Source organism: Geotrypetes seraphini, chromosome 1 (genome assembly GCF_902459505.1).
Source record: "Geotrypetes seraphini chromosome 1, aGeoSer1.1, whole genome shotgun sequence".
NCBI lineage: Eukaryota > Metazoa > Chordata > Amphibia > Gymnophiona > Dermophiidae > Geotrypetes > Geotrypetes seraphini.
In genome coordinates, this window is record NC_047084.1 from 174,189,105 (window position 1) to 174,333,283 (window position 144,179).

Genomic DNA, 144,179 nt, shown 5'->3' on the forward strand with positions numbered 1-144,179 from the left:
ACCAAGAAGAGGAGTGCAGAAAGGACTACAGGGTGCAACTCAAAGAAGTCAAGAGAGAGATACGTCTAACGAAAGCACAGGCGGAAGAACAAATGGCTAAAAATGTAAAAAAGGGAGACAAAAATTTTTCCTGATATATTAGTGAAAGGAGGAAGATAAAAAATGGAATTGCTAAACTAAAAGATGCTAGGAGCCGATATGTGGAGAGTGATGAGGAACAAGCAAATGTGCTAAACAAATACTTCTGTTCTGTGTTCACAGAAGAAAATCCTGGCGAAGGACTGAGATTGTCTGGCAAAGTTACACAAGAAAATGGAGTAGATTCTGCGCCGTTCATGGAGGAGAGTGTTTATGAGCAACTTGTAAAACTGAAGGTGGACAAAGCGATGGGACCAGACAGGATCCATCCCAGGATACTAAGGGAGCTCAGAGAGGTGCTGGCGAGTCCTATTAAAGACTTGTTCAACAAATCTCTGGAGACAGGAATGATTCCTGGGGATTGGAGGAGAGCGGATGTGGTCCCTATTCATAAAACTGGTCACAGGGATGAAGCAGGAAACTACAAACCAGTGAGCCTCACTTCAGTTGTTGGAAAAATAATGGAAGTGTTGCTGAAAGAAAGGATAGTGTACTTCCTTGAATCTAATGGGTTACATGATCCGAGGCAACATGGCTTTACAAAAGGTAAATCGTGCCAAACGAACCTGATTGAATTTTTTGATTGGGTGACCAGAGAGCTGGATCGAGGCCATATGCTAGATGTAATTTACTTAGATTTCAGCAAAGCCTTTGTTACAGTTCCTCATAGGAGGCTGTTGAACAAACTTGAAGGGCTGAAGTTAGGATCCAAAGTGGTGAACTGGGTCAGAAACGGGCTGTCGGACAGACGCCAAAGGGTGGTGGTTAATGGAAGTCGCTCGGACGAAGGAAAGGTGAGTAGTGGAGTCCCTTAGGGTTCGGTGCTGGGGCCGATCCTGTTCAATATGTTTGTGAGTGACATTGCTGAAGGGTTAGAAGGAAAAGTATGCCTTTTTGCAGATGATACCACGATTTGTAATAGAGTAGACACCGAAGAGGGAGTGGAAAATATGAAAAAGGATCTGCAAAAGTTAGAGGAATGGTCTAATGCCTGGCAACTAAAATTCAATGCAAAGAAATGCATAGTAATGCATTTGGGGATTAATAATCAGAAGGAACCGTATATGCTGGGAGGTGAGAAGCTGATATGCACGGAGAGGGAGAGGGACCTTGGGGTGATAGTGTCCGAAGATCTAAAGGCGAAAAAACAGTGTGACAAGGCAGTGGCTGCTGCCAGAAGGATGCTGGGCTGTATAAAGAGAGGCGTAGCCAGTAGAAGGAAGAAGGTGTTGATGCCCCTGTAAAATAAAAAGAAAGCTCCCAGGCTGAAAAGAAGATGCACTCAGTTTATGAGAAATATAACAACATTTTATATAGGATGGTTAAAAATGTGATGAAAGAGAAACAGTGGCCACTGACCCGTTTCCGCCTCTTACCAGGGTGCTTGGCAGAAGCAGGGATCCTTGATAGACTTCCTGCTCAATCAAGATGTTAGGGAGTACTACCACTCATGCCTGGAATGCCAACGAGTACCCTAGAAAGTGACTGAGAAATTTCCTCTCATTCCTCTTCCTATTAGATAGGGTAGCAGTAAATATTGTGGAGCCCTTCGACCGAAGCTCATGGCTTTTAGTCATGTGGAGTACGCCACCAGATATCTTTGCGTGATATCCATGAGAAAAACCTTGGCCTCAAGGGATAGATAACTTCTGAGTTGTGGTGATTTTTTTGTCCAGTGGGATTCCCCTGGAAAATTCAAACTGATAGGGAGCCAAATTTCTTGTCTCGGACACAGGGAGGAATGTTTAAAATGTTTGGGATAAAGCATGTAAAGACAGCAGCCTACCACCCCCAGACAGACGGACTAGTAGAACAATTCAATGATGATTGAATTACTAAAAGGTGTCTAGGAGAAGCTATTAATAACTGGGATAGGGCCATTCCCTATATTTTATTTGCTTATCCGAAGGTGTTTCAAATATCCTTGAGATTCTTTCCCCTTGAGCTTATGTTCGGGTGACAGCCATAGAATTTGTTGGAAGTGGTAAGGGAGGCCTGGGTGGAAAAAGAAAAAGAGGTAACCTCAATGCCTGAAAATGTTGAAGATATGGGAAAGAAATTAATAAAGATAAGGGAACTAGCTAGAAATAATCTTGACAAAGCTCAAGAATGTCAAAAGGTGTGCAATTATCAGAAGGCTAAGGAGAGGGGGTTTCAACCCAAGGCAAGGTACTAATATTGATACCAAAAATTCCCTCTAAAAATAGAAACCGATAAAATCTTAACATAAATCAATCCAATTAAATACCACCCAGGACAAACTGTTGTCAAATATATTGCACTAGAAAAGAAGGATTTTTATCCCTATGAGGAGGCTCTTTTTGAAGTTGTGAAAACAAGAGTTCCAAGCTGTACCCTGAGGCTTTTTGTTCCCTGCTGTGAAGAATCTGACTTACACCTTTAGGGCCAAATTCTATAAACAGCGTCCCGATAGTAGACAGTCAACTGCCGCCTAACCAGCCAATCGGGACGCATGTTTTCTTAAAAAAACCTCCCGAGGCAGGCTGCCTACATTGGAGGTGCCTCCGGGAGCCAAGGGAGGCATACAAGCCCGCCTAAGTTCAACTAAGGCTAGGTGTAGGCATGGCTTGACCCATAAGTAGCTTTAGGCGGACCTAGGTCACCATATGCGTCTCCCTAGGCTCGTGGTAGATGCGTACAATGTAAGCTTATCACAGCAAGGGATCTCCTCAAATCCCTCCTGCCGGAACCCCCTTTCCCATCCCTGAATGATCACGGCAGGAGGGATGCCCAGTCCCTCCTGCTGACACCCGTCATGACCCCCTCCCCCCTCTGAATGATTGCAGCAGAAAGGATATCCAGTCCCTTCATCTGTCATTTATCTGCCCAATTCTCCAATCAGCTCAAGTCACTCTGGAGTTCCTCACTGTCCTTCGGCGATTTGATGGCCCGGCATAGCTTTGTGTCAATTGCAAACTTGATGATTTCACTGGATGTTCCATCCTCTAGGTCATTGATGAAAATATTAAATAAGATGGGCCCAAGTACCGAGCCCTGGGGCACACCGCTAGTCACATTTTCCCAGTCCGAGAACTTCCCATTTATGCCCACTCTCTGCCTTCTTTCTCCAGCCATTTGCCTATCCATCTTAGTATATCTCCTTCTATTCCATGGCCCTGCAGTTTCCTGAGGAGTCTTACATGTGGAACTTTGTCAAACGCTTTCTGAAAATCTAAGTATATAATATCTACCGGTTCACCATTATCAATTTGTCTGTTCACTGTCTCAAAAAATTGAAGTAGGTTCGTCAAACATGACTTCCCTTTCCTGAATCCATGTTGGCTGGCTTTCATCAGGTCATGTGTGTCTAGGTGCCGGGTAATTGCTATCCTTAATCAGCGCCTCAACCATCTTCCCATGGACCGACGTGAGACTCACAGGTCTATAGTTGCCCGGTACTCCTCTTGATCCTTTTTTGAATATTGGCATGACGTTCGCAATCTTCCAGTCGTCTGGTATCTGCCCTGTTTTGATTGACAGGTTGGCAAGTTTTTGCAATAGTTCTCCGATTTCCACTTTTAGCTCTTTCAAGACTCTCGGATGAATTCCGTCCGGTCTAGGAGATTTGTCGCTTTTGAGTTTGTTGATCTGGCGGTAGATCTGGTCCAAGTCCACTTCTACTGTGGTAAGGCTGTCCTCTGTTACTCCTTTGAACACTTTCACTGTATCTTGAGACTAACGCCACCAATTCAAGATACATTTCCATAATGGAATCTAAATATAGTCTTGGAAGGACTCAGTATGAGCCCTTACAGGAAGCCTCTCTCATGGACCTTTCAATCCAAGCATCTGCCAGAAGAGTCTCAGAATTGCAGGCAATGTCATGCAGAGAGCTGTTCCTTAAGATCACGGAAGTAGAAGTGACCTTGTGTATGGTTCCCTCCCTCTTGCTGGAAGTCGTCTTGGCATTTCATTTCAAACAAGATGTTAGAATATCAGCATTTCATCCCACTGGGTCCAAGAAGAAAGACAAGGCCTTAAAGTTCTCAGATGGCTGGAGAGTTCTGGTGCATTACCTGGAGATGACTAATGAGTTTCATCTCTTGGATCATCTTTTCATGCTAACCAATCAGGTAAGATGAAACAGCCCACTTCCAAGGCCACCATCTCTAGATGGATTCATAGAGCGATATCCTCTGCATACATCGGTTTCAGCAAACAACCACCCGTCTCATTGAAGGTGCATTTGACAAGAGGAGTGGCCTCTTCTTGGGCAGAAGCTCAGGAAATTCCATCTGAGGAGATTTATAGATCAGCAACCTGGTCCTCTCTTCAGATCTTCACCAAATTCTACAGGGAAGACATAGCAGCATAGGAGGATGCAACATTTGGGTCCTCAGTATTATGCACAGGCTCATCTATCCTACCCTAGAGTTTGGGTGACTGCTTAGATACATCCTTATGGCTCAGCATACCATCCTTATTACACTGGAAAAAGAGATTAAGTTCTTACCTTGATAATACTGTATCTTTTCCAGTCGAAAAGGATGGTATGCTGACCCCCCCCTCCCCCACACACACGCACACACACCCTCCCCACCTTCTTTCTGACTCAAGCTTCATGATCAGCTCCATAGCTAAGATTTCACTGTCAGTCAGACTATTGTATTATGCAGACTATATATGATTACAAGGGAGGACTGATTGAGACCCATAAATGTTCAAGCTGTTTATGTTTCTTGTTTGATTTGTATTTTACTGAATTCATTGTTCCTTTCAGAGGTTTGTCAATGTGTTAACTACATTACTGTTTCCTCGTTGATTGTTTTAACTTCATCTGAGCAGATCAGAGACCTGTTTTCAAGGAATTCCCCATATGCCTCCTTCTCCTGTCTTCTGTAGGGCTGTCGCTAGCTTTGATATGAACTAAAGGGGGCAGCAGAGACCATGAAGAAGGAGGAGAAGTTGAAAAGCTGCAACCGATATCTTCTGCAAAATGCTTGCGAGCACAGATAAATAACCCTATGGTTCAGCATACCATCCCTCTATACTGGAAAAGTTATTATCAAGATGACCTTACGAAAAGCGGTAAAGATTCCTCCTCTTCAACTAAAGTTACAATTGCAATTTACCCTTAACTCCCACTTCCTTCTACCCTCCCTTCTCTATTCTGAACCTCTACTTAAATTGCTGTATAGTCCATTCTGAACCTGTGCTTAAATTGCTGTATAATCCTTGCACTTAAACTACTGTATAATCTTTGTATTGTCTAATACCCTCCACTGTGAAAGTTTGCTTGTAGGCCGTTCTGAGCTACTGGGAGGATGGGATAAAAATTGAAATAAATAAATAAAATAAGAACCTAATCTCTTTTTACTGCCTACAAAATAGGTGGCAGTAAATACTCATGCACTAATGGCAAAATTAGCACACAACAAAAAAGATTCAACAGATGAAAAATCAAAATATAATAGAAATACTGTTGAAAAAAGCTTCCAGTGTGAGAAACCACGGTAGCTGGAGGATTTTTATGCCTAAGATTGTGTTTTTAGCAGTATTTGTAGCATTGTTTTTTACTCCAACTTTTTAAAGAAGTCTTTTGCAGTGAGGCTGTAGCTTCTTACTCTGGAAGCTTATTTCAACAGTATTTTATATTTTAAAATTAGCACATGGCCATGAATTAATCTATTTAAATTCTTTATTCATTTGTAAAGTGCCAACAAGTATACATACATATAATATCATAAAAACACAGCACTTATGTTTGTACATAAATGTATTAGAAAATCACTTAATCCCACCCCACCCCTCCCATTTCCCACCCCACCCCTCCCATTTCCCACCCCCTCCCTGGATGTGTATAGGAATCAGCAACCTTAAATAAAGAACAATCTATTGTCTAACATAAACCTCTAATGGACTCTAAATGGTTTTAAATCTTTGACTAACATCCTTTCATACCTGTAACTTTGACAAAGGGTGTCCCACCAAAACACAAGGTTTAGTCTGTCCCAATTTTTCCAGTTTTTCAATATTAGCTGCATGGCCACTCCCATCAAGACAAGAAAAAGTCTATTTTTATTTATATCTATTGGACTTTTAGGTTTTAACAATGTCCCAAAAAGAACCACATCATATGATAATGGTATGGAAACACCTAGTGCCATAGTAATTTTCCCCCATATAGATTTCCAAAAATTGAGTATTAAGGGACAATAGAACAACAGATGATCCAGTGTCCCTATTTCAAGATGACAGTGTCGGCATCTATTAGACTTTGAACTATCTAACTTTTGTAACCAAAGAGGGGTCCAAAAAATTCTATACAACAGAAAAAAACAGGTTTGTCTCATAGATGCTATCGCTGTACATCTCATCCTCCAAGTCCAAATCCATGGCCATTGAGTAGCAGAAATCTGTTGCTTTGTCTCAGTGCTCCAAATGTCCCTTAGGCTTGTTTTTGGTTTCTTATTCAAATATTCCAATATTAATTTATACCACTTGGCGGCCTGATGCCCTAAGAAATCTATCTGGAAACATAGGCCTGGTAAGCTATACTGATTGTTTAAGTTACGCCAATCAGGGAACCCTTTCTGAATGGCCTGTTTCAACTGCAACCATTTAAAAGCTTGAGACTTTGAGATACCAAATGATTGTTGCAGTTGTGATAAATTTAGCAAGATAGAAAATTGGCCTTTTCCCAGCTACAGTAAAAGTGCACATGAAAGACCCATTTAAGGCTACGCTAAGGTAGGATTACCATAAGGCTCCAGAAAAAGAAGGACAGATTGAGACATCCAAGTTTTACTTCTATTGAAAGCAGTAGAAGTAAGGAGGACATATGGAGACATCTGGGTTTTACTTCAACTGAAAGTAATGGAAGTAAAACCTGGATGTCTCCATCCGTCCTCCTTTTTCTGGAGCCATATGGTAACCCTGCACTAAGGCCACTTTTATCGCAGCTTAGTAAAAGGACCCCTTAGATTGTAATCCATCTAAAGATAGGACAACTAGTTCACCTTGAGGTACAACTAAAAAAGATATGAGCTACATCTAAAATTCATTTTCTCTCCTTTTAGCCTGTTCAGATATATTGGGAAATCCCAGTCTGACACCTAGTGGATCAGGTGATGAACTTCCCTACAAAGCATCAGTCAGTTCTCTCAAGCATTACGTCATCCCTAAACAAAACACAATTAATAAGGCAATTTTTTTTAAATTATGTAGTTTTGCATAGAGATAATGATAAATGTACAATCTTGTTGAATAACTAAGCTCCCTTTCCTACCCAGTGAAAAAAACCTTAATAGTCTTTTAACAGCCTCCTACATCAGGTCTCTTTTCCCAAGAACCCCCCTTTAAAGCCTCCTTCCCTCACATGTCTTCTTTTTTCAGCCCCAGCTCCAAACCCCTTTTTAGCCCCCCCCCCCCCCAAGCCCCCTTCTCCTATCTTTTCCCTTTCAGCCTCCAGCTCCAGACCCCTTTTCTCACATTCAGTAGTCCGGTAAGTACATAAACATTAGTGACCAGGTTACCCATTCCAGAAGGGAGACTTTTTGGCCAGTCCTGGATTTCTGTCAACCTCATCCTGGTGCATTAGGGGACCTGCAGCACTGATTCCAATGGATAGAATCATGGACTACATATACTACACTGCTTTTAAAACCAGGACTGGCCAAAAAGTCTCCCTTCTGGAATGGGTAATTTGGTCACCCTAATAAACGTATACAATTAACTTATCCCTATATTTTTATGCAGATTTTTAGTATACTCATCCACTGAAATCAAATCAGTGAAAAGTCTGTATAACAAACATACCCCCACTTTAACTAATGCATAGCAAGGGTTTTAGCGCTGGCAGTGGCGGTAACTGCTCCGACGATCATAGAATTCCTATGAGCGTTGAAGCAGTTACCACCGCTGCCAGTGATAAAACCCGCGCTATGCATTAGTAAAAGAGGGGGTTAGTTATTCCTGTATTTAGATAACCATATAAGCTATACATATAGGGGTCAAGATATAAAGTGTGACAAAATTCAGTACACTGAGTATGAATTCCATAATATTTATTAAAACCATTTGATTATTCACTATTTCTGAACATAGGCCATAGCAGTTTACAATAAAAACAAATAAGGATAAAAATATGGGATAGGAATGCCAATTAAAATATTGGAAAGGAAAGAGACCAATCATACCATATAGTAAAAGCAACCAACAAATTAATTGTTCTTACATTAGTTGCCGAGGTAGCACAGATCCATCCGGTATGGAAGGAATTGAGTCAAACCTAATCACAGTTCAAAGAAATAGGCTTTTAAAAGGGCCTCCACCTAAAACACATCATCTTGGTTTTCTGAACGCTTAATTTCAATCTATTACAATTCATCCAATTTTTAATCTTCACCATCACTCCCGGCAGACGCTGCACTGCTTTTTCCAAGTCTCCGTCAATAGGAAGGAAGAATTGTATATCGTCCGCGTATAGTCGATAAGAGACCTACAAGGACTGTGTCAGCCTGCAGAGAGGAATAAGGTAAAGATTCAATAAAGCAGCTGAAAGGGTGGATCCTTGAGGGATATCCGTTGTAACAGGCTGATGACAGGACAACTGCCCACCCACTAACACCTCCTGCTGTTGGTCACAAAGAAACAATGAAAACCATTTCAAAACTGTGCCCCCAATGCCACAATTTTTCAATCTATCCAGTAGGATAGCATGAACCAACGTAGCAAAGGCTGCTGACACATCAAGGAACACAGCCAAATACTCCTTTCCCTCATCCATATATATGGTACAGATGGACAGTTTCTGATTAGAAAGCACTAAAAAAGAGCCAACAATTTAAAACCAAGTTCGTTTCTAAAAAAACCATAATAACCTCTCCTCCTCTCCTATCTACTCTACAACTCCATTCCAAATCATAAGACAGCGAACAGTATTGTCGCACCAAAATAACATCAGAATCTTGCAACCAGGATTCAATAATATATAAAACATTGTTTATCCATTAGTAGGTCATATATTAATACAACCTTGTTTCTAATGGAACATCCATTCATTAACCCAATATGTAAAAGCAGCTCTGAAGTGTACTTATCAATGTTCACCGTTATCTCTTTCAGGGCCACCATTTTCCCTGGACTTGAACATTTACAAGTTACAACACAAGCCAAGTCACCATATTGTCCTCTCTCTTTTATCACTGGAATAAAACCCCATAATGAACACAGCCTACAGCAAATTATAAGCCAAATAAAAACCTTTTTATCAAACCTTCTGTGCGGTGAAACACCTGAGTTATATTTCTTCCAAATGGGTTTCCCAAGTGTGCTTCGCTAAGGCGTGAGCCTTCATCATGCGCCTGAGACAGCGTGCCAAACAGTGGTGTACCGTTAAGTGCCTTGGGTAAATTCCCAAAGTGTCTAATGTCAGGAATAGGGTGCACCTTGCTCCCACACCCACTCAAGGCAGCACTCGGCTTGCTGACAACAGGGCTTGAAAGGAGGGTCAAAGCAGATGTGCAAATGACTACTAAGGTAAGGAAATTGAACACTCAACTTCTAGAATAGCAACTAGAAGCATTATATGTTAAAGAACATATTAAAGACACACAATTGCAGGATCTGCAGGGCAAGGAAGAGGCACTGTGGATCAATTTGGAAAGAGGGAATGGTGAATATATTTACATTGGTGTGATATACATGCCTCCTTCACAGATGGAAGAAGTAGATAGAGATTTAATAGTAGACATTCAGAATATATCTAAAAAAGGGGAAGTCTTGCTAAGGGGTGATTTTAACATGTTGGATGTTGATTGGGGTATCCCTATTGCAGGGTCTTCTAGAAGTAGGGAGATTCTGGATTCTCTACAAGGAGAACTGTTCCAGCAGTTGGTAATGAAACCCACGTGGGATGGGGTCATACTGGACTTAGTGCTTACAAACGGGGAAAGTGTTTCTGATGTTACAGTGGGTGATCATCTGGCATCCAGTGATCACTGCATGGAATGGTTTAATATTAAGACGGGCATAGAGAGTACTCATTCAAAATCAAAGGTTCTAGACTTTTTAAAAAACTAACTTTGTTCAGATGGGGGTTTGCATCAAGGAATTATTGTCTGGATGGGAACGTCTGGAAGGAGTGGAAATGCGGTGGGCAAAACTGAAAAGAGCGATTGTAAGAGCGACAAACCTTTTTGTGAGGCAAGTAAGTAAAAATAAGAGGAAAAGAAGGCCACTTTGGTTCTCAAAAGTAGTAGCTGAGAAGCTAAGGAATAAGAGGTTAGCTTTCATAAACTACAAAAGATCGCAGAAAGAGGAAGACAGGCAAAAATATCTTGTAGTCAGGAAAGCATAGATGCAAATGGAAGAAAAAAATAGTTGACACTGTAAAACGGGGAGACAAGATATTTATTAGATATATTAGTGATAGGAAGAAGTGCAAAAGTGGCATTGTGAGACTTAAAGGTGAAGGGGAGGAATATGTAGAAGTTGATAAAGAAAAGGCTGAATTGCTTAACAGATATTTCTGTTCTGTGTTCACGGCTGAAGCGCTGGAAGCGGGACCGCAGAAGACAAACATGAATAGGGATGGATGAGTAATAGACCTTGATTGATTTTCAGAGGGCTATGTTCATGAGGCACTTGTCTATTGTCTTTTAATGTTCACTCCTTCCCATATATATAATTATTATTTTACTTTTTATCTTTTTCTTTTTTAGCATTGTAAACCGGCCAGGTACATGTTGATGGTCGGTATATTAAACACAATAAAACTTGAAACTTGAGATAGCTAAAATAAAGGTAGACAAAACAATAGGGCCAGATGGTGTACATCCTAGGGTGCTGAAGGAACTTAGGGAAGTTCTGATAGCTCCGCTGACTGACCTTTTCAATGAGTCTCTAGAGTCAGGAGTGGTACCGGAGGAATGGCGAAGAGCGGATGTGGTCCCTCTCCACAAAAGTGGAAGTAAGGAAGAAATAGGGAATTACAGGCCGGTAAGTCTGACTTCTGTGGTAAGCAAATTAATGGAAATACTTTTAAAACAGAGAATGGTCAAATTTCTGGAATCCTGTGGATTACAGGAGGCAACATGGATTCACTAGAGGTAGGTCTTGTCAGACAAATCTGATCAATTTCTTTGACTGGGTGACCAGAGAATAGGATAGAAGATGTGCGCTAGATGTGGTGTATTTAGATGTTAGCAAAGCCTTTGACAGTGTTCCACACAGACGTCTAATAAATAAACATAAACTGATTCCTCTCGGGATTGGTCCCAAAGTGACAGGTTGGGTCAAGAACTGGTTGAGTGGAAGGCGACAGAGGGTAGTAATCAATGGAGATCACTCTGAGGAAAGGGATATTACCAGTGGTGTGCCTCAAGGTTCTGTTCTTGGGCCTGTTCTTTTTAACATTTTTATAAACGATATTGCTGAAAGGTTGTCGGGTAAGATTTGCCTCTTTGCTGATGATACCAAAATCTGCAATAGAGTAGACATGAAGAAAGACCTGGCGAAGCTTGAAGAATGGTCTGAAATTTGGCAGCTAAAATTTAATGCTAAAAAATTCAAGGTCATGTATTTGGGCTGCAAAAACATGAGGGAACAGTACAAATTAGGGAGTGAAGAGCTTATGTGCACGACAGAAGAGCAGGACTTGGGTGTGATTGTATGTGATGATCTTAAGGTAGCCAAACAGGTTGAAAAGGTGGCGGCGAAAGTTAGAAGGATGCTAGGTTGCATAGGGAGAGGTATGACTAGTAGGAAAAAGGAGGTATTGATGCCCATGTATAAGACTTTGGTGAGACCTCATTTAGAATATTGTGTACAATTCTGGAGGCCGCACCTTCAAAAAGATATAAAAAGGATGGAGTCGGTCCAGAGGAAGGCTACTTAAATGGTATGTGGTCTTCATCATAAGGCGTATGAGGACAGACTTAAAGATCTCAATCTGTATACTTTGGAGAAAAGGTGGGAGAGGGGAGATATGATAGAGATATTTAAATACCTATGTAATGTAAATGCGCATGAGTCGAGTCTCTTTAATTTGAAAGGAAATGCTGCAATGAGAGGGCATAGGATGAAGTTAAAAGGTGATAGGCTCCAGAGTAATCTAAGGAAATATTTTTTTACAGAAAGGGTGGTAGATGCATGGAACAGTCTCCCAGAAGAGATGGTGGAGACAGAGATAGGCACATGGGATCTCTCGAAAAGAGAAAGAGATAATTGTTGCTGCGGATGGGCAGACTAGATGGGCCATTTGGCCTTTATCCGCCATCATGTTTCTATGTTTCTAACTAAGGTAGTCACATGCATAACTTCTAATTGGTGCCAATTACCACCATTGCTAAGCTGAACAAATAGCTCCATACCATCAGAAACAGGCAGTTTTGCTATATTACAGCTAAGGACTTCTATTTCATTTTTTCTTAGGGGAATTTAAACTGTGAATTGATAGATGGAAACAGGGTACCAATTGACTTTTCTTCACTTTATGCCAAATGGCCTGAAACTGCTAGACAATAAGCAGCTCTAGTTGAAGCCTGAGGTAGCATCGGGAAGGTGGAGAATACACTTATGATTATATTGTATTGTAAGGTAGCATAATGTACTTATAACTGCAAGGGAACAGAGCAAGTCTATACAATTTTCCTTCAGAGTGCATTATTATTAGCTTCCAAGCACATAGCTAAAAACATGGTATTAATAACAGTAATCATATGCTTTAGATATAAAGGGCTCTAGCTGCAAAAAAACAGGCTTTATTATAGACACACTCAAAATGAGGTCTTTTTGAGAATAGACTATATAGGAGATTTTAGCTGAGTTTTCAGTGATTGCACAATCAACGGTAATTGCATAAAAACTTTAATTTAGGAATATTTATAATGCAAAAATAAATGTCAAACAAGAAAGAGAGCAATGGCTGGAATGGCCTACCATGAGACTTCTATAATCCCTTACTCTGTCTCCTAACAGCTGATAGATAAGTGACTTTTGCCAATATCTTTAGCGTGGTTTTTGGAGATCCTTTCCCCTACCACAGGATTGTTTTAATGTGGATTACTGCAAAAAGTTTGATCTGATCTGATTTACAGGTTTGTGTTTGTTCAACAGCCATTTTATTGAGAAAATAAAATACTCCTACAGCCAAAGGGAATTAAGTCCACAGCCCCTCAGTATAAAACACAATTATCATGCATGGCACGTGGGATCTCTTAGAAAGAGGAGGAGATAGTGGATGCTGTGGATGGGCGGACTGGATGGACCATTTGGCCTTTATCTGCCATCATGTTTCTATACAAAAAGTTGTTCTTCTAAAACAAAAATAACATTTGCAGAGAATAAAATGCAATTTTGCACTCCAACAGTGGGGGCCTTCGTTCATTTTCAGTTGCTACAAATAGTCTAGTAAGCATCTGCCAAGGAGGCAACAACTCTACAAAGCATCAAGAATGGCATGTAGATCCCAGGGCATCAAAGATTATGAACAGTGGCATGAAGACTTCAAGTTACTTTGAGAAGGATGACGCTTGGCTTGTTTATTTATATCCCGCCCTTACCAAGAATAAGGCGAAGATGGAACTTGAATATTACACCCAAGCATTATAGTTGGTCACTAAATAAGACTTATTCTGAACAACATCCAGTCAATATCAAATGCTGTGGTCAGCATGCCCATATACATGTTCAACAACATATACCAGCACAAACAAGATTTGAAATATTCCACTAGATAATTCTTTAGTCACCAATCCTTAATTCATTTTTTTTTAAGTTCTTTATTCATTTTTATAACTTACATCAAGTGTATCAAAAAGTAACACCATTTTGACTTAAATACATCACTTGAAATTCTACAGTTCTTTAAATTACATAAAATTATCCCTTTCCCTCCCATCCCTCCAATACCTCATAACGCATATACCATATAATAAAGTCCCCCTCCCCCACCCCATTCTTTCATTTGTACAAATCATTTGTATAAATCTTTTTAACTTTTTAGCTTTTTAATATCGAGCGCATCTTGACTCTTAAAGAGTTCCGCAGGATGTTTGAGTTGAATACTATGATACCTCAGGGCTTAAATGAAACCAGCGAGTGGATGACGCTAGCTGCATAATAATTCTGTCTGTGGGCGGGTATTTAGAATTATGAACGATCTATTCAGGCCTTGATTGGTGGAAGGGCTCCCTGCAGGTCACGGAGTGTTTTCTTCTTTAGCACTGCTCAGAACGCCGCGGCCATGTTAGCAGTCCCGGCATAATCACTTTATGGAATAGGCTAAATGCTAAAAGCTTGAACATTTCTGGTAAGCCAGTATATAAATATTTTGTTAAAAGAGGCTTAGATAGTTGTGTGGAATTAATGGTAATTATTTCTTTACATCATGTTTATCATCCCCGACCCTGAGGAAGAATGAAATGCGTCGGAGGGGAATGAGGCAGTAATGTTTTTAAGCTAAGTCTCACTTTAAGTTCAAAGCACTGGTACATTAAATAATGAAAAACTAAAAAGCTACAAAGTTGAAAAGATTTATATGAAATGAATCAGCGCCGATTTTAAAGTTCCGATGAGGACGGCTACCACACTAGCTTTTCTACTCTTTAGCTCCAGTGTGGCATTCTGAGGAACTTCGGTGTGGGAATTGAATATTAAGAATTTAATGTTATGAATTAAGGATTGGTGACTAAAGAATTATCTAGTGGCATATACATGTTCAACACTGCTATCCACAGACAAAGTGGCAAAGACCAGTGCTAACAGTATGGATAGCAGTGATATTTAGAATCGAAGAACAAAAGAAAAAACTGCAGAAATGGTATACAAGACGCCAAGTCTTTAATGAACAAACATAAAAATAATCATGAACATGATCATAAAACAGTTTGTATCCACAAAGGTTGATGAACCTGGACCCAACACGGTCTGTATTTCAAAGAAACGCTCCTTCCTCAGGGGTCCTATCATAAGCAATTGAATATTTGTAAACAAATATATATGTGTATGTTGAGTGTGAATGGTGTCAACAAAACTGTGACAAGATGATCTTGTGTGTGATAATGGTGAGGACCAAACAAACCAAAACTGCAGATGTGTACAACGATGTAGGCAAAATTTATTGTGACAACCAAAATTATATATTAAAACCTTTTTACCAAACAAGGGTCCCATATATAATATATATGGATCAAGAAACTATAAGGCTGTGAAAATATGAGAAATCAGTGCAAGGGATGACATAAAAAGAAAGAAATAAAAGGACATAAATAGATGCCAAACGTGTATCATATACAGGAAAACCTTATGGATAACAACTGGAAATAACTAAAAGGAAATATACTCCCATTAAAAGCTAAAAGACAAAATAAATCAGCATAAAAAAGGGTGGGGACCTTAAAAATAAAGGAGAGAGAGCCTAGGAGTTGTGAGACAGAGTGTGAGTAAGGCCATGGATTATGGAAATATGAGAAATATCATCAGCAGGGTACAAGATGGGGGGGAGGGGAAGGCAGCGTTTGCATCGTGAAATATGGTGACACACAGAAAAAAAAGAGCCAAATGCAGCTAAGATGTTAACAAGACAACCATGATCCAATGAGGTAACAAAAAGTGCGACCATGTTATGGGTTACAAAATTACATACAAAATCAACAATAAAAAAATAAACAATACAAAACACAAAGCAAAAATGCAAACAATAAAATAAATAGGCAACCAGCACCTTACTGTCATCATCTCTTGCTTATTAACATCACAGTCTCATACCCTGTTTTGTTTTGTGTATTTATAACCCGCTTTTTACAGAGCGGCTCACAATTTAAACATAAACAATACAAATCATACACATTTAAAACATAAACAGACAAGCGACCAGCGCTTATACCTACACAAAACACCAAATCCCATATTTCATATTGCAAAAACAAGTGTCTCTTCAACAACTTCTTAAAAACACCAAGACTACTCTGCTGTCGTATATGCATGCACATGATTCCATTCCTGCGGGCCAATGCATGAAAATGTGCGTGTTCGTGTAATGTTCAATCTCAAAGACCTAACTGGGGGAGCCAGCAAGTCTGCGTGATGGATAGAGCGCAGCTTTGGTAACGGAACATAGGACTGAATAGTGCTCATCACTCACAGGTGCTTGGCCATGTATACACAAATAAACCAACACAAGCAATCTGTAACGTATACGATCCTCCAATTTTAACCAGTATAACTTTACGTAATATTCTGTCACATGCTCGGTTTGCCCCTGCCGAAAAAGTGTTCTTTTTTTTTTTTTTTTTCAAATTCTTTATTCATTTTTCATCTTACAACAAGTGCACAGTATTACATCATTTAAAACTTTTACACATCACTTGAATTTCTTTCTATTATCATCGTAAGTACATAAATTTATTCCTTCCCCACCTACCCTTCCTACAAAAATTTCAATCAAAAATATCATATAAATATTGTATTCTTATCTATTGATTAAACCTTCAATAGAACTTTATACCATCCCCCTCCCCCCTATGTATAAATATATTGTCAGTGGAAAATGATGTCTAATCATTACAATAATTTGTCAATGGCCCCCAAATCTTTTTAAAATTATTATAATTCCCTTTCTGTATAGCAATTGCTCTTTCCATTTTGTAAATGTGGCACAACGAATTCCACCAGAATGTATATGCTAAAAGTGTTCTTATTACTTTGGCACAAGCAGCCAAACGAATGCCCCAAAGCACTAGGTGAACACCCCAGAGTTCTGGGAGAGGAGAAAAGCAGCAGGAGAATTAACAAAAATGTTGTCCTAACTTACCCCCTCTTTTACGAACGCACAGCGCGGGTTTTAGTGCCAGTAGCGGCGGTACCTGCTCTGACGCTCAGCGCTAAAACCCACGCTATGCGTTTGTAAAAGAAGGGGTTAAATAGCTATCTAGACAGTGGCTAAATGTCACTGCTATCCATACTGTTAGCACTGGTCTTTGCTGAATACGTATACTCTGTGCCACTTTGTCTGTGGATAGCAGTGTTGAACATTTATGGGCATGCTGACCACAACATTTGGATATTGACTGGATGTTGTTCAGACTAAGGCTTATTTTATGACCAACTATAATGGTTAGGTGAAATATTCACGTTCCATCTTCGCTTTATTCTGAGCTTGTCTACATGGTGCCACTGAAAAATCAAGGATTGAACCTGTAAGCCTCAAAGATATCATTAGCATCATTTCATTCTCTCTCAATTGGCAACCTTTGCATGTACAGCACTCCCTTTTTTCCTGACAGTCTCATGCTCTCAGCTCTGCATCTTTCCCCAGGGGTGGAAAAGGTGGCTATTTTGTGCGTCTCCAATACTATTTTGCAGGTTTTATTCATTCATTTGTCTATACCGTTTTCTCAAGAGAGCTCAGAACAGTTTACATGAATTTATTCAGGTACGCAAGCATTTTTCCCTGTCTGTCCCAGTGGGCTCACAATCTATCTAATGTGCCTGGGAGGGATTAAGTGATTTGCCCAGGGTCACAAGGAACAGTGTGAGTTTGAACCCACAACCTCAAGGTGCTAAGGATGTAGCTTTAACCACTGTGCCACTCTTGAAATCAGAATGTAGTAGAAGTGAGCCAAGTATAGGACAATGAAGCCATTGTGACATCACTGATGAGGTTGGCTCATAGGCATTGGTGGAATGAGGCATTATGATGTCACAATACCAGCTCTGGTTATCAGAGGCTGAAACTTTTCACACTATTTATTTATTCAATTTTCTATACTATTCTCCTCAGGGAGCTCAGAACAGTTTACATGAATTTATTCAGGTACGCAAGCATTTTTCCCTGTCTGGCTCACAATCTATCTAATGTAGCTGGGGCAATGGGGGGATTAAGTGACTGGCCCAGGGTCACAAGGAGCAGCGTGGGTTTGAACCCACAACCCACTGCGTCACACTCTCCCCAACTGCAACTCCACAACTCAAAAAAATTACTTTTTACCCCGTTGTAGGCTTTTATGTCTCAAGGCCCCCAAACTTCTGGATGCCCTTTGTAAAGGGGTCTACCTCTTTTTTTTGGTATTTTATATATTGTAGTTCAAAATAGACAGAAAATATACAGAATAACAGATAGCAGTGGTGTAGTAAAGGGCCTGGGGGGGTACACTGCCCTGAATGTCACCTTGGCAGGGGCGCTGATGCCTCTATTCCTCTATGTCCCCCCCACAAACCTCTTGAAATGCTCACCAGAGCAAGAGGCATCTTCCACCTCCTGCTTGCGCCAGCCTCGGCTCCCTTCTGACATCACTTCCTGGTCACGGAACCAGGACGTGACATCAGAAGGGAGTCGAGGCTGGCACGAGCAGGAGTTGGTAGATGCTGCTCCCGCTGGCAAACATTGCAAGAGGTACGCAGGGACGGCACTCAAGTGGCAGGGAAGAGTAGGGGGATGCAAGGTGCAGCGGTGACGCCGCCCCGGCTGCCTCTCTCCCTCGCTGCGCCACTGAAAGATAGCACTGGAAACTTCAGAAGCACGTGAGTTAAAGGAGGAGCAAGACCATAATCGGGCATTGTGGGCCAGATTCTATAAATAGCGCCTAGCGGCTAGGGATCGCTCGGCGCGGTTGTCAATCACTTGTAGAATCACACCTAGCTGTGCCTAACTCGATTTAAGCACCGGTAGGCATTGTATTGTTAGACACCAGTACATATGGCCAGGGTTTTTTAGGCCTAATTTACTGGCGAATAGCGCATACGTCTACCAGCACCTAAGACAATCCATGCCCAAACTCTGCCTCTAACCATGCCTACTTTTCAGGAAGACACTGGTAGGTACCTCAGTGTAGACACCCACATGAGGCTCTTCCTTGTTGTAAACCGCCTCGAACTACCACAGCTTTGGCGGTATATAAGAATAAAATTATTATTATTATTAAATAGCGCCTAAATCAGTCGGCACCTATAAAAAGCACTGAGTATCGGGTGGATAGAGTATATTGCCTGGGGATGTATTATATACCGATGAGGTAGGACATTTTCAGCCTTGTAATTTACCATTGTAAATTATATGTCTTTTGAAATGTCTGTCTTCTTGTTTGCTGACCTCAATAAGATATTCTTTTCAGATCGGTATTCAGCCGTCTCTGTTGTGTTCAAATGCTGGCTGCTGCTAGCAAAATTAATCCCAGATATTCGGTGTCGGCCTCTATCCAGGCCTGATTTCCAGGTCAGATCTGGCTGCTGAAACTTACCGAGATACTAGCAATGCTTAGACCAGTATCCAGAGAAGTGATTGGTTAAAGTTAGAACAACCTTTTTATGTCCTATCTTTATCCAGGCACTTACCCGATTAGCAGGCTGAAAATCGCCGCTAACTAGGACCCCCTTTTTATCAAGCTGTGTTAGGGTTTTTTTTTTATTGCCGGTTGCTACAGTAAAAGCTCCAAGCATCAGAGCTTTTACCGCAGCGGCCCATGATTTAAAAAAAAAAAAAAAAAAACCTAACGCAGCTTGATAAAAGGGGGTCTAAATAAATCCCAGCTTTATCCAGACTCATCCTCCAGACTAGCACTAGCCGGATAGTCCCGTGGACACCACAGCTGGTATTTAGCAGCTCTATTTGGTGCCATAGGAAATCAGTGATGAGGTGCTCAGCAGGATTTAACCAGGTAGGAAACTTTCTACCTGGTTAAATCTCATTGAATATTGACCCCCCCCCCCCCCACCAAAGAAGCAACTTGGAGTTCTACCCCAACTTTTTCTTATCCCCATTCTTTTCCCTTATAACTGTAATTAAAGCCTGAAAGGAATGCCTCACTGCCTCGATTGTAGCTGGAAGCAGAAGGTATTGCTTAACCAGCTTGTTGCTATCATCTTACTCAGCCCACAGGCAGAATGTTATCAGATTTAAAGAGAGTAATTGGGTCCCATTTTTAGCCCTGACACGTCACCATGTCCAGGAGCTATACGCTGAACCTTCAACTTTGTTCCTGCCACATCAGTCTGCAGCATGCCTTCTCAGGGCCTGTACTATTGCCATTCACTCTTGGGTATGTACTTTTCGTTTACGAGGCGTGTTGTGGGGCCATGTTTTGAATTCTAGGAGCATATCTCTCTGATCGAGGGTGCTGCCCTTTCTCAGCAGCTACAGAGTGAGTTCCACAATGTTATGGCCATGCAAAAAAAATGTGACATTTTGCCGTTTGACGCAGAGAGTGGGCACAGTAACCTGACTTAAGGAAGTGCCTGTGTGCAGGTGTTCAGCCTATGTTGACATTAATGCTCGGACTTTGTTCCTTGAAAAAGGATGTGCTCTCTTCTTCAATAAGAGCCTTCTCTCTGTTGAAAGGATTGTGTCTTGTAAGTACGGCATAAAACTATTACATTCATTTCATCGCATTACCTTTCGTACTGTACATTAACTAATGCCACTTGCTTCAGAAAGATGATTGTTTGGTTATGGAATGGTATTATGATCAGTCTACAACCAGCAGGGTAAAAAAGAATTCATATTGATTTGACTCAAGCTGGGTTTTTTTTCCTTTTAATTTTCGCCTGTTGGTAGCCTGATGTTCACTGATTAATATGAGTGATTACAAGTCACACAGTTGAGCTTGTTTTACAGTTAGAAAATAAAATTAAAATGTTTTATGGGTTTCATTTGTTTCTCACTGTTAATGACTTTATATAAGAACATAAGAAGTTGCCTCCGCTGAGGCAGACCAGAGGTCCATCTCGCCCAGCGGTCCACTCCCACGGCGGCCCATCAAGCTCATTTCCTGAGCAGTAGTCTCAGACTATCCCTATGATCCACCTCTACTCCTATTTGTACCCCTCAATTCCTTTATCCTCCAGGAACCTATCCAAACTTTCTTTGAAGCCTTGTAACGTTCTCCGGCCTATCACAGCCTCCGGAAGCGCGTTCCATGTATCCACCAACCTCTGGGTGAAAAAGAACTTTCTGGCATTTGTTCTAAACTTGTCCCCTTTTAATTTCTCCAAGTGCCCCCTTGTACTTGTGGTTCCCCATAATCTGAAAAATCTATCCCTGTCTACCTTTTCTATACCCTTCAGTATCTTGAAGGTTTCTATCATGTCTCCTCTAAGTCTCCGCTTTTCCAGGGAGAACAGCCCCAGCTTTTTCAGTCTGTCAGTATATGAGAGGTTTTCCATACCCTTTATCAGTTTAGTTGCTCTTCTCTGGACTCCCTCAAGTACCGCCATGTCCTTCTTGAGGTACGGCGACCAGTACTGGACACAGTATTCCAGATGCGGGCGCACCATTGCACGATACAGTGGCAGGATGACTTCCTTCGTCCTGGTCGTGATACCCTTCTTAATGATACCCAACATTTTGTTTGCTTTTCTTGAGGCTGTGGCGCACTGTGCCGACGCCTTCAAGGTTGTGTCTACCATCACTCCCAGGTCTCTTTCAAGGTTACTTACCCCATATATATAAACATTTAAAATAGCCTGGGTCAAACCAATGGTCTATTTATCCCAGTGTCCCGTCTTCACAGAGGCCAATCCAAGTCATAAGTACCTGGCAAAAAACCAAATATTTATTTATTTAAAAAATTTCTCAACCGCCAATCCTAGGCGGCTTTACAAATAATACCATACAAAAAATAAAGCGAATAAGACTTGTATAAACATCAAAAATTACAGATCATTCAGTGTAGACAGTAGTAGCAGCATTCCATGCCACCAATCCAGGGCAAGCAGTGGCTTCTCCCATGTCTTTCTCAACAGCAGACTATGGACTTTTCCTCTAGGAACTTGGCCAAACCTTTTTTAAAAAAAAAAAACCTAACAAGCAGAATTTGAGTGTATATTCAAATTTCCAATTACAATTTTAAATGCCAGGTACAGAATCCAGATGAATATGGATTTAGTTTTAAATTCATGGATTTTGTGAAGTCATAATTTAGTTAGAGATATTCCACCACATTTATGCGCCAGAAGCAATGCTATGATTTTGTGGTAAATAAAATTGCCCATTATTACAGTGTTGCCAAAGTGTGCCTAATTTCTGTTAACATTTCATAATGTCAGTTCATTCCAGTCAGGTGGACAGTAGTGTAACCTTACTTTTGTTCTCTTTCCCTTCACACATGGAATTTCTAGGCCTCAGAGCTCCATGATGCATTCTGTTTTCTGTACAATTTTGTTTCCTCTTTGACATATATAGGGGTCCTTTTACTAAGGTGCGCTAGCCATTTTAGTGCGTGCTACACGCTAATGCATCCATTATAGTCTATAGACACATTAGCGTTTAACGTGCGCTAAAACAGCTAATGCGCCTTAGTAAAAGGATATGATAGTGTCATCTAACTCCCTCCAATTGATCAACCCTATCAATGCAATGTAGTTTGTACCCTTGTATCACAATATCCCTCCTTCCACCAGGTATCAAGTTTCAAATTTCAAGTTTATTCATGGCTTGATATGCCAACCATCACATGTATCTGGGCGGTTTACAATATTAAAAATTAAAAAGGTCTAATAAAATTTTTAATTTAGGTGAGATAAAATTAAAATAGGGTAAGCCTAAAACTAAGACGAATTAAGACTGATTAGGAACGAGAGGTTTTAAGGGATAGGGAAGTTTTAATTACAATGATAAAAATAAAAGGAAGGGTAGAGGGATGGGGAGTAACGAGAGGAAAACAAGGATGTTGCTTCTTAAAAGCTTTTTTTTTTCTTTAAAGAGAACTATAATTTTTGGTGGAATTCCCTATGTCATATATATAAAATGGAAAGATATATTACAATACAGCGAGGGTGTTTTAGAAAATTTCAAAATGTGTGGGAGCCATTAACAAAATTTTGCAAGGATTAAATGATTCTTTTCCCTTGATTTACAGGTTCAATTACGAGGGGGGAGGGGGATAATTTTATTATTTTATTAATGTATATTTTACATTGTGTTTGATTATATAATAGGAAGGGTTGGGGAGGGTGGGGGTTAATAGCATTTTATGTGTACTCTTGATGACTATTAAGTGATATATTTATGATCTATTTGTTATATTATATTGATGCACTTATTGTACGTTTAAAAATGAATAAATAATTTTTTTTTTTTTTTTTAAAAGAGAAATGTTTTGAGATTTGTTTTAAATTTATTTAGGAAATTTTCATTGCGGAGATAAAATGGCATTGCATTCCAAAGCGAGGGTGCAACTAATGAGAAAATGGAATTTCTAGTATAGTATAGATCCTTGATTGAAGATACTGTCAATAGGTTTTGATTCGTAGATCTAAGGACCCTAGGAGGGGAGTGTGGAATGAGATATTTATCTAGAAAGACAGGAAGGTGAGAGGTCTTGACTTTAAAAGTTAGAAGGAAAATTTTATATGTAGTTCGGTGAGAGACCGGTAACCAGTGTAACTCTCAAAGAAGTGGGGTAACATGATCATATTTTTTGACCTATTATATATCCCTCTTCATGGGCAGGTCAGGGGCGTCCTTAAAAGTTAGGTACATTCACCAGATGGCACTGCAATAGCTGATAGCCTTTTTTGGCTTTTTGACCTTCAGCATCCTATTCCCAGCGGCCTTAAAGGCTTTCTTCAGTGAGTGATTTTATCAGGTTTGAAAGTCATACTTTTTCTTTGGATAGGGCCCCTGAGCCCTACATACAGCCATTGGCGTTCCCGTATGTTACATCTCTTGACAATGGAAAGTATGCAATTGCCTGACTGGGACACTAAACAGGGTCGCCAGAAACATAGAAACATAGAAAAAGACGGCAGATAAGGGCCGCGGCCCATCTAGTCTGCCCACCCCAATGACCCTCCCCTATTTAACTCTGTGCAGAGATCCCACGTGACGATCCCATTTCTTCTTAAAATCAGGCACGCTGCTTGCCTCAATCACCTGAAGTGGAAGTCTATTCCAGCGAACAATCACTCTTTCGGTGAAAAAGTATTTCCTGGTGTCGCCGTGCAATTTCCCCCCTGATTTTCCATTGATGTCCTCTTGTCGCCGTCGGACCTTTGAAAAAGAAGATATCCTCTTCTACCTCGATACGGCCCTTGAGGTACTTGAACGTCTCGATCATGTCTCCCCTCTCTCTGCGTTCCTCGAGTGAGTATAGCCGTAATTTATCCAGCCGTTCCTCGTACAGGAGATCCTTGAGTCCCGAGACCATCCGGGTGGCCATTTGCTGGACTGACTCAAGCCTCAGTACATCCATGCGGTAATGAGGCCTCCAGAATTGTATGCAATATTCCAGATGGGGCTTCACCATGGATCTATACAATGGCATAATGACTTCAGGCTTACGGCTGACGAAACTCCTACATATACATCCTATGATCTGCCTAGCCTTAGATGAAGCCCGCTCCACTTGATTGGCAGTCTTCATGTCTTCACTGATGATCACCCCTAAGTCCCGTTCTGCAACAGTCCTTGCTAGGATCTCGCCATTTATTTGCAAGCCCTTTTTGGATACCTTAACCCCACATACCTGAAGTCGAATCTTACTTAGCATGCCATGACTTGACTCATTGGCAATCTTCTGACCACAGTCCTGGGTTGGGAACGAAGGGCGGTTGGGGGTTGGGATGACATGTTACTAATGATGATGGGGGTTTTTTCTGTCATTGTTCTGGTTGCAAGCTTTGTTCATTTTACTGCTTTTCCTGACGTCTTCTCTTGTATTACTTCCTTGTATTCTTTTTTGCAAACTTAATAAATATGATTTAAAAAAAATAAAATAAAATTTAGGTACATTGTTATAGAATATGCCCAATCCACGCACAATTTAGGGGCAGGTGTTTAGGCCTGGTTTTCAGTGGCATAAATGCCTACCCCTAAATGTTAGTCATGCAAATATGTGCTACACATGATTCTATAAACTGCCCCTAATCCCTGAGGTGGTGTTTAGAATCACTCTAAGCACCGACCTTTTCAGCATTGATTTTTTTTAAGTGACATACAGAATTTGAACTAGGGTTAAAAGTATGCACACAGGCCCATATTCTCTAAATAGCACCTTAAATAGGCACCAGTAGGCACCGTACCAGTGTCTGTTAAGTCCAAAACACTGTTTCATAGAAGACGTAAAAGAGATTTCAAGGCGCCTACTAGCACCTAAAAAAAATAGCACTGGAATCGTACCTTATGCCACTGTAGGCGTGGCTAATGCTGGACGTGGTATTAGACGCCATAAAGCGCCTACGTATGTGCGATTCAAATCAAAGATAAGCACCGGAAATGTAGGCCTTGGAAACCCTGGCCTACATTTATGGCGCCTGCCTTTGCCAGAGAATTTGGGCCCCACTTCCATGTGTATAGCTGCAACATGATATGCAGGTGTACAATTTTATAATTTATAATTTTATTTATTATTTATCAGTTATTCATACACCACCTATCAATGGAGATTATCTAAGCGGTTTACATTCAGGACAGATAGAGAAAATGCTTGAAGTGCCTGTATGTAAACCGCTTTAAATGTGGTTGTAAAACTACAAAAAGGCGGCATACAAGTCCCAAATCCTTACAAATGTACTTCCTAAATGAGAACTTTCTCTCAGAAACTCGCCGCTGATAATTAGTAACCAGGGACTGGTATACACACTTTTTATATGAATAGACTTTTCATGGAAAATAATGTTCATGGATTAGAAAATGCAATCAATGTCTTATTTTCCAGGCCTGACCAAAACACACCCTTGGGATCACGTCTTCTAAATGCAGCTAAAAGTGCACAGTGGATCTGGAATGCATTTAATTTTTTTCTGACTTGAAAGAGAACAAACTTTAGAATGCTAAATTACAGTATGCAGATAAAAATTATTAAATAGATCTGAAAATTGCTTCACCCTACTTATGAGGCCTTTTATTAATGCATGCTCATTTTCTTTTAATGGCTGGCTATCTTGAATAGTTTCAACACAATTAGGAACAATAAGGATTAGTGAGAAATTCTCAGAGGTAATGCACGTAATCTACAGATCTGCTTGGAGAGTTTTACTAGATCCAAAGATCCATGTGTTCCTCCTCACAGAAGCCATCTCTGTGGGAGGCTGAGGGTGCATGACCACCCCCTATATTTAGCAAACTCTTTGACTGTGTCAAAGGAAGGGTCATTTCCACTGGTTTTAGCATCCCCAATCATTTTTAACCCTTTATTTGGCATTGTTGCTCAGAAGCAACATGTGTCTTCTATGGCCCTTATGGGAGATCTGCATCTCCAAATGCCTGTTTACTTGACACTGTTGCTCTCGTTCAACATCAAGTTACGTAAAGCAGCCATTTCACCATCTGCCAATTAAAGGGTTAAAAAGCTGGCTCCTATGTTCCTCCTTAATTCTGATTCGCAACTCTCGGGTCTCAGATTGCATCTAAATTTGCGTCACCCAAGTTACCAATAACTGGATTGTTGTCTGCCTGTTTCTCTGGTACTTCTGAGTATCTCAGTACGCTTCATGCCAGAGTCGACTGTAAATCAGCTGTTGACATGACAGTATACTAAAGAATAACAAAAGGTATTTTTCAAAGATCTTTCAAAATAATTCTGAGCCGTTAAGCACCTAATCTGAAACAAAAATTGGTAAAAAGCAAGCTCCTCATAGTACAGAAAGGACTACCAGGTGAAACTGAAAGAAGCCATAAGAGAGAGATAGGTCTGGCGAAAGCGCAAGCAGAAGAGCAAATGGCTAGAAATGTAAAAAAGGGAGACAAGATTTTTTTCTGATATATTAGTGAAAGAAAGAAGATGAAACATGGAATTGCGAGACTAAAAGATGATGTATATCGATATGTGGAGAGTGATAAAGAAAAAGGAAACATGCTAAACAAATACTTCTGTGTTCACGGAAGAAGATCCTGGAGAAGGACCAAGATTGTCTGGCAAAGTTACACACATGAATGGAGTAGATGCTGTGCCGTTCACGGAAGAAAGTGTTTATGAACAACTTGAAAAATTGAAGGTGGGACAAAGCAATGGGACCGGATGGGATCCATTCCAGGATATTGAGGGAGCTCAGAGAGGTTCTGGCAGGTCCTATAAAAGATTTGTTCAACTAATCTTTAGAGATGGGAATGGCTCCTGGGGATTGAATAAGAGTGGATGTGGTCCCTATTCACAAAATTGGTTGCAGAGATGAAGCAGGAAACTACAGGCAGGTAAGCCTCACTTTGGTAACTGGAAAAATAATGGAAGCGTTGCTGAAAGAAAAAATAGTGAAATTCCTAGAATCTAATGGGTTACAGGATCCGAGGCAACATGGTTTTACTAAAGATAATTCGTGCCAAAGAAATCTAATTGAATGTTTTATTGGGTGACCAGAAAATTGGATCAAGGGCGTATGCTAGAGGTAATTACTTAGATTTCAGCAAAGCCTTTGACATGGTTCCTCATAGAAGGCTCTTGAACAAATTCGGTGGACTGAAGTTAGGACCCAAAGTGGTGAACTGGATTAGAAATTGTTTGACGGATAGATACCAGAGGGTGATGGTTAATTGAATTCACTCGGAGGAAGGAAAGATGAGTAATGGGAAAGGATTGGTGCTGGAGCTGATCCTGTTCAATATATTTGTGAGCGACATTGCCAAAGGGTTAGAAGGAAAGGTTTGTAACAAAGCAGACATCAAGAAGGGAGTGGAAAGCATGAAAAAGGATCTGCAAAAGTTACAGGAATGGTCTAATATCTGACAACTAAAATTCAATGCAAAGAAGTGCAGAGTAATGCATTTGGGGATTAGAAATCGGAAGGAGCCGTATGTGCTAGGAGGTGAGAGGCTAATATGCACGGTTGGGGAGAGAGACCTTGGGGTGATAGTGTCTGAAAATCTAAAGGCAAAGAAACAGTGTGACAAGGCGAAGGTTGTTGCCAGAAGGATGCTAGAATGTATAGAGAGAGGCGTGACCGATAGAAGAAAGAAGGTGTTGATGCCCCAGTACAGGTTGATGGTGAGGTCCCACTTGGAGTATTGTGTTCAGTTTTAGAGATCCATATCTGGCAAAGGACATAAGAAGACTTGAAGCAGTCCAGAGAAAGGCGACAAAAATGGTAGGAGGTTTGCACCAAAAGACATATGAGGAGAGACTGGAAGCCCTGAATATGTATACCTTAGAGAAAGGAGGGCCGGAAATATATGATTCAGGCATTCAAACACTTGAAAGGTATTAACGTAAAACAAAATCTTTTCCAGAGAAAGGAAAATGGTAAAACCAGAGGGCCTCATTTAAGGGTGAGAGGTGGTAGACTCAAGAGTAATGTTAGGAAATTCTTCTTTATGGAGAGGGTGGTTGATGCATGGAATGCGCTCCCGAGGAAGGTGGTGGAGAGGAAAATGGTGACAGAGTTCAAAAAGCATGGGATGAACACAGAGGATATCTAATCAGAAAATATTGGGCACATATTAAAGGAACGAAGACCAGTACTGGGCAGACTTGCACGGTCTGTGTCCTGTATATGGCTAAGATAATTTAGATGGGCTGGAGTGAGCTTTGACGGAGACTCCAGTAGATGGAACCAGTCTGTGTGTGACTGTGGTTGTGAGAGGAGCTGAAGAGAGAGCTGCAACTGAGACCCAGAGGCCTGTGGAAGGTGGGAGCTGGGCCTAGCTCTGTGCCCCAGGCAGAGCTATGAAGCCTGGGGTCCCTTCCCAGGGAAGATCCTGGTTTGGAGGGCCTACTATGGAAGGAAGGAGGGAACCAGATGGTGAAAAGCCTGGGCCATCAGGCTGGAGGAGGCCAGAAGAGCCAGACCCCAGAGCTCCTAGAGGAAGGGTTCCTGTTCCAGAATTGATACCAAGGAGCATGAAGGTACATCAGGGGTCTGGCAGGGCCTGGGAGTTGGAGGTGGAGATGGGCAGGAAGAAAGCCCAGGCTGTTACAGTGGTGGAGGATATGGAGGACTCACAAGGGTCAGAGGAGGATATTTTCAGTGGGGAGGAGGAGGTGGAGAAGGACATGGATTTGGCCACAAGAGCCATATTAACAGTTAAGGGGATGGCTGGACTGGAGAAAAAGCTGCAGGACTTACAAAAGAAACATCGTATGGTGTCCACTCTGTATAAGCTGGCTCCAGAGAAGTAAAAGAAAAAGTATAAGAAAGAACAGCAATACCTTCAGCGGCAGGTGGCGAACTGCATAACAGAGATGGCTGGTATTACAAAAGATGTGTCTAACCCCATGGCTGAAGTGTATCAGAACAGAGAGAGAATGGCAGGGCTGCAGGGACACCAGGAGAAATTACAGGCAGCAGTTTCTGCAGAAGAACCCTGTGCAGAAGCAGGACAGTTGGAAGAAGTGCAGGAAACTCCCACAGCAGTGGAAGAAAAAGCTACCACAGAGGCTACTGGAGAAAAGTTGGGAGGCTACTGGAGAAAAGTTGGGATACAGCTGGGAAAAGAGTGCAGACACAGCAGAAACCAGAGTGGAGGAGGGGCAGACAAAGGAGCGCAGGAAGAAGAAAGCCACACAAAGAGTGAACTACCTGGAACAAGCAGGGACTGAAAAACTTCATATAGAATTTGAGCAAGTATTAGCAGGGACTGAGAAACCACAAATAGAAATTGAGCTACCACAAACTTTAATAAAAGCACCTGAGGGAGTGCTGGAACAGCAGGCAGCTGAGACTAGTTTGCCCAGTAACTTGCTAAAATTCTTGGAGGAGGAGGAGGAATGTGATTTGAAAGTGATTGATCAGCAGCCTGGATTGGAAACACCTGAGTTCCATGGGCAAGGAAAATCCCAGAATGCAGCTCAGGGGAGGAGTTCCCAAGAACTGGTGGGTGGAATCTTTTGTGTGACTGAGGATGTGACTGAGAATGTGACTGAGAAAGGGGTGGAGTCTTCTCTGAGCTGTGCTGAGGGAACTCAGCCTAATTCAAAGTGCAGAGTACAGCAAAGAGGTGTTTCCAGTGTGTTGGAAGGAGTGGAGTGGAGTCAGGAGCTGGAACCTGAGAATCTACAGAGAGAAATACAGCAGGAGGTGGCTGTAGGTGATGAAGCTGTGCTGCCACAACGGCAGCAATGGACAAAGCAAGTTTTGCCTTGTTCTAAAGAACTGCAGTTGAAAGAACTGAATGCAGGACAGATCCCTATGGATGTGAATGGGGGTGTTGGGGAGGGGGAGGGGGTGGGAGAGGGTGGGGGATCTGGTGGTGGTGGGCATGGTGCCCGGAAAGAGGTTAAACGGGGAATATCTTTTGCAGATGTGGTGGCAGGGGGATCGGGACAGGGGGTAGGAATCGGGGGAGGGGGAATGCGCAAGGGGAGAGTGGGGGGAGGAGGGAGGATGGTGGAGGGAATGGGAATGGTGGTGGGGGGTGGGGTAGCGGGGGAGGAGGAGAGGGGGGTATTTTCAAGAGAAGAAATGTGGTTCAGTTGAAGTGGGTGGGGGTGGGCAATATGCCAACAAGGGACAGGGTGTTGAGAATGGTTCTGGAGTTGGGCTTCATCCCTGAGGACCTGTATGCCTGTATTCATCCGGTAATGGTCCCGGAGTATGACATCAGTTTCCAGAGACAGAAGGGTTTAGAGTTATTTTGGGAAAAATATGAGGGGGTGAGGGGGAGGCAGCAGTGGGCAGAATTTAAAGCCATACCTGTGAGTAAGCCTGACCTTGTGCAAGGGACAGTGTTGGTGATAAATGAGTCCATCCCCAGTTCAGACCTGACATACTGGTTGAATCGGTATGGGGTGCTTCGGACTCCATTAGTGAAGATCATGGACCCGAGTAGGGTCTGGGCTGGTGGATGGACAGCCAGCATGAAGCTAAGTCAAGTGGGTAATGTGATACAGCATGTTCCACCAGTGGCATACATTGGGAGAGAGCGCATCCAATGTTTTTACAAGGGGCAGCCCAGGGTATGTTTTCGATGTGGATCATTTAGGCATCTAAGTATGGTGTGTCCTACCCTGATGTGTGTAAAATGTGGAGGGAAGGGGCATATTGGGGGGGAGTGTGACCTCATTCGGTGCAACTTGTGTGGATGTCTGGGACACCCGTTCAGCATTTGTCCGAGGGCTGCACATAACAGGTGGCGAGAGGAAAATGATGGGGGAGGGGAGGAACCGCAGGAGCGGGCCCAGGAGGAGGAACGGGATCAGGAGGGTGGTCAGGAAGATAGCCAGGAAAAGGTGAGGCAGGGTGAAGGGCTGGTGCAGGAAGCAGAGGGGGAGAGAGAGGGTGGGGGTGGGGATGAGGGTACATGGGAAAAGGTACGTAGTAAGAAGGTGGGGAAACACCAGAGGAAAAGAAGGGGAGATAGGGTTGAGGATACTAATAGGTTTAGTGTATTGGCACAGGAGGAAGAGGATGGAGGTGGGGTGTCCCAGAAGAGGAAAGGGAAGAAAGGTCAGGAGGGAGGGCAGCAGGAATATGCGGCGGTAATTCTGGAGAGGTTGCGGGTTGAGACAGTGGGAGAGGAAGGGGATGGGGAGGGGCTTTTCTAAATACAGAGGTGGGTGGGAAGGAGGGTATGGAAGTAGATGGAGGGGATGTTTTGCTGGTTGGGAGGGATGTGATTAAGGAAGGGGAAGATAAGGAAAGGGAAGGAATTGGGGAAGAGTTGATTCTGGCGGAGGGCGAGGCGGTCCCGCCAGGGGTGGTGGTGAACAGGGGAATGGAAGAAGGGAGCGGAGAGAAGGGGGGGAAGAAATCTAAATTAGTGTCATGATGGGGGGTCCCGGTTTGAATATTGCAACTTTCAATGTTGCTAGTCTCCGAACGGAGAGAAAGCGGTTTCTGGTTTATGAGTTCCTGGCTTCCAAACAATTGGATGTTATCATGTTGCAAGAAACAAGGGTTGACCACCCAAGTTTATTGTGGAAAGCTAAAAGGGACTGGAAATGGGGGCCGCCATACTGGGTATTAGCCCAGGAGGCTTATGGGGGAGTGGCAATTCTGTTTAACTCCAGGGCGGTGGAAGTGCATAGGGTGGTGGAATTGGGTGGGGGGAGGGGGCAGATATTGGATGTAAGGGTGGAGGGAGAGGAGGTAAGGTTGGTGAACATCTACGGTCCTCAGAGGAAGTGGGAGCGTAAAGCTCTAATCTCCCGGATCAGACCATATTTATACACGGCCAGGAGGGTGGTGTGGGGAGGGGATTTTAATGCAGTGGTGAGGCAGGAGGATAGGGAAGGGAAGAAATTTTCTTTAGGATATGATGAATTATTTTTGAAACAGGTGGGGGAGGGGGCAGGGCTGGTTGATATTTATACAGTTTTTGGGAAGCAAGGGGGGTTTACGTTTGGCAGGGGGAAATGCCGCAGTCGTAGCGACAGGTTTTTTGTAAGGAGGGAAGACTGTCAGGACCCTCCCCAAGTGCAGCATGTTGAATTTACAGATCACGCTTTGGTGAGCATACAGGTAGGGGGGAAGAACCCAGTTATGGGTAGGAGTCTGTGGAGGCTCAACAATGCATGGCTCCAGGAAGAGAGTGTACAGGAGGCCTTTAGGGAGTTCTGGACAGTCCAGCTGTCTACTGTAAGTGCGTATGGGTCATTGGGGGGATGGTGGGAGGTTGTGAAGGGTAGGATCAAGGGTTTTTTCAAGAAAATAAGTAGGAGGGCATCACAAAATAGGGAGGGGAGGCTGGTAGCCCTGAGGAAGGAATTAAATTGGAGGATGGAAGGGGGTGAAAAGGGGGAGGGAATTCAGGTACTCAAGGGAAAAATTGAAGCACTACAGTATGATAGATATAGGTCCTTAGTGTGGGAGAGGGACTATGGGCATTTCATCTCACCAGACCCTTTCAGGGCATGCAAAGAGAGGGTCAGGCGGCGGAAGGTGGGGAGTTTGTGGGACAATGAGGGGATAGAGCAGGAGTCACGAGAAGGGATATTGAGGGTGGTGGGAGAGCATTTTGGGGGGCTCTTTGAAGTTGGGCAAGAGGAAAGAGAGGGGTAGGAGGAATATATAGAGGGGACCCCGGGGTGGGGGGAGGGTTAACAGAGGAGCAGGCAGAAGCGCTGAATGGCCCATGGACGGTGGAGGAGGTAAGACGGGCGATAGCCAGCCTGACCAGAGGGAAATCACCCGGTCCAGATGGGTTGACAGACGAGTTTTTTAAGACATTTTGTGAGCAGATGATACCTTTCTTGGTGCGGCTGTTTACGGAGCTTAGCTGTCAGCCTGTTCTGCCGAGGTCCATGAGGGAGGCGGTATTGGTTTTGATTGCGAAGCCAGGGAAGGAAGGGTCAAGGGTGGGAAATTGGAGGCCGATATCTTTGCTTAATACAGATAGGAAAATTTTAGCAAAGATGATGTGTGCAAGACTGGGAGAGGTGACGGCATCAGTACTGGCACCAGCACAGATGTGTGGCGTGCAGGGGAGGGGGGCGATAGAAGCAGCAGTAACAGTAAGAGAGGCAGTTGAGAGGGGTCGGAGGGCCCAGGGGGGGCGAGTGCTTGTTAGTTTGGACCAAGCCACAGCCTTTGATAGGGTGCCATACAAATATTTGTGGGGGGTTCTTACAAAGTATGGGATTCCTGTGCAGTTTGTGGAGGGGTTGAAGACTCTGTATAGGGAGGCAGCAACCTTTCCCTTGGTGAATGGGTGGAGGGGGAGCGTTTCTCCATTGGGAAAGGGGTGAGACAGGGCTGTCCCTTAAGTCCATTGCTATATGTATTTGCCATCGATCCATTGCTGCAGCGGCTGGAGAAGGATGGGGGTTTAACAGGGATAGATATGGGGGAAGGCACAAAGGTCAGGGTGGTGGCATATGCCGATGACATCTCTGTGTTTGTGTCTTCAAATAGAGAGTTTAGGTGGATGGAGGAAAAACTGGGAGAGTATTCAGGTGCCACAGGGGCGTGCATTAACCAGGAAAAGAGTCATTTGTTGAAACTCGGGGATCCGGCATGGGAGGTGGAGAGTACAAGTGGGTTCTTGCCTCCAGAGGGGAGGGTAAGGGTGCTGGGGGTTGTCTTCAGTGGGGATGAGGCGTATCAAATGGAGAATTGGAAGGGAAAAATCCAGGAAGGGCGGCAGAAGGTGGAAGCCTGGAAGCAGTGGAAGCTGACATTTCTGGAACGGGTGCATCTAATGAAAGTATATTTGGTTCCTTTGTTCTTATTCCTTAGTTATGTGTGTTTGCTCCCGCAGGGGTTGCACGCTACGATGTATAGTCTTTTTTTTTCAGTGCCTCTGGGGTAACCGCTTAAATCCAATAAAGAGGGGAGTAACGTATTTGGCAAAAGAACAAGGGGGCTTGGGGATGGTGAACCCCATTCTTTTTTTCTCCTCCCTCTTCCTCCAGTTTCATTTGGGGGGGTTGGTGAGGGGACAGCAGGAAAGGGTGGCATGGGTAGAAAGTGTTCAAACATGGGGTACATGTTAGGGTGTTTTGGAAAGACTGGTTGGGGGGGAGTGGAAATAGGGAAGAAGCGGGTGGTGGGGGTTTTGGCAGGGGTGCCGGGTCAGGCGGACATGGCCCGTTTAGTTAGGAGTTGGAGGGTAACGGTGGATGAAGGGAGGAAGACATGGACGGAAAGAGTGCTGCACCAGTGTTATGCAGTGGAACCTCTGCTGAAGGATTGCCCGGAGATACGTCAACAGCAGGCACTACGTTATGTGGCGATGCCACGCCTGCCCCCTAAGTACTTCGATGTGGCATGGCTGGCACTGCATGGCAAGATGTATGTCCGGGCAAATCTAAAGTGTAGACCTGTGACTGATAGGGAGTGTCCAAGGGGGGAGTGCCAGGGAGTGTTAGAGACAATGGAACATTTTTTGTGTTTTTGCCCCTTTTCAGTTGAGGTGGGGAGGAGGGTGGCCAGGGATTTGGGGTTTCAGGTGGGTTTGTTTGAAAGTCTGAGTTATGCGGATTGGGTTTATTGGGGTGGTGGGGGGAAGAGGGTGTATGGTGAAACTTTTTTTTATTATTTTATCCATACTGAAGTATTTCATTTGGATGGCACGTTGCCAGATGTCGCTGAGGCAGCGACAGCTGGCACCGGACACAGTGGCGATGGATGTGGTGCGGGCAGTGTGCCAAGTTGCAGAAGCAGATAGAAAAAGGAGGAGTGAACAGCAGTGGCGTTTATTGTGGAAGGGGGTGTGGCTTCGGCCTCCCTGACGCGTGTTACAGTTTTTGTTTTAACTGAGTTTTTGTATTTATGTTAATTTATTGCTGGGAGGGAGGGGGGGTTTCTAGTCATTTTGTGTACAGGGTTTGGGGATGTTTAGTTTCATATGTACAGGTTTGGTGTGGGGATAGTGAAATGTCAGTTTATGGTTGTATTATTTGTATGATATTTGCTGCTGTCACTTTGTAATGTATTGAATTGTAATGCTTTTTTGGTGTAAGTCTATATAATAAAAAGAACTTTCCAGTAGAACTTTCCTAAGCACACTGCCAGCCAGAGCTCTGGGTTTCTGGCCCAGAAATATCTAAGAAAAAGGGCCATTTAAATTAAATGATTAATTTACAGAGCATGTATGGTTGGGCAGACTGGATGGACCATTCAGGTTTTTATCTGCTGTCATTTACTACGTTACTATGTTACTGTCTATGTGGTGTGGCAAACTGCAAACTGCGAGCACGTCTCAAAGGATCCCACGGTCACTCATATGGGAAAAACATGCAGCATAAAGGGATCCTTCACATGTTCATCTTCTAATGTGGTATACATCATTCAGTGCAAAAGGTGCAAAGACAGATGTTACATTGGGAAACAAGTCAAATGCAAAAGACCAGAATCAACTTAAATAGATATCATATTAAAAATTGTAATATCCGACAGGATGTCACCTCTGTCAGACAACACTTTGGAAAAACTGACCACTGCGCCAGTGATTTTATGGTATGAATGCTAAAAGGGAACTTTAGACAATCTAAGAAGGTAAAACCTTTGAAATCAAAATGATAAAATACTTTGACACCTACCAGACAGGACTTAACAGAGATCTAAGCTTCCTTTCCCACTACAAAAACATTTAAAACTGCTCTGCCACCTTTCTCTCTTTCCTGCCCACCTATCCACCCCTCCCTCGTCCTATCAGCCCCCCCTATCAAAAGCTCCATTGGCTCCATTTGAATCCAGAGTTCTGTTCAAGTTTTCTTGTTTCTGTTATAAAATAACATTCGGTATGCTTCCGAGTTACCTAAACTCTCATTTTAATCTGAGTTATACAAACAAGAGTTCTCGAAGATTACATCTGTTCGCCTATCCCTCAGTAAAATTTTGCCAGTATAAAAGGTTTTGTGAAAGAATCTTTGCCTTTCAGGCAGCTAAATTAAATATTTGGCTTGCCCAGTGTGTGTTAGAAGCCTCTTCTTACCTGGATTTTAGAAAACAGATAAAAACTCAATTATTTAATAGGCCAGGGTCTTAATCCTTTTTTATATTTTTATCTTGCTTTGTCAAATTCTCCGCATTCTTTTATACTGCATGCACTTTATATTTTATGTATTTCTTCCACTAGATGTCTTCAATTGCTGTCTTTTTAAATCATTTGTAATGTTTGTATCTTATCCAATTGTTTTGAACCGCTTAGAACTCTCGGGTATGGCGGTATATAAAAATAAATTTTTTTATTATTATTATTATCCCTAAAATACTTTCATGTTTTCCTTATATGCGCTGATATTTGTCAACCTTTGCTTATTTCTGATCTGAAGAAGAAGGGTTACCTTCGAAAGCTCATCATAAAATGCATTGAATTAGTCCAATAAAAAAGGTATTACCTTATTTCCTTTGGTTTTTGTTTTATTTCTTTATATTACTTATAATATATAATATTGCCTATAATATTTCTTTATATTACCTATGTATCTGAAGAAACAAAGAAAGCCATGTCAGAGCCCTGCCATTTTTTAAGTGGCCATAAGATGTCTCCAGAGCTTCACAGAAATCCATCTGTGACACTGAGCCATTCTACTGCTACTAATCATTTCTATAACACTATCAGATACACGCAGCATTAGAACATAAGAATAGCCTTACTGGATCAGACCGATGGTCCATCAAGCCCAGTAGCCCGTTCTCACGGTGGCCAATCCAGGTCACTAGTACCTGACCAAAACCCAAAGAGTAGCAACATTCCATGCTACCGATCCAGGGCAAGCAGAGGCTTCCCCATGTCTCAATAACAGACTATGGACTTTTCCTCCAGGAACTTGTCCAAACCTTTCTTAAAACCAGCTAAGCTATCCGCTCTTACCACATCCTCTGGCAACGCGTTCCAGAGCGTTGTACATTAACTAGAGGCAGTCCCTGCTCAAGAGAGCATACAACCTAATTGTGACAGACAGTGGCGGAGTGAGGGTGACCGGCGCCTGGGGTGGTGGTGCCTCTCTCCCACCCCTTTCCCCGTTCCCTCTGCCATGCACCCACGCCCCTTTCCCCATCCCTTTTTAACTTCAACGCGAGTAGCGACAAGCTTTCTGCCCGTATCTGCTTCGGAGCTCTCTCTGACGTCACTTTCTCCTGAAAGTGACATCAGAGAAAGCGCCGAAGCTGATGTAAAGCATAAAGTTTGTCGTTGCGTGCACTGATGTTAAAAAGGGATGGAGAAGTGGTGCGGGCATGGGCATGGCAGGGGGAGGAGTGGGAAGGGGCAGAGAAGAGGAGGGGTGCCGGCACCCCGAGAAAGCTGCGCCTGGGGCGGTCCGCCCCCTCGTACCCCCCTTACTAGGTCACTGGTGAAAGACAAACAGGACAAAAAGGGTGAATCTATACACGCTGCTCAGATAGGGAATTATAGAAGGAATGATTAGGCAGATAGGGTAAGGAACTATAGCTAAAACCTCTGAACATAGGTTAATAAGGGCTCCTTTTACGAAACCATGATACTGGCTGCTGTTGTGGTAATCACTCCAATGCTCATAGGGATTTAATGGGCATCGGAGCATTTGTTGCACCTACTGCCGCACCCTGGCCAGAGGGTTTCAGTGTACGAATGACAACACATAAATCCTTTTCCTGAGCACTAGGGTCACTGGGGTTTACATGGACTTAGGGATGAGCGTCTTACACCAGCCATAGAACACAGAGAATAGTTAAGCTCTGGAAAGCGTTGCCAGAGGATATGGTAAGAGCGGATAACGTAGCTGGTTTTAAGAAAGGTTTGGACAAGTTCCTGGAGGAAAAGTCCATAGTCAGTTATTGAGAAAGACATGGGGGAAGCCACTGCTTGCCCTGGATTGGTAGCATGGAATATTGCTACTCCTTGCGTTTTGGCCAGGTACTAGTGATCTGGATTGGCCACCATGAGAACGGGCTACTGGGCTTGATGGACCATTGCTCTGACCCAGTAAGGCTATTCTTAATCTTATGTTCTTATGAGTTGAAGAGATATGCATATAACTGATAGTCTTCTATACGTCACTTGAATAACTTCACTCCCCACCCTCTCTCCACTCAAACACCACCCACATGTCAAATACATACCACGCAAGTTATGTGTATATTTATAGAATAGATCTTCGTGGGACGCAGAGGATTGGCACATTGAACTGTTGTGGTGCTATTTGCATGAGGATGGCCCTGAAAAAGTAGCGTTTTAGGCTACGAAACGATCGTAGGCTGGCTCGTGGCAGATAGTTTTATGTGCTACTTTTCTTTTGCCCAGATTAGAAACGTGTTTTTCCTCTGGTTTTTGAATTAGACCTTTTTGTCTCACAGAGGGTGCATGTTCATAGCAACAGAAGTTTTTTCTGCCTATGATGGATGGATGGTGGAATGGGTTTCCCCGCCTATATAACAGGCCTTTTCTTTCAGTTTGCTACGTTTGCAGCACCTCTTTGTTATGATTTATGCTTGGGAGTTCTAAGTTTTTCTAAGGGGAGGTATTGATTTGCTCTGACTATTTATAGAATACCACTTACTACTACAACTTATCATTTCTATAGCGCTACCAGGCATACGCAGTGCTGTACCCCAAAAAGCAGATATTTGGTATTTAGATGCATACATGCACACATACATGTACACTTCTCCCTCTGAAACAGCAGGTTTAGAACCCGCGAATTCGGTTATTCGCAATTTTTTGCCCCAGACCTCTCCCTAATATTTAAAAGCTGAATATCCACGTCCAGAACCTTACCTGGTGGTCTAGCAGTGACGCGGGGCACGAGCGATCTTCCTACGTGCAGAGCCATCATAAAAAAAATAGCTGCTGTTAGTTCCCGTTGTAGTCTCGTGAGACCAAAGGAACTCAAGGCAGCCATTTTCAATGATGACTCTGCACGGGGCAGGAGCATAGGAAGATCGCTCCTGCCCCACGTCACCGCTAGATCACCAGGTGAGGTCTGGGGAGGTCCGAACGCAGGAGGGAGGCAGGGTGGGTCAGAGTCGGCCCAAAAAGTTATTCACAAATTTTCCACATTCGCAGGCCAGCTCTGCCCCTAACCCTCGCAGATTCGGAGGGAGAATTTAAGTCATTATTTCAAGCATTTACATGCATAATTGTTATGTTGATATTAGTGTCCATTATACAGAGTTACCACCTAGCCATACTATTGGCTAATGGCATTCTTTCGAGAAAGATCAAAAACACGCAGAGCTTTGTATTCAGATTTCACGACGAAAAGTAAAAATCAACTGGGATTAAAAAATAAATAATCTGACTGTAGGCATACACTCGGCAGATATGTCCTAAGGTCACAGAGCAGTCACACTAAGAAATTCAAAGGCCTGCTGTTTGCTGAAGGACCTTTTATCACCAGATAGGCCCCTTCAAAGCAGCAGTGCTAGCAAACATTTAGGGAACTCAGCGGCAGTTAAAATAATCTTGAAGGTTTAACCTTTGCATTCCTATTGAAATATTTAACTTCTAGGGAAATGCTAGCATTAGTAGTCCTTTCCACTTAGTGACACTCATTTTTTTAAATGATCCGGAAACAGAAATAACATAAGAATTGTGAAAAATTGCAAGAGGACTTAATGAGACTAAGAGACTGGGTGTCTAAATAGCATTTAACGCGAACAAGTGCAAAGTGATGCATGTAAAGAAAAGGAACCTAAACTACAATTACTTGATGCAAGGTTCCTCACTGGGAGTCACTGCTGATACATTGAAACCCTCTGTGTGCAGCACCTTTCCTTTCCCTCTTTTTCTGCCAGGTCCAGAAGTACCTCTTCTCCCTTCCTTTTACCTCCCCCCTGTCCAGCAGTACCACTTCCCTCTTCCCCCTGCCCAGCAGTACCCCTTCTCCCTTCCCTTCCCTGCTCTCCCCTGTCCAGCAGTACCCCTTCTCCCTTCCCTCTCTCTGTGTACTTCTACACCCTTCTTCTGAAGGCCTGGCCCTCCCTGAAGACCTGCATAGTCCCCCCTTTTTTTGCAGCATCCTCCAGCTTCCCCCCCTGGCCCCCCGGTCTTAGTTTCAGCTAATGGGACTATTCAGCATGGCCCTTTAAGAGCTTCCCTCTCATCACAGGACTGTTCAGTGCCGCTGGATTAAGGTGAAGTAAGTGCTGGATCAGGGGGGTTTTCTGGTTCAAGTTGAGGTGGTGTGCTAGATCAGAAAGGGGTTGCTGGATCGGGATCGAGATGCAGTGCTGATGGGGGGAGGTGCTGGATTGCAAGACATGATGGATTGGGGAGGGTGAGGGGGCAGGTTGTGTATGTGGGGAGGACATCATCCCCCATGAGACATGCTGGAGAATCACGAGACATGCTGTATTGGTGAGGGGGTGGGGGGCATCACTCCTCGCAAGACATACTGGATCAGTCCCTTGATTAAAGCTTGGTGCTGAACAGTCCAGCTTTGAAAGGGCCACGTTGAAATGCCAGCTCTTAAAAGGCGGCGATAATAGGGCCATGCTCTTAAACAGCCACGATGTATTATCCTAGACCCTGGTCCGTGTGCGGCAGTAGGTAAGAAAGCAAATAGAATGTTAGGAATTATCAGGAATGGAAAACAAAACTGAATACTGTATAAGACCTTTCTATTGCTCCACGGTGGGACTGCACCTTATTATGCACAATTTTGATCTGCATATCTGGAAAAAGATCTAGCGGAATTAGAAAAGTTTCAGAGAAGGGTGGCAAACTTCCTTTTAAGGTAAGACTAAAGGGTAATGGACTTGAAATACTGACTTTTTGTGGGTACAATCAAAATGGTTTACATATACTATGTGCAGGTACATTTTTCTGTCCCTAGTGGGTTTATAATCTAAGTTCTGTACCTGTGGCAATGGAGGGTTGGGTGACTTGCAGGAGCTACAGTAGAAATTGACCCCAGATCCCTCAGTTCTTAGCCCACTGTATTAACCAATATGCTACTCTTACAGATCTCTACCCTAAAGAGGAAAGGGTTCTTCTTGGGGAAAAAAAAAGGCTGACGGGCGATAAAATACTGAATGGAGTAGAACAGGTAACCATGAATCAATTATTTATTCTTTCCAAAGGACTAGGGAGCACTCAGGGGTAAATTCTCTATAGTACGTCTAAACTTAGGCGTGCTTTAGACGTCTGCAGTAATTGAATAATTATGGAGTTAAGGGTCTTAATGAGCGTTAATTGAGAGTTAGACGTAGCTAGACGTGAGGTAGACATCCAGAAAAGATAGACGTAGGATAGACGTCTGAACAAAGCATAGTCGCGTCCACATTTGCAGACGTGGGCGTAACCTGGGTGTGACATGGGCGTGGTGATGGGCAGGCACTAGTTAGATGCTACTTAGGCGGCAGACCGCGTCTAAATATCGTGTATAATGTAGGCGTAAGAAACGCTGGTCTAACGTGGATTTTGCTTCATTTCAATGCAGTTTCAACTTTCGTAATTCCGGCTCAAGTTAGACGCGAGTTAGACGTCCTTTGAGCTTTTGCAACAATAATTCCAATAGCGAGTTTGAATAGGTAAGTTTCATCTTTTCTCTGTCCTAATAAATTTAATGACACCATATCAATAGAACACATTATATTGCATGGATAACAAAGTACATTTCTGCCCAAACAATAATATAATTTACACATGGCTTTCCTGTTTAAAAACAACCCCCTTTTTTTCTCAACAAACAGCATTGCAATCGGCTCTCTTTTGAAAGCAAAGAAAGAACAGGAAACACATATCATTATTGTACACATTACTTCATTTCTCAGCACTTAAAAAGAGACTAAACAGATACACACCTTAACATTCATCTTCCCTCATTGCAAAATGGATCTCTTCAGCTGCACAAAGCTGACCTCATTGTGACATCATCAAGTTGCACCTTCAAGGTAGTATGCCACAATTAAAAGACGTGCTGGGTGTAGAACTCACAACCTTTGGACAACTAGCACAGCATATTTACCCATAGAGATACAGCAGCTTCTACTTAGGTCCATCTCACCACCCTTTCATATCATACTTGACTGATCTGCCTATGTATCATCTCATTAGCTATCATGTCACACTCAACTCAAAGAAAGCATTTCTGGCTCACCAGGTTAATGCGTCTGGTCCAACCTCTCAAGGTCACCGGTTCAACTCCCACTCTCCCCATCCCTCTTTTTCACTGCTACCTATTAGTTCTCAAAGGAGTATGTATGTATGTGGACGTTGTTGTTTTTAATCAGCATTGTGCATCAGATACATTCATTTGCTCTCAGCTACAAGCCATTGTGGTAGGAATGGATTTCCTGCTATGCAATATCCACACAGGGCAACAGATAGAAGAGTTGACTAAAACGTCAGAGGGCATGGACAGGTATCTTCAGCTTGACTGGTTGTGGTGTTATGCTGCAGGAGTGTGTGTTGGAGTGGGGGAGGGGGTTTAGGATGACAGAGAACAGGCTGCTGAGAAGTGCTGGGTTTTCTGGTAGAAAATGAATATCAAATATGCACTAACCACACTCAAGACCTGAACCCCTGACGTACTGAAGACAAATGCAGTGCGTTAAGGCATAGAGCTAGAGAGGGAACTTCATTTAGAAGTTGGTAACGGAGCTTCTACAGACTAAGCAAATGACAACTGGTTTCTTTGAGAAGGGAAGGAATTGATTAAAAGTCAGGTGTTTGGCCAATCAGATTTTTATGTTTGTGTAGCTATTTAGGTGTCTTTGTTAGCGAACAGCTCAGGCAAAACTGATTTCTTCTTTTGGTGATTATCCATTAACTATTTCTCCATTCCCCAGGGTCATTAGCAGGTCTGAGTTTTAGCCGAAAAAACAAAACCTAGGCGTGCTTATAGATCCGCTGTAACGCCATTATTGCAGCATAGAGGACGCCGAACGTTAAGTGCAAAGAACGCCTCTTTTCCGCATACAACACCTAAACGGAATAGATTCATTCAGTAGCACAGTAAATAGTGTGTGAGCATGGTCCGGTTTTGACTCCCTCAACTCTTTCAGCTGACACAATACTCATTTGAATACAAATTACAAGATACAGACATCTCATTTTCATCTCAAACAGCACATTAGCAATACCAGATACAAAACATTAGAGAAGTTGAACTTGCGTGATCAAAACAGCACTTTTGGACTCCATGTCACATGTATTCAACCATACTTAAGAATATGGATTTGGGGTCAGTGAAAACAGTGCTTTAAACCATTGAGCTACCAGTGTTTTCTCTCAACTGACTGTGAGATGATAGCTAAGAAGATCATACCTTACCACATCACTAAGGTATGCTATGAAAGGGGAGCCAGAGACACTGGAGTAAAAGGTGCTGTAGCTCAGTAAGTAAAAGCGCTGTATTGATCATCTGGAGGTTGTGAGTTCAACTCCCGGCTTGTCTTTTTCTTGTGGCATATCTACCTTCCAGGTGCACCTTGATGATGTCACAATGAGGTCAGCATTGTGCTGCTGGCTACTTCCTCTTCCTATGAACTAGAAGCCACATTCAGGTCTGATCTGTGTTTTGATTCTGTTTCTAAGTTGGGCCAGTGTAAGTTATGGGATTTAACTTTGGTCTGAAGAATGAGCTGATTGTAGCAATGTTTTAAGACCAGGAGAGTGTTATTTAGAGCAAGATATCACTTCTAAACTATCCTCTCTCAAATAATGTCTCTGGGAAATCCAGAGAAAGCTCATTGGATGACTTAGGGTGCCTTTCCTGCCAGTCTTTGTGGAACTTAAACTAGGTTTATCAGAAGTCTATATGGTGTTCAAAGTCCGATCCTTTCCACTTCTAATAGGAGGTGAGTATAACATTACTGTGCAACTTTCTGTGTAGCATACATCTACAGTTTCCCACCTTCCATACTGATAATGTAAGTTCAACACCCACTCGGTACATTTCATCTTCTAGTTCTCCTTTTAAACATAACATATTTTTTTACGTATTAATGGTAAACTCTACAATTCTGATATCATAGAGGAAAAAGATACAACACAGCAGTGTTCTCTGTCTGCCATTCCCTACCTCACTGATATTCCCAGATCAACTCCCACTAAAACTAATATATTACAGAAAATATATAGTTTACAAAATGGTATACTGTGTTTTGATTATCCTTTTCATCATCCTATAGTTTGGGCTAATTATGTGAAAGCTTACAATGCTGAATGACTGATAATAAATCAGTAAAGATTACTTCTTTATATATACTTATATTAAAAAAACATCGTACAGTCATCTATCTGGCGTCTAAGCACGGCCATTTAGAGACATCTAGATGATGTTTCAGAAAGCCGTGTCTATCCCGCACTCAGCGTCTGTACAGACGTCTATCGGACATCTAAGTATCGCTGATTGACACTTGCGCCTGCTAGACGTCTAAAGCATGCCTAAGTTTAGACGTACTATAGAGAATCTAGGCCTTAATGTGTAATTAAGCTCCGAATTTGTTACCACACAATGTGGTAAAACCAGTTCGTTTAGCAAGGTTTAAAAAAAAAGTTTGTAAAAAAAAAAATTTTTTTTTTAAAAAAGGAGATAGGGGAGCTGTGTACTAAAGCTAATATCTAGAATCAGGAGATCAAATTGGATCGGATGTTAAATGAAAGAAGATCTCCAAGGAGAATTTAAATCAGACATTAAATGCACTGGAAAATCTAGTGAAATTCACATGAACAAAGAATTAAAGCAAAATTTGAACCTAGATCCCCTGGTTTACAGTGCATTGTACTAACCACTCAGCTGACACTCTGCTGTGCAGAGAAGTCTGTGTGGCTATTTTCTAACAATGCTGATCTGCAGGTGTCCATGTTCCTTGTTTTCCCATTAAAAACCTAGACTTTTCAGTTTGTACAATGGCGGTTCATGCTGGATGTTTCCAGCGAGTGGACATCCATCTCACTTATTTTCCAACAGGCTGCGTCCTGTTCGAAAATACGTGTGAGACTAGGGTTACCATATAGCTCCAGGAAAAGGAAGTAAAACCCAGATATCTCAATCCGTCCTCCTTTTTCTGGAGTCATATGGTAACCCTATGTGAGATAGACATTCATTTGGGACATTCTGATTTGGACATTCCTATTCTGATTTGGGTCTCCTTTCAAAAATGCCCTTCAATGTCTTAATACAGACCATGTGCGGAATGCGTTAGAGTCAATACACCTTGCTTTGTGACCTGGATTTGCTTTAGCCGTCAAAAGGAGAAAGTCTCTCTGCTGTCAAAGCCAGGTGACTGCCGTGCTCTTTTTAGTTAATAAGAATATCTTTCATCGTAGGCGGTTCTCGCCTAAACACAGCAGGCTAAAAGAGCAGACATGGTGTGGAAAAACTGCACACTGCATTTGTTATATTCCTGTCAGGTGGTAATCAGAGATGCTGTGTGCTTTAATACCACTGAGGTATGGAACTATATTGCATTACTTAGCTTTAGTAAGCATATGTTTTCAATAGCGTTTAACATGTGTTTGCACCGCTCATGCCCGCGAGGTTCTACGTGTCCATTCCTGAGTATGCATTTTAGTCCTGTCTTTCTCCATGAGTAGATCAGCAGGTATAGAGACATAGGTGATTTAGGTGAGCTGGATAATGAAGGGAATAGACTTAATAGATAAAGACAGATTGTTCACCCTCTTCAAGGTGGAGAGAACGAGAGGGCACTCTCTAAAGTTACAAGGGGATAGATTCCGAACGTAAGGAAGTTCTTCTTCACCCAGAGAGTGGTAGAAAACTGGAACGCTCTTCCGGAGGCTGTTATAGGGGAAAACACCCTCCAGGGATTCAAGACGAAGTTAGACAAGTTGCTGCTGAACCAGAACGTACACAGGTAAGGCTAGTCTCAGTTAGGGCACTGGTCTTTGACCTAAGGGCTGTTGCGGGAGTGGACTGCTGGGCACGATGGACCACTGGTCTGACCCAGCAGCGGCAATTATTATGTTCTTATGTTCTTACTTGATTTAGGCTGCTAAGTAAGCTTACATTCGCAGACTGTAGCTAATTTATACTAACACTCTTCCCCTCCCCCCCCCTGATATTTGGCTCATGGAGGTAAGAGTTTGTTTTGAACATCAGCTGCCACTGGGCAAAAATTCTGGATATTCCGCAGCAGTATCACGGTATCCGGATAAGGGCTGCCACTGAATATCCAGATAGATTGTCAGCAAGAGCCAGATAGTGAAGTTATTCAGGCACTATCTGGATAACATGAATGACAGCTTTTTTGCTCTCCTAGGCTACCCAGAAAGCCACTATCAGATTCACTTGTGTCTCCATCCCCAGGTCACCTTGCACTATCCAAACAGTGCTGATGCAATCTGTAAATATATTCAGCGATACTATCCAGATAGGAAGAAATATTTTTTATTCAAATAGTTAAGCTCTGGAACTTGTTGCCAGAGGAGGTGGTTACAGCAGTTAACGGAGCTCGGTTTAAGAAAGGTTTGGACAAGTTCCTGGAGGAAAAGTCCATAGTCTGCTATTGAGACAGACATGGGTTGAAGCCACTGCTTGCCACAGATCAGTAGCATGGAATGTTACTGCTCGTAATATTTTGGTTTCTGCTACATACTGTGACCCGGATTGGCCACTGTTGGAAACAGGAAACTGGACTAAATGGATCATTGGTCTGACCCAGTATGGCTGCTCTTGTGTTCTTAAGTGCCTCTAAATATCTGTCTCAGCAGCATTTATCCAGGAAGTAGGTATGACTTTTAAATATTGTCCCCTTCTGCTGTTAGCAGGATTACCATCACATCTAGATGGCGGTACTTGAGAGAGTCCAAAGGAGAGCAACGAAATTGGTAAGAGGGCTGGAACACTGCTCATATGCCGAGAGGCTGGATAGGCTGGGGCTCTTCTCTCTGGAGAAAAGGAGGCTCAGGGGAGATATGATAGAGACCTTCAAGATCATGAGGGGCATAGAGAAGGTGGATAGGGACAGATTCTTTAGACTGAAGGGGACAGCAAATACGAGGGGACATTCTGAGAAACTGAAGGGAGACAGGTTCAAAACAAATGCAAGGAAGTTTTTTTTCACCCAAAGGGTCGTGGACACTTGGAATGCGCTACCGGAGGAAGTGATCAGGCAGAATACGGTACAAGGATTCAAACAGGGATTGGATAGATTCCTGAGGGATAAAGGGATCGTGGGATACTGAGGGAGGAGCTGGGATGTAACACAAGTATAGGAAGTAAATCAGGTAATGAGTATAAACTAACCTGGTCGTGCATGTGCAAGACCGGAGGGCTAGGACTTCGATAGGAAGGCAGGACTTAAATGGGAAACCAAGGTGGCAAGGGAGCCCCTTCTGATGATTCAGACAGGTCTTGACCTGTTTTGGGCCGCCGCGGGAGCGGACTGCTGGGCGGGATGGACCTGTGGTCTGACCCGGCGGAGGCACTGCTTATGTTCTTATGTTCTTAGATCATATTTAAAGGTCCTGGTGAAATAATATGCTGGTTTAACTTAGAAAAATAGAATCACACTATTCATGCACTGGAGCAAAAGATGGATCACATCAGAGTCTTTAGGTTGACCTGGGACCTGAGATCAATGGTTCTAAACTAGGCTAGTCCAAATTCAGTCCTCACGGCCATAAACAGGCTAGATTTTCATGATATTAAATATTCAAGAAAACAAACACGGGCAGACGATCCACAAGATCCAGAACACAAAAAAAACAATAGATCAGAGTAGAGGTCCAAAACTCCAAAGCAAATTTATTCACCACATAAAATCATAAATACATAAATAATTAAAAGCCCAACATGGCCATGTTTCGCCCTCATAAGGGCTGCATCAGGACTGTAAAAACCAAAAGGTGTTATTCAACAGGTATCACCTATTGGCAATAGCTGAAAAAAAATTAAAGAAGCAGTCATTAGACATCTGTGGAATCTCTCCCAAATCAGTGATGCAAGTTTAATTATTTATGCATTTTTTTAAATTTTATGTGGCAAGTAAATTTGCCCCTCAAATAGAATTACAAACCCGTCCACAACAACTCTGCATTCTTCCTCACTGGGTAAACATCCAACCATGGACTCAGGCTTCCACAGCTGGCGTCATGATTGTAGCAGGTTTCCGGGTTTCACCGCACTGTGTCTGCTACAGTCATCCAACCATGGATTCCAGGATTATCACAGTGAATATGTATGACACAGATCTCCATGCAATGGGTAACACAATCCCCCTAATTCTATAAAAAGCACCACAAATTGCACATAAAAGTTTGGTCACATACCCAAATTGAGTGCGCAATTTAATTGTATAGCAAGCTAATTAGCAGCTATAATTGCCATTTTAACAAATTATTACTGTTAATTAGAATCAATTAAGGGTTATGTGTGCAAATTAGGCACTGAACCCGCACCTAAATTACATTACATTGGTGTCTTCTATCTCGCCAATACCTTTCAGTTCTAGGCGGTTTACAAAATAATTGGCCTGGGCATTCCCAGGGAGATTACAAGGCTGATAGTTGGAAAATGCATTAGGATCTGGGGAGTCGGGAAGATTTAGTTAGATCAGTTGACAAATTTCTTGAATAGCATGGTTTTCAATTCTTTCCTGAAGGTTTTGTAGTTGCATTTGAGTCAGAAAAGAGGGTGTGGAAATGGGTGGATCATGGGCAGATCAGTAGTGTTTGACTTCTTTAATGGACTGTATTTAGACTTACGTAAGTACGTTGTTAAGGCTCTTCAACTTGCTCAGAACGCTGCTGTGCGTGCGATTGCTCATGTTTCGCGTGATGAACATATCAACCCAGTCCTACAGGATTTACATCGGCTTCCTATCCATGCTTGTATTGAGTTTAAAATCTTGTGTTTAATCTTCAAACTTCAGAATGATGATTTCCGAGGTCGCTGTGATCACTGTTGCGTTTATATCAGCCATGGCGGAATCTTCGCTCCATGGACATGTGGTGTCTGGATTTACCCTCTTTGAGTGTAGTACGGTTGGCTGGGTTTTGGAAAACCATGTTCTCAGTACGGGGGCCTGTTTGTTGGAATATGCAGCTGTTGGATTTCAGATGGGCCAGCGGTGAGTTGCAGTTTAAGAGGGAATTGAAGAAGTGTTGTTTGTGCGCTCGTTTGTGGTCTGAATAGACATTTTTAACTGGGTTTTTTTTTTTCTTTTCTCCCAGTAATATATGTAAATTAGTTTGGGCACAAGATATGTCAAAAAAAATGCTTAAAAGGAACCAAAACAAGCAGCAGTGCCAAAAAGACAGTACCTGAGACTCCTCACCGGGCAGACAGATGTTCTATAAAAATAATAAATAATACACCAATAGATAAAAAATTAGTGATATGAGCCCTCAGTGTGGGAAAGTAAGCTAGCGAGTCAGCAGAAACTGCAGCTCAAATGCTTGTTCTTTTTTTCTTTTTTAAAAAAACTTTATTGATTTTCAAATATTGACAGTGCAATACACATGTAACTGAACATATAACAATCAAGAAAAGCACTTTGAACTTACAAATATTCAAAAGCAATCATTCTCCCCTATAATTAAACAAAAATACCAATGCATATAATCTTCCAATAACCTAGTGCATTCCCACCCTGGATGTGTAAGGAAATCAAACAAAAATTAAAGAGAAATGACAATTATATAGAAGCAATAAAAGATGCTTGATCTTAGACAGAACAAGAGAGCAGAAAGCTCACTTGACTGACACACACACTATCATTAGGCACACATGTGTGCTACCATAAAATGAATGAGTGTAAGACACTAAACTAGTGCAATAATAAATCAAAAAAATATATATATTATGGAACAACGAATGCCAGGGAATTAACCCAAAATTTAAATGGCAAGAGAATCAGGAGAGTCTTTGCCCCCCCACAAAATGGAAAGCATTCAAGAATACGTTAGCTTCTAAAGCATGGTGGTAAATCAGGTTAGCGTTAAAAGTAACAGAAGATACTTGTTTTGTAGTAATTTTCGTGGTGGTTCAACCAAGCCTTGGTTTCAGGAACAAAGAAAGTCCCTTCCTCAGGAACCAGCACTAACAGAAGCAAGCAGGATTTACTGCTTGTTTTGGGTCCCTTTAAGTAAATTAGTTTGGGGACAGAGTGAGTTGTATTGATGTACTAATTGCATTTGTCATGTTTTGTGTGTGTGTGTGTGTGATTTTATTATGTATGTTATCTTATAATCCGCATAGAATTGTAGGATATGCAGAATAAGAACATAAGAATTGCCACTGCTGGGTCAGACCAGTGGTCCATCATGCCCAGTAGTCCGCTCGTGTGGCAGCCATCTGGTCAAAGACCAGCACCCTATCTGAGACTAGTCCTACCAGCGTACATCCTTGTTCATTATGAACTTGTCTAACTTTATCTTGAATCCCTGGAGGGTGTTTTCCCCTAGACAGACTCCGGAAGAGCATTCCAGTTTTCTACCACTCTCTGGGTGAAGAACTTCCTTACGTTCGTACGGAATCTATCCCCTTTCAATTTTACAGAGTGCCCTCTCGTTCTCCCTACCTTGTACAGGGTGAACAACCTGTCCTTATCTACTAAGTCTATTCCCTTCAGTACCTTGAATGTTTCGATCATGTCCCCTCTCAATCTCCTCTGGCGCATTCCTTTAAATTATGCTTGCAATTTTAGAATAAAGGCCTAGGCCAGGGGTGGGCAACTCCAGTCCTCGAGGCCTGGAATCCAGTCAGGTTTTCAGTATTTCCCCAATGAATATGCATTGAAAGCAATGCATACAAATGGATCTCAAGCATATTCATTGGGGAAATTCTGAAAACCCGACTGGATTCTGGCCCTTGAGGACTGGAGTTGCCCACCCCTGGCCTAGGTACTGGCATTTGAACCACATTTTCATTGGTTGAAATCACCATGCTTAAATTTAGTCACAGTTCATGGGTGTAAATGCTATTCTATAAACTGCACATAATTTTAAGCACCAATTTGGTGCCAATTTTTTAGATGCAAAGTACAGAATTCAGTCCCATATGCAAATTTATATCCTGCAAACTCAACTTGTAGTCCTGACAACCAGACCAACTAAGCGTGCCTCCAGAAGAAGATTAAGAAACACTCCTCTAGTGAAACTCTTCCTTTTCCTGGACCTGAGCATTTCTTTGGCTCTCTCTTCACTTTATTACACTAGCTACTCATCATTTCATGTCCTGTGCGGTGATCCTGGATCCTCTTTCTTTGTGGTGCCACTTTGTGTTTTCCCAGTTGATAAGTGGCCAATGGATTTTTCTACACTCAAACGCATCTGATCCCAGATTCTACGAGGGTCATTTCATAAATAATGCACACTATTTTTTTTTAATTTACATGTTTTATTTTTTTCAAGTATTCTTTATAGAAACATAGAAACATAGAAATAGACGGCAGATAAGGGCCACGGCCCATCCAGTCTGCCTACCCCAATGACCCTCCCTATCTATCTCTGCGAATAGATCCCACATGTCTATCCCATTTGGCCTTAAAATCTGGCACGCTGCTGGCCTCAATGACCTGAAGTGGAAGACTGTTCCAGCGATCAACCACCCTTTCAGTGAAGAAGAACTTCCTAGTGTCACCGTGCAGTTTCCCGCCCCTGATTTTCCACGGATGCCCCCTTGTTGCCGCGGGACCCTTGAAAAAGAAGATATCATCTTCTACCTCAATGCAGCCCATGAGATACTTATAATCCTTCAATATAGTCTCCCTGCTTTGCAATGACTGATTCCCAATGTCTGGAAAGCTTCATTATTCCATCCAAGACACTGTTTTTGTTCAGTTGCTGAATGGCTCGGGTACCGGCGGAACAAAGCTCTTCCAGAGATGCAAAACAATGTCCACACATAGGTTGTTTCAACTTTGGAAAAAGGTCAAAGACTGGTGGACTCATGTCTGGACTGTAGGGAGCATGAGGTATCCCCTCCCAGCTGTATTCGCGTAGTTTTTCAATGACGACATTCCCTATGTGCGGGCGAGCGTTGTTGTGTTTGTGCATTTTTCTGCACATTTTTTGCAAAAAATCACGATAATACACTGCTGTGAGACTTCTTCCACATGGAACTTTTTCTGTGATGATGATGCCTTCATGATCATAAGCAAAAATCATCATTTGTTTGTCTTTTGATTGAGCTCATCAAAATTTTTTTGGTCGTGGGGAAGATGGAGCTCTCCACTCATCACTGAAAACTACGCGAACATGGCTGGGAGCTGTTACCTCATGCTCCCTACAGTCCAGACAAGAGTTTACCAGACTTCGACCTTTTTCCAAAGTTGAAACAACCTATGCGTGGACATCGTTTTGCATCTCTGGAAGAGCTTCCTTCTGCCGGTGCTCGAGCCATTCAGCAACTGAACAAAAACGGTGTCTAGGATGGGAACATAAAGGTCTCAACAACAAAGTAGATAGAGAGATAGATATAAATTCAAACAGTTTAATAAATATGCTTATTAGTATCGATGTACTCTAAAACCAGAGGAAGGCAAAAACTCCATTCACTACTTCTAACAACCTAAATACATAGGTAAAGAATTTCATGAACATGAGACAGAGAACATATTCCAAGGAGTAGAAAAACTGTCTCAAAGTAGTAACAAATGTCCATGTAATCCAATTGAAATTTGATGATACGAAAAATCAGCAAAGAAGTGCCATAAGGGTCCTTAACCAGCTGGAAAGGGTATTCAGATATCTGAGTGTTACCAAAGTCCCAGTTTCTTCACACAAAAGTAGAAATGTGCGAGTGCATCAGTGAAAATCCAAGTTCATTGTTCAAGCATATTCAATACGCAAGATAACATGGAAAACTTCCAAAACGAGATCAACATCCTCAGCTTCCTCAACACGATACGTGTTTCAATAGGGCTCTTTCTCAAGAGGAAGAAAAGCACTGAGAAATGAAAAACATACAGACATCCAACATAATGAACTAAACTAACCATCACTAAAACATAAGATATAAAGAAACAATTTAAACACGTGAATTAAACAATTTTTTTGACTCTCTTACCGACTGAGGAGAAGAAACTGATTCAACCATGAGCTTGCTAACCCTGGGAATAGAGATGCGGAAAGGAGGAGAGGCACTGGCATGGAAGAGAGACACCGGCACTGGCTGACTGCCTACGGGATGTGCCTCTCGCTGCAAGAGACACATCCCGTAGGTAGTCAGCCAGTGCCTGCGAATCTCATCCTCGCCATCATTTCACGGCACACCCTGAATCTCCTGTGGCACACAGTTTGCAATACACTTGAATAGACCCAAGCGCAGATTTTTCCCAAAATCTAATTTTTTGCATCATTTACAGAATCCTTAGGCCCTCTTTTACTAAGGTGCGCTAATCAATTTAGTGCACACTAAATGCTAACACACGCATTTAGGGCTCCTTTTACAAAGGTGCGCTAGCGGTTTAACGTGCGTAATAGCGCACGCTAAACCACCGGACGCACTAGCCACTACTGCCTCCTCTTGATCAGGTGGTAGTTTTTGGCCAGCGCGGGGGTTAGCGCATGATGAAAAGTCACGCGCGTTAACCCCGCTAGTGCGGCTTTGTAAAAAGAGCCCTTAGTCTACGGACACGTTAGTGTTTACCATGCACTAATTTGATTAGCGCGCGCTAATCGGTAAGTGCACCTTAGTAAAAGAGGGGGTTAGTGTATCTTCCTTCTTTAGGATCTGTCAAATTCTTACTCCTGCAGATATCAAAATAGACTGTACAGATTAATTTTCTCTTTGGTTCCCTCTCTTGTAAAACCCAAAGTCTAACTGTCAGTCCTTTAGTTCCCTCAGTCTGTTGCCTTAGCAACAGTACACACAAATTATTTCTGGCTGACTGAACTCAAATAAAGCAGGGGTGTGGCCAGAAAACCCAAAAGATTCTGTTGCCCAAACAACTGCAGCTCTGAACTACAGAAGTACTTCCCGAGCGTTTGTACATTGCATTTCCCAAGCATTCTCACAAACATTGTAACTCTTCAGATACTGAAGATTATACTTGAATAATGAAATTATGAAGTTGACAGAGAGAGGAAACTAGAACTTTCAAGGAGGCGTGCAAATATTTGGTTGAAATGGCCAACCTCCTGAGGAGGTGTGTAAATATACTATTTTTAGCTGCAATAGTAAACCTAGTATTAATTGTGTATATATGTAAGACAATTGATTTGGTATAAACGTGTGCATATAAGTAGGATGATCGATGTGCCAGTAGCATAAGTAGAATGATTGATTATGGCATAATCATGCCGATATTAATAACTCTGTATTGTAAAACCACCACAGAGCTCCATGTATTTCAGTATAGAGCATGCACAAAAGGGAGAAAGAAAATCCAACGTAGTCTGCAGTAAACAGCAACCAGAAAACAACAAACAGACTGCAGACAATGTACAAGATGCAGGCGTTGTTTATTAGTAAATGCAGTAACATATACAACCTTATAGCCAACCAAGGGGTTGTATATGTTACTGCATTTACTAGTAAACAACGCCTGCATCTTGTACATTGTCTGCAGTCTGTTTGTTGTTTTCTGGTTTCAGTATAGAGCACCATGTATTGTAACACCTCGCAGAAACTCTTTGTAACACTATATGGTAATACTTTTACAGAAGCTCATGTAAACCACTCTGAATTGACTCCCCAGTCATTAGTAGTTATTTAGAAGCTCTCAATAAACATAATCCCTGTATAGTGGTATGTGTAGGGACCCTTATTTTTATAGCTACTTACTTACTTGCAGTTAGATAACTGCATGGGAATTGGGATCACAGGATTCACATGGGGATGGAAGAAGTTGCCACAGGCAGTGGCATATCAAGGATAGGAGGTAACTCCACCCTCTCCTCCGTCCTGCTCCTTCCCTGCCCCCCTGCCATGCCCCAGCTCTTCCTCTGATGTCACTTCCTGATCCCACATCCAGGAAGTGACTTCAGAGGGAGAGCTGAGCCCGCGCAAGCAGTAGGGTGGAGATGCTGCTCGCGCCAGCAAAGAGTTAAAGAGAGAGATGGGGGCAGAGAGAAGGAGAGGGTCAGCACCCCCACCAAGAGTGGTCTGTCCCCCCTGCCCCCCTCCTCCATACTTCACTGCTGGTCACAGGATTCCCAGGGGAGTGTAGTCAAAATCTCTGGCAATGTCATTATGAGGCCTGGAATGAACTGAGCAAGAAAGGAAATTGGAGCTCCAGAAAGAGGCTTGGAATGCCAAGAGAGGCAGCCAAATAGCAGACCGAGGTTTGGAACACTCATTGGCTGAATAATGAATACCAGCCAAAAAACACTTGAGGTTATTGGGGTCAAGAGGAAATGAAGAGCAGCAGGCGAGCAAGTAATAACATTGACTCCTGCAGGTACAGATTAATAGCAGAGATGGATGAGATTGGAATAGATCTTAGTGGGCATTGGCTACATTTCAGTGGGATTGGGTAAAATTTCTGCCCCCATACAATCACTGCTTGCAATATACTTTGATTTACCACTTTTAATTCATTCACTGCAAGGTGTGAGGGTGCCCAAGAAAGTCAAGATCTGCAAAAAAAAAAAAAAAAAATGGATTTAGTTACTTCAAAGATTTGGGCACTGAAATTAAAACATGAGAAGGACACCAAGGATATACACATACCGGTAGTCACACATCATAACTGGGCAGTCCAGGATAGAAGCAGAAAAAGTAGGGCAGGTCACTGTTTCATAATCCAAATGGATTCAGACTTCACTGTGGTCCGCCAGCCAGGAAGTCACTGCATCCCAGCAGAAACTGAATGGGGTCATATCAAAGGATTCTTGATCAAAACATGCAACAATCTGTGGATTATTGGCATAACAATCACCATATAAGGCATGTTAAGGGTACAAGAGATATATTAAACAGTTTGAGGTGCATAGAGAGAGGAATGGCCAGTAGGAAAAAGGAGGTATTGGTGCCCCTGTATTGAGACTCTGGTGAGACATCACTTAGAATATTGTGTTCAGTTCTGGGGACCACACCTTCAAAAAGAAATAAACAGGATGGAGTCAGTCCAGAGGAAGGCTACTAAAATGGTGTGTGGTCTTTGTCATAAGGCTTATTGGGACAGACTTAAAGATCTCAATCTGTATATTTTGCAGGAAGAGGGGAGATATGATAGAGACGTTTAAATACCTACATGGCGTAAATGCGCATGAGGCAAGACTCTTTCATTTGAAAGGAAGCTCTGGAATGAGAGGGCATAGGATGAAGTTAAGAGGTGATAGACTCAGGAGTAATCTACTTTTTTAAAGAAAGGGTGGATGCGTGGAACAGTCTCCCAGTAAAGGTGGTGGAGACAGACTGTCTGATTTCAAGAAAGGCTGGGATAGTCAGTGGGTCTCTTAGAGAAAGGAAGAGATAATGGTTATTGTGAATGGGTAGACTGGATGGGCCATTTGGCCTTTATCTGCTATCATGTTTCTATGTAATTGGTTGTTAAAATAACAATTATCATTGCTAATTGGTTCATTAATCAATTAAGTTGCAAGCACATATGCCCACATTTGTACATGCAGCTCAAAGCACTATATATAAAATCCAAGTGATTATCTTTCTGGACATAGTGGAAGAGTTTGCTCAATACTGGGAAATAGGCAGCACACACATAGCTGGCACCTACCCCTCATTATGGACTCAAGTTTAATTATGTAACCCCTCCCCCCCCCTTTTACTCTGCTTTTTCTAGGACATATGCATCCAGGCAGGGCCGGATTAAAGGATAGGCCTACGAGGCACGTGCCTAGGGCCCGACATTGTCAGGGGGGCCCCAGGGCCGGCGTTATAGGGAACAAACAGGGCAGTTGCCCTGGGCCCCACAGATCCAGGGGGCCCTGCGGTCCGAAGTGCTTCATTAAAAAGCTAAATTTTCCTTTTCAGATGGGCCCGACACGGCAGCCGTTCTCACAAACTGCCGGCGGCTGCCCCGAAGCTTTCCCCCTCTGCAGCGATCTGCCCTGTTGGAAACAGGAATTTGCAGCAGAGAGAAAACTTTGGAGCAGCCACCGGCAGTTTGTGAGAAATGCTGCCATGTCGGAGCCTTTGAAAATGAACCTCCTGGACCTCGCTGCCCTCAAGTCTCGCGGCCACTATGACTACACTGTCTACTGCCGCTGCATCAGCTGATTCACGTGCCCCAAATCTTGCGGCCACCATGCCTTGTGAGGCTGTGCTCCCACCTTTCTGTGCCTTCGCCACTCGTGAATGCCTGCACCCTCCCGACTACTGTCGCCGCTTGGGTCCGCCTCGTACCCTGGTCCTAACAGCTGCCATCGCTGTTCAAGTCTGCCTGGTCCTCCCAGCTGCTTTGTCCTCCCGGCTGCCTGCACCGTGGTCCTCCCGGCTGCCTGCATCTGAGGTAACTTGATTGTTTCTACCAATTATTTCCTTTGTGAACAGTTTTGGTTCATTTATAGTTTGATTATCCTTATATAAAAATTAGAAAAGCTAGCTTGAATAACAACAAAACAATTTTAACAGCATTTCCCTGGTTGTATGTGGCTCTGGTTTGTTTTTACCCCCCTGCCTTTATTAGTTTTATTGATATATATGTTTTCTATTTAATGTGTTTTACCTACTATGTTGCCCCGAAAATAAGACAGTGTCTTATATTTACTTGGGGCCCAAAAAAGGCACAAGGTCTTATTTTCGGGGTATGCACATGACTATCTCTCTCTTCCTCTCCTTCACCCCAATTCTTCTTCTTTCCTTTCTCTCTCCCACATGTGCAGCTTCTATCCTTCCCTCCCTCCCATTCGTTGTGCAGCAGAACCCTTGACCACGCTCTGACCCCCCACTGTGCAGCCGAACCCCCACTGACCCTCCATCCTGCTGACCACGAACGAGCCCTGCATAGAAGAAAAGCTGTGCACTGGTATGCTAATCTTTGTTTTGAATTTTTTTTTTTTTTTTTAAAGAAATACGGTGGAAATAAAGAAGTAAATAAGAAAACAGATAAATGGGGCGGGGTACAGGTGGGGCAGGGGCGGGGCTGAGCCAGGGAGGCCCAGTGTACTTGTGTGCCTAGAGGCCCTCGAAGAATTAATCCTGCCCTGCATATATTAATGAATAAGTATTTTCCCCCTCCATCCCACCTAGTAATCAATAAAATAAATACCTACAAGAACTATCTAAAAAAGTCCTTAAATCAATTCCAAAGCAGACCACCCCCCCACACACACACCCTCCCACCCTGGATGTGTATGATTAAAAGGTCATTAAAATAAAGTCAGTTATCATTCCTTACAGTACTTACAGCTCCTTTTACAAAGGCGCGCTAGCAGGGTTAACGCGTACAACTTTTCATCACGTGCTAACCCCCGCGCTGGCCAAAAACTACCACTTGCTCAAGAGGAGGCGGTAGCTGCTAGCTGGTCCGGCAGTGTAGCACGTGCTATTTCGCATGTTAAACCACTAGCACGCCTTTGTAAAAGGAGCCCTTAGTCAATGGTTCCCAAACATCCATAATTTTCTTGTAACTTCCCTGCTGTATAGCCATCATGCGTTCCATTTTAAAAGTATAACAAAGAGATTCCCATCAGAAAGTGTAATTTAACCTATCCCAGTTCTTCCAATTCCTCAAAATGAGTTGTATGGCAACCCCTGTCATTATAAATAGAAGTTTGTTATTCCAAGCAGATATTTGGCTTTTAGCCCTCATTAACGTACCAAATAGGATGGTATCGTATGTCAATGCCACTGGATTTTCCAATGTATTGTTCACTTGATCCCATGTGGACCTCCAAAATTTAAGTATCAAGGGACAATAATACAATAAATGATCCGATGTCCCAGCTTCAAGATGACAATGCCATTTTTAATAGAATTGTAAACACAATCGGGATGGGGGGAAAGGTATTTATATTACTATTTTTTAGTTATAAGTGCTGTCTATGGTACCAATTGTATTTTTTTAATGCACTTTGTGTATATTTTAAAATGCATTAAAAAAAAAGTGGCCGTTTTACAGCTATCTTTATTGAAAGCTTCCATACCGCTACTAATGACTGGAGAGTCAATTCAGAGCGGTTTACAAAGGCATCTGTAATGGACTTTAAAATACAGATTCGGATGGATTCCGTTGCGATTGTTGTCGATCTCCTAGCTGCTTGGCTAGGATGCCATGGGATATTTAGCTACGCTTTTAGGTTTACTTTTAGGGTACTTTTAGCTATGTTAAAAGTGGCCTCAGCCCGTGGGAAACCCACACTCTAGCCTTTTAATGCAATTTTAGTAAAAGGCCCCAAAGCGAGTGCAATGGGTGATAATAAAGAAGGCTTGGTGTCTTGACAAATGAAGAGTGACTGTATTGATAAGTGACTGAGGTCACCAAGATGGCACCTATTCTTCAGGATTTATCTCTCTGTTTAGATAATTGTGGTTGCTATGTTAGCCTACATCAGTGGTCTCAAACTCAAACCCTTTGCAATGCCACATTTTGGATTTGAAGGTACTTGGAGAGCCTCAGATAAAATAGTTAATGTCTTATTAAAGAAATGACAAGTTTGCACAAGGTAAAACACTTTATAGTTTATAAACCTTTCCTTTTGGCTAAGTCTTAATAATAATATTGTAATTTATAGCTAAAGAGACATATGATCAAGAAACTGTTTTATTGTACTTTTGTGATTATGATAAACATACTGAGGGCCTCAAAATAGTATCTTGTAGGCCTCATGTAGCCCCTGGGCCACAAGTTTGAGACCATACGAGACAGTCAAGGAGTTGTAGGCGACATCATTTTATTGAACTAACTGAATATACCTTTGCATAGGAGCAAATTATTCCTTCCTGAACACAGTGAAGAGTTAATGTCTTTTCATCAGGTCAGCCCAAAACTTAGATAAATCAGTAATATTTAAACTCAAGTTAACTGTATTGTTTCTTTACTGACCTGATGAGAAGAACTTAACACTCGAGAACTTTGTCACAGATGTTTAATTCAATAAAAAGGTATCACCTACATCTTATGTCCACATCTCCTTGCTTAGCAAATTAGTTTTAATCATGTACTTGGCAATTTGATGCTGGGTGCTGTGATATGCCATTTGATTACTCATCACATCATGTGACAATTCAAATCATGTCAAATGAGGCAGAATGCCATGACCTAGGATTTAACAATATTAACAACATTAAAACAATGCATCTTTTTTTCCAGTGCATGAGTTCATAAATAATTTGAGCTGGACAGCTAGTAGCAATATATTCTAGTGCCCTGAAGTGAGGGTCTAGATGACCGAACCATAATTTGCATTCCCAAGGATTCATCATAGAGGCTGATGTTTATGTGGGTTCACCTTGCTGCCCTTACAAGAATAGACCTTTCTTGGAAGTAAAATCCTACTACCGGACTGCTTCTTTCTGCAAGGGACTCATCAACATTTCAAGATGTAAAGGACCTGTATCTGGGCCTGTAGATTATTATGTTAAAATGTGCTGATCATTCACACATCACAGACACCTGCTAAATGGCTTGATTGCTGGGGCCCTGGGCTGTATAGTGTGCATCCATGCCCTTGAACAAATAGTTCTTTATGGTCATTATAGGTCAAGGATCCACATCAAAGACCTCAAAATTCCTTTTTTGTTCTTCTCAGAGTAGGATGAAAAAGTTGAATCCAGTAGCTAAATTATGCAGAGTCTTACCCTGACTACAAACATTTCTTTCAACACGATTGGGGAAAAAAACTTCTTTTCATTAAGTGAATCACAAATGGACTGAGGATATTAAGCAAACTGGGATGCAGGTTTAGCTGGAAACAGTTCAAAAGAAAATGTACATGTTTCTGAAAAAGAAAAGCTCTGTTCTAGCCGCTTTTGTGGAACTGAGCATTCTTCGACTCTATTAATACAGTTTCATTAATTATTCATTGAAGTCCACTTCAGACATTTCTGAGAAGAGCTAACAAAATGATGCCGAGTTTGTTGCAAAAACCCTATAAAATGCCCTGGATGCAGGGCAGGATTAATTCTTCGAGGACCCCTAGGCACACAAGTACACTGGGCCCCCTGGCCCTGCCACGCCCCTTTAACCACTGCACCCCTGGGGAGTGTGTGGCGCAGTGGTTAAAGCTACAGCCTCAGCACCCTGGGGTTGTGGGTTCAAATCCACGCTGTTCCTTGTGACCCTTAATCACTTAATCCCCCCATTGCCCCAGGTACACTAGATAAGATTGTGAGCCCACCGGGACAGACAGGGTAAATGCTTGAGTACCTGAATAAATTAATGTAAACCGTTCTGAGCTCCCCGGGGAGAATGGTATAGAAAATTGAATAAATAAAAAATTAAAAAAATTCCCCGCCTGTACCCTGCTCCATTTATCTGTTTTCTTATGTGCTTCTTTATTTCCACCTGTATATTTTTTTTTTTTAAATTCAAAACAAAGATTAGCATACCATTGCACAGTTTTTCTTGTATGCAACACCAAACATCTCTGAACAAATCCCCCTTCCTTCCCTTCTCACCTACTTACCCAGGACATTAACTCTGAACCCTTTCAATACGTATATAAAAGTGTTCTAATATATTGTAAAGCAGTAATACTATCCGAAATATGTCTATATTAATAACCAGGTTTACAACGCCTCTCAACTGCCTCACTTTATGTCGACCAACTATAACCTAGAGAAGGACTTAGGGGTACTAGTGGACAAAACAATGAAGCCGTCGGCACAGTGCGCAGCGGCCTCTATGAAGGCGAATAAAATGCTAGGTATTATCAAGAAAGGTATTACAACCAGAATGAAGGACATTATCCTGCTGCTGTATTGAGCGATGGTGCGCCCGCATCTGGAGTACTGCGTCCAATATTGGTCGCCGTACCTTAAGTAGGATATGGCGATACTCGAGAGGGTTCAGAGGAGAGCGATGAGACTAACAAAGGGTATGGAAAACCTTTCATATGCTGAAAGATTAGAGAAACTGGGGCTCTTTTCCCTGGAGAAGCGGAGGCTTAGAGGGGACATGATAGAGACTTACAAGATCATGAAGGGCTTAGAGAAAGTAGAGAGGGACAGGTTCTTCAAACTTTCGAAAACTACAAGAACGAGAGGGCATTCGGAAAAGCTGAAAGGGGACAGATTCAAAACCAATGCTAGGAAGTTCTTCTTCACCCAAAGGGTGGTGTACATCAGGAATGCGCTTTCAGAGGGTGTGATAGGACAGAGTACGGTATTGGGTTTCAAGAGGGGCTTGGATGATTTCCTAAAGGAAAAGGGGATTGAAGGTATAGCTTTAGCACTGAATCCCTCCTAGTTTCCCTAATTTCAAAGGTACAACAACTACACTCACGTAACAAATTCGCTGTCCTACTACAATTCGATCTTTCCGCTGCTTTTGATGTCGTCCATCACGACATACTACTTTACCAACTTTCCGAGATTGGAATCGACTCCACCGTCCTAATGTGGTTCTCAAACTTCTTACGCTCCCGTTCCTACACCGTCAACACAAATGGCACCATGTCTACTCCTTGGACTCCATCTTGCGGTGTCTCTCAAGGATCACCCCTTTCCCCTATTCTCTTTAACATCTACATGTCCTCCCTGAAACTCTTTCAACTATCCCCCCTGGAAACAATCTACACTTATGCAGATGACATCCTTGTCCTCCTTGAGACTGACCAGAACCTCACCAACCTCCACGAAAACATTACAGCTTGCATAATGAGACTCCATGCCTGGTCCCTCTCGGTACAGATGAAACTAAACGAATCTAAAATAAAACTACTCTGGCTCGGCCCAAAATTCGAACACCTGCCCACACTTTTCACACTACCCACAGGCGATACACTACAGCTCAAGTTCTCATGCAAGGTCCTTGGTATCACTATCGATTCCTCTCTCTCCCTCAATGACCACCTCAACTCCTTGGCAAAATCATGCTTTTTCAGCCTTCACATGCTGAGGAAAGCTAGATCCTACTTCAGCCAACAACACTTTGCCATCCTTGTCCAATCCATCATCCTCTCCAAACTAGATTACTGCAACGCCATCTACTTAAATCTATCAAAAAAAAGTATTCTAAGACTCCAGCTAATCCAGAATACTGCAGCCAAACTGATCTTCTCAAAACGCAAGTCTGACCATGCCTCCCCACTCCTTGCCAAACTTCATTGGCTCCCAATAATCTCCAGAATCCATTTCAAATGTTCCTGCCTGGCTTTCAAGATCATTCACGAAATCCTGCCTCCTCTTATCCCACTGTCTTTCAACTCCTCCAGTCCCGACTCCTCCAGTCCCGACTCCTCCAGAACTGCCCAAAGGCTTAAACTAGCCTTCCCCTCTCCACGCGGCATCCACTATTCAGGCAAACTGGGAAAATCCCTTCTCTTCAAAATCACAGGTCTTTGGAACGACCTCACCACCCCGCTGCGGAACCTGAGCTCCCTTCAGTTATTCCGCAAACAACTGAAAACCTGGCTTTTCAGCAAATTGTAGCTCTATCCTTCCCCCCTTTCTCTCCCCCCTTCTACACATAAGTTCATGTAATCCTTTTTCTTCTTCTCTACCCACTATTTTAAGTTCTTGTAAACCATGTCGAGCTCCATTCTCATGGAGATGATGCGGTATATAAACTTAAGGTTTAGATTAGATTAGATAGAGGATTCTATGCAGGTCCTGGACCTGATGGGCCGCCGCGTGAGCAGACTGCTGGGCATGATGGACCTCTGGTCTGACCCAGCAGAGGCACTGCTTATGTTCTTATGTTCTTATGTATATATAAACAACCAAATCTGTAACTCCTCTAGTATGTTCCACTCCATGTATGTTAACGTGTAACAAAACAACAAGGCAAGCAGTCCAAATAATTCAACATGAAACATAAGAAGATCGACAGACAATAAGGAAATTCAAATCAGGTTTATTCAAGGTGCTCCCAAAAACCATGCTCGATGCATTTCACCAAACAAGGCTAGTCAACGCTAACAGAAAACCATGTCTTTCATACACACAGAACACAGATACACCCTCGCCCAGTATGAAGGGAGCCCTACCCTCATGCGAAGCAGTGTCGGGCCAGCAGCATTCTATACAGGCGAATAAAATGCGAAATAAAATCCCCGCCTTGTCCGCCAGGGATTTAAGTCTGCCGCATTACTGAGTGAAATCCCCGACGGACAAAGCCAAGCAGCCTATTCAGAGTGCTGCCGGCTCGACGCTGCTTCGCATGAAGGTAGGGCTCGTTCGTGGTCAGCAGGGAGGGAAGGATGGAGGGTCAGTGGGGGTTCGGCTACGCAGTGGGAGTCAGAGGGCGCTCAAGGGTTCTGCTGCACAAGGGATGGGAGGGAGGGGAGGAAAGATGCTGCACATGTGGGGGAGAGAAAGGAAAGAAGAAGAATTGGGGTGAAGGAGAGGAAGGGAGAAATACTCATGTGCATACCCCGAAAATAAGACCTTGTGCCTTTTTTGGGCCCCAAGTAAATATAAGACACTGTCTTATTTTCGGGGCAACATAGTAGGTAAAACACATTAAATAGAAAACATACATATCAATAAAACTAATAAAGGCAGGGGGGCAAAAACAAACCAGAGCCACATACAACCAGGGAAATGCTGTTAAAATTGTTTTGTTGTTATTCAAGCTAGTTTTTTCAAATTTTTTACATAAGGATAATCAGACTATAAATGAACCAAAACTGTTCACAAAGGAAATACTTGGTAGAAACAATCAAGTTACCTCAGGTGCAGGCAGCCGGGAGGACGAGGCAGCTAGGAGGACCAGGCAGACTTGAACAGCGATGGCAGCTGTTAGGACCAGGATACAGCCGGAAGGACGAGGCGGACCCAAGCGGCGACAGCAGTCGGGAGGGTGCAGGCGACTACGAGCGGCGAAGGCAGAGAAAGGCGGGAGCACAGCGTCACAAAGCATGGTGGCCGCAAGACTTGAGGCACATGAATCAGCTGATGCAGCAGCAGTAGACAGTGTAGTCATGGCGGCCGCGAGACTTGAGGGCAGCGTCATCCAGGAGGTTCGTTTTCAGAAGGGTCCGACATGGCAGCATTTCTCACAAGCTGCCTGCGGCTGCTCCAAAGTTTTCTCTCTGCTGCAATTTCCTGTTTCCGTCAGGGCAGATCACTGCAGAGAGGGAAAGCTTCGGGGCAGCCGCCGGCAGTTTGTGAGAACGGCTGCCATGTCAGGTCCCTTTGAAAAGGAAAATTTAGCTTTTTAATAAAGCACTTCGGATCGCGGGGCCCCAGGGCAGATGCCCTGTTTGCTTCCTATAACCCCGGCCCTGAGGCCCCCTGAAAATGTCGGGCCCTAGGCACGTGCCTCGTAGGCCTATCCTTTAATCTGGCCCTGAATATATGTAAGTTTAATGTGCTTTACTTTTAATATCATATGTACATGTATTAATTTGTTTGCACAATTGAAGTTTGGAAATTGAATAAAGACTTATTTAAAAAAATAATAATAATAATGGAAAGCTTGTACTAGTGAATGGTTGCTACAAAATCTGTTACTGGGCTCCAAATCTCCTTAAATTTTTTACAATGACCAGTTATTTCAGAATTCATACGTCCATATCAATAGAATAAGCACAGGGATTCCCATCAAAAGATATGATTCAGTCTGTTCCAATTTTTTTGTGATCATCTAGCAATCCCAGTCATAACAAGAAGTAGTCTATTCCGTTTGTGGAATTAATGGCCACACATTAATTTACAAATTAGTGCATGGCTATTAGCGTGTGAGCCTTTATCATCACCTATTTGCTAGATAGTAAGGGCTACTGTGTTAATCACATACTAATCAGGTGCAGCGATGTAACTGTACTACAGCTAATACTATTTATTTTTTCTATAGCGCTACCAAATGTACACAGCACTGTACATTAAACACACAAGAGAGGGTCCCTGCTCAAAAGAGCTTATAATCTAATTATAACAGACACACTGAACAAAAAAAGGGTGAATACATTTATGCAGTTTATGTGGGGAAATACAAAGGGATGAAAAGATAAAGAGGGTCCAGGAGATAATAGACAAATATGGTGCTTTACAAGTCAATGTGGTTAGGATTTAGACACAGCTTCGAAAAAGTGGGCTTTCAGCCTGGATTTGAATAATGCCAGAGACGGAGCCCGATATAACACGTCAGGCAGGCTGTCCCAGGCATATGGTGCAGCAAGGCGGAAGGGGCGGAGTCGGGAGTTGGCAGTGGAGAAGAAAGGAACAGACAAGAGAGACTTTCTCAATGAATGGAGTTGCTGGAGTAAAGTATAGGGAGAGATAAGAGAGAAGAGATATGGGGGAGTCACAGAGTGAATACACTTGTAGGGCAAGTAAGAGGAGTTTGAACTGAATGAGGAAGCAGACACGGAGCCAATGAAGCGACTTGAGGAGAGGGGCAACATGAGCATAACAACTCTGGCGGAAAATGAGGTACACAGCAGAATTCTGAACAAGGAGAAAGATGGCTTTGCAGAACACCTGCAAGAAGCAAGTTGCAGTATCCAGGCAAGAAGTGAGGAGAGTATGGATGAGGGTCTTGGCAGTGTGTACAGAAAGGAAAGTCCAGATTATATCAATGCTGTATAGAAAGAAGCGACAAGTTTTGGTGGCCTGTTGGATATACGAAGAGAAGGAAAAAAATGAATCGAAGATGATCCCGAGGTTGTGTGCCGATGAGACAGGGAGGATGAGAGCATTATCCAGCAAAATAGAGAAGAGGAAGGGAGAGTAAGGTTTAGGAGAAAAGATAAGGAGTTCAGTCTTGGTCATGTTTAATTTTAGGAGGCGGCGAGACATCCAGGTAGAAATGTCAGCCAGGCAGGCTGAGACTCAGGTTTGGATCCCTGAGTCATCAACACAGAGATGGTTTTGGAAGAAATGGGAGGAGATTAGAGCGCCAAGGGAGGAAGAGTAGATGGAGAAAAGAAGAGGTTCCAGGACGGAGCTCTGAGGTACACCGACCGATAGTAGAATGGCAGCGGAGGAGGATCCTCCAGAGCATAAGCTAAAACTGTGACGGGAGAGAGAGGAAGAAAACCATGAAATAATAGAGCCCTAAAATCCAAATGAGGACAGCGTATAAATGAATAGACAGTGATCTACAGTGTCAAAGGTCACAGATAGATCAAGGAGGATGAGGATGGAGTAGAGGCCTTAGGATTTGGTCAGGAGCAGGTCATTGGAGACTTTAGCAAGGGCAGTTTCCATAGAATGGCGTGGATGAAAGCCTGATTGAAGTGGGTCAAGGATGACTCGAGATGATAGAAAGTCAAGACAATGGTACTGAACAGCGCATTCAAGTTGATAGGATAAGAAGGAGAGGAGGGGGACGGGGCAACAATTGGAGAAGCATGTAGGGTCCAGTGATGGTTTTTTGAGGAGCAGCATAATTACAGCATGTTTGATAGCATCGAGTACAGTCGCAGTAGACAACAGTAGGTTAAGGATATGGCAGACAGTGTGATTCACAGTAGGAGAGATGGTGATCAGTAAATGGGTAGGGATGGGATCAGAGGAACAAGTACTGATTTTGGAGGAGGAGAGAAGATGTGTAGTTTCCTCCTCTGTGATTACAGAGAAAGAAGAAAAGGTGGCGGGGTCAGTGGAGGGTCAGCAAGGTGAACAGGAGGAGGGAGAGGCGGAGGTGATTCGGTGGAGAATTCAAAACATTTTGAAGAGAGATTAAAACCCTGCTATTCAAGAAATATGTTCAGATACCTTAACTCCCACCCCCTCCCTCTCCTCCCCGGTAAATTCCCCTCTCAAAGCCTCCACTTCTCTGGTAATTTTTTCCTTTTCTAAATATCAACCAAGAATACAGTTCCCTAAAATGTAAAGCTCCTGGAAATGTCCAGCTTTCTTAGTTGTTATCCTACTTGTAATATTGCCTAGAAATGTCCAATTCTTATTTGTTATCTAATTCCTGGAAATATCCATCTCTCTTATCTCACGTGTAACCAAAAAATTGTAACTATCCTGGAAATGTCCAGTTAGCTCTTTTGTAATCTGCCTAGAACTGCAAGGTACAGGCGGAATAGAAGTCACTAATGTAATATAACTCAAGGTTAATCTTGTAAACTTTGTTGTGAAAGTGCCCAGCCATGGTCTGGGGAGAAGATGAAGGAGGACTCGTAGGTGAGGGCACTGTGAGATGAGAGTTGAGCATGGTAAAAAGATGGCAGGCATTGGATCCGGGTCCAATTTGGCCACTAAACATTTTCAACTAGCACTTTAAATTTTGTGGATAGCTGTCTAAATTGCACAACATAGCCAGCCAGGAACTTAGCCAGCTAAGTTCCTGGCTAGATAAATAGCACTGAATATTAGGTTGATTGTGTCTTTCCAATGGAAGATAATCGGTGAAGTGTGAATAAAATCTCAAGGATTTCTAATTGGCTCATGTGAACCCTATGTCTCAATGCTCAGCACAATTTTCTGAAACCTGTTTGCATACTGAACTATTTTTTTATAGGGAAATAAAAGAGACCAGGAGTTGGAGTCACAATTTTTGCTATTTTGCAGTCATATCAATTCCTCACATATACCATATCATACCATATAGTTTCTTATATCCCACAATATTCTACATTGCAGGAATCATTGCAGCTGAGCTTACAATAAGATTGGGATCAGTTATTACATTAGCAAGCAGATTCTAGATAATGGGTTGGACAGAGATCAGTTATGCGGAGAAAAAAAAAAGTCTTTAACATTCTTCTGCAGCTGAAATAGGAGGGAAATTTATGTAAGTATATGGGTTGACTATTCTAGACTCTTGGCCTAGGGATTTGAAGGTGGACACAAATAATTTTTTTCATTTAACATGTTGAGGTGAAGGGAGGGACAGCTTCAGGCATTGTGTCTTTCTTGCGTTATGGAATGAATGAGGAACATTGATGTCTGATACTAGTCTACCACAATTGTCAACATAAATAGCTTTACAGATCATGCAGGCGATCTTGAAAAGAATCCTATTTTTCATTGGTAGCCAGTGCAGTTTTCCCAGCAGTGGGCTAGCCCTTTTGAATTTGCCTACTCTGAAAATTAATCTGGCTGCAGTATTCTGGAGTAGTTGCAATCGCTTGTGCTCCTTCTCAGTGATGCCATGGTACAAGCAATTACAAAAATCCAGGTATGGTAGTAAGACAGCCTGTGCAACGGTTCTAAAATTAGCTTGGCTCATAAGGGATTGTATTGTTCTTAGTTGTCTTAGCCCGATGAAGAACTTTTTGACCAGGGAATTGGTTTGATCTTCAAAAATTAGTTGGAAGTCAAGGATAATGCCTACCATTTTTTAGGTTTTTCTATTTTGAGTATATCACCGGTGGACAGTACTAAATCTGTGCATGGTAGCAAACTGTAGTTCCAGGAGCACCCACAAATTAAAAAAAAACATGAATGCAGTTTAGAAGCAGATCAGAGGCAGGAGAGGGCTGCAGGGCGGCAGCGGGTGCTGAAAATCAGGTGCAGGATCGTTCTTAGTATTTTCTGACCACCTCTTCTGGGAACTAAAGTCAGGCTTACAAGAAGCAGTGTGGGTTTGAACCCACAGCCTCAGGGTGCTGAGGGTGTAGTTTTAACCACTGTCCCCCCACTCTCCCCCATAGCTAAAACACTGTTATTGTGATGGCTATAATCCTTTATGTGTTTGTGATTAAAATTTCACGGTAGTATAGTTCCAGGAAGGGGTCAATTGGGTTTGAGTGGGAAGATAAAAAGGAATTAGAAGAAAGCACCATTAAAAAAAGATTTGTTTCATTGGAAGAAAAGAGGCACAAAAAGATTTTAATTCTAGGTATAATGAAAATATCACAAATATAACTTTTCTGACATAAAAAGGTACATGAAGCATTCAGCGTAGGATTATGGCACCATTCCAAAATGTAATTTTTGATGAAGTACAAAAGTCTTTGCAAAACCATAAAGACTGCCAATTTCATTGTTTCATGGGCTTTTTAAATCTTTTGGAGTGAGTTCCTTGAAGACTAGAAAGCAATGCTGAAGTGAAAGGGATCCTTTTACTAAGTTCCGGTAAATACTAATGTGTACTTGCTGCAGGTTAAAAAGGCACTACTGCGAGATGTACTCATGTATCCTGTTCGGGGATCAGCACACACTTGCCATGTGCTAAAATATAGATCTTATTTCTTAGTGCTAGGGTGTGTTTGAGAGCGAAGAGTAGGCATGTCCTGCGCTAATCGGTAGATCGTGGAGGAAGGTATGAGTTTCTACTCTCACCCTCCTGTAGATTTCAACCTCTTCATCCACCTCAGCCTCACTGCTTCTCCTCCTTCGAAGTCCACCTCATCCATCTATTTGCTCCCTTTCCTCTCCAAATAACAGACATTTATCGACCTCCCCACAAATCCCTATCTTTCTTTCTCACTGACCTTGATTCCTGACTTGCCATCTTTCTCAATACTTTGTCTCTTTCCCTTATCCTTGGTGATTTCAACATTCACGCTGAGGACCAGTGGCGTACCTAAGGTATGTGGCACCCGGGGCCCATCATATTTTGACCCCCCCCCCCCCATCTATATGAAAAATATGATTTTTAGTAACAATCCACATATCACACAACAAGAGTGTACCTAGGAAAAGGCAGCATCTTAAACACTGCAGTGAGCACTAGAACACCAACACATACATTGTAAAACTAAACAAGCCAGATCCCGCACAGTCAATTGATCCTGTAGTCAATGCCAACTGAAAACTATGTTCTTTTCATACACACAGAACAGAGATACACCCTCGCCCAATATGGAATAATCACAAACTAAAAATAGAAATATGTAGACAAAAGTTAAACTGAACCGCCAAGAAACCAGACCCTGGATACAATGCAACACTACAAAAACAGTAACACATGTCTTCTAATACAGTGCAAAATATAAAGACAGTAGATGTAAATTTGCAAAAACTGATACATAACAATCACCACTTTACAAATTAACAAATAAAAGTAAAACAAATAATGAGAAATAAAAAAATACCATTTTATTGGACTAATCCCCGTAAGCTCGGTCTCCATCCCCGCAAACCACCTGATTCCATCCACACAAGCCTTGAATTGTTTATATTAAAGTATAAAAAGAAACAATATTCTGTACAATTGTCAATTTATAAATCAGCGTCTTCTCCCCACTCTCTCTTCCCCATTTCCCTTCAGCGTCCTCAGCCCACTCTCTCTCCACTTTCCTTCAGCGCACACACATAAAAATAAGCAAGTAATTTTATATCATTTTCATTCTATTCATTCATAGAAATTAAAGTCTAAATAATGCCAGTCACATAACAAAACATGATTTTACAAAAAAAATTCCCTGCACAGTCAAGCCTGCAAGGATTACTAGATGTCTTTCAGCAGCTCTCCTCCCTCCCTCTCCCTTACCTTTGTGGCCAAGTCAAAATGATCTACCAACATTAAAATTTAAAAAACACAAAGCACGCTGTACGCAGAGAAAATGTTAATTATCATTTATATTCCGCGGGTTTTCAAAGAGGTCAAGGCAGATGACTTTATGCAATGTCACCTCAGTAACAACTATACAAAAATAGACAAATATTCCCCCTCCCTTTTTACTAAACCGCGATAGCGGTTTTTAGCACAGGGAGCTGCGCTGAATGCCCCACGCTGCTCTCAACGCTCATAGGCTCCCTGCGCTAAAAAATGCTATTGCGGTTTAGTAAAAGGGGGCCATAGTGCAAAATATAGACAGCATATATAAATTCTCAAAACGGACACATTTTGATCACTAAATTGAAAATAAAATCATTTTTCCTATCTTTGGTAATTTCAACAGTCTCTGGTTGCACTTTATTCTTCTGACTGTGCATCCAATATTTCTTCCCTTCTTTCAGCCTCCTGTATGCTTCCTCTCCTCCAGACTTCATTCCCTCCCCAAACTTTTTCTTTGTTTCACCCTGCCCCTTTCTTTCTTTTTCTCTCTCCATACCCCCTTTCTTTCTGTATGTCTGTTTTTCTCTCTCTCTCCGTGCCCCATTTCTTTCTTTGTTTCACCCTGCCCCCTTTCTTTCTGGCTTCCTGTCCCCCCCCCCCTTTCTTTCTTTCTCCCTGCCCTCCCCTATGCCACCATCATTGGGAAAATGCTGCCACCGCCACTGGGAATAGGCTGCCACTGCTGCCATCGGAAACAGGCCGGTACCGAGTTCACCCTGCTTCTCTTCCCGTGGGGCCGACCAACTCTCGCCACCCAACGTCAATTCTAACGTCGGAGAGGATGTTCTGGGCAAGCCAGGCAGCGATTGGCTGGCCCAGAACGTCCTCTCCGACGTCAGAATTGACGCGGATGGCAAGAGTTGGTCGGCCCCACAGGGAAAAGCAGGGAGAACTCGGCACCGGCCTGTTCCCGATGGCGGCGGTGGCACTCAAGTGGCTAAAGAGACGCAGTTTGCCGGCCTAGGGAGAACACTTGAGGGTGGCCAGCTGTGCACCCCCTTGGGGCGTAAACCCGGGGCGGACCGCTCCCACCCCCACCCCACCCCACTCCCACCTTGGTATGCCACTGTCTGTACCTCACTCCCTCCCTATGACCAAAAATTCTCCTTTCTTCTATTCCCCGTATACACAACCATCTCTTTCCCTCCCTTCCTCACTCCCAAGTCCATGCCTTCTGTGTCCAAAAATGCATTCCCTCCCCCACCTCAGCATCTCTTTCCTTCCCTTCCTCTCTCCCAAGTTCATGCCTTCTGTGTCCCAAAACCCATTCCATCCCCACCTCAGCATCTCTTTCCCTCCCTTCCTCTCTCCCAAGTTCATGCCTTGTGTCCAAAATGCACTCCCTCCCCCCTTTTGTGTTCCGGGTTTGCCTCCCAGCGAGGCTTGTCTTCTATTCCTGCCTGTCCTGCCGTGCATACATAGCCGACTGGAAGTCTTCCCCGACGTCAGCACTGACTTCGGAGGGCAGGCTTTGCTTAAGCCCTCCCTCCGACGTCAGCACTGACATCGGGGAAGACTTCCGATCAGCTATATGTGAGCGGCAGGGCAGGTAGGAGCAGAAGACGAGCCTCGTGGCTCGAGTTATATTTAACCCTGCGGGTCCCCCGTCATCCCCGATCAGCTTTCTCTCCTGTGCACCCCCTTGGGGCGTGCACCCAGGGCGGACCGCCCCGCCCCGCCCCCCCCAGGTACGCTACTGCTGAGGACATCTCTGACTCCTACAATTCAAAGTTTAGTGTTCTAATATCTTCATTCAATCTTCAGCTGCACTCCGCTACCCCTATGCACGAGAATAGCCACTGCCTTGATTTTGTCCTTTTCTCTAACTCCTCAATTATCAACTTCTCCACCTCAATTCTTCTACTCTCTGACCATCATCTGATAATCTTCACAACTCAACATTCTGCTCCCCAGACACAACCGATCCTCACCAATACATTCAGGAATCTTCAGGCTATTGACCTTTGCACCCTCTCCATCATAATCTCCCCCTCCTCTCATGCACTATGCTATGAAACTATCAATGAAATAGTCTTGCCCTCCTTTCAGATATATTAGTGAAAGGAGGAAGATGAAAAATGGAATTGCTAAACTAAAAGATGCTGGGAACCAATAAGTGGAGAGTGATGAGGAAGAAGCAAACGTGCTAAACAAATACTTCTGTGTTCACGGAAGAAAATCCTGGAGAAAGACCAAGATTGTCTGGCAAAGTAACACAAGAAAATGGTGTAGATTCTGCGCCGTTCACAGAGGAAAGTGTTTATGAACAACTTGAAAAACTGAAGGTGGACAAAGCGATGGGACCGGACGGGATCCATCCCAGGATACTGAGGGAGCTCAGAGAGGTTCTATTAATTACTTGTTCAACAAATCTCTGGAGATGGGAGTGGTTCCTGGGGATTGAAGGAGAGCAGATGTGGTCCCTATTCACAAAAGTGGTCATAGAGATGAAGGGGGAAACTAAAGGCCGGTAAGCCTCACTTCGGTTGTTGGTAAAATAATGGAAGTGTTGCTGAAAGAAAGGATAGTGAACTTTCTAGAATCTAATGGGTTACAGGATCCGAGGCACAATGGATTTACAAAAGGCAAATTGTGCCAAACGAACCTAACTGAAATTTTTGACTGGGTGACCAGACACCTTGGTCGAGGACATATACTAGATGTAATTTACTTAGATTTCAGCAAAGCCTTTGATATGGTTCCTCATAGGAGGCTCTTGAACAAACTTGAAGGGCTGAAGTTGGGACCCAGAGTGGTGAACTGGATTAGAAACTAGCTGTCAGACAGACGCCAGAGGGTGGTGTTTAATGGAAGTTGCTCGGAGGAAGGAAAGGTGAGTACTGGAGTCCCTCAGGGTTCGGTGCTGGGGCCAATCCTGTTCAATATGTTTGTGAGTGACATTGCTGAAGGATTAGAAGTAAAAGTTTGCCTTTTTGCAGATGATACCAAGATTTGTAATAGAGTAGACACCAAGAAGGGAAAACATGAAAAAGGATCTGCAAAAGTTAGAGGAATGGTCTAATGCCTGGCAACTAAAATTCAATGCAAAGAAATGCAGAGTAATGCATTTGGGGATTAATAATCAGAAGGAACTGTATATGTTGGGAGGTGAGAGGCTGATATGCACGGACAGGGAGATGCAACATGGGGTGATAATGTCCAAAGATCTAAAGGTGAAAAAACAGTGTGACAAGGTGGTGGCTGTTGCCGGAAGGATGCTGGGCTGTATAAAGAGAAGAAATAAGGTGTTGATGCCCCTGTATAGGTCATTGGTGAGGCCCCACTTGGAGTATTGTGTTCAGTTTTGGAGACTGTATCTGGTGAAGGACATAAGTAGACTTGAAGTGATCCAGAGGAGAGTGATGAAAATGATAGGAGGTATGCGCCAAAAGATGTTTGAGGAGAAACTGGAAGCCCTGAATATGTATACCCTAGAGGAAAGGAGGGACAGGGCAGATATGATTCAGACATTCAAATACTTGAAAGCTGGTCCATCTTTGGCCACTATAAACTTAGCCAGCTAGAGCTGAATATCAACTTATCCGGCTAAATATATAACAGCCAAATATTAACTGGATATTCAACGACGGTCACTGGAAACAGCCTGGCATTGAATATCTTGGCTCAACACTGACCGCAGAGTCAGCCCTGCTAACCCTTGTGGTCTGAATATCAGTCCCAATGCGTTGAAGGTGTGCTGCCTCTTCATGGTTTTCAAAGAAAATGAGCTCCTTCCCAATAGGGTTCTTCATTGTTGAGGACACATTTTTAGTGGGGTTCCATTTCATTAAAGTGTGTCATAGGATAATCCACTGGTTTCTCACTTTTTCATTGTTCTCCTGTACTGAAAATGATATCACAAGCTGAGTGTGTGGTGCCGTGGTTCGAGCTACAGCCTCGGCTCCCTGAGGTTTTGGGTTTGAATCCTGCACTGCTCCTTGTAACCCTGGGCAAGTCACTAATCCCCATTGCCCCAGGTACATTAGATAAGAGTGGGAGTTTGCTGGGACAGTTAGGGGAAAATGCTAGGATTGTAGGGTATGCAGAATATAAATTACTAGTCTTGAAGCCCGTTACCTTAACGGGTGCTAGAATATATGTCTATCTGTCTTTCTTTCTTTCTGTCTCTCTCCCCCCCCCCCCCCCACTGTCTCTCTCTCTCCCTGGCCCCCTTACTCTGTCTTTCTGTCCCTCTTCCTGTGTCTTTCTTCCTTTCTTTCTGTCTCCCTCCCTCCTGCTGTCTGTCTGTCATTTTTTCCCTGCATTTCTCTGTGCAGCAGCAACAGCATTTCTCTTCCCCCCCCCCTTCCCTGTGCAGCAGCAGCGGTATTTCCCTTCCCCACCAGGTCCTTGTACAACAGTAGCAGCATTTTCCCCCATCCCCTTCCCTACTCTTAACACGATGTGGCCTGCTCCTTTTGGCCCCTCCCCCTTCCCTTCCCGCGGTCTAGCCTGCTCCAAGGGCCCCCATTCCCTTATTATGTTCCTCGCAGGCAGGCCCAGATTCTCCCTGCACGTTACTTTTTTTTTTCATTTTGTTGCCCTCCCTCGCATGGCTGCCTGCCTGGTCCCATTGAGTGGCTCGCGGCTGGAGTCTTTTTTGTCGGTGCTTCCCTGCCCGCCCCGCGGTCTGGCCTGCTCCGGGCAAATTTTTTTTTTAAGTTTAAAGGTGTCGCGGCAGCTCCTCTTGATCCCCGCCAGCGTCGGAAGCCTTCTCCAACGCTGGTGCGGCTCGTGAGAGGAGCTGACACCATGATCTTGTGGAGAGCAGGGAGTCCAGCGCTGGCGGCCAGTCCTGCCGGCGAGTGTAGGTAGGTGCTGTAAGGCTGGGGACACGCGCATGCGCACTCCTGCCACCACAGACCTACTGATCAGAGATCACGGAACACGCTGGTAAGAGTGCGCATGCGTGTCTAGGGTTTTATTATATTAGATTTTTTAAAAAAGCATAAAACTGAGTCAGATTCTCAAAGCTTGCTGGTAAAATACAGTGAATCAATGTAGTGCCCTTACCAGGAGCGACTTTTATTATATGGATGATTCTCAGCATAATAGCATGCAAATTTATATGCACGCTATTTGTGCGCACCTAGTCTAGAAAGTAACATAGTAAATGGCAGCAGATAAAGACCTGCACAGTCCATCCAGTCTGCCCATTAGTCACATGCATTATAAATTCATAAACAAATTACCAGTACCTTAAATTAAAATGCCCTTTTTTTCTTTGATATTTCTGGGCCAGAGACCATAAAGTCTGCCTGGTACCATCCTTAGGCCCCAACTTCTGGAGTTGCCATCAAATCTAACTCCAGCCCATCCAACCAACTCATCGCTTGCGGATATATACCTTCAACTCTACCCAGCAACTTCCTCATGTTCCAAGTTACTGGAGTTCCTATCAATATCCTCCTCCATGGCCCACCCTATTGCCATATTTGGGACACAAACCATGCAAGTCTGCCCAGAATCGGCCTTAGCTCTTCAATATATACCATTCATTTTCTAATTAGAGATCTTCTATATTTATCCCGTGCTTTTTTGATTTCCGTCACAGTTTTCTTTCCACCACCTCCCTCCCCCCTCTCCGTTTCATAAGAACATAAGAAGTTGTTAGACTAGACCAGACCAGAGGTCCTTCGCGCCCAGCGGTCCGCTCCCGCGGGGGCCCATCAGGTCTATGACCTGTGAAGTGATTCCTGACCATTTCTATAACCTACCTCTGCTTCTATCTGTACCCCTCAATCCCCTTTTCCTTTAGGAACCTATCTAAACCTTCCTTGAACCCCTGTACTGTGCTCTGGCCTATCACAACCTCCGGAAGCGCGTTCCATGTGTCCACCACTCTGGGTAAAAAAGAACTTCCTAGCATTTGTTCTAAACCTGTTCCCTTTCAATTTCTCCGAGTGACCCCTAGTACTTGTGGTTCCCCACAGTCTGAAGAATCTGTCCCTGTCTACCTTCTCTAAGCCCTTCAGGATTTTGAAGGTTTCTATCATGTCTCCTCTTCTCTAGGGAGAACAGCCCCAGCATTTTCAACCTGTCAGCATATGAAAAGTTTTCCATACCTTTTATCAGTTTAGTCGCTCTTCTCTGGACCCCCTCAAGTACTGTCATGTCCTTCTTGAGGTACGGCAACCAGTACTGGACACAGTACTCCAGGTGCGGGCGCACCATTGCATGATACAGCGGCATGATGACTTCCTTCGTCCTGGTTGTGATACCCTTTTTAATGATACCCAACATTCTGTTCGCTTTCTTTGAGGCTATCGCACACTGTGCCGATGCTTTCAATGTTGTGTCCACTATCACCCCCAGGTCTCTTTCAAGGTTGCTCCCCCTAGCAATGATCCCCCCATTTTGTAGCTGAACATTGGGTTCTTTTTCCCTACATGCATGACCTTGCATTTCTCTATGTTAAAACTCATTTGCCACTTTTTTGCCCACTCTTCCAGTCTCGTTACTCCTAAATCTACCTCCCCGCAAACTCAACTTATGCCCTCTAGTTTTACCATTTTCCCTTCTCTGGTAAATACCCTTTACCAGGTAATTTCTTAACTCACAATTAAAAGGTAATTTCTTAACTCACAATTCTGCCCAAAACGTTTCCTACTTGTTGTTCACATTAAGTTCTTTGCTCATCTCATCTTCAGACATGAGCACGACCACGCAATATCCTGCATGTAAAACCTACTTTGCACCCAGATAATGCCCCGTATCTGAGATGACTTTGCTCTTGGATGGAAGAAAGTTATTTCTTTAGCTCTGGCACCTGTTTTCCTAGTTAGAAAGGTCTATCCACTTGTTGCGCGCCCAGGGCCATTTCATTTATGAAACACAGTCTCATATGAGTCCATAGATTTAGGGGTCCTTTTACAAAGCCGCGCTAGCGGTTTTATCGCACGCACCGGATTAGCGCACGCTAGCCGGAAATCTATTGCCTGCTCAAAAGGAGGCGGTAGCAGCTAGCACGATGGGTAATTTAGCGCGGGCTAATCCACGCATTAAGGCCTTAGCGTGGCTTTGTAAAAGGAGCCCTTAGTTTATGATTTAATGTGTGGCCACCTATGTTTTCCACAAAGAATAGACTGGGCTCCTGAGCAAGTACTTTATTTGCTACCTAGAGCTGCCCCCTAATCTCTTTAAGTCAAACCTCTCCAAGACTTATATCATTGGCTCTTGCACAATGAGGAAGTGGGTTGGACTTTGTGAGACAGTGAGACAGGCTCCACAAGTGGTTCCATTCTCTGTTTGTGTTCCCTAGGGCTTTCTTGGCAACCTCTGCACACTCCTGCCATTTCACTGCATTGCTTCTGCTCAATCTAAAGTCACAAAACCTGTTTAGCCAGGAAATAGCATCCTTAGCAGGATGCAAGATTGGACTTAAAAATATTCTTTCCTTGTCAAAAGTGGCTTTTGCATTTTCTTCCAGGTGAAGGTGTGTTGTCAGTACATGGAGCTGCCATTCACAAACCTCGAAGTGGCTTTCATCTTATTAGCCTTTGTGATTTTCTCCTTGTTTTCACTGGCTTCAATCTACAGTGATCATGACTCCGAGGAAGAGAATACAGGTAACAAAGAGACAGTTTTGGTTTGCACTTTGCACTCCAAAAGGTTCACTAGAGGTGCAGGCCACAGGCGTAACCTGTTCTGAATAGGGCCCTACTGTAAATACTGCTGCTTATTAGCTGACATTTCATTCAGGTGCATACAGGAGTAGTAGTGCCAGTTACTGTATATAAGAAAGGAAGTTGCCTAGGGCACTTGAACAGGAAAAGGGAATGCAGGTGATTGATCTGACATTTTAAAAAAGGCTTTGAGTTATGCAGTCATAATGTTGTCTCCTTTGTTAAATGGAATCCGTTAGCAATTTCAAATGAGTGCCTAAGGAAACTGTAACTTAAAGAAAACATGAATTGATTAATGCCCTGTTTCAGATTATATGCACAAGTGGATTGATTTTTCACTCCGTCAAAAATTACAAAGACTAGGGGGACACTCGAAATTACAGGGAAATACTTTTAAAGCCAATGGGGGGAAATTTTTTTTTTCTCAGAGAATAGTTAAGCTCTGGAACACGTTGCCAGAGGTTGTGGCAAGAGCAGATAGCGTAGCTGGTTTTGAGAGAGGTTTGGACAATTTCCTGGAGGAAAAGTCCACAGTCTGTTATTAACATATGAGAGAAGCCACTGCTTGCCCTGGATCGGTAGCATGGAATATTGCTACTTCTTGGGTTTTGGCCAGGTATTAGTGACCTGGATTGGCCACCATGAGAACGGGCTACTAGGCTTGACCCAGTGAGGCTATTCTTATGTTATGTCCTTATTTATTCCAGTCTTAGCTTCTGGATATTTGCCTTTCTTCTCTCTCCTCTGTTCCCGCAACCCCAACACTTACAATATTTCAAGCTTAGTTTATAACAAGGGGTTTCTCCTAGGCACAAAATAAGAGAAATCCCTTTAGAAATCAGGTCCTTAAAGTTGTATAGGCTAACATCTGTACTTCAGCACAAAGAGTAGAAGCTATCAATGTGGGCTACCATTAAGACAGGTTATTTTAGCTTAAGTCATGTCAACTTGTAGCATCATAACCCATTTTAACAGTGGTCCACATTGACCCCCTTTCAGATCAAATATTATCAATTCTCCTTTACACAGAGTTAGTATCAAGAAAGCAACATGACAAACAGTTTGCAAAATCCAATATGGTTATCAACAGAAAAAGCAGGTTGTGTGGAAGATGCAGTATTTATTCACTACTTTAGCTCCCTAGTTTATAAAAACATGCTCGGCATGGCCTAATTTGTCTGACTTACTACATAAAAGCCCACGTCAGAGACTATGGTGTTTATTTGCCCGAGGCAATAATCTGGGCGAAACATATTTGCATAAGCCTGGGCGGGCATGTTTGCATAAACCTGGCAGCTAAAATAGTGAATATAAACTGTATCTTCTACAGCAGTGTCTCTCAAACTGTTCCCCGAAAAGATCCCGGTGAATAGAATAGGTGACATATACATCATGTACGCAAGAGTCTGTCAATGTTATTGAGCATCTGTGTGCGTAGGGATACAACTGCCCAGACAAGCATCATTCTTTGACGTGATTGGTCCTTGAAAACTAACGGCAAGTACAATTTTAGTTTGTATGCAGTAGTTATCCAAACTTGAGCAACAAAGCAATCAAGGCTTTGTTACCGTTTGGATCTTCTTATCTTTGTGAACTTGGATTTTCAGCTCTGGCATAAATTAAATCGATAAAAACAGAATGACTGCAGATGGTGGAGGATGAGATGTGTATTTTGCTTATTGACTATCAAGCCGCATTTTGAGTTAATTTGCACTCAAAAACAAGCACATCCATTGCATTTATTAGCATTAGATTCTATCTACTTTAGTTTCACCATTGTTACAATTACCCATACATAGCTTAATGAGCTTTAAATAAAAACTCTCAAATTTAATTTTTTTGTGCCGTGAAAAACATTTGCTCCATTTAGTGTGCCAGAACTAAAGTTTGAGAGAAACTGTTCAACAGGATCTGATATGTTTGTTGATTACCACAAGCACAGAATAGTCATAAACACTGTTCCTTCTAAGTATATTTTTGGCTGAAAATGAAACTATGGTGCAGCCCCTGCTCCTTTCCCCCCTTCCCCCCCCTCGAGTAGCTCCTTTTCCAAGGTCTGAGGCCTCCTCCCAACCTCCTCCCCCAGACTAGCCTCAAAAAATATTGGTGGGGCAGTGGGGGTAGGAGTGATCCGCTATTGGTCCTGCCTCTGCCACTTCCATTGTCAACATGGCTTCTGGGACTTCAAGCAGCAGTTTCGTAAGACTGCTGCCTGATGTTGCAGCAGCCATGTTGATACAAGAGACGGCATGGGCAGGACTAATTGCCTATCCATGCCGGCTCCAATCTCAACATGGCTGCCATGACTTCTGGCACTTGAATCCCAGCAGTTTTGTTGACAGAGAAGCCAGCAGGGGCAGAAGTGAGTGCAGTTTGCTACCACCTTCCACTGTACCAATGCTCTTCAGATAAACCCAGGGGTGGGAGTCCAGGCCTACAGGTAATGGGGGCCCAGGGGATGTAGCAGCCTTGTATACCTCTATTCCCCAGGATGAGGCCCTGGAAGTGTTAAATCAGATTGTGTGCCAGTTGCCACGTCCCTGGTTGGTTCCACCTGAATTTCTCCTTGAAGTGATTTCCTTAGCTATGAAGAAAAATTATTTTTTGTTTGAGGGACAGTTCTATATGCAACGCTCTGGTGTAGCAATGGATACTACATTTGCCCCAACTATAGCAAACTTATTTATGGGACATTTTGAAGAACAGTGTGTGTATCCCTCCAGGTTCTCCCAGGATATTTTGGGGTGGACCCTGTTTATTGATGACATTTTTTGTTTTTGGAGGGGTTCCCTTGAAGATCTTATGCAATTTAGGGAATATCTCAATTCATGTCATCCCTCTCTATGTTTTGAGATGGTATATCATCAAACGAGTATTTCTTTTTTGGATGTTTGTGTGGTGATATCAGAGGGCCATGTACATATTACCATACATGTCAAGGACACTGACCGGAACTCCTTACTTCAGCTTAAAAGCATGCGTCCATATGCCATGAAGACTAGTATCCCCTTCGCCCAGTTTTTGCGGTATAGATGTATCTGTAGCACCAATTCTGAATTTTGTAACCAATCAGCCATATTAATGGAGAAGTTTGATCAGAGAGGTTACCCTGCACCTGTTGTTTCAAGAGCTGCTAAAAGGGCCTTGTATAACCACAGGGAGGCTTTACTTGAATATCGGGGTGATCAGCCTCAACAGGATATGGTCCCGTTTGTGTCCACCTTTAACCAAATGTCTAGGACAATAGAATGAGTTATATGGAGGCACATTAATATCTTACGGGTACATCCAAGTCTTCAAGACTTGCAAATTTTGTTTTCCTATGGCTGCAATAGGAATCTCTGTGACATCTTGAGCCCGAATGTTCTCAAACCCGTGGGGACTGAACAGAGTTTATTAGGGCTACCAGGACATCACAGTTGTGGCCAATGTTCATTATGTCCCCAGATGATGGAATCTGGGGAGTTTATTCACCCTAGGACAGGCTGGGTGTTCAAGTAACACAGTATGACTACTTGTCTAACTGAAGGGGTGATTTATATCATTATGTGCCCCTGCTCCAAGCTGTATGTTGGACACACTTACCGGCACTTTAAGACTCGATTGATTGAGCACAGATCGTGTTTAAACACCCGACGCTTGGAGGAGCCTCTGGTTGTTTACTGTCTAAAGCAGGGGTGTCGAAGTCGGTCCTCGAGGGCCGCAATCCAGTCGGGTTTTCAAGATTTCCCCAATGAATATGCATGAGATCTATGTGCATGCACTGCTTTCAATGCATATTCATTGGGGAAATTCTGAAAACCCGACTGGATTGCGGCCCTCGAGGACCGACTTCGACACCTGTGGTCTAAAGGCTCACCATGATTTTGGTGCTCTGCGTTGTATTAAAATGGAACATGTTCCTTATCCAGTCAGACATGGAGACTGGAAGCGTCAGTTAAGACAGAAAGAACAGCGATGGATTTATACACTGCAATCTGTACAACCCGAGGGTTTGAATGGCCAGATTGAGTGGGCGGCGTTCTTTGGCCAATAGACTCTGCTGATTGGTGAACTGGTTCAGTGGGCGGAGTTGTGCTGGGATTTAACAGACTTGAGCTAAGGCGTTTCTTTGCACAAGAAGTGATTCATGTGTGGAATTGGAGAGTGTCCTGCACGAAGGGTCTTGACTTGTCTGTGATGCAGTCGGATTTAAACCCCTGACGCAGCGAGGTGAAACGGAGATTTCCCCTTCAGGTCAACTGGCTGCAGCTGGGTGTTGAAGCATGGTTTATGAGTGCTTTGGAAAGAGCCTGGATTCCAGCTAAGTTTTTTTTGTCTTATTCTGCTCATGAAGCAATGTTGGGGACTATAGTGCCATTTTATCCACATGGTCACTTTTTGAATCAGTTTTTGGTGTGCTAAAGCATCTGGTGGTTCTTTAAAGGCTACTATAGTGCCTTTTTTCATCAGCATTCATATTTCACACGTGCAAGTGGTTATCTATATGAAGTGGAGGTTTTTTTTGCCATATGAAGCATAACTGAGGCTTATTCTCCACTTCTTTTTCTTTTTGTCCATTTCTGATTGTGTGTATGAGGTGTATATGTGCTGATGTGACCTTGCAGTATCTTAGAGTCCCTGGTTTGTTCCATATAGGGTATTGATTGAGTTGATTATTAGGGAGTACTGTAACCCATTATAACAGTAGCTCACATTGATAACTTCCCCCCTATGGGGATAACATACCAGCTGTATGGTTGGTGTACAGTACAGTGGTACCTTGGTTTACGAGCATAATTCGTTCCAGAAGCATGCTCGTAATCCAGAGCACTCATATATCAAAGCAACTTTTCCCATAAGAGTTAATGTAAACTAGAACAATTCGTTCCACATCCCCCAAAACTTAATTACCATTAGCGACGCCTACCTCTGCCACAGACCTATCCATGCGGCTCCTCCAGTTCTCCTCCTCTACCTGTTCGCTGCCTCATTGATGTTCGCTGCCTCTCACTGCGGGTTGTGCGGGTTGTGATGGTGCACCCCGGCTCCAGGGTGCTGGCTGTAAGCAAACCGCTGCCACCACCGAGCCCGGATAGGCACCGTTGACCCTGCTGCTCCCAGACGCTGCTCCCCCCTTCCCCCCGGATGCCACTACCCTCTCTTCCGGGACTTTCTGATTCTGGCTCACTCCTGCCGGATGCACCCTGACTCTTATGCATCCCCCGAGGCCACAGGCACTGCTATCGCCTCCTCCCCCTCCCCCCGACCGGCCTTGTCCTTACCCGTGCGCCGCTGGTGATAGAAAGTGCCTGCCGCCGGTTTGCTGCTGAACCTTGAGCATCTGTGCATGCTCAAGGCCTTCTTGATCTCACCATCTCCGAGATTCTCATGAGATCTCGAGTCTCATGAGAACCTCTGTGAGGGTGAGATCCAGAAGGCCTTGAGCATGCGCAGATGCTCAAGGCCCATCAGCAGACTGGCGGCAGGCACTTTCTAACACCGGCGGCACACGGGTAAAGACAGGGCCGGTCAGTGGGTGGGGAGGAGGCGATCGCGAAGGGAGGGAACAGCACCGGTGGCCTCGGGGGGTGCAATACTGCCGGTTCTCACAGTCGGGTCGGGTCAGGTGGGGGCTCGCAAATCGAGTCAACACTCGGTTTGCGAGACAAGATTTGCGAGAATGTTTTGCTCGTCTTGCAAAACACTCGCAAACCGCGTCACTCGCAAACCAAGGTTTGACTGTATATTATAACAAGGTTAGGATAGTGTTCTATAATTGTTTATTGTTTATTGTTTATTTTAATTATTTGATTAAACGCCTTATCGATTCTACAAAGCGTTGTACAGAGTAAAAAAAAAATTTTTTCCTTTAGACAAACAATATTACAATTAATACATACTTTTTAAAAAACTACAGGCGAACTATAATACATACAAAGTTGTTGTGGACGAACGAACAAAAGACACACATGGTAAAGAGGGAGGAAATACAATAGTTATAGTAAATGGAAGAAACATTAATGGAAAGTACAAAAGGGCAGGGAGATTAAAAAACAAAACAAAAAAAAAAAGAGATTAAAAATAAGACGTCAGTTAAAATTAAATTTAAGATAAAGTAAAACTTCAGTTAAAAGCATCATTAAAAAGGAAGCATTTTAATTTGCTTTTGAATGATTTTAAATTATTTTCCATTTTTAAATACAACGGAAGAGAATTCCAAATCGTTGGGGCTGTTACCGAAAAAATGGTAGTACGGCGTGTGCCAATCATCTTTAATGAAGGGATATTAAGGTTAGATTGGGTTATGGATCTCAAAGATCTTGGAGGGTCATAAGGGATCAATAATCTATCAATAAAAGCTGGAGAATTAGTTTGCATGGTTTTAAATGTTAAAAGAGCTATTTTATAAGTTAACCTATGTGAAATTGGCAACCAGTGGGCGTCTTTTAGCAGAGGGGTAACATGATCGTACTTTGATGCTCTTGAAATTAACTTAATGGCCGTATTTTGAATTAACTGTAAACGTTTCAAATCCTTATGATATATTCCTTTTAAAAGTGAATTACAATAGTCTATTTTTGAGATTACGAGTGAATGAATCAGAACGTTAAGGGAACTGGTGTCGAGAAGAGGAGCCAGTGTTCGAATCATTCTTAGTTTGTAAAAGCAGTTTTTGACTAAGGCGCTTATTTGCGGACGGAAAGTATGCACCCACTGTATGTTCCTTTGTAAGGTAGGACCCCTACAAGGTATCCTGGAAAAAATCTGACCCAAGCACCTAAATGTAGGCTCATTGCTATAGAATTGCCCTCATCATACTTGAATCAAAGCTGATTGAGGAATGTGACCTCAGGCTCTGCATTTCAGTAAGTGCTCTTTCAAGCCAAATGCTGGTTTCTGCACCAGAGTAGAAGCAAGGAAGTTCTAGGACCTTGATACAGGGCCTTTGGACAAAAGTCTCAAAAGATAAAAATATGAAATTGAGGTAAAAAAAATATTTTGAATTTTAAAATGCAAGTTTGCAGTGTATTGTGCAGCTTAATACATGACACAAACACAGCGGGTACTTGCTCGAATTTGTTGCCAGAGAATGTGGTAAAAGCAGTTAACTTAGCAGGGTTTGAAATAACAGTAGAATGGAACAAATTGAATCACTTCTCAACCTTATTGCTAAGATCAAATGTTTAAGATAAGTCTGCTTAAGATAAGTCTCCGGATCATATAGGTTAGTAGCTTTTATGGGTTAGCCTCAGCCCCACCACTCCACCGCTGTACTATCTCGTGACCGCGGGGAGATTTATGTGGCACTTCATCACTGGCTGTCCATGTTTATATTTTCATACTCAATATTTTATATTATTTTTTGTTTTTTTAGTTTTAAAAAATATACTCTATGTTTATAATTTTCCATCAATAGTAGTATATATACAGCTTATATCAGCCACCGCCTGGGAGTCTGACCCGACATGACATGTTTCGCACCCTCCGGTGCTGTATCAAGGGTCTCCTGAGGTTGCGCGTGTCATCCGACTCAGTTTAATATCCAGAGAAAGAACATTTGGGACTGGTAGAAGTCTACTATTAAGGTGTTTGTCATATAATTAGAATAAGATAAGTCTCCAGCATCTTGTATATATTACAACTCTTGGATTTATATCAAAGAGTGTTAAGGGATTTATCTAAAGAACAGTAAATGGACTGATGATTATACTGGAGTCATGAGTCACTAATTTGTCTAATGTGGCTTAAAATCTCCCTATAGTTAGACGGTCCAATTTAGAATAATAATAAAAATAATAATTTATACTCATTGAAGGTGATTCTTTAATGGCGGTTTGAATGATAGATTTATGTTGTAAACTCTCCAGGATCCAACTGGATTATTTTCCGTTTGATTTCACTTAAAGACATAAAGTCTCATGCTTTCAATGTTTAAGTAAAATGATTTGCCTAAGAGTCTGCATGAAGGCATCGTGTAGTAACAGGTACATTTGTTATAGGATCGTAATTCATTGCAGACAATGTGGTGTTAACCTGGATAGATGGCAAAAAGTGCATGGAGGTTTTCAAGCTGCAAAAAGTGCTTTTTTGCCCTCAGTATGAGTCGTGGAGGGGCATAATCAAAAAATACGTCTAAGTCTGTTTTGGGCCTAAGTCACTGGTCGCCTAAAGTTGGAAATGGCCAAAGTCCATTGTTGAAAAATACGTCCACAATATTTTTTTTTAGAATCATCTACTTATACATCCAGCCGTTTGATTGTGCAGACTGCTAAGTCGTCTATCGTTATACTCCATTCTCATCCAAAAATTTGTCCAAGTCAAAACCGCCTAGAACAAGACCTTTTGGATGTGGAAGGGGCCAGCAAAGTGATGGACTGGCCACCCAGACATGGCAACAGATTAGAACTTCACAAAAAGGGTGCCACATAAACATCTCACCCCAACTCCCTTACAGGTCATGCTGAGCCCTCCAAAACCTACCATACCCATCTGTCTATCACCCCAATAGCCCTTATGACTACAGGTGGCACCTATATGGCAGTACAATAGGGTTTGTTTGTTTTTTTAGTGGGTGCACAAGTTTCACCATGAATGTAGTGGTTAGAGTGGCTTATGGGCCTGGGTCCTCCTCTCTATGGTTCACTAGCCCACCCCCCAGACTACTTAAGCCATCTTTGTGCAGCTTTACTACACTTTCCTATGCCAGGTTCTGATGTTCTGCAGGCAGGTATGTACGTTTTTATTCTGATTTTTATGGCGGGGGGATCATTGATCACTGGAGGACTGGGGGGGGTCTGTACTTTGTGTCTGCTGTGGTTATCTAGTCACTTTGGATACTTTCTAGGCATTTAGACCTGTTTTTAGATCGCCTAAGTCACTACATATAAGTTCCGTCTAGGCAGTCTCGTTAAACTTTCAGTTGTACTTAGCAGTACGACTAAGTCTAGGTCAGCCCACATCTCACCTACCTCCCGCCCTAACCACTCTTTCAAAAACACCCCTTTTCATTCTGGGTGTACAGCAGCACTGAAAAGGCCTAAGCTGTTTTTAGACACGTCTAAAACCAGTTTCGATTATCGGCACTTGGACGACCTGTCTTTTTGATCGTCCAAGTACCAATTTAGGCGAGTTTTTAGACATATTTATTTTTTTATTATGAGCCCCCTAATGTTCAGTTGAACAAGCCATCCCTGCATATAAGCTGTGACATGATGCAGTTCTCCTATGGCAAGCACATCAGTCAGAGCTTACCTGTGTATTATCCCTTGCCAGTGGCAAGTGCAGTGTAATTAAACTCTGGAATTCGTTGCCGGCGTAGTGAAATCAGTATTCTTAGCAGGGTTTAAAAAAAGGTTTGGATAATTTCCTAAAAGAGAACTCCATAGGCCATTTGCAGGATGTATCAGTCTCGCGGTTGTTGGTGTTCTAATGGAAGGGTCAGTGGGAGTTCGGCTGCGCGAGGGGGGGATAGAAATACCCTGCACGGGGAGGATGGGAGGGATTGAAGCTGTGCAAGGGTTCTGCTGCACAAGGGATGGGAGGGAGAGAAGGATAGAAAGATGCTGCAGAGGGAAGGCATAAGGGGATGAGTAAGAGGGGAGGAAAGATGCTGCACATGTGGGGAAGAGAAAGGAAAGAGGAAGAATTGGGGTGGAGGAAAGGAAGGGAGAGATGATAATTGTATATAAAAAAAAATAAGACCTACCCCGAAAATATGACCTAGTGTGTTTTTGGATCCAAAATTAATATAAAATAGTTTCTTATTTTGGGGGAAACGTGGTAGAAATAAAAATTTTGAGCATGTAGCTGGTGGGGAGGGACAAAAAATGCTGCACAGGTGCAGGGGAATATGAGAGGGAGAAATGTTGAATGTGGCATTAGAGGGGGTGGGATAGATGCGCCCTGGATCCAATCTCTCTCTCTCTCTTCCCACTTGCTTTGCAGCAAAGGAGGGAGTGAGAGAGAGGGAGACATAAAGGACACGGGGGTTGAGGAGAGAGGAAGAAATACTATGCAGAAGGAGGAAGGAAAAAGAGGGAGATCCAGGGGCAGCAAGAAGTGAAGATGCTGTACAATGGGAGGGAGGGAAGAGAGAGAGAGAGAAATGCTGGACCACGGTAGAAGGGAACAGAAGGATGCGGGGAGGGGCGGACAGGTAGATTTCAGGCTTTGAGGGTGGGGAGGGGAGAAAGAGGGAGCAGATGCTGTGCAGGAAGGGTGAAGGGAAGGAGAAGTTAGGAATGGAGGTACCAATTGGGTGAGGTGCGGGAGAAGAGGGGGTTGGCAGGGAAATGAATAAGCAGAGGATAGTGATTACAGTGGGTAAAATTTGGCAATGGGGAGTAGACTGAAGATGGAAGGGAACAGAAGATTGGGTGAGAAGATGAAAATTTGAGTGAACTTAGGTAGAAAAGAAAAAACTAAATTGAAAGGTTAATATATCACAGACAATTGTAGTGAGGGAAAAGAAAAAGACAAGAGAGGCATTGTAAGGAATTTCTTAAATTACAGGGAATAGAAAAATGAGGTGACGTAAGGAATTCCTTAAATTAAAAGACAGGGTAACTGAGCAGGAGGGAGTTTCTTTCTACAGTTTCCTTGTACGAGTGCTTGGTAACCTTTGATTCATCTAGTTATGTTTACTTTGATCAGACCCAGCTAGAAAGATTACTTATTGAAAAAGAAAGTTCTGTTGAGGGATGATTTGTAGATCATTTGAATTTTCACAAAGTAAAGGTTTATAGATTTTGTATTATTTCACTTAATCTATTTTATTTTCTTAAATGGTCTGGTTGGTATGATCATAGAAACATAGAAAGATGACGGCAGATAAGGGCTATAGCCCATCAAGTCTGCCCACACTATTTACCCACCCTCTTAAGTCTTCTGACCCCCTAAAGTATAATTGTAATTATACTGTCACTCTACTGACCCGCTCATTCAAGTCCTAGTGACCCTATCCCTTGGCATGACCTCGTAGGGATCCCACATAGGTATCCCATTTGTTCTTGAAGTCTGGGATGCTGCGTGCCTCGAAGGTAAAATAGGTACAAGAGGACCTGGGTAGGAGATGCTGAGTCTGACACAGGTGCAATTTTTTTACCACAGGAGCAAGACTTTTCACTGCTCCCATGGGGTAAACTAGTTCGTTGAACCGACTCGATCCTCAGTACGTCCTTTCGGTAGTGTGGTCTCCAAAACTGAACACAGTACTCCACGGCATCATAACTTCAGGTCTCCTGCTGACGAAACTTCTGCAGATACACCCCATCATTTGTCTTGCCCTGGAGGAAGCCTTCTCCACTTGATTGGCAACCTTCATGTCCTCGCTAATGATCACCCCTAGATCGCGTTCCGCCGTGGTCCTGATCAAGGTCTCACCATTTAGTACATAAGTTCTACGCAGGTTTCTTTTGCCCAGGTGCATTACCTTGCATTTTTTAGCATTGAAGCCTAGCTGCCAAGTATTCGACCATTGTTCCAGTAGCAGTAGGTCGTGTGTCATATTATCAGGTAATAAGCATCTGCCTACTATGTTGCAAAGTTTGACGGCATCGGCAAACAGTGATACCCTTCCTCTAAGTCCTTGCGTCATATCTCTTATGAATAAGTTGAATAGAATCGGGCCCAGGACCGATCCCTGCGGCACTCCACTGATCACGTCCAATGCTTCGGATGGGGTACTGTTCACCACCACCTTCTGAAGTCTACCGCTCAGCCAATCCCCAATCCATGTAGTTAGAGTGTTTCCTAATCCTATCGATTTCAGCTTGTTCAGTAATCTTCAATGAGGGACGCTATCAAATGCTTTACTGAAGTCCAAATATACCACGTCCAGTGACTCTCCGGTGTCCAGTTGTCTAGTAACCCAGTCAATAAAGCTAATCAGATTAGATTGGCAGGATCTGCCCCGGGTGAACCCGTGTTGGTGTGGATCACGCAGTTTTTCTTCATCTAGGATTGTGTCAATATTCTGTTTGATCAGTGTTTCCATCAGTTTACACACTATAGACGTGAGACTCACTGGTCTGTAGTTTGCTGTCTCTGTCCTGCAGCCCTTTTTGTGGAGTGGGATTACGTTGGCGGTTTTCCAGTCCAATGGGACCCTTCCTGTGCTTAGGGAAAGATTGAAAAGAACAGATAATGGTTCTGCCAGGACTTCCCTTAACTCCCTGAGCATTCTGGGGTGTAGGTTATCTGGTCCCATGGCTTTGTTTACTTTGAGTCTTGATAGTTCGTTATAGACACTACTGGGCGTAAATTCGAAATCTTGAAACGGGTCTTTCCGGTTATCTCCCGTCTGCAGCTGTGGACCAGCTCCCAGCGCTTCGCGGGTGAACACTGAAAAGAAGTATTGGTTTAGTAATTCTGCCTTCTTAGAGTCTGATTCTGCAAAGTTACCGTCCGATTGCTTCAGGCATACTATCCCATCTTTGTTTCTTTTTCTGTCGCTAATATAGCTGAAGAAAGATTTATCCCCTTTCTTAATTTTCCGTGCTAGCTCTTCCTCCATTCGGAGTTTGGCCTCTCTGACTGCTGTTTTGACAGCTTTAGATCTGTCTAGATAGTCCTCTTTTGCCCCCTCTCTGCCTAAATGTTTGTAGGCGATAAATGCGTCTTTTTTCTGTTTAACTAGGTCTGAAATTTCTTTACTGAACCACTGGGGTCTTTTGTTTCTCCTGCGTTTACTTACAGTCTTTATGTATCGGTCTGTTGCTTCGTGTAGTATGGACTTCAGAGACGACCACATATCCTCCACATTATCAGTTTTTGCTTGTTTATGTAGCTCCTCATGGACGAAATCTCCCAAGCGGTTGAAGTCTGTGCCTCTAAAGTTGAGAACCCTTGTTGTGGTGTTTGTTTTCGGGAATCCTTTCTTGAGGTTGAGCCATACCATATTATGGTCGCTGGAGGCCAGTGTTTCTCCTACTGAGACTTCCGTGACGCTATCTCCATTGGTGAGAACTAGGTCTAGTAACGCCTTGTCCCTGGTGGGTTCCAATACCAATTGCTTGAGACGTGCGCCCTTTATGGAGTTTAATATTCTTTTGCTGCTACCCGTAGTCGCAGAGAGTGTGTCCCAATCGGCATCTGGCATGTTGAAGTCTCCTAGCATTACAGAGTCCCAGCGCAGTGTGATATTCTCTATGTCCTCGATTAATTCCATGTCTTTGTCCTCCTGTTGCCTGGGAGGTCTATATATCACACCAAGGTATAGGCATTTTTCATTCCCTCTGGCCAGATTCACCCAGAGGGATTCCCCGGTGTATCTTACATCAGTGATTCTGGTGGTTTTGATGCTTTCTTTAGTGTATAGCGCTACTCCTCCTCCCAATTTACTCACTCGGTCGCAACGAAGTAGGTTGTATCCTGGTATAACCATATCCCACCCATGCGATTCCGTGAACCAGGTTTCGGATATCGCTATCACGTCAAGATCGGCGTTAGTTATCTCAGTTTCTAGTTCTAGAATTTTATTACCCAGGCTGTGCGCATTAACATACATAGCCCTCCATTTCTGTGAAGAGTTTACTTTATGAGTTAGTGTGGCTCCTAAATTATCAATGATATTTCTCCCTGAATTAATGTGGATGTCATTGGTACTTACCTTAGACTTGGTAGTGTGAGTGCGACTTGCCTCTTCAGGGTGGTTTCTTACTGCTCTGGGATATAAGTATGTACCCTCCCCCAACTTACCTAGTTTAAAGCCCTATGGAGTAGGCGGGCCAATCGATGTCCAAATACGTTTCTACCTCTTCTGGTTAGGTGGAGTCCGTCTGGTCCTTGTAGTCCCTGGAGCGTCTCACCGTGGTTTAGGAATCCAAAGTTCATTTCTCTGCACCATTCTCGGAGCCATTCGTTAGTCCGTTGAATACGCTCTTCTCTAGCTCTGCCTTTGTTTCTTACTGGAAGAATTGATGAAAAGACCACCTGTGCTCCTATCTGCTTCAACTTCTTTCCCAGCGCTCCAAAATCTCTGGGTATGTTCTCTGTGGTATTTCTCGCAGTGTCGTTTGTGCTTACATGGATGAGAAACATGGGAAAATGATCATTAGGTTTTAGAATTTTGTCTAGGTTAGTGGTAATATCCTGGATCTTGGCTCCAGGGAGACAGCAGACCTCTCTTGACTGCAAATTAGGCCTGCATATTGGTCCCTCGGTGCCCCTTAGCATGGAGTCACCAATGACTACCACTCTTCGTTCCTTCCGATGGGGCTGGTCCGCGTGCTCTGGAAATGATGTTGCGAGCTGGGCATCCTCTTGAGCCTCTTCTGATATTTCCTCGGTGGCTCCTTCCTTTAGGATCTGAAATCTATTTCTCAGAGTTAGCTGTGGTAGTGATGAACTGCTATCCTGTTGAAGAGAAAAAGAAGAAGAGAGTGAGAATGAGGTGGGTTTGTTTCGCTTGCCTGTAGAGGAGGTTACTAGCTGCCAGGGGCCTGCTTCTCCAATCATCTCCTGTACTCCAATCGTTGTGGTAGGTACTTGGGACCTGGGTTGGCTGCTTTTGGAAACAGGATATTTGATGGGCCTTCGGTCTGTTCCAATATGGCAATTCTTATGTTCTTATGAGTGTTCTTCTGTGGCCTGCTCCTGCAGGACCACAGCATACAACATATGTTGCTGTGCTCTGGTCTGTCTCCTCCCAGAATTACCGACACAAATGTTAACACTTCAGTGACATTAGCCTGTAGACCGCTGGGGCAAAGTATCAAACTGTAAGTTTCCAAGTTAGACTTAGCCTACCTGACTATAGTAAAGGTAGTTGTATTACATAAACTTTGCTGGCATTGCTCATTCCCTTGGGCCTCTCCAACCTAGCTGTGCTATGAGCTTTTATCCTTTCCAGTTCCTGTCTTCCTTACTCCGCCCCCCCCTACTCTGTCACTTCCCTTTTGGGAGGTTCTATGGAGCCTAAGGTGGCTCTGCCACTGTGAGGGAGTATCTAGCAGGGGGATTAATGACATCCTATAGACCCCCCCCCCCACACACACACACACTCATGTATGTGTACACCTTTTTTTTTTTTTTTTTTTTTTTTTTTTTTTTTAGTTCAATAAATTTTATTCAGTATTTTAAAAAATACAAGGAGCAATTCAAATACATAAAAGTAGTATAACATTTTGCATTAATATACAGTTAATTATAAAGGCCCATATTATTAAGAAAAGCTCAGAGTTGTTTTTGGATTTGTTTGTGGTGATGTATGACAATAGAAAGTGAAATAGGACAAAGTAAAAATTGAAAGAGAGAGGAAAAAAGAAGAGAGAAAGAAAAAAATATATATATATATATATAATTTTTAAAGAGAGGAGAAGACAGGAGTGTCTACATAGTAGAATGTACATATGAATCTAAAAATGACCAGGGTGATTTTTTGTTTTTCCAATTCATGGATTTATGGAGTGAAATTTTATTTTCATATGCATATGATTCAAATCTGTGGTACATACATAGAGAGTTCCACCAAAAAGTATAATCTAATAACGAAGATGATTTCCAATTTTTCAGAATATGCATGAGAGCAGTCACAAACATGGTATCAATAAGTTTAGGAGGACAATTTGATTGCGCGAAACAGGGGTGTTGAGATCGAAGGATTATAATGTCCATAGAAATCTCTTCTGAGCAGTTGGTGATAGATTGTATGGTATTCCAGATTTTGGACCAAAAAGAACGGACCAGAGTACAATGGAAGAACATATGATCAAGAGTTCCTTCCTCTTTCAAACAGTTCCAGCAGATAGAATCTTGTTTTAATTTGGCTTTCCACATACGAAATGGGGTCCATATTGCATTCCACATTACAAAGAGCATTGACTGTGAAACTCTAGAAGATAAAAGTGGGCGATTTGTTGAAGACCAAAAGAGTTCCCAGTCAATGTCAGAAAGTGGAATGGTTATTATATTATCCCAGTGTTTCATAGCATGATATGAGAAAGTGAAGGATTGGTCTCTTAGAATATTATAAAAAAAGGATATAGCTTTCCCTTTTGATAGAGACCGTAAAGACCAATGGTAAATAGTATTTTTAGAAGATATGAAGTCATATTGTATCTGTACAGAAGACAGTATTTCACTGAGTATGATCCATTGTGAATAAGCAGAGGATGTTAGTAGGTATGTGGAGCAAAGTATATCAAAAGGGATTAGTTTATTAAGAGTATATAATTGATGAACAAACCATATACCTGTCCGTTGCCACCGTTTCCATGAAAGGGATTTGCCTTGGTTTTGGATATTGGGATTGTTCCAAAGGGACATGAATGGGCTAACACTAATTGAGATATCAGCTATTTTATCTAAATGATGGAGAGCATGCTGCGTTGAATTCAAAAGAGAGTATTTTCTCAAATGTCTGGGTATTGGTATCGTTAATAGGCAAGAGATGTGTAAAGGTTTGCATAGAAAACATTCCATTTCATACCAATTAGGAGGGTCTTGAGAGAAGGAGTCATTGACCCAGTAAGCTCCATATTTAGTTAATGAAGCAATATAGTAGTGGTAGAAATCTGGAAAGTTAAGACCACCGTTAATTTTAGAGGCCTTCAGCTTGGCTAGAGCAATTCGGGGTTTTTTCTTGTTCCATATAAATTCAGATAGCTTCTTATTTAGCCAATGGAAAAATGATTTCTGGCATAAAAGAGGAAGCATTGAGAGGATGTAATTAATTTGAGGTGCTAGGGTCATTTTGATGGATGATATTCTACCCCACCAAGACAAATAAAGTGGAGACCACCTAGATGTAGTGTTAAGAACTAAATTTTTGATTTTGGATATATTAAGATCTTGAGCAAAGACTGGATCTTTGTGTATTAAAATCCCTAAATATTTCACAGCTTCATTTGACCATGTGAATGGAAAATTAGCCAAGTCTGATTGAAGAATGTTATTGTTCAGAGGAAAGATTTCTGATTTCTCCCAGTTTACAGAATATCCTGAGAAGCTAGAATATTGTTTGATGATATGTATAAGATGAGGGAGAGAAGATTGAGGGTTCCTTAGAAAAATTAATACATCATCAGCATATGCTGCTAGTTTGAAGTCTCTATCAGGGGAGGGAATACCATTAATTAGCGGGCATTGTCGAATAGCAGAGAGAAGAGGCTCCAACACTAAATTGAACAATAGTGGTGAGAGAGGACAGCCCTGTCTAGTGCCTCTGTGAAGGGGAAATTTATTGGATAAAGAGTTATTAATTAGAATACGAGCATTAGGACTATAATATAATGTTTTTATCCATTTCGTGAAAAATGATCCAAAGTTATACCATTTTAGGACACTGAAAAGAAAAGACCACTCCACTCGATCAAAGGCTTTTTCAGCGTCTATAGCTAGGCCTATTATTGGGTCTGTCAATGTTTTAGCATGTGCATTCACGTGGTGAAAAAGTCGTAGGTTATCTCCTATATATCTTTGTTTAATAAATCCCGTTTGGTCTTTGTGTATAAGATGTGGAATCACTTTGGTGAGTCTTAATGCAAGTAACTTTGCCATTATTTTATAATCTAAGTTAAGGAGAGAGATGGGACGGAAGTTTTTGACCAAGGTAGCGTCTCTGTCAGGTTTAGGGATTACAACGATGGTGGCTTCTGTGAAATTAAATTGTTTATCTGGAGAGGAGTGGAGGAAATCATAGTATGTAAGGAGATGAGGAGCTAAGATGTTTCGAAATAGTTTATAAAATTCGTTAGTAAAACCATCCGGACCTGGGGCTTTTCCAGTCGGTAGGGAAGATATAGCAGTTTCTATTTCTGTTATGGTTATCGGAGAATCTAGTTCCAATTTAACAGGCTCCGATATGGTCGGGTGAGATAAGGAGGAAAGAAAAGAGTCTATATCTGATTCAGGAGCCACAACTTCAGACTTATATAATGAAGTATAAAAATTTTCAAATTGAGAAGAAATTGAAGATCTGGTTTTGACTAATTGTCCTAATGAATTTTGGATAGATGTGATATGTAATCTTTTGGATTTAATTTTAAGGTATCTGGCCAGTGGACGACCCATAAGATTATCTCCCATATAATGACCAGAATTGGAAATGAATATATCTCGTCTGGCTGTGCATGAAACTAAAGTATTATATTCATATTTAAGTTTTTGGATATGATGGAGAATAGTTGGGTCATGTAAGTGATTAGACATATGTTGTATTTCTAATGTTTTAATAGCGTTTTCTAATTCTTTTTCTTTTTTCATGGACTGTTTTTTTTTCCAAGAGGCAATTTTTATCAATTCACCTCTAAGGGTTGCTTTATAAGCTTCCCAGATTATGGAAGGACAAACTTCAGGATCTTTAGAGTTATTTTCGAAGAATTCTAATGTAAATGAGTTGATTTTTTCAACAGTTTCTTCATCCAAGAGTAAGGCGTTGTTTAGTCTCCAAGAAGGAGATTCATTACGTGGAGCCGAAATAGAAATATATAAAGAAATGGCAGCATGGTCCGTAAGGGAGATTGGATGTATACTAGTATTAGTAAGGTCATGAATGAGAGAGGAGGATATAAGAAAGAAATCAATTCTCGAGTATGTATTATGCGGTGGTGAAAAATGTGAATATTCTCTACCTTTCGGGTGAAGTAGTCGCCAAGGATCTACAAGGGAGAAAGCATCTTTTAGGGCCTGTAGAGCTGTGAAAGACTTGGTCTTGGATGGTTTACAGGAAGAAGATCTGTCAATATATAAGTCTTGGATTTGGTTAAAATCTCCACCCAATATCAGAGAACAAGAACTGAATTCAATTAGTGCTAGTTGAATGTCTCTAAAAAAATCCGGGTGATCTTTAACCGGGCCATAAATATTGAGAAGAACAAAGTCTATTGAGTGCAACGCAGCATGTACCAGACACCATCTTCCCTCTGTGTCTGTTTTAATTGAATGAATAATGGGAGAGAGTTTATCTTTAAGAAAGATTGAAACACCATTTTTCTTTTGATAAGTCGCAAGGGAGTATATATGAGCAGAGTATCCCTTTAGTTGAAATTTCGTGGCGGCAGCAGATGGGAGGTGGGTTTCTTGTAATAAAATTATGTCTGGATGTTTATTGGACACATAATTGGATATCTTTTTTCTTTTAATGGGATGATTCAGGCCATTCACATTAAAGGAAAAGACATGTAGGTCAGCCATAATATATGATTTGCGTTAGAGAGATATGCAGTATATCACTTTTGTCGAGAGAAGATATCTGATATATTAGTGAGATAAGGTAGACACTCCTGTCTAATAAGAAAAGTAGAAAAGACATTAAAATAAGAAAGAAGAAGATAGTAATGACCTCATAATATGTGGTCAGAAGATAGATAAACCAAACTATCATGTACATATTAAAATATTTTAAGGATGCTTCTATGAGCATATAAGAATGACGCATGTGAAGCATCTAACATCTAACAAGATCCACACCTAATCAGTAATATAAATGTAAAGATTAGTGTGCTTAATTTAGCAGGTTATATAAAATTTGTATTTCATTACATAACATAACATGTTAAGATAAGAGCTTATTGGCTCAGATTAAAATATTAAATTTGGAATTGATTTGATCAAACAGATACCTCAAAGTAAAATATATGGCTGATAATATTAGCCCGTTGGGGTAGTATTTGTCTCAGGTATAGAGTCTATAAATAGTTGTGCGGTTGCTTTGTCTGTGAATGAGTGTGATTTCCCTTCTCTCCATATGCGTAAAGTCGCTGGATACACTAGTGCAAACTTCACTCCTCGATGATGCAGTGTAGAACATAGTGGCACCATCGTCTTGCGAAGGGTGGATACATGTAGGGAGTAGTCGTTGAACAAAAGTAATCTTTGACCTTCATATTCAAGTCGACCATATTTTCGAAAGGCTTGTATGATAAGATCTTTATCTTTCCAGTTGATATATCTAGCAATAACTGCTCTCGGGCGGTTGTTATTCTCTGTACGTTGGCTCAAGCGGTGTGCCCGTTCGCATGGAAAACCAGAATCAGGGGTCACTAGGCCAAGTTGTTTTGGGAGCCAAAGTTGAAAAAAATAGTATAGATCCTGATCAGTACGGAGATCAGGTAGCCCCACTACTCGTAGATTGTTGCGGCGTTGACGATTCTCCTGGTCGTCCAAACGTGTTGTCAGTGTTGCTATTTGATTTTGCAATGCTGTTACTTTTTCACGATCTTGCAAAGTTGCATCTTCATTATCAGACACCCTTTGCTCCACTGCTGTAATACGTCCAGCGTGTGATTCAAAACGATCATTAATACAGTCTACAGCCAGTTGTAATTTAAGAAATTTTTCTTCCAGGGCCTCGGTGACCATTTTTGAGATTTCTTGGGCCCAATCTCCCCATTGTGTCAAGGTTATAGATGGAGTCGGTGACGTCGCCATTTTAAGTTCTGAGCAGGATAATTTATGTTTAGGTGTTTTTGCCGGTCTTACCGGCATTTCTATTTGATGCACACTTTTAAATTGCTACGTATTTAAATGTAATGAAAATAAAATTGCAAAAGCACAGATTATATTAAATCAGGTGTGTAAGAGGAGCCGTTAAGCCATCCGTGCGTTTTTCGTGGCGATCAGGTCATGGACTTGAAATCACCTTCCTCTTCGGCGGTTCACAGTGGGCGGTGCCGAAGTGGCTGTTAGGGGGCGGGGCAAACCGCCGATTTCAGGCTCCTCCGGTGCAGTGAAGGGGGATGCCTCGATCTCCCTTTCCCTTCACTGTGCTGGATTTTGAAGAGGGGTCCTGTATTCAGAGCCCTCAAGAGGGCTGCAAAGGCAGACTTGTGCCGAAGTGGCTGTTGGGGGCGGGGCAAACCGCCGATCTCGGGCTCCTCCGGTGCAGTGAAGGGGGACGCCTCGATCTCCCTTCCCCTTCACTGTGCTGGATTTTAAAGAGGGGTCCTGTATTCAGAGCCCTCAAGAGGGCTGCAAAGGCAGACTTGTGCCGAAGTGGCTGTTGGGGGTGGGGCAAACCGCCGATCTCGGGCTCCTCCGGTGCAGTGAAGGGGGACGCCTCGATCTCCCTTCCCCTTCACTGTGCTGGATTTTGAAGAGGGGTCCTGTATTCAGAGCCCTCAAGAGGGCTGCAAAGGCAGACTTGTGCCGAAGTGGCTGTTGGGGGCGGGGCAAACCGCCGATCTCGGGCTCCTCCGGTGCAGTGAAGGGGGACGCCTCGATCTCCCTTCCCCTTCACTGTGCTGGATTTTGAAGAGGGGTCCTGTATTCAGAGCCCTCAAGAGGGCTGCAAAGGCAGACTTGTGCCGAAGTGGCTGTTGGGGGCGGGGCAAACCGCCGATCTCGGGCTCCTCCGGTGCAGTGAAGGGGGACGCCTCGATCTTCCTTCCCCTTCACTGTGCTGGATTCCAAGGATGGATCTTGAATTCAGAGCCCTTAAGAGGGCTGCAAAGGCAGACTTGTGCTGAAAGTGGCTGTTGGGGGCGGGGCAAACCGCCGATCTCGGGCTCCTCCGGTGCAGTGAAGGGGGATGCCTCGATCTTCCTTCCCCTTCACTGTGCTGGATTCCAAGGATGGATATTGAATTCAGAGCCCTTAAGAGGGCTGCAAAAGCAGTGAAGGGGGACACATGTACATATAAGCTGGTGGGTAAACATTTATGTGCTTAACCAGGCCATAAATGTTGGTACTCACTTTATATAAATACCCCCATAGTGTCTCTGAATATACACATGATTCAAAGCCATCTAAGCTAGATAATTTACATTATATGCTGACCACATGGCTGAATGGTGACTCGTTATTAATGAGGTGCTGCGCTGCAGAATTCTGCACTCAGTTATTCTCATATAGTAAACTTGTTTGCAAAAAGAACTAAATAAATGCTTAAATAAATCTACCTCTATGAAGTATCTATCATCATGTTTCTGCTTACTGTTTGTCTGTCTTGGCTGTTTAGATTGTAAGCTCTTTTGAGCAGGGACTATTTTATTCTTTGTGATTCTGTACAGCGCTGCGTAAGTCTAGTAGCGCTATAGAAATAATTAACAGTAGTAATATGTTTCTATAGCATGGGATAGGCATGTGAGATCATTAGAGAGAGGAAGAGATAATGGTTACAGCGGATGGGCAGACTGGATGGGCCATTTGCCCTTTATCTGCCACCATGTTTCTATGTAAGTAGTGTTTGTTTGTTTTTAGGGGGGTCTTGTGAGAAATGCTCCATAGCTGTACTTCACATGATATTTTTCTACCATTTTTCTTTAAAGTATGCTGGCCCATTTTGTCTGACGATCTTGAAAATCAAGCATAGAGTTTCATTTCCATGGAAACAAAATAGAAATGAAAAAAAAAAAAAGATCCCTTTACCATGCACACAAAAAGTACATAAAAGCCTCAAGGCATGTGAATTATTTCTAAGAAAGCTGCTATCAAACAGTTTTGCATGTTGAGGAATGCTCCGGCGACTCCTACAGCAATCATCCAAAGATGCCATCAATCCAAAAGAAATTAATTACTTGCTACTAATTGCAAGTGAAACCTGAAGACATGGAGAAATAACTTGAGGGCAACCATGTCTTGACTAAAATTACAAAATGTTAGGGATTAGCATATGGGATCTTGCGTACCGCTAAGCAGTAAGAGCCTCAACGTGCTGCTGCTCCAATTGGCAGCTTACACTTGAATAAAAAGAATGCTATCAAAATTTAAAATATTGGCGTGCAGTAGCATGATTGTTACAATATTAGCTGATGCTGAAGAGCAATGGTTTAAAAAGTAAGCTCAGGTTCTAAGCACTCAAGACTAAAGCAGAATTTTGTTTCCAATTTTGAGTTTAGAGGCATAAGAACATAAGAAGGTGCCTCCGCTGGGACAGACCAGAGGTCCATCCTGCCCAGCGGTCCGCTCACGCGGCGGCCCATCAGTCCTATCGCCTGAACAGTGGTCCCAGACTAATTTTGTAACTTACCTCTAATCCTATCCTTATAACCTACCTCTACTCCTATCTGTACCCCTCAATCCCTTTGTCCTCTAGGTACCTATCCAAACCTTCTTTGAAGCCCTGTAGCGTGCTCCTGCTTATCATTTCTTCTGGTAGCGCTTTCCATGTATCCACCACCCTCTGTGTGAAAAAGAACTTCCTGGCGTTTGTTCTAAACCTATCCCCTTTCAATTTCTCAACCTATCCCCTTTGAAGATTTCAAAGAAATTTTGCAGGGTACAAGGCATCTTTCCTGGGACTACAAAAAAAAATAGATTAGCTTTCATAAACACCAGGACCGATGATGGTCGCTGCCCAGAGAGGAAATGGCTGCATGTAGCCATGGATCCAAAGAGCTTCCCATTGAGAGCAATGCAACCAATTTGTAAGGTTACCAGACATCCGGATTTCCCCGGACAGCTTTTCAAAACCCGGCACTTTGTCCGTATTTTGCCGTATTTTTCTATAAGAAGTATCATATTCATAAGCTTTATTTCTAATTTTTTTTGTAAGCAAAGAATATCAAGGCCCTCTTTTACTAAGGTGCACTAAGCGTTTTAGCATGCGCTAACCGCTAACACGTCCATAGGAAAACATGCACGCGTTAGCGTTTAGCGCATGATTAGCATGCGCTAATATTTATCGCGCGCTAAAAAGCATAGTGCACCTTAGTAAAAGAGGGGGCAAGTCATACAAAAAAAAAATTATATCTCTGTACCAAAACTTGAACACACAAATGTTGGGATATAAAGTCAAAATAAAAACTTGGAAAGTCTAAACCATCTCTGTGTACTACTGCATACATCTTCTTTAAAGAAAGCCTAGTAAGGTACTTAGGCCTGATTTCTCGAACCGACACCAATATCGGCAGCAGCCTAAAAGAGACCACCAATCGTGTGTCAATCAAGCACTGGCACCAGTTTAGAAATCGTGCTGACGCAAAAGATGGATTTTCTGGGCCTGCATTTCTGGAACCTATCATCACATGAAGCGCACCTATGCAGGCGCTTTAGGCTGCCTAACTCCAGTTTCGACATTGGTCACCCCTACTTTGGTGTTCAGCGGCCTAAAGTTCCTGTATAGGTACAATTCTGGTGCCAATTTTCTAGGTTTTCTCAGTTAAAAATGCCGTTTGGACTGCATTAAAGGAGGTATGGGCACATACCAGTGCCTAGAAAATTGGCACCGGTTCAAGAATCTGGGCCTCTGGGCCTAATTACACTGTATTATCAATGTACTAAAAGTACCATGAAATTAGCAGAACTATACACATGTGACATATCATTAAGTGTAAATGCAGAATTGTAATTACAGATAACCGTTCTGAGTACTAAAATCACTGCATATATTGTGTGGCTATCAATTCTCATAGGTCTTTTCAGTCCATAATAATGACCAAAGAAATTCCAGATGAAGGGTAGGCAGCAGGCCTAGGCGGTGAGCAGGAGGTAGCAGAAAAAAAGGGAAGCTAGCAGGGCCATTTGGCCCAGGCTTCACATGGAAAACAGGTCTCCATTTGGGCAAAATGGTTATTTGTTTTTTAAAATTCATATTTACTGACTACATGGATCATTATGATCACTTAAAACTGTTTGTAATAGCGTAAAAAAATTAAACTAATAAAACCCATGTTACCTCATTCAACACAAAAATAATTCAGCTACTGAATTTTTCCTTAATTGTAAAAAAAAAAAAAAAAAGTTTGCACACTTCTACAGCTAAAGATCAGCCTCAAATGCTTCTAGCTCTGTTTTTTGCTTTCTAACAAGTTTGATCTGAGCAGGCAGGGGAAGGCCTGAACAGTTGAGCCAGCAGGACCCCCGGAACTGCTGATCAGTTGAGCTTGCAAGGAGAGAGCAGAGCCGCAGTCAGCTGAGGAGGCACTGGCTCAGCTGATCATAGCTCTGCTCTCCCTATGCTGGCTCAGCTGATCCGCGACTCCAGGAAGTCCTGCTGGCTCAACTGTTTGGGGCTTCCCCTGCTGGCTCAGCTAATTGTGGATCCGGAGAGCAGCAGCTGCAGGAGAAGAACAGCATTTTTTTTTCCAGAGGCCTGACAGGAGGAAAGGTGGGATGGGAGCTGTGCCTACAGTTTTGCTTTTCTGAGCAGGTATCGGGCACCTCCCCATTTTACTGGGGCTGCTCCAGACAAATAGCATGCATATAATTTGTATGCTATTGTGCTGAACATCACCCTATAAATTTAAAGCACTCCCAATGTGGTATTTATTACCAAGTTGTTGGAGCATTGTGCATCTTGCCCTGAAGCCACAGACTAGAAATGAAAGTATGCAGATAAAAACTGAAATGGGTACTCTATGAAGACATATTGGGGGTAAGTTTCAAGTTTAATATAATTTTATAAAATTGCTTATCTGGGTTTACTGGTACATATTTAAGCTGTATAGTATATGCCCATTTTCAGGTATCTTAGCAACCCTTTACTAAACTACGTACATTAAGTGCTAATGCGCGCTTACCTCCCCCTTCCTTTTTTTACTAAACCGCGATAGCGGTTATTAGCGCAGGGTGCCGCGCAGAATGTTCCCCGCTGCTCATAGAGTTCCGTTAGTGTGCCACGAAAAACATTTGCTCCATTTAGTGTGCCAGAGCTAAAAAGGTTTTCGAGACAGTTTTACCTGATTGAACCATTACCTGATTGAACCACTAGATGTCTCAACAATCATTTATCTAGCTAGATCCCTTTGCATGGTCATGCCAACACCATTCCCCAAAGACGGCTTATAGAAAACAAGCTTTATCAAAAATGAATGGGCATTGCAAGAAGATCAGTTGAAGGTACAAGCAGAGATGATAAGGGGCATATATAGTATACTGATGGATTCAGAAGACGGCCTAGAAACCAGTTCAGGCATTAGATAGAGACAGAGAATTATGAAAGGTGTTTTTTGTGGCAGAATTCTTTACTGGTGGAAGAAAACCAGAGACAACATAGGAATTTTTTTTTTGTATTGGTATCGGGAGAAAGATTCACAAAGAATACAGTTGCAAAGTATTTGGACTAGCGATTTAATTGAAAGAAAATTCCCCCGATTCAAAAATACTGTTTTTCAATGAGATAACTTGCACCATCTCTAATTTTTAACATGATTTATTCCTGCCTTTCCTCCAAACTGTTTGTACAGGCAAGAGGAGCTGTATACAAGAGATGACCATTATAAAGATAAAGCCCACCAAGAAGAAAAAGAAAAGTGACTCAGAGGCTCTATGTGTGACCGGAGTGATTTAAGACAATAATAGAACTGTTCAGACAAATTACTCCACATCCTGCTGATCCAGGATAAAGTGGACACGGGAGCTTGTTACCTGGAGACAGAGAAACGAAGGATGATTCAGACAAAAGAACTGCTCATTGATCATGTGGAGGTCTCCAGACAGTACAAAAATAATGTTTAATTGACTGTGTCCAGGTGAAGTACCATTGGCACCTTTGAATACTCCCACTTCAATGGCCTTTGGGAAAACAATATCCTTGGCTCCTGCCTGGGTCTGCTCCAGTTTCTGAAAGAGAAATTCTAATTCTAACAGAATTGGAAAAACACTTATTTGATTTTCTCATGAAGTGTTGATCGTATGAGCCCACCATGTTAGCAGTTATTTATTTGCGTCAGTGAAAGGAAAATGAAGTGAGCACATATACTAAAGAAAGTCTACTAATCTGCCAACCCCCCCCCCACACACACACACACACACACACACACTTTTATGAAGCCACGTTAGGCTTTTTTATTGCCAGCTGTGGCTGCATTAGCTCCAACGTTCAAAGGAACTCTATGAGTACTGGAGCTTTAACTGCCATGGCCTAACGCGGCTTCATAAAAGGGGGGACTAGTCACTAATTATTTTTTAATGCTAATACAACTATTGTAAATACACAGCTATGACAAACAAAGGTACAGTGAGCCAAATATACCCAAAAGACAGTCCTGAACCATCACTAAGAGTGTGCCTGAACAACATACCATACCTCACTAGCCAGAAAAGCCGTCTGTCCCTGACACTCTCTCATCTCTGCACCATTCCTTTGGCTGGCAGAGGTTGCCACATTAGCGATCATTACTTGTCCCTTTTTTGCTGTGATTTAGAGAAAACTCACAAGTAGCAATTCAGATGAGTCCCCCAAGGTCTGGATAACTGGTAGGCCAGTACTGGGATCCACTGTGGGAGTGTAAACATGCACAACTACTCCCCCTTATAATGATTGATCATTTTATAAAGGGTTACCATATTTGTGAAGCCAAAAAAAGAGGACACATGACCCCCACCCCCCACCCCACCACTGACCCGGCCCCACTCCTGGCCCACTTCCACCCCAGCCCTACCCCAGCCCTGCCTCCCACCAGTCTCACCCCACTTTTTACTCTTTTCCTTAGCCCCCCTTCCCATCTTTTATACCATTTTAGTGATTTTCTCTTTCTTTCCCTTCCTCCAACAATCCCCCTTTTGCAGGTGCTTCTCTTTCTCCCTCCCTCCCCCATGGATGCTTTCTCTCTCTATCTCTCCACAACTTCCCTCCCCCACAAGTTCTTCTCTCTCTCCCTCCAACACCCTCCCCCTCCAGTGGATCTTCTTTCTTTTTTTCTATCTCTCTCCCTCCCTCAACACCCCCCTCCACGGGATGGTGCTTCTCTCTCTCCCTATGGCTCCCTATGGCTCCTTACATAATCTTTGGGCTGGCCAGCAGCAGCAGCGAGGTGAGCCTACTGTCATCAGCCTGTCCTGGAGGGAGGTGAATCTGCTGTCATCAGCATCTCTGGAGCATCCCGTCTACGCGGGAACAGGAAGTCACTCCAGAGAGAAGGCTTCCGGGGCAGGCCAAAAGCAGCAGACTCACTTCTCTACTGCTGTCGGCCGGCCTGAAGATTAAATTTCAGCAGAGCCAGAGGTAGGTGGGGGACAGGAAACAATACCCCAAACAGGGGAGTAAGTCATCCGGACACCCGGTTAGTCCTCTAAAAAGAGGACATATCCAGGTAAATCTGGAAGTTTGGTAACCCTAATTTTGTGACTACTATGGAGTCAATATTTAAAAGGAGTTATCCAGGTAGCAGCATCTGCTACCCAGATAAATCCCATCAAGACAGATATTCAGTGGCACTAACCAAATAATGCCGGTGAATATATTTACAGATCACCTTGGCATTATGGGGGAAATTCTATAAGAGGCGCTTAATTAGTAAAATGGCTTCAAGAATGAGCTTTAACAAGCTCATAACTGAAAAAACTAAATTTTAATTAGGAGATAAGCGCCTATCTTCTTAGGCCTGATTCTACAAAAGACAGGCATCTATCACCGAGTGGCGCCTAACTCCAAAGTAGGCATGTGTAGGGGTGGAGAAAGATCTAGGTGCCGCTAGACGCGATGCTCTAAAGGACTTGGGCGCCTATAAAGTAGGCATTTAAAACCCTGGCCTACCTTAAAGGTGCCTAAGTTTTAAGTTATACAGATTATTTGAATCTTTCAAAACGAGCCTCAGCCCCACCACTCCACCGCATATATTTATTTCATACCGCAGGAAGTATATTGTGGTGCTTCATCATTGGCTACAAGTTGTGAAAAATATTTCTTAATTTTTTAGTTTAGATTTTAGATTTTTTCTTTAGATTTTTTCTTCTTTTTTATCCATCATTATATTCTCTTAAAAGTAAGTAATACTTAGCTTCAGCCAAAAACCCAGGGAGTCAGACCCGACATGTTTCACACATAGGTGTTTTCTCAAGGGTCTCCCTGAAATATAAACCAGAAGAGCTGTTATAATATGATTACAACCCGCCCACCTGTTGTTGTTCTAAAACTGTTTCAGAATAGAGTGCTTACCAGGGGTGCCGCTGTCATCCGACTCCTATCGTTTATGGGAAAAAGATGGCGGCGGCGTCCTCTGGTCCCGATTTAAATACTCATTTCAAATAAGCCAAACTCCTCCCCCCACAGATGATTGGATCTAGCTAGAGTTACAGTGATCCCCATTCAATCTCACTATTGAGCCCTCGCGGCTCGACCGTGTCTAACTTAAAAATAAACCTTTGTTCGTTTTCATTCAATTTGACAGAATCTCCCTCCCCAGCCCACCCTGTTACTTTCTTTATGACACGCCACCTAAAATCATTAACAGTATGTTTAAACTTGATCCAATGCTCGACCAACGGAGCATGCATAACTTCATTAAGAACACGCGATTTGTGTTCAGTCAATCTTGTTTTGATCTTTCTACTGGTCCGCCCCACATATACGAGATCACACGGACACACAATGGAGTAAATAACCCCTTGAGAATTACAATCTGTAATGTGTTCAGATTTTAAATTAATGGATCTCCCCGGGACTTCCCAAGAGCCCCCTTGAATGGCTGAAGGACACCATTGGCAGTGTCCGCATATCCCGTGGGTGCCCACTACCCTCGCTTCTGGGCCAACCCTGTATTTTTGAAAATTACAGCGTTGTCCTAGCGTAACGCCTCGTGTATATGCTATGCGAGGGAAAACTTCCAGAGATTCATGAGTTTGTACTATGAACCAGTACTTCCTCAGCATGTCCACTACTGCTTTTACTGCTTTTGAATAAGGAAGAACACACGTGAGAATGTCATTCGTTTCTTGTTCATTTGTATGTTCTTGTAACAGTAAATCTCTTTGAGCAAATTTAGCCCTATATAGGGCCTGCCTTATAGATTTCTCGGGATAGCCCCTATCATGGAGGCGGTCTCTCAATTTAGCTGCTTGAATTTTATATTCTTCCAATGAAGAACAGATCCTGCGTAACCGCAAGAACTGCCCTATTGGTAGGTTGAAGCGAAGTTTGAATGGGTGGAAACTGGTGAAGTGAAGTATGGTGTTACGAGTTATTGGTTTAATGTATAAAGATGTATCAATGTTTGCCCCGCTAACCTGGACAGTAATGTCCAAAAAATCTATCTTAGTCTGGTGGCATGTCATTGTAAACTTGATGTTGTTGTCCACTGAGTTCAAAAATTCAATAAAAATATCCAAATTCTCCTTAGAGCTGTCCCAGATGAAAAAAATGTCGTCCAGAAATCTACCCCAGAATCCAATATAAATGTTCCATGGGGATGGATATACCCAAGTTTCTTCGAAACGCGCCATATACAGGGCAGCCACAGAGGGGGCCAGAGTAGCACCCATTGCCACCCCCTGGATCTGTTGGTAAAATTGGTGGTGGTATTGAAAATAATTTTGTTTGATAACCCACTTGGCCAAATACATCAAGAATGTGGTGGAAATGCGGTGTGTATTTCTCCTCTGGAGGGATTCTTTGATAACTGTCAATGCTTCTTCCTGCGGAATTTGAGTATAAAGCGAAACAACGTCCAAAGTCACCAGCCATTTGTCGGTCATGTTGAGTTGAAGCGCTGCAATATTTGTCAAAAAATGGGAGGAATCCCTAATATAGGACTTTATTTTCGGGACCTCATCTCTAAGGAAAAAGTCCACCATTTTTGATAGAGGTTCTAGTATAGAGGACCGGGTGTTGACTATAGGTCTCCCTGGAGGGTTTTCAAGAGTTTTGTGAATCTTGGGAACAAATGATATGCTGGGAATCCTAGGATTCTTCTCAAACAGGAATTGATATTCCCTCTTGGTGATTTCCCCTTGTTCTCGATATTGATTTAAGAAGTTCAATATCTCCATACCCAAAGTTGTAGTCGGGTCCCCATCAAGAAGCTTATATGCCCTAGTATCTGCCAGTTGACGTCTGGCTTCGATATCGTACTCGTTACTGTTTAAAATGACCGTAGCCCCTCCCTTATCTGCCTTGGTGACAATTATGTCATTATTGGCCAACAATTCTTGAAAGCCTGCTGTTTGGGCTCTGGTGGTATTATAAGGACCTGCATTCTGCCAGTTCCTTTGGAGTTCCTTTAAGTCAGTAATAATGAGTTCTTGAAAAGTAAAAATAAGGGGATCCATTGGACCCGGAGGGACCCAACGTGATTTTAATCTACAAATGGGGATGGAGTCTTCCTGCCTCAAAATTTCAGTGGACCCCCTGTCTTCCTCTAATGGCTGAAACTCCCCTACAGGGCTATCTTGAAAGAAAACCTTGCATTGCATCTTCCTGACGAAAGCATGCAAAGCAGCGTGTATTTTAAAGAAGTCCGGGGGGTGAGTCATAACAAATCCCAGCCCTTTTTCCAAAATTTCTTTCTGTGCAGCCGTAAGAGTTATGGAGGACAAGTTTATCACTGACGTGGTGTTGTCGTCCGAGCTTTGCCTCTCGCTCGTTGTTGTCGAGTCCGTCCTCGTCCTCGGGTATCTGTGTTGGCTAACTCCCCTGGCTTCTCGGTGGTGACCTCTGTAGAGCCATCTGTGGAAATGTCTGATTCACCTGAAGTGCTATCAAATGTTACCTTTTTCTTCTGCATGGTTCCAAAGCCCTTCTTTTGCCAAGTATATACCCTATCTTGTGCATAGTCCCTCTGGTCTCTCTTTAATTTTTTGATTTTGTTGATCTTAATTTCATCTCTAAATGTCTTCATAGATGCCTTTAATTCACTCAGTTTACGATCGAATTCAGTTGTGTCTATTCCCTGGCGTAGTTCACTTTCGATGCCGTTCGCTTTAATACATAGCTCCTTTTCTGTACTTTCAGTGGTTTCTACTAGAAGAATCATGAGGTCCCTAGAACACTTGTTTAGTATAGCTGTCCATCGGTCTGTAAAAATTTTGTCAGTTGAAATCATCTTAGGCTCTTTTACAATGCGAAGACCCCTAGGGATCATCGCACTCTTAAGATACTGAACTAATGTGCTACAATGTAGCTCAGCTCTCACAGCCCTTTTCATTACATTTTCTAATTCTAGCCAGGAAGATTCTGTGGGGGGTAGTTCTTCCTCATCTAATAAAGCTGGTCTAGCAAGCACTTTCTTCAATTGTTCTTCCGTGTATCCCTCAAATTGAATCTCTTCAGTTGCCATGCTTGCATTAACTTTAAGCACTAAATGTATGGCAAAGTTGTAAACAAAGTATCAGGTACAATATGTCAAAATGCTGGTGTGGTGTACCTAGATATACAGATTATTTGAATCTTTCAAAACGAGCCTCAGCCCCACCACTCCACCGCATATATTTATTTCATACCGCAGGAAGTATATTGTGGTGCTTCATCATTGGCTACAAGTTGTGAAAAATATTTCTTAATTTTTTAGTTTAGATTTTAGATTTTTTCTTTAGATTTTTTCTTCTTTTTTATCCATCATTATATTCTCTTAAAAGTAAGTAATACTTAGCTTCAGCCAAAAACCCAGGGAGTCAGACCCGACATGTTTCACACATAGGTGTTTTCTCAAGGGTCTCCCTGAAATATAAACCAGAAGAGCTGTTATAATATGATTACAACCCGCCCACCTGTTGTTGTTCTAAAACTGTTTCAGAATAGAGTGCTTACCAGGGGTGCCGCTGTCATCCGACTCCTATCGTTTATGGGAAAAAGATGGCGGCGGCGTCCTCTGGTCCCGATTTAAATACTCATTTCAAATAAGCCAAACTCCTCCCCCCACAGATGATTGGATCTAGCTAGAGTTACAGTGATCCCCATTCAATCTCACTATTGAGCCCTCGCGGCTCGACCGTGTCTAACTTAAAAATAAACCTTTGTTCGTTTTCATTCAATTTGACAGAATCTCCCTCCCCAGCCCACCCTGTTACTTTCTTTATGACACGCCACCTAAAATCATTAACAGTATGTTTAAACTTGATCCAATGCTCGACCAACGGAGCATGCATAACTTCATTAAGAACACGCGATTTGTGTTCAGTCAATCTTGTTTTGATCTTTCTACTGGTCCGCCCCACATATACGAGATCACACGGACACACAATGGAGTAAATAACCCCTTGAGAATTACAATCTGTAATGTGTTCAGATTTTAAATTAATGGATCTCCCCGGGACTTCCCAAGAGCCCCCTTGAATGGCTGAAGGACACCATTGGCAGTGTCCGCATATCCCGTGGGTGCCCACTACCCTCGCTTCTGGGCCAACCCTGTACTTTTGAAAATTACAGCGTTGTCCTAGCGTAACGCCTCGTGTATATGCTATGCGAGGGAAAACTTCCAGAGATTCATGAGTTTGTACTATGAACCAGTACTTCCTCAGCATGTCCACTACTGCTTTTACTGCTTTTGAATAAGGAAGAACACACGTGAGAATGTCATTCGTTTCTTGTTCATTTGTATGTTCTTGTAACAGTAAATCTCTTTGAGCAAATTTAGCCCTATATAGGGCCTGCCTTATAGATTTCTCGGGATAGCCCCTATCATGGAGGCGGTCTCTCAATTTAGCTGCTTGAATTTTATATTCTTCCAATGAAGAACAGATCCTGCGTAACCGCAAGAACTGCCCTATTGGTAGGTTGAAGCGAAGTTTGAATGGGTGGAAACTGGTGAAGTGAAGTATGGTGTTACGAGTTATTGGTTTAATGTATAAAGATGTATCAATGTTTGCCCCGCTAACCTGGACAGTAATGTCCAAAAAATCTATCTTAGTCTGGTGGCATGTCATTGTAAACTTGATGTTGTTGTCCACTGAGTTCAAAAATTCAATAAAAATATCCAAATTCTCCTTAGAGCTGTCCCAGATGAAAAAAATGTCGTCCAGAAATCTACCCCAGAATCCAATATAAATGTTCCATGGGGATGGATATACCCAAGTTTCTTCGAAACGCGCCATATACAGGGCAGCCACAGAGGGGGCCAGAGTAGCACCCATTGCCACCCCCTGGATCTGTTGGTAAAATTGGTGGTGGTATTGAAAATAATTTTGTTTGATAACCCACTTGGCCAAATACATCAAGAATGTGGTGGAAATGCGGTGTGTATTTCTCCTCTGGAGGGATTCTTTGATAACTGTCAATGCTTCTTCCTGCGGAATTTGAGTATAAAGCGAAACAACGTCCAAAGTCACCAGCCATTTGTCGGTCATGTTGAGTTGAAGCGCTGCAATATTTGTCAAAAAATGGGAGGAATCCCTAATATAGGACTTTATTTTCGGGACCTCATCTCTAAGGAAAAAGTCCACCATTTTTGATAGAGGTTCTAGTATAGAGGACCGGGTGTTGACTATAGGTCTCCCTGGAGGGTTTTCAAGAGTTTTGTGAATCTTGGGAACAAATGATATGCTGGGAATCCTAGGATTCTTCTCAAACAGGAATTGATATTCCCTCTTGGTGATTTCCCCTTGTTCTCGATATTGATTTAAGAAGTTCAATATCTCCATACCCAAAGTTGTAGTCGGGTCCCCATCAAGAAGCTTATATGCCCTAGTATCTGCCAGTTGACGTCTGGCTTCGATATCGTACTCGTTACTGTTTAAAATGACCGTAGCCCCTCCCTTATCTGCCTTGGTGACAATTATGTCATTATTGGCCAACAATTCTTGAAAGCCTGCTGTTTGGGCTCTGGTGGTATTATAAGGACCTGCATTCTGCCAGTTCCTTTGGAGTTCCTTTAAGTCAGTAATAATGAGTTCTTGAAAAGTAAAAATAAGGGGATCCATTGGACCCGGAGGGACCCAACGTGATTTTAATCTACAAATGGGGATGGAGTCTTCCTGCCTCAAAATTTCAGTGGACCCCCTGTCTTCCTCTAATGGCTGAAACTCCCCTACAGGGCTATCTTGAAAGAAAACCTTGCATTGCATCTTCCTGACGAAAGCATGCAAAGCAGCGTGTATTTTAAAGAAGTCCGGGGGGTGAGTCATAACAAATCCCAGCCCTTTTTCCAAAATTTCTTTCTGTGCAGCCGTAAGAGTTATGGAGGACAAGTTTATCACTGACGTGGTGTTGTCGTCCGAGCTTTGCCTCTCGCTCGTTGTTGTCGAGTCCGTCCTCGTCCTCGGGTATCTGTGTTGGCTAACTCCCCTGGCTTCTCGGTGGTGACCTCTGTAGAGCCATCTGTGGAAATGTCTGATTCACCTGAAGTGCTATCAAATGTTACCTTTTTCTTCTGCATGGTTCCAAAGCCCTTCTTTTGCCAAGTATATACCCTATCTTGTGCATAGTCCCTCTGGTCTCTCTTTAATTTTTTGATTTTGTTGATCTTAATTTCATCTCTAAATGTCTTCATAGATGCCTTTAATTCACTCAGTTTACGATCGAATTCAGTTGTGTCTATTCCCTGGCGTAGTTCACTTTCGATGCCGTTCGCTTTAATACATAGCTCCTTTTCTGTACTTTCAGTGGTTTCTACTAGAAGAATCATGAGGTCCCTAGAACACTTGTTTAGTATAGCTGTCCATCGGTCTGTAAAAATTTTGTCAGTTGAAATCATCTTAGGCTCTTTTACAATGCGAAGACCCCTAGGGATCATCGCACTCTTAAGATACTGAACTAATGTGCTACAATGTAGCTCAGCTCTCACAGCCCTTTTCATTACATTTTCTAATTCTAGCCAGGAAGATTCTGTGGGGGGTAGTTCTTCCTCATCTAATAAAGCTGGTCTAGCAAGCACTTTCTTCAATTGTTCTTCCGTGTATCCCTCAAATTGAATCTCTTCAGTTGCCATGCTTGCATTAACTTTAAGCACTAAATGTATGGCAAAGTTGTAAACAAAGTATCAGGTACAATATGTCAAAATGCTGGTGTGGTGTACCTAGATATACAGATTATTTGAATCTTTCAAAACGAGCCTCAGCCCCACCACTCCACCGCATATATTTATTTCATACCGCAGGAAGTATATTGTGGTGCTTCATCATTGGCTACAAGTTGTGAAAAATATTTCTTAATTTTTTAGTTTAGATTTTAGATTTTTTCTTTAGATTTTTTCTTCTTTTTTATCCATCATTATATTCTCTTAAAAGTAAGTAATACTTAGCTTCAGCCAAAAACCCAGGGAGTCAGACCCGACATGTTTCACACATAGGTGTTTTCTCAAGGGTCTCCCTGAAATATAAACCAGAAGAGCTGTTATAATATGATTACAACCCGCCCACCTGTTGTTGTTCTAAAACTGTTTCAGAATAGAGTGCTTACCAGGGGTGCCGCTGTCATCCGACTCCTATCGTTTATGGGAAAAAGATGGCGGCGGCGTCCTCTGGTCCCGATTTAAATACTCATTTCAAATAAGCCAAACTCCTCCCCCCACAGATGATTGGATCTAGCTAGAGTTACAGTGATCCCCATTCAATCTCACTATTGAGCCCTCGCGGCTCGACCGTGTCTAACTTAAAAATAAACCTTTGTTCGTTTTCATTCAATTTGACAGAATCTCCCTCCCCAGCCCACCCTGTTACTTTCTTTATGACACGCCACCTAAAATCATTAACAGTATGTTTAAACTTGATCCAATGCTCGACCAACGGAGCATGCATAACTTCATTAAGAACACGCGATTTGTGTTCAGTCAATCTTGTTTTGATCTTTCTACTGGTCCGCCCCACATATACGAGATCACACGGACACACAATGGAGTAAATAACCCCTTGAGAATTACAATCTGTAATGTGTTCAGATTTTAAATTAATGGATCTCCCCGGGACTTCCCAAGAGCCCCCTTGAATGGCTGAAGGACACCATTGGCAGTGTCCGCATATCCCGTGGGTGCCCACTACCCTCGCTTCTGGGCCAACCCTGTATTTTTGAAAATTACAGCGTTGTCCTAGCGTAACGCCTCGTGTATATGCTATGCGAGGGAAAACTTCCAGAGATTCATGAGTTTGTACTATGAACCAGTACTTCCTCAGCATGTCCACTACTGCTTTTACTGCTTTTGAATAAGGAAGAACACACGTGAGAATGTCATTCGTTTCTTGTTCATTTGTATGTTCTTGTAACAGTAAATCTCTTTGAGCAAATTTAGCCCTATATAGGGCCTGCCTTATAGATTTCTCGGGATAGCCCCTATCATGGAGGCGGTCTCTCAATTTAGCTGCTTGAATTTTATATTCTTCCAATGAAGAACAGATCCTGCGTAACCGCAAGAACTGCCCTATTGGTAGGTTGAAGCGAAGTTTGAATGGGTGGAAACTGGTGAAGTGAAGTATGGTGTTACGAGTTATTGGTTTAATGTATAAAGATGTATCAATGTTTGCCCCGCTAACCTGGACAGTAATGTCCAAAAAATCTATCTTAGTCTGGTGGCATGTCATTGTAAACTTGATGTTGTTGTCCACTGAGTTCAAAAATTCAATAAAAATATCCAAATTCTCCTTAGAGCTGTCCCAGATGAAAAAAATGTCGTCCAGAAATCTACCCCAGAATCCAATATAAATGTTCCATGGGGATGGATATACCCAAGTTTCTTCGAAACGCGCCATATACAGGGCAGCCACAGAGGGGGCCAGAGTAGCACCCATTGCCACCCCCTGGATCTGTTGGTAAAATTGGTGGTGGTATTGAAAATAATTTTGTTTGATAACCCACTTGGCCAAATACATCAAGAATGTGGTGGAAATGCGGTGTGTATTTCTCCTCTGGAGGGATTCTTTGATAACTGTCAATGCTTCTTCCTGCGGAATTTGAGTATAAAGCGAAACAACGTCCAAAGTCACCAGCCATTTGTCGGTCATGTTGAGTTGAAGCGCTGCAATATTTGTCAAAAAATGGGAGGAATCCCTAATATAGGACTTTATTTTCGGGACCTCATCTCTAAGGAAAAAGTCCACCATTTTTGATAGAGGTTCTAGTATAGAGGACCGGGTGTTGACTATAGGTCTCCCTGGAGGGTTTTCAAGAGTTTTGTGAATCTTGGGAACAAATGATATGCTGGGAATCCTAGGATTCTTCTCAAACAGGAATTGATATTCCCTCTTGGTGATTTCCCCTTGTTCTCGATATTGATTTAAGAAGTTCAATATCTCCATACCCAAAGTTGTAGTCGGGTCCCCATCAAGAAGCTTATATGCCCTAGTATCTGCCAGTTGACGTCTGGCTTCGATATCGTACTCGTTACTGTTTAAAATGACCGTAGCCCCTCCCTTATCTGCCTTGGTGACAATTATGTCATTATTGGCCAACAATTCTTGAAAGCCTGCTGTTTGGGCTCTGGTGGTATTATAAGGACCTGCATTCTGCCAGTTCCTTTGGAGTTCCTTTAAGTCAGTAATAATGAGTTCTTGAAAAGTAAAAATAAGGGGATCCATTGGACCCGGAGGGACCCAACGTGATTTTAATCTACAAATGGGGATGGAGTCTTCCTGCCTCAAAATTTCAGTGGACCCCCTGTCTTCCTCTAATGGCTGAAACTCCCCTACAGGGCTATCTTGAAAGAAAACCTTGCATTGCATCTTCCTGACGAAAGCATGCAAAGCAGCGTGTATTTTAAAGAAGTCCGGGGGGTGAGTCATAACAAATCCCAGCCCTTTTTCCAAAATTTCTTTCTGTGCAGCCGTAAGAGTTATGGAGGACAAGTTTATCACTGACGTGGTGTTGTACACGAGGCGTTACGCTAGGACAACGCTGTAATTTTCAAAAATACAGGGTTGGCCCAGAAGCGAGGGTAGTGGGCACCCACGGGATATGCGGACACTGCCAATGGTGTCCTTCAGCCATTCAAGGGGGCTCTTGGGAAGTCCCGGGGAGATCCATTAATTTAAAATCTGAACACATTACAGATTGTAATTCTCAAGGGGTTATTTACTCCATTGTGTGTCCGTGTGATCTCGTATATGTGGGGCGGACCAGTAGAAAGATCAAAACAAGATTGACTGAACACAAATCGCGTGTTCTTAATGAAGTTATGCATGCTCCGTTGGTCGAGCATTGGATCAAGTTTAAACATACTGTTAATGATTTTAGGTGGCGTGTCATAAAGAAAGTAACAGGGTGGGCTGGGGAGGGAGATTCTGTCAAATTGAATGAAAACGAACAAAGGTTTATTTTTAAGTTAGACACGGTCGAGCCGCGAGGGCTCAATAGTGAGATTGAATGGGGATCACTGTAACTCTAGCTAGATCCAATCATCTGTGGGGGGAGGAGTTTGGCTTATTTGAAATGAGTATTTAAATCGGGACCAGAGGACGCCGCCGCCATCTTTTTCCCATAAACGATAGGAGTCGGATGACAGCGGCACCCCTGGTAAGCACTCTATTCTGAAACAGTTTTAGAACAACAACAGGTGGGCGGGTTGTAATCATATTATAACAGCTCTTCTGGTTTATATTTCAGGGAGACCCTTGAGAAAACACCTATGTGTGAAACATGTCGGGTCTGACTCCCTGGGTTTTTGGCTGAAGCTAAGTATTACTTACTTTTAAGAGAATATAATGATGGATAAAAAAGAAGAAAAAATCTAAAGAAAAAATCTAAAATCTAAACTAAAAAATTAAGAAATATTTTTCACAACTTGTAGCCAATGATGAAGCACCACAATATACTTCCTGCGGTATGAAATAAATATATGCGGTGGAGTGGTGGGGCTGAGGCTCGTTTTGAAAGATTCAAATAATCTGTATATCTAGGTACACCACACCAGCATTTTGACATATTGTACCTGATACTTTGTTTACAACTTTGCCATACATTTAGTGCTTTAAGTTTTAAGTTAGGCATGATTCTGTAATGGGCCAATTACAGAATCTGGTCCTATCTGGATAATGCAATTGACTATCTTCATAGACCACCTCAACGCTGTCTGGATAGTGCTGGTGGATGGGGGGAGGGGGTATCTGAGGACAGAGCTAGGGCAAAGACCAGATTTATTCAGGTAGTAGTGATTTATAGTGCCATTACTTTTTTTTTTTTTTTTTTTTTAATCTTTATTGAGTTTTAATCTAAAACAGTGTCATACAAATGAACAAACAATAGGTATTACGGTACATACACTAATATCTGTACAGGTAACATATATATCATTCAAGATTTTCAGTTTTCCTACATATAACAATAACATAATATAACATAATATATAGTATAAATGAAGAATAAAGTTACCCAAATGTCACCATCAATATTTATTCCCCTCCCTCCAACCCCCCACCCCCCATGGATGTGTAAAGGTGCCATTCCTGAATAACTATCCTGATAACAGGACAGGAAAGAGGCTTTTCTAAATCTATCAAGGTATATTATCCAGAAAGTGCCTGAGTATTGCCATCCGGGTAACTCAGCAGTAGCTACTATCCAGATAATGCCACTGAATATCTGAATTTCTTTTTTTTTTTTTTGCCTATAGCAGCTGAGGTTTAAAAAAACATTGCCACATGTTTAATAGGGTGGGGGGGCTAATACAACTTTATTATTATTTTGATTTTGATGTTGCATTTTAACTGATATGGCGGTAAATACCTCGGTGTCTATAATAAGAACCGTAATTGGTGTAACAGCATCATATTACATAACACTGGGCAACAAATTTTTCCCCAATATTTTGCTTTCTTAGAACAAAACTGGTGATTATGACAGACTCCCTTCAAAATAAACACAAATATAATTTCCCACCCTCTGTATCATTTTGAGAAACACAAAAGTATCTTCAATTGATTATAACCCAATGAATATGCATGAGATCTATTTGCATGCACTGCTTTCAGTGCATAGTCATTGGGGAAATTCTGAAAAACCCGACTGGATTCCGGCCCTCGAGGACCGGAGTTGCCTATGTCTGCTATAACCTGTTTTAATGCACAAAGTTTCTGATATGCCATGATAGTTCACCGTGGCTAAAAGTGTTTTCCTGCAGATTTTCATATGTACTCAGTGTCCGGTGCATCTCATTGCAGTGTCCAACAATAGTCAGCCAACACTGATGGATTCCAGTTGCCCTGATATCTTTCCTCCATAGTGGCAATGTCCTGGTGAAACCTTCTGCCATGTTCATTGCTGACAGCACCAAGATTTGCAGGGAAGAAGTCCACGTGAGAACGTAGAAAGTGCATCTTCAGTGACATGTTGCACTTCACGGTTTTGTGTGCTCTAAGAAGTTTGTCAACCAGTTGAATATAGTTTGATGCTCTATAACTGCCAAGAAAATTCTCAGTGACATTCTTGAATGCTTTCCAGGCGATTTTCTCTGCCCTGACTAACAGATCTTCAAATCTCTCATCATTGATGATGTGTCTGATCTGTGAACCAACAAAAAATGCCTTCCTTAAGCTTGCCAAGGAAGTATAAAACATAGCTAAATAACTACCCCAATAGAGACTTAGATAAATTATAATAATAAAGGGTAGCACAAATCTCTTTTTTTCTTTATAGCGGAGACTCTCTGCACACTTTACTTACAGTATCTGTATGAAAAATCTCATTCTTCAAACATATTCCAATTTTTCTTCATTCAAAGTATAATTAAACTCTGGAATTCATTGCCAGAGAATGTGGTGAAATCAGTTAGCTTAGCAGGGTTTTAAAAAGGTTTGGAAAATTTCCTAAAAGAGAAGGCCATAGGCCATTTCATGTATTGAGACGGTTTGGGGAAATCCACTGCTTATTCCTAGGATAAGCGACATAAAATCTGTTTTACTACTTGGGATCTAGCTAGGTACCTGGGACCTAGGTTGGCCATGGTTGGAAATAGGATACAAGGCTTGTCCCAGTATTGCAATTCTTATGCTCATATCATTCAACGACCAAATTGCAAAAGTATGAATCTCACTTCCCATCAAAATTAGCCTTATGGAGGGGTGAGAGGATTGGGGATTCTCAGCATCTCTATGTCTACCTACTCTTCTGCCTCCTCCCTTTCCTATAATGGTCTGAATTCCTTTTTGTGATTTTAAACCGCTCAGAAAGATTGTTAGTTGAGAGGTAGATCAAATGCAGATTAGACTTGTTGACACACTAATTAAGCCTAAGTCAGCATTTAGAGGCACCCATTTAAGTGGCAATCTCCTGGTGAAACCTTCTGCCATGTGTGGTGTAGTGATTAAAGCTACAGCCTCAGCACCTTGGGGTTGTGGGTTCAAACCCATGCTGCTCCTTGTGACTCTGGGAAAGTCACTTAATCCCCCCCATTGTCCCAGGTATATTAGATAGATTGTGAGCTCACCGGGACAGACAGGGAAAACATGCTTGAGTACCTGAATAAATTAATGCAAAACCGTTCTGAGCTCCTTTGGGAGAACGGTATAGAAAATGGAATTAATTAATTAATTAAGCTGTGTCAATAGCAAATATAAATGCGTGCACCTAAATATTGCACTTTAGCACATAAATAACAGCTCTATATGCATGTAAAAGCCGGACATGTCCATGCTCTGCCCATGTAGCTCTCTCTGTGGATGCCTTTTCCATTTACACACTCTCCTCCTAATTTTAGAAAGTTGCACACCAAAATTTCCAACTAACGTGCAACTTTGCACATACAGGATACAGTCAGTTGCATAAATTAATAGAGTAATTAGATGCTAATTAGCCTTAATAATCAATTATTGGCTATACCTGGTATTAATTGCCATCCAAGCAGGTCATGAACATTCCTTCAAAGGACCTTCAGATATATAAGCTTCCTGATCCAAGCACAGAGTAATATGGATCTACTGCTCATCCTCATTAGTCCTCAGTTATTTTTTTAAAATTTGTTTTAAAACATAATTTTCTTTCATAGTCCAATAGGATAACTTCACTCATTCAGATATCAAAATGATATACAGTAAAACCTTGGATTGCGAGTAACTTGGTTTGCAAGTGCTTTGCAAGACAAGCAAAACAATTAAATTTTAACTTGATATACAGTACAAAGTCTTGCACTACAAGTACATACAGTATACACACATCACAACTGAGCTGATGGTTCTTCTCTCTCTGACGCTCCAGGAGTGTAGTGATTGTTCTAAATGAGCAAAGTCTTGCAATACAAGTTTTTGGGTTGTGGAGTGAATCGTCTGAGTTTCCATTATTTCTTATGGGAAAATTTGCTTTGATATACGAGTGCTTTAGATTACAAGTATGCCACTGGAACGAATTATGCTTGCAAACCAAGGTTTTACTGTACTTATCTTCAGCTTCAGCTTTATTTAACTATGGTATTGCAGCATTTTTATTATACACAGATCATTCAGCACATAAATAACAGCTCTATATGCATGTAAAAGCCGTACATGTCCATGCTCTTCCCATGTAGCTCTCTCTGTGGATGCCTTTTCCATTTACACACTCTCCTCCTAATTTTATGTTTTGCTCTATCGGCTGCATTAGGAAGACACACACTGCCTTTAAGCTTATATATCTGAAGCTCCTTTCAAGGAATGTTCATGACATGCTTATTTAAAGATTAGTGGGAAGATATATGTAATGAATTGATTGATAGCTTCATAGCTGTAGCTATATAAGACCAAGTATACCTGTAAAGCAGGGGTTTCCAACCTGCGGCCCAAGGGCCACATGCGGCCCCGTGAAGTATTTTGTGTGGCCCCGGTCGAGGGCGATGCAGTGTTTTCCTCTGCTGCCCCCATGTGTTTAATGTCTTGCCGGCTCCCTCCTCTGTCTTGTTTCAGCGTTTGCGCATTTGTGTGGCCTCAGAAACATTTTTTTCGGCCAATGCAGCCCAGGGAAGCCAAAAGGTTGGACACCCCTGCTGTAAAGCTTCATTCTAATGTTCATCCTCAGAACTTGTCCTCAGTATTGTTATTAGTAGGCTACACATAAAAAATTATATCAATCAGCCTTTAAAAATACTCTCAATATATACAGGGTGCCCACAAAAACACTCCTTGATTTTAAATGGTTACAAAATCAGAACTTATTGGAATATGTTTATAAATAAGATGACAGCAAATACAAGTCCCAAAAAGCACGGTTAGCAAGATCTTGCACAATCGCTTGCACTTTCACCCTTATACGCTGCAATTGGTGCAGAAGTTACAATCTTCAGACAATGAAATGCGACAAAATGACCAGGTGCTCCTCAAGTGGCCCCCCCCCGAGATCACCCGTCATTACTGTTTGTGACTTTTTCCTTTGGAGGTATGTGAAAGACCCGCAACTATGGATGATCTGCAGGAGCGCATCTCTGAAGCTATAAATGCAATCACGCTGGATATGCTTCGGAGAGTCTGGTCCGAGCGCGATTATCACATCAAAGTTTGCTGAGTAACAGGCGGGGGCGCACATCGAGTGTATGTAATCAACAGATACCGTATGAAACTTTATGAGTTGATGAAACTATAGCCTCAAAGGTGAAAGAATATTCCGATAAATTTTGATTTTGTAACCATTTAAAATCAAGGAGTGTTTTTGTGGGCACCCTCTATAATTAACGTGACCATTTATTTTTTCCCTCAAAACGGGACCCCCCCCAAGGATCCCGAAACCCCCCCCAGTACCTTTTTTTAAACCCGGTGGCTGCCCCTGTCCTGATGTCTTCCGTCAGTGGCAGAGTGGCGCGCCTGCCTAGTCCCGCGCCGCTCACTGAATGGCTGCGGGACTTGCAAGAATTGATGGCAGCCATTCAGTGAGCAGCGTGGGACCAGGCAGGCACGCCGCTCTGCCGCTGCCAGAAGACATCAGGACAGGAGGCAGCCGCTGGTATTAAAAAAATGTACCGGGGGGGAGGGCTGTATTCGCTACTGCACTTCTTTCTTCAGTGGGCCGCTAAAAACGGGACATTTCAGCGTCTCGAAGCCGTGCTTGGGGACAACGGGACAGGCTGCCTAAAAAAGGGATGGTCCCGTTCAAAACGGGCCTTATGGCCACGTTATGTATAATAGAGTGTTTAGAACTTTGGAGTCATTTTTCTCCGAATTCCATTTTTGGGACTTTTATCATTCTTTGCTCTTACTCTTCAAGTGGTATGCACCTTTGAGGTGCACATCTATCTCATGTACAGGGAAGGCGGTCCGCCCCAGGCGCCATGTTGGGGGGGGCGCTGGCAGCTCTCCTCCTCTCCCTACCCCTCCCCTCACCACGCACCTGCCCCCCTTCCCTTCTCTCGTGCCTTTAGTTGTTCACCACCGTGAGCAACAGCTGTTAACGTGCTCCTTGCGACCATATCCTCTCTCCTGCTTACGTCACTTCCAGGGGCTGTGCATAGGACACCAGTGGGAGAGACGACGGGGTCGCGAGAAGTATATTGAAATTCTTGTTGCGCGCTGCGGCGAACAACTAGAGGGAAGGGGGAGGGAAGTTGGCGCGCTTGCAGCAGGGGGATCGGGAAAGGAGCGGGAGTGGGGGAAGGGCGCCTCTTACCCTCACTACGCCACTGGCCTTATGCTATGCCAGACATTGCTTCAGAGGTACTTTTAGGGAAGCTCAGGAAGGCAAGACAGGATGCTGTCTTTAAGCAGAAGGGGAAGACACTGTGCTATGACAGAAGAGGTGTTTGTAATTATCTGAAGGTGCAAAAGTGTTCCTGTGAAGCCTGTCCAGCTTTCCTCCTTTCCAGCTTTCCAAGTGACAGCTGGTGGAATTCTTTGACGAAGAGCGGAGCAGCACACAATGAACGACCTAAGAAAAATGCATCCAGTGTATGAATTAATTCCCAAAAAACCCGGAGGTGTTTCCTTGTTAATAGCCAGCTAAGTCACCAAAATAAGCACATACGTCCAGACAGAATCAATTGGTATTATGAAATAATGCATTCGGCACTATTTACTAAAGTGCGATAAGGTTTTGCAGTTACCACATGTTAATTGACAAAATTAGCATACAAAGCTAGATTCTAAGTATGGCGCCTAAAAGAACATCAGTGGCCAAAAACCAATACTCAGCGCTATTCTACTCTATAAAACCTGCTTAGAGTTAGGCACGGTTTATAGAATAGCACTTGCGCCTGGGAACCATGCCTAACTGTAGGCGCATCCATTTGCACCAACTGAAACATTAGGAGTGGTTCCCCCTTATTATATAAATCCAATTAATACCCCCAATCTGCCCATTACCCTCCTGTTTCCACGTCCCCTGTTATGACTTGTGTGTAAAATTTAGGTGCAGATCCCACGCCTACATGTAGAAACATAGAAACATGACGGCAGATAAAGGCCAAATGGCCCATCTAGTCTACCCATCCGCAGTAAACATGATCTCTTTCTCTCTCTCTGAGAGATCCCACTTGCCTATTCCAGGTCCTCTTGAATTCAGACACGCCTTGAATTCAGACAAACCTGCAATTTTTAATTAAAACTAATTAGCCCCAATAATTGCTCATTAAAAGATCCCAATTATTGGTGCTAATTGGCTCATTAGTCAAATTAAAATTGAACATGCAAATTGGGTGAATGGCTCAGGCACAGACTAGAAGAGTGATATTTAAAAAGAAAAGCACACACTAGAAGCCTATGGCATCTGCATCAGCCCCACCTTCCTCCTTCCCTCCCTAAATCAAACCTCCAATGTCTGGTGTCTACTGGCACCCCCCACCTGACTAACCCTAAACCTGTCACTTTCCATTTAAGAAAAAAAAAACGAGAGGGCACTCGCTAAAGTTAGAAGGGAAAAGATTCCGTACAAACGTAAGGAAGATCTTCTTCACCCAGAGAGTGGTGGAGGTCTGGAACGCTCTTCCCGAGGCTGTTATAGGGGAGAGCACCCTTCAGGGATTCACGACAAGGTTGCATAAGTTCCTACTGGAACAGAACATATGCAAGTAAGCCTAGACTCAAGTAGGACACTGGTCTTTGACCTAAGGGCCACCGCGTGAGCAAACTGCTGGGCACAATGGACCACTGGTCTGACCCAGCAGCAGCAAATCTTATGTTCTTACCCTTCCTTCCATGCCTAACTGAAAAAACTAACCCATCCCCTGGTGTCTATTGGGAGGAGTGTGTGGCGCATTGGTTGGAGCTACAGCCTCAGCACCCTGGGGTTGTGGGTTCAAACCCCGTGCTGCTCCTTGTGACCCTGGGCAAGTCACTCAGTCCTCCATAGCCCCAGGTACATTAGATAGATTGTGAGCCCACTGGGACAGATAGGGAAAATGCTTGAGTATCTGATTGTAAAACCGCTTAGATAACCTTGATAGGCGGTATATAAAAACCTAATAAACTTGAAACTCCCCTTGCCTCTCATTACTCAAAAAACTAATCTCTGATGTCTAATTGTCCAGCGGCTGCAGAATAAAGACATCCAGGACACACCAACGACAGCAGGCTCACTCGTTGCCACTGTCCAAAGATTTAAAATGAGAGCGGCCGGGGAGGAGGTAGGTGGGGGAGGCAGAATGCGGGAGAGCCATCTCTTCTGATGGATCGCCAATCTTTAGGAGGGGCCATGGCGCCTGTGGCCACCCCGTTCCAACGCCCAGGCTTTCACGGTAGCACAATCCTTGAGTACGCCACCGCCTCACACAAAGTTTAGTAGCATGAGGGTCAAGATCTTTATTGCCCCACAAAGAGAGCAAAACAGTCAAACGGTGACACTCACAGCTTCATTTTTAGAATATCGTTCAGAGCTCATTTTTATTTGGCAACCTAATATGGGTGCCATTTACTGAATCCAGCCCTTACTGTACAATAACTGCATTGCAGAAAACACAATAGAGTTAGCACTGCCTCATATTGAGGTGATGTTAACTGGTTCACTTTATCTGCAAGGTTAACAGGTAATAATACACAGTAACTACACAGCCCCTGCCCACTTCCCAATTAGGAAATTAACACAAGAATTGTTGTTCACTATACAGGCACCACGCTGTTAGCGCATGCTAATACTCACATTACCCACTCAGCACATTTTAGTAAGTAGGTTTTTATAGCTAGGGCTATCGGATGTCCGGATTTCCCCGGACCTGTTCTCCTTGTCGAGGACATGCCCAGGGGTCCGGATGGCTTTTCAAAACCCGACACTTTGTCTGGATTTTGAAAAGCTACCCGTCAGAGTCGCATCAGGAAGGGGCATCCGCACATGCCCAGACCCAACACGGTGACATCACGCGCGTGTGCACGCATGCACAGATGCCGTCTGGGGAGGGCTAGGGGTGGAATTGAGCAGAACAGGGCGGGACTGGGGGAGGCGTGGCCATGGGTCCGGATATTCCTTCGGGAAAATCTGGTAACCCTATTTATAGCACCTTGCACATGGACATCATCTTCTTCCAAATCTAATAAAAGTTAAGAGGAGAACAGTGAGGGAATTCAAAAAGGCGTGGGATGAATGCTATAATTTAAAGAACTAAAAGGCCAGTACTGGGCAGATTTGCACAGCCTAGGCCTTATTCTCTAACAGTGGCATAGTAAGGGAGTGGAAGTGGAGGGGGTGGTCCTCCCAGTGTGGCTACCGTCCTCCTCCCCACCCCCTCCTCCTGCTCCTTCCCCACCCCACCCCCATTGCTGCGCGCATGTGCCACTTCCCTTCCCCTGCACCCCTGTAACATTTGTGGCGCAAGCAGTACCTCCTAACCTGCTGTCGTGCCTGCGTCAGCTCCTCTTCCAATGTCACTTCCTGGACCCGCGTCTAGGAAGTGACATCAGAGGGAGTGCCCTCGCAGGCACGACAGCAGGTTGGGGGGTTATTGCTCCTGCCATGAACGTTACAGAGGCACGGGGGAAGGGAAGCAGGCGCTGGCATGCAGCAGTGGGGAGGAAGGGGAAGGAGTGTGTAGGGATGGGGGTGGCGGAGCAGTGGGTGGGGGAGGGGCACCACCACCCTAGGCACCTCTCACCCTCGCTACATCGCTGTTCTCTAACCGGCACCATTGTCTGTGGCCATGATCATGTGTCAGTCACATGATGGTGCCGGTTACAGAACCATGCCTCCGGCAAAGGTAGGTGCCAGAAATGTAGGCCAGGGTTTTCCAGGCCTACATTTTCAGCGCCTCCCTTTGAAGCGAATTGTGCCTCAATAGGCACTTTAGGCTGCCTAACGCCACTTCCGGCATTAGCCATGCCTACAGTATTGTAAGGTGGCCTAAAGTGCCCACAGAGGCATGATTCCGGCACCGATTTTTTGGGTGCTGGTAGGCACCTTGCAACTGAGTTAAAAATGCTGGGACTGCTGCTTTTTAATATATTAGTCAATGATCCAGAGATGGGAATAACTAACCCCCTCTTTTACTAACACATAACGTGGGTTTTAGCGCCGGCAGCGGCGGTAACTGTTCCGACGTTCATAGGAATTCGATGAGCATCGGAGCAGTTACTGCCGCTGCCGGCGCTAAAACACGCGCCATGCGTTAGTAAAAGAGGGGATAAATGTGCTAATGACACAAAGTTGTTAAATCGCATGAGGATTGTGAAAAACTGCAAGAGGACCTTGGGAGACTGGGCATCAAAATGGCAGATGAAGTATGTGGGAAAGAGGAACCCAGACTATAGCTACGTGATGCTGGGTTCTATGTTAGGAGTCACTGCCCAGGAAAAGGATCTAGGTTTCATTGTTGAGGATATGTTGAAACCCTCAGCTCAATGTGCGGCAGCGGCTAAGCAAGCAAATAGAATGTTAGGAATTATCAGGAAAGGAATGGAAAACAAAGATGAAAATGTTATAATGCCTCTGTTTTGCTCTATCAAATACTGTGTGAAATTCTGGTTGCCGTATCTTAAAAAAGATGTAGCGGAATTAGAAAAGTTACAGAGAACGGCGATGAAAATGATAAAAGGTTTGGGATGACTTCCCTATAAGGAGAGGCTAAAGTCTCGGTATAGCAAGATGTCACTATTTTGTGCCTCATGAATGTGAAGAACAGGCATTTGCAGGTTGGTGATGACAGGGTTAAAAGTGAAAAAGAAAACGTTGGTGGACTTTGCACCTCTTTAGCCCCTCCTCTGTTCAACTCCTCCCCCACCCACTGCCAAAGCTACTCATCCTCCTCCATCACCTTTCCAATCCCCAAACTGTATTTCATTCTCTTTTAAGAACATAAGAACATAAAAACATAAGCATTGCCTCCGCTGGGTCAGACCCGCGGTCCATCGTGCCCAGCAGTCCGCTCACGCGGCGGCCCAATAGGTCCAGGACCTGCACAGTAATCTTCTATCTATACTCTTCTATCCCCTTTTCCAGCAGGAAATTGTCCAATCCTTTCTTGAACCCCAGTACCATACTTTGCTCTATTACGTCCTCTGGAAGCGCATTCCAGGTGTCTACCACATGTTGGGTAAAGAAGAACTTCCTAGCATTTGTTTTGAATCTGTCCCCTTTTAACTTCTCCGAATGCCCTCTTGTTCTTTTATTTTTCGAAAGTTTGAAGAATCTGTCCCTCTCTACTCTCTCTATGCCCTTCATGATCTTGTAAGTCTCTATCATATCCCCTCTAAGTCTCCTCTTCTCCAGGGAAAAGAGTCCCAGTTTCTCCAATCTCTCAGCGTATGAAAGATTTTCCATCCCTTTTATCAGACGTGTCTCTCTCCTCTGAACCCTCTCTAGTAACGCTATGTCTTTCTTAAGGTACGGCGACCAATATTGGACGCAGTACTCCAGATGCGGGCGCACCATTGCCCGATACAACGGCAGGATAACTTCTTTTGTTCTGGTAGTAATACCCTTCTTGATTATACCTAGCATTCTATTCGCTCTCTTAGCAGCCGCTGCATTGTCGCACTACATTGTCAGCACAGATGAGACCCTGTAAGCATTTTTTAAAAAAATTAAAAATACTGCTTAGGCTGACCCTGTGGCCCAGTAGCATTGCGGAGCTTTGCTCCTTGGAAGATCCAGGTTTATTTTTTAGACCTGGCTTCTGCTCAGAGGACCAGCTGAGGATCCTGCAGAAACAGTATGAGGCTGTTATGCAATGGCGACATCTGGTGTTCAGTGTTAGGATGCACATGTACCTGTTTGTGAAAGTGGTACAATCTGACTCCTGACCACAGACCATCACTGGGAACGATGGGACATTTATAAAATAGGGGAAGCCCCCCAATATTTACAAATCAAGGCTCATGCTGAAACCCAACAGCAGCTGGTTCTGATTGACCTGGATCCCCAGAGAAGTCGGAGCAGTCAGGCTAAATTTAACACCATGTTTCCATTTTTGTTCAGGAGGAATGAACTCTGTTCAAAACATTCACTAAGTTACTACCACTTTTCAACTGCAAAAGGAGGCTCTTTATCCAAAATGTTTCTTAGAAATAACTTCTTGCAGAACAGGCTAGTGCTTTCAAAAAAACCAATCACACTTATGCTAATTTTTATTTACCCCCTCTTTCACTAAGGCGTGCTAGCCAATTTAGCACACGCTAAACACTAACGCGTCCATAGAATATAATGGGCGTGTTAGCATTTAGCACACACTATATCGGCTAACGCACCTTAGTAAACGGACTCTTATTTATTTATTTATTTAATTCATTTTCTTTCCCATTCTCCCTAAAGAGCTCAGAACGGGTTACAGGTTGACATACAGAATATACAGTTAACAGGTTACAATTTGCCATAGTTACAGTACAAGAACCTAAGAATAGCCTCACCGGGTCAGACCAATGGTCCATCAAGCCCAGTAGCCCATTCCCATGGTGGCCAATCCAGGTCACCAGTACCTGGCCAAAACCCAAGGAGAAGCAACATTCCATTATCTCAGAGTAAGCAAGATTCTAGAATCTCAAAGAGTAGCAACATTCCATGCTACCGATCCGGGGCAAGCAGTGGCTTCCCCCGTGTCTTTCTCAATAACAGACTATGGACTTTTCCTCCAGGAACTTATCCAAACCTTTCTTAAAACCAGCTACGCTATCCGCTCTTACCTCATCCTCTGGCAACGCATTCCAGAGCTTAACTATTCTCTGAGTGAAAAAATATTTCCTCCTATTGATTTTAAAAGTATTTCCCTATAACTTCATGGAGTGCCCCCTAGTCTTTGTAATTTTTGACGGAGTGAAAGATCAACCCACTTGTACCCGTTCTACTCCACTCAGGATTTTGTAGACTTCAATCGTATCTCCCCTCAGCCGTCTCTTTTCCAAGGTTTTTTGTGTTGGGGTTTTTTTTTTTTAATCTTTATTAATTTTCAAAGCTAATACAAAGTGCCATGAATTATATATACATTAATAACAAAATAAGCACTTAAATTTCATTAATAACAACGCAGAAAATAAATATTCCTCCCCTCCCATCCAACAATTTAATCAAGAAATGAAGCAGAAGGGGGAGGTAAGGCAATGCTGAGGGAGATGTTGAGGTCAGAGGAATGCTAGACTGCTGAGGTCAGAGAGGGAGGATGCTGGGGTATGGCTTGGGAAAGTTTTGGTCTTAGTATTTGTTTCTATCATAGTCCAAGGCTACAAAATAATAATCCAAAAAAAGTGCTACAATTCTGTGCAGCATGAGAAGCATTCTAAAACCTTGGTGGGCCATTTATGAAAAGGGCGTCTAAGTCCAGCTTGGACATTTCCCACAAGATGTCTAAAGTCAGGGTTGGAGAAACAGCCATTTTCAAAACCTCTGGACGTCCAACATTTTTTTTTTTAATCATCTACTTGGACGTCTTGGCCGCCAGATTGTCCAAACTTAGGACGCCTAACTTTATTCCCCATTTTTAATCACAAAAACATTCAAGTTTAAAACATCCAAATCTAGACCATTTGGACATGGGAGGGTCCAGCATTGTAGTGGACTGGCCACATGGACATGCCGATAGAGCAGTGGGGCGCTTTAGAGGGTGCTGCTGTGAACTTCACATAAACGGTGCTATGTGTACATCTTACCATAACCCCCTTCTAATGTAAGGTGAGCTCTCCAAAACTCACCTAAAACCTACTATGCCCATCTATCTACCACCTCAATAGCCCTTATGGCTGCAGCTGGCACCCATATTGCAGTATAATAGGATTTAAGTGGGCTCACTTTCCACCATAAATGTGCCCGTTAGAGGGCTTGGGGGCCTGGGTCCTTCTTTCTATGGCTCATTAGCCCATCCACCAGGCTACTTAAGACACCTATGTGATGCGCTACTAACCTTTTCCAAACCAGATGCTGCTGTTCAAGAGATAGGTACAGGGCCAGATTAAAGGGTATGACCAATAGGCACGGGCCTAGGGCCTGAAATGATCAGGGGGGCCCGCCACAGGAACCACTCTCCCTATTCTGTCGCTGCTGCATTCCTTAACCACCAGCAGCAGCAGTAAACTTTAAATCAGGGATGTCCGTCCTTTCCTTCTGTGCTTCCCTCCGGCGTGTGTGCAGCTGCTGGCTGGCTCCCTTGCTGCCTGCAGTGGTTTTTCCGCTCAAACCTGCGGGCGTCGACTCCTCGATGGATCTGCAGCTGCATCAGAAGCGTTCCCTCTGATGTCATGACGTCAGAGAGAAGGCTTCTGATGGAGCCGCGGATCACGCAAGGAGCTGACGCCCACAGCTTTGAGCAGAAAAACCACTGCAGTCAGCAAGGGAGCTGGCCAGCAACTAAACACTGGCTGGATGAAGGCACAGAAGAAATGCTGCTGCTGCACAGGGAAGGGGGAAGGGGGAGAAATGCTGTTGCTGCACAGGGAAAGGAAGGGAGGGGGAGGGGAGAAATGCTGCTGCTGTGAAGGGAAGGGTGAGAAATGCTGCTGCTGCTGCACAGGGAAGTGAGGGGGAGTGGGGGGGGAGAAATGCTGCTGCTGCACAGGGAAGGGAGATAGAAATGCTGCTGCTGCACCCAATTGAGGAGAGAGAGGGAAGGAGGGAGAAGAAAAAGGGAGAGGAACGAGAGATGCCAAGCTCATGGGAGGGAGGCAAAGGAAAGAAGGAAAGGAGATACCAGACCATGGAAGGGGAGGGAGAGATGCCAGGGCATGGGGGGGGAGGAGACAGATGCCAGAGCAGGGTAAAGGAAGGTAGGAGGGAGGGAGAGAAAGGAAGGAGAGGAGATGCCAGATAATGGAGGAGGAGTTGGAATGAGAGGAGAGAGATGCCAGGGCATGGGGGGGAGGGAGGGAAACTAAGGAGACAAATGCCAGACCAGAGGGAAAGGAGGGAGATGAGCTGCCAGAGCATGTAGAGAGAGATGCTAAGGGATAGGGGGAGGGAAAGGAAGGAGTTAGAGATGCCAGACCATGGGTTGGAGTGGGAAGGAAGGAAGAAAAGGAGAAGAGAGAGAGATGCCAAAGCATAGGGGAGGGGGTGGAGGCATAAAAATAAAGAGAGGGGGTGAAGCTGAAATGAATCATGTACAAAGGAGAGAAGGGGCACAGGATAGACAGTTTATGGAAGGAGCATAGAAAGAGGGAAGATATCATATGGAACGGGGAGAGGGCGAACAGTGAATGGAAAGGACAGAGAGAGAGGGAAGACAGTGGATGGAAGGGGATGATGTTGCATGGAAGACAGAGATAGGACAAATGCTGGCTAGAAAGAAGAGAGTGAAGACAAGATGATTAAAGCAGAAACGACAAAAGGTAGAAAAAAGATTTTTTTTTGCTGCTTTAGAATAAAATAGTATTGTAGTTGTATTGATAAAACTTTTATAAACAGAAAATAAGGTAATCTTTTTATTGGATTAATTTTAATACTTTTTTACTAACTTTTGGAGACCAAAACCCCATTTCTCAGGTCAGGACAGTATAATGTAACAGCAGTACCTGTACACTATGTTGACCTGAAGGAGGCTTTGGCCTCTGAAAGTTAATTGAAAAATGGATTAGTCCAATAAAATGGTATATTCTTATTTTCAATTTTTGTTTTATTTCTATTTGTTAATTTGTAAAGTGGTTATTGTCAGTTTCTTCAAATTTACATCTGCTATATTTATATTTTGCAGAGTATTAGGGGGCTATGTGTCATTGTTTCTGTGGTGTTTCACTGTTTGCAGTTTGGCATCTTGGCGGTTCAGTTTAACCTTTATCTACATATTTTTAGTTTGTGATTACTTATTCCATACTGGTTGAGGGTGTAACTGTGTTCTGTGTTTATGAAAGAGGTGGTTTTCTGTTAGTTTTGACTAGCCTTGTTTGGCGAAATGCATCGGGCATGGTTCTTGGGAGCACCTTGAATAAACCTGATTTGAATTTCCTTATTGTCTGTCGATCTTCTTTTGTTTCATGTCGGATTCTATGGTGGACTGCTTGCCTTGTTTTGTTACAAGTTAACATACATGGAGTGGAACATGCTGGAAGAGTTACAGATTTGGTTGTTTATCCATACATATGGGTTACAGTTGGTTGACATAGAGTGAGGCAGTTGAGAGGAGTTGTAAACTTGGTTATTAATATAGACTTATACAGTATTTTGGATAGTATTACTGCTTTACAATATATTTGAACACTTTTATATATGTATGGAAAGAGTTCAGAGTTAAAGTCCTGGATAAGTAGGTGGGAAGGGAAGGAAGGGGGATTTGTTCAGAGATGTTTGGAGGTTGCATAGAAGAAAAACTGTGCACTGGTATGCTAATCTATTTTGAATTTAAAAAAGAAAGAAATGCAAGTGGAAATAAAGAAGTAAATAAGAAAACAAATAAATGGGGGTGGGGTGTGGGTGGGGCAGGGCCAGGGAAGCCCAGTGTATTTGGGTGCCTAAGGGCCCTCAAAGAAATAATCCTGCCCTGGACAGGTATGTACTGTTTCATTCATATTTGGGGGGAAGGGGGGGTCAATGACCACTGAGGAGTGGGGGGGGTCATGACTTAATCTCTTCAGTGGTCATCTGGTCAGTTTGGGTACCTTTTTGGCAATTAGATACTTTGAGTGGGAAGGAAGGAAGAAAAGGAGAAGAGAGAGAGATGCCAAAGCATAGGGGAGGGGGTGGAGGCATAAAAATAAAGAGAGGGGGTGAAGCTGAAATGAATCATGTACAAATGTCTAGCTCAGAACATCTAAATTCCGTCCAGGACATTTGATTATAGGTGCAGTCTAAGCACGCCCAAAACCCGCCCATAACACGCCCCTTGGATCATTGGACACATAACAGCTAGAACGCCTCGCAAGATATCCAGAAAGACAGTTTCGAAAATCGTCACTTGAATGTCTAAGTCAGGGGTGTCCAACCTTTTGGCTTCCCTGGGCCGCATTGACCGAAAAAAATGTTTCTGGGGCCACACAAACGCGCAAACGCTGCAGCAAGATAGAGGAGGGAGTTGGCAAGATGGTAAACACCGAGGGGCAGCAGAGGAAATCACTGCATCGCCCTCGACTGGGGCTGCACAAAATACTTCTCGGGGCTGCAGGTTGGACACCCCTGGTCTAAGTGCCAATTTACAACGTTTTTTGGACATCTTTATTTTTTTATTATGAGCCACTTAGAGTTTTTTGGGAGAGAGTAAGGGAATTTATTATGCAGCCTGGGAGCATAATGTGTTTCTTTAATAGGAAAACTCAGGTAAGGGATGCTCCCCTTCCTTTCCGGACTAGAGCTCTGAAGGAGGCTTTCTTCTTGAATCCTGGTGCAGATGAAAGCCACCAATGTAACCCTGCTAAAAAATGTTTGGCTACCCCAGCTTCAGACGAAACAAATCAAGAAAATCTGAGCACTCTGGATCCCTTCATACCAGGGTGGGGGTTGACCATACTGCTGTCAACTCTTGAATAATGTTGCTCTTTGCCCACAGCTGCTTCAAATGTATATTTACTGAGTTAAACCGTGCAGTTTGTGCCCTCTAACAAACTGCCGAAAAGACCACCTGGGATAGCCTGTTCTGGTTCAGAGATATTTCATTGTCTCAGCCAACCTGAGTAGGAAGGAAAAACTCAACAGTATTTAACATGCTGAAAATGCAACAGGAGATTGCTGCTCAGATCAAAAGACCGGTTTTCAGTTATTCCAATTGCCATCAAGTATCTGTAGAATTAGCTTTGTGTTTTCCTAGGGGCAGTGAGGAGTTTAGGAAGGGATCTGAAGCCCCGGTTTATCAGTTCTGGTCAATAAACACCTTAAGAGGAATTGTTTCCTCTCTGACTGCTTTTAGCATCTGCTTTCAGGGAGGGTCTTCTGTATGTGCTATGGTGACGCAAATGGAAATATTTTTCACAAGCTGAAATACTGCTAGCAATAATTTAGAAATCCAGGCCCTCAAAGTGAATTAATTAATTTATTTATTTATCAGGACTTGCTATATATAGTGCCTTGAGCTAAAAGTGCAATTTGATGCAATTTACAATCTAAACCCCCCACCTGTTTCATCATGCTATGCTGGCAAACAGCGCAATCTAAATGCCAAGCTGCCCATATAGAATGGGAAGCTCGGCATTTATCTGAGCTTGATAAATAGGTGGGAGTAGGGGATAAGAACTCCATAAATATAGTAGGAAAAAAAATATCAAGCGCACCAAAGTAAAACAGTTTGCAGGGAGCTCCTCTGGCTGGCTTCAGTCACCATAAGCCTGACAGAAAAGCTGGGCCTTAGGCAGCTCTCTTCAATTGTTTCAGTGAGAATTCATTTCTAATAGTAAGTTCAGAGGCTACTAGTAATTAAGAGGAATCATTACACATGTGGCCTTATTATGAAATTTCCCAGTAACGGCATGTGTTGTATTGCCATTTCTCTTATGCCCAATTCTAGCACAGTGCATTCCCAGGGGAATGGACTTAAATGCGTATTTTCAGATTTTCAAAAGTATGCACACTAAGGGGCTCATAATCGAAAGAGAAAAACGTCCAAAAACTGGCCTAAGTCGGCACTTGGACAAACATTTCTCAAAAACGTCCAAGTGCCGATAATAAAAACGGGTTTTGGACGTATTTCTAAACGCCCCTAGGCCTTCATAGTGCCGCTGAACGACCAAACCTAAACGGGGAGTTTCGGGAGGCGTGTCGAGGGCGGGAGTTGGGCGGGACGTGGGTCGGCTTAGACTTAGTCGTATAGCATGTATAACCGAAAGTTTTACAACAGAGCCTAGACGGAACTTGGACGTTGTGACTTAGACCATGTAAAACATAAAAATATTAATCACACCTTTAAAATTCAGTCTCCAGACCATCATCACCTGGCCGTCTGACATAGGAAAGCCTAGTCGTCCAGCCCAGAGGCAGCTTAAGTCATCTTGGGGGTGGGTTAAGGTCTCATGGAGAGGAGGACCCATGCCCATAAGTCCCTGTAATCACTGCATTGATTCTGAAACATGTGCACTCCCCTATACACCCCCAAAACCCTTTTGTACTGGCATATAAGTGGCTCCTGCAGCCATAAGGGCTATTGGGGTGGTAGATAAGTGGGTCTAGGGGATTCTGGAGGTGGTTTGGGGGGCTCACCATAACCTATAAGAGAGCTGTAGGGAAGAGAAGACATGGCACCCTTTTTGTGAAGTTCACAGTAGTGCCCTGTAAGGTACCCCACTATTTAGGTGGCATGTCTGGGTGTGCAGTCCATCACTTTGCAGACCCCTCCCACGTCCAACAGGGCTTGTTCTAGACGTTTTGGACTTGGACAGAAAGTTGGACGAAAATGTGGTATAAAGATAGACAATTTAGTGGCTTGGATGATCAGATCGGCAGGACGTATAATTAGCCGATTTTCGAAACGAAAAAAAAATTGGACATATCTTTCGAAAATGTATCTTAAGCTGTTTTTTTACTTTGGACGACTTTCGAGATGGACGTAAACGGACTTAGATGTCCCTTTCAATTATGCCCCTTTAATTTTCTTGCAAATTTTCTGCACTTTAAATAGCAGGCATAACTGTGTATGGTTACTTTGGGTGGGATAGTTGTCAAAAAGAAAGGATAAGCATAATTTTCCTCTTTGAAAATTGGTGTAATTTGTGTATGTATGGGCTGCATAAGTCAGACAAGTTCTAATCCTTTCTAGGCTGATGGAGATCCTACATGACACATTCATGCACTTTAAAACATAATTACATATGGTCTGCGTTAGAGGAAACATGGAAGAATTCCTCCCAGATGGTTTATTATTCCTATATAGAGCATACACGTTAGCATATAAGTAAACATTCATTTTTAAGCACCAACCAAAGACAGGATGGAAGAAAAATCTTAGGGCTCTTTTTATGAAGCCGTGTTAACGGCTTTATCGCACGCACCTTTTTAGCGCGCGCTAACACCTGCTCTAGCCAAAAAAACAACCGCCTGCTCAAGAGGAGGCGGTAGCAGCTAGCGCGGCCGGCAAATTAGTACTTGCTGTTACGCGCGTTAAACCGCTAACGTGGTTTCGTAAAAGGAGCCCTTAGTGAATCAGATCCTAAGAGGCCAGATTCAATAACAGAGCCCAAAGTTAGGTGCTGTGAAGTTCTGCTCCCTTTACAGAATACTAGCTTAGCACATTTTTTTTGCAGCTAACAGGACACGAGGCAGTGTCATAGCCAAGGGTGTGGCTTGCGGCCTTACCGCCCCCCACCCCCCACCCCCCCCACACACACACACTTATGTTTCAGGCCCCCTCAAGAGCTGTAGCACCAGGGAGGGGAAGGCCCATTTTGAAGAGGCAGGCCAGCTGGGTGGAGGGAATCCGTGTCCCTCCGGTCAGACATCTACATGGAGGTAAGAGGGGGAGCGTCGAGGCAGGGGGCATCTCTCCCACTGCATCACAACACGGTTTTCTAGCAGTCTCTGACACTGCCATACCTGTACTGGCGCTCCTGAACCAGTGGCTTATTTTTTTTCGCCAAAAGCCAATGCCGCTTTTAGAAAATATTTAAGAGTCTCTTTGTTTATATTACCGTTATAAGAAAATTCTAGTGGAGGAATTAGGGGTCTCCCAAAATTTAATGAGAGTTGGGGACCATTGCAGTCATATTAAAGATCGCTAATAAGATTTTACTTACTCCTGTCTGCTTTCGTTATTCTAATGTAGTTTCCTGACTAGGGGTAAAGGGTGAGGGTGGGGAAAGAAAGGATGGGGGAGGTATTTTGGCATTTCGGGTTTTAGGGTTAGATTATAAGCGCTTCTATGTATTTATTGTATCATATTTCTTGCACTTGTTGTTCATAAAATTAATAAAATATTAAAACATAAGAATCTACCAGAGAGCTCATTTCAATGTTGAAGGAGCCTATTTGCATGTCATTGTCGGAGACTGCTAGAAAGCTCGCTAAAGACAGAGATAATCCATTTTGATAATCTGCTTCTAAAATGCGTGCAGGCTAAACCGTCGGTAAACAGTTTAGTGGCGGTGTTACAGTTTTGACAATCTGGGCTTTAATCCTCTATTGCTCCAGGTACAGTAGTTAGATTATGAGCCCACTGGGACCAATAGAGAGAAATATTTAGAGTACCTGAATGTATTTTTTTTTTTTTTAAACCCACTTTGAATAGAAGTGTTATATCAGAAATGTAAAATAAAAATGTAGAGAATAGTTTTCAGTCAGATCTACATATTATAGAGCCACTGCTGCAATATCCCTTTCTGTTGTACTCTGTATGCAGTTTCTACAATGTAATTGGTTTTAGAAGCATTCCATCCTCTATAATAAAACCCTAAGCACGCATGTGCGCCTATGAGGCCGTGATCCCTGCTGCCTTGATGTGTGCCTCCGTGCCAAATTCGATTTGAGGCACTTGGGGCGGCTTGCGGCGTGTGGGGCAGAAGGAGGCGGCAGAAGGAGAGTGCGACTGTTTTGTTCAGCGGTTTCGCATGCGCAGTAGAGTGTGCGGCAGTTCCCCATCAGTAGGAGCCTGCGGCGGTTTAAACATTGTCTTTCTTCCATGATGCTGCGACCCCAAAACCACTGCAGACCACCACGAAAACCAGATAAAAGGTAAAATGAAGGGAGAAGGGCTACTGCTGGACAGGGGGAGCAGGGAAGGGGTGCTGCTGAACAGGGGGGAGGTAAAAGGAAGGGAGAAGGGCTACTGCTGGACAGGGGGGAGGTAAAAGGAAGGGAGAAAGGCTACTGCTGGACAGGGGGAGCAGGGAAGGGGTGGAGGTGGACAGCCAAAGAAAGAGAGAGACAGAAAGAAAGGCAGACAGCGGCCAAGGAGAGAAAGAGAGAGAGAAAGAAAGAAAGACAGACACACACATCTATTCTAGCACCCGTTAATGTAACGGGCTTAAAGACTAGTTCAGAATAATTAGTCTGTACAGTACATTTGTCACATAGGCATAATCTCTTTTTTTCTGTTGCTGGCTCTCCTCTGTCATGTGCATCAAGAGAATTCTCACTGTCAGTGACTATGGCCAGCTCTTCTTCCACATCATCAGCATCATCATTTCCATAATAAGAAAAATCTGAGCACTCTGAACCCCCCTCCATACCAGGGTGGGGTTTGATGATACTGCTATCAACTCTTGAATAATGTTGCTCTTTGCCCACGGCTGCTTCAAATGTATATTTACTGAGTCAATCCATGCAGTTTGTGCCCCTCTAACAAACTGCCAAAAAGACCACCTGGGATAGAGTGTCATACATGTCATACTCAATCAGACCAAAGGTTCATTTATCCCAGTACCCTGCTTCTTACATTGGCCAAGCCAGATCATAAGGGACTCATAATCAAACCTTAAACATGTCTAAAAACCCGCCCAACTAGGCATTTGGATGACCTAAAAGACAGATCGTCCAAGTGCTAATAATCAAACCAAATTTCTGGACGTATCAAGGGACTTTTTAGGCCTCTGAATAGCGCTGTGCACCCAGAGCTGAAAGGGGCATATCTGGAGGAGTGGTTAGGGCGGGATTTGGGCGAGATGTGGGCCGACCTACACTTAGTCGTCCTTCAGGGATAACAGAATGTTTTACGAGACTTCCTGGACGAAACATATATGTTGTGAGTTAGATGATGTAAAAACAGGTATAAGTGCCAAAAAGGTATCCAAAATGACCAGATAATCACTGCAGAGACAAAGTTAAAAAATCCCACACACTTCCCCAATGATCACTGACCTCCCTCACACCCCTACCAAAATCAGAATAAAAAAAGTACATACCTGTCTCTGGAACATCAGCACCTGGTATAGGAAAGGCTAGTAGAGCTGCATACAGGTGTTTTAAGTAGCCTGGGTGGGCTATTGGACCATAGAGAGGAGAACCCAGACCCATAAGCCACTTTAACCACTACATTTATGGTGGAAAAAGTGAGGCCACCAAAAAAAACCCAGATCCTACTCTACTGCCATATAGGTGCCACCTGCAGCTATAAGGGTTACTGGGGTTGTAGACAGGTGGGTATAGTGGATTTTTGGGGGGCTCACCATAACCTATAAGGGAGTTCTGGTGAGATGTTTATGTGGCACCCTTTTTGTGAAGATCACCCTGTAAGGTTCCCCCACCATTCTGTTGCCATGTCTGGGTGGTGCGTCCATCACAAGTCTTCACTCTTCAGCAACTGGATGCTACAAAATGAGTACTTCTGGGGCACGCTGACAGCAGCAGGCTCACTTGTTACCACTGACCAAAGATTTAAATAAGAGCAGCCGAGGAAGAGGGGGGTGTATGTGATGGGAGAGCCATCTCTTCTGGCCAACTGCCAATTCTTGTGGGGGCCAAGGCCCCTGTGGCCACCCCCATTCTGACGCACATGTCCCCAACTATGTTGCTCGAAAATTGAAGTTGAGTATAGTGATAATAAGAGCAGCATGAAAATAAAGTATATTAAAAACATGGACCACATGATTTGGGCAAAATGGTGACTGTAATGAATGTTGGCACTGCAGTACCCTTCCTAGAAGATGGATATAGAGCATCAGATTGCTAAACTGATGGTTGAACTGTCCATGTTCCAGGACAACAAAACAGAATAGAACCACTTGGGCGGCAGCTCACACTGGTGTCTTGGTTCAATTGTAAAAAAATCACCTTACCTGGATGTGAAATGTATAAAGATCAACTTCAGGTATATCCCACTGTGAAGGGTAGAAGATCTGGGGTTTATATGTGGGGCAAGATTAATCTAATCTAATCTTCCATTTATGAGTCGCACAAACCTATACAAGCTCAAGGAGACAGATCAAAGAGGAAGAGGAAAAAAAGAGGGAAGGGGGCTCAGAGAGCAAGTGGAGGGGGCCTAGGAGGAGGGGATAATATACAGAAGCTGAGGTGAGTCTTCAGGTTTTTTCTGAATGTGGTATAGTTTGTCTCCTTCCTGATTGCTTCTGGGAGGCTATTCCAGGTTTTTACACCCAGATAAGTTAGCATAGAGTGGAAGATTCGCTTGTACTGGAGGCATTTTGTGGATGGCAAATTTAGTTGAATTCTGTTAAGGATTCTTCTTGATGTCGACCAAGCAGTAGCGAATAGTTGGATGAGGGGAGCCGCTGAGTTTCTATACAAAATCTGGCGTAGAATTCATGAAGTTTTGAAGATTATTCAGGATGGTATTGGGAGCCAGTGCAGTTGCCTGATGAAGGTTATGAAACTAGGCAGATGCCTAGGACTCAAATATTTAGGAAAGACTCTCTCGGTTAGGCTAATTTGATGGCTCCCAAGGCAGAATTTCATCTTGGTAAGTCAGTTGCTGGCAGACAAAAAGAATGGGGGAGGGGGAGAGACCAGAGTCCCCGCTGCTCCTAGAAGTCTATTTTCCCTGTCTCCTGTGTATTCTTCTCCAGTTAATGAGTAGGGTTTCTTACCTGCTGCTTCCTACTTGCTGATTTACCTCTGCAGTGAGACCTACAGGAACCCTTTTTGTCAAACTTTTAAAATGCATTTGTATTACAATGAGCGGCCCAATGAGCTTGTTTGCCCAGGGTCTGCCAAAGAGTTAATCCTGCCTCTTTATATGGTCTGAGAGATTGGTTGTGACTATAGAAACAAATATAACAGATAAAAACAGCTAAACCTTTCACTAAAGCTAAAGAACAGATAACTCATGATGGCCTAAAATAGTAGAATAATTTTATTTCAAAATGCAAACTAAAATCATAAATCCATATTCATCTGACAGAGATAATTATTCACTGATTTTCTAAAGCAGAACAAAATCCCATGAAATTCTGTAAGTGGTTTTATCCTTCATAGGTCATTTGTAACACAGAGAAAAGGTTTTTGAATCCCCTAGAGCAGTCTCTATTGTAGCATAATTTTTCCTCACAACATGGTTATTATATCCTAGATAAGAAAGAAAATTAATACCATTAAACAAATAACATATCAATTGTTTATTCCACAAAACAATTCAACAGCAAGTACAGTAGAATCTCTGTTAAATGGAATTCAAACAACCAGGAAAAAAAAAAATCAAAGGAATACTGTAATACTTTAGGGTCCTTTTACTAAGGCGTGCTAATGCGCCCATAGAATATAATCAGTTAGGGCGCCTTAGTAAAAGGACGTCTTAAATAAAAATGAAAATAAAATCAATTTCTGGCAGAAATTTAACCCCCCTCTTCTACGAAACTGCAATAGCAGTTTCTAGTGTGGGGAGCCACGCTGAATGGCCTGCGCTGCTCCCGATGCTCATAGAGTTCCTATGAGCGTCGGGAGCAGCGCAGGTCATTCAGTGTGGCTGTCTGCGCTAGAAATTGCTAGAGCAGTTTCGTAGAAGAGGGGGTGAGTGTAAACTTGGCATGCCACACCTGAGTACACCCACGCTTTGCCTACCACATGTCTGGTAGTTTGTCTGGAACAGTTAATGGTAAGGGGTATGGGGTATAGTATTAGTTAGGCCTATTTTTAATAGTAACTTTCAAGCAACCAGAAACTACATTTATCTGGCATCTCTCAATCCTCATGAGTGCCGGTTAACCGAGTGAGCATCTACTGTACCTTTTTGTGAAAAAGTATGTGATTCCCTAATTTTCTTAAACACTAAGGCACTCCACTTATATAAATATCTAAGGATGAGGCGATAATATCACATAAACTTCCAATATATAAGGATATAAACCAAATATATATATACACCTCCTTCACTTCCAAGTTTACAATCAACCGATCCTCAGCGAGGTCACCTCCCCACTCAGTATACACTCATGGTGGGCGGCTTTACAGCTCAACTCGTCATTGGATCTTTTATATAGTTTTATTTTTTGACTTTTATTTCATCTTAAATAACTACTAAGGATAATTCACTTGGTTTTTACTTAGCTTTTTTTTAGCTCGACTTCTGGTCACTATTCATAGAACGGGGAATAACCGACATGTTTCACCCATGTGATTTACAACAGTTTCCTCAAGGCTATCACTTCCTATAAAAAATAGAATAAATTACACTTAATTCATACGTATAAAACCAGTCAAAACCTTATAGCTATTTACTTCAGGCGACTTTCATAAGCTTACTTATAATTCACACTCCATTCCGAACAGACCAGTTAGTTCTCCAGAAATGGAAACCGTTGTAAATC

General features: G+C 42.9%; 1 protein-coding gene and 1 long non-coding RNA gene across 2 annotated transcripts; both read left to right on the forward strand.

Moving 5' to 3' along the window:
- Nucleotides 1-20,092: 20,092 nt before the first annotated feature.
- SMIM31 (small integral membrane protein 31) lies at nucleotides 20,093-85,394 on the forward strand (the record flags this gene model as incomplete). The annotated part of the gene is made up of 3 exons (XM_033941814.1): nucleotides 20,093-20,138; nucleotides 79,151-79,289; nucleotides 85,357-85,394. Coding segments are annotated over exons 2-3 (156 nt in total), but the record flags the coding sequence as incomplete, so codon positions are not given.
- An 18,921-nt stretch (nucleotides 85,395-104,315) lies between these two features.
- On the forward strand, nucleotides 104,316-121,186 carry LOC117359295. Its single transcript, XR_004539202.1, has 3 exons — nucleotides 104,316-104,583; nucleotides 105,395-105,895; nucleotides 119,943-121,186. It is a non-coding gene; the product is annotated as an uncharacterized LOC117359295 (long non-coding RNA).
- The last annotated feature ends 22,993 nt before the right edge of the window (nucleotides 121,187-144,179 follow it).